Here is a 144,179-nt window from a genome sequence, read left to right on the forward strand (position 1 = left end):
GCAACTCTTCCTCAGCAACGTTGACCTCTTTGCCCCCACCCCCACCCCTCCAATTCATAAGTCCCGTAGTAGCACCTCAGCCAAAAAACTCCAGGACCTGTGGTGCGTGTTCAAGGTGTGTGGAGTGCACCGGCCACCAGGGCAGCCAGTGTGACATGGAGCCAAAGCACTGCCAGTCCACCCCCTGTAAAGCACCTCAAGTTGGAAAGTGGCCTACGGGACAGGGTGAAGACTCCTGGCGGCAAAACTGCTCACAAGGGTCCCAGGGGGATTGCAGAGTCAGCTGTGACTCCTCCAAAGGTGGTGAGGGACCAGAAGAAATCTGCACAGTCTGGTAAGAGCAGCACGGCGGAGAAGGGCGCCATCCTCCCCGGCGGCCGGGACGCCACCGCCAGCACTGTCGTCACTGGTCAGTAGACCACCGCCAGAGTCAGTGCCCAGGAGGGCAGCAGTATCGTCACTGGTCAGGAGACCACCGCCGGAGTCAGTGCCCAGGAGGGCAGCAGTATCGTCACTGGTCAGGAGACCACCGCCTGAGTCAGTGCCCAGGAGGGCAGCAGTATCGTCACTGGTCAGGAGACCACCGCCGGAGTCAGTGCCCAGGAGGGCAGCAGTATCGTCACTGGTCAGGAGACCACCGCCGGAGTCAGTGCCCAGGAGGGCAGCAGTATTGTCACTGGTCAGGAGACCACCGCCAGAGTCAGTTCCCAGGAGGGCCCTGGCAGCCACAGCCCCGCTGGGCAATGAGGGACCGTCATGCCACACACCAATGCACAGGTCAGAGACTACCATGGCAAAGCACCGCTGAACAGGGCAAAGCACCGCTGAACAGGTCAGAGACCGCCATGGCAAAGCACCGCTGAACAGGGCAAAGCACCGCTGAACAGGTCAGAGACCGCCATGGCAAAGCACCGCTGAACAAGGAAAACACCGCCACATCAAACATCGTTATCCCATGTGCAGATGGGACAGTGACGGAACAGGAACCGTCACAGGGAGCCTGAGGCAGTCTGGGCACCATTCCCCCTCCAGAACCAGTGGAGACATGCATCCATTCCGTCTGTCCTTAACAGGATGAAGCGCTCTGGGCACCAGTCCCCCTCCAGAACCAGTGGAGACATGCATCCACTCCGTCTGTCCTTAACAGGATGAAGCACTCTGGGCACCAGTCCCCCTCCAGAACCAGTGGAGACTGTTATCCACTTGTGATACTGTGGCTTTGCACTCCCCAGGATGGTACAGTGGGCAAACCACCCACTGTAGAGACTTGAGAGAGTGTGGCTTTGCACTCCCCAGGATGTAACAGTGGGCAAACCACCCACTGTAGAGACTTGAGAGACTGTGGCTTTGCACTCCCCAGGATGGTACAGTGGGCAAACCACCCACTGTAGAGACTTGAGAGACTGTGGCTTTAAACTCCCCAGGATACATCAATGGGCATGGAGCCCCGTCATGGATCTGGCGTGGTGCTGTAATCCGGCTGAGGTGCCCCCCCCCTTCACTTCCCCCTGAGGTGCCTGTTGTATTTCTATCTGATGCCCCTGCAGTGTTCTCTCCGTTTGTGGACAGGTATCTAGTGTGGGCCTCGCCCATGCATTTTTGGACCAGTGGTGCACGGACATTGATATGTGCATACCTGCACTACTTCTCGTAATGTATATCATTTTGAATGTGTATATATATCTGTATATATTTGGAACTGTATTTTGATACATTACAATGTTTGAACTGATTTCCTTTTGTCTTTGCATTCCTCCGGGGGGGTTGTGGGTTGTTACTGTGATGTCTGGAAATGCATTGGTGTGTATGTTGTAATGTGCGAGGGTGGGGGTGGGGGTGTTGCGTGTGTGTGTCCCTGACTTTTGCCTCCCCCCTCCCCCATGTCGTAGGTGCAGTACTCACCGTTGTCTTCGGCGCCGCCATTGCTGGTGTTCGTAGATGAGCAGGAAGACAAGGGCAGGGAGTATTTGTAATTCCGGCTCCATGGTGTTCTCCTTCCTCATGGAGTGTGTTGAGGTGAGCGTTTTCCCATTGCAAAAGCTGTTTCCGCCGTGTTTTTATCCACGGTGAATCCGCCCCGGAAAAGGTGGCGGATTGGCGGGTTGTGATACTGTGGGCGGTACATTGTCTTCCGCCTGTCTGTTGGTGGTGACCGCCGCGCTGCTTGTCTGTACCGCCGTGGCGGGCGGTGTGTTAAAGTGGCTGTCTATGTTGGCGGTTTCCGCCACGGTCATAATTCCATTTTTGTGTCCGCCGGCCTGTTTGCGGTATTACCGCACCTTTAACACCGTCCGCCAGGGTTGTAATGACCCCCTAAATTTGTAAGTAGCACTTAGAAGCAATAAGCGCCTATTGCGTATCTGGTCGCACTGGACCGGGACAAAGTCAAGAGTTCAGGCCACCCACAATGGAGTTCAGGCCGGCTACAAGAGCCTCAAGTGGCCTGCTGAGCAGCAGTAACTTAATCTTTGTCCCAGCATGACATGCGCTGATGATCCCCATGCAGTTGGGGTGTAGCGCTGCATTTCTCAATGCAACTGTGACAATGCGTCAGTTCCAAATGAAATGCGCTGATTCTGAGTGTGCAGTTCTGAATACGATGTGCGGGGTTAATCCATGCCTGAGGCACGATGCGTCGATTTTCTCTATGAAGTTGTGGTGATGGGTTGGTTTTGAAGCAGTGGTTCCAGAGGTGATTCAGCAGTTCCGAGTGCGATGCGCAGGTCTGGTCCCTGCAGCGGTGATGCATCGATCCCGATCTCCCAACAGGTGATGCATCAGTTCTGATCGGCACAATGGCATTGATGTGCAGGTTCTGGTAGATGCAGCACTTCATAGTCATGTCCAAGGGCCTTGGAATGGATTGGCACCACTTGGCAGAGCAAGACTTGCAGCAACCAAAGTCCAGGTGCTGTTTGTAGATAGAAGAGAAGCCTTTGATGTCCCTGAGATCAGAACAGGAGGCAAGCTAGAATGCCCTTGGAGTCACTTTGGTTCTGGGATGTAACAATACAGGTCCAGTCCTTCTCACTCCCAGGCACGAGGGCAGCAGTCAGCAGGTCAGCTCAGCAAAGCAAAGCAGGAGTCCAGAAAAGTAGCAGCTTAGCGGAGTAGCAGCACAGCAGTCCTTCTTCCTGGTAGAGTATCCACAGGTCCAGAAGTGTACTGAGTTGGTGGTGTCAGAGGTCCAGTATTTATGCCCAGTTGTGCCTTTGAAGTTTGGAGACTTCAAAAAAGGAGCTTTGATATGCACATAGGCCTTCCCTTCCTGCACTGGCTCCAGACTCACAACAGGAGGTATGCAAATCTTTGTATGTGGCAGGACACCTTCCTTTCTGGTGTCAGCCCATCACACCCATCCTGCACAGTCACACAAAAACTGCCTTTGGGTGTGGCTGTCTAGTGGGAATACACAAGCCCAGCTATCACCCCACCCCAGATGTGTATTAAAGGCATGCAGTAGACACCAAATGGCTAAAGAAAGAAAAGGCCAACTTTCTAAAAGTAGAATTTTCAAGACTTGAATTTAAAATCCGACTTCACCATAAATTGGGGTTATAAATTGTTAATCTAAAAACATCAAACTCGACATACTGAGCTCTTCCAGATTGTGAATTACACTTATAAAATGTAATAAAGTAATCCCAATGTTATCCTTTTATAGGGATAAGCCTGGCAGTAGTGAAAAGTGAATTTGTGCGTTTTCACTAGTAGGGCATGTAAAACTTAAAAGTACATGTGCTGCCTTTTAAATACATTGCACTCTGCCCTGCGGGTCACATATGTTACATACATGTATAAAAAGAGAAGGTTTAGGTCTGGCAAGAGGTTTATCTTGCCAGGTCAATATGGCAGTGTAAAACTGCACACACAGACTCAGCAATGGCAGGTCTTAGTCATGTGGCTACTTAAGTGGGTGGCACAATCGGTGCTGCAGGCCCACTGGTAGCAATTAATCTACAGGCACTGAACACATGAAGTGCAGTTTACTAAGGACTTATAAGTAAATTAAATATGCCAATTGAGTATGAGCCAATGTTATCATGTTTTAGGGGAGAGAGGACAAGCACTTTGTGCACAGAGTCCTAAAGCCAGCAAAAAGGAGGTCGGAAAATGGAAGAAGCCCAGCCTTGCTCCCCTTCTTAACAGTGGCCGCACGTGGCGGGTGCACCACCAGTGCAAGCCCGTCTGCACCCGTCCACGCCTGGACCTCGCCTAACTCCACGAACCCTGGTCCTGCAACCATCCATCGCTACAACACAGAGACCCTCCATGCGATGAACAAAGGATGCCCCACCGCTTGCCATCTCGCATCACCCAGAGACTCTCATGGACCTTTCTCCTGCTTCTACTGCACCCGCACCGTCACTCTATACCAAACGCCAGACCATCCCACCATTGGACCGTCAAACACCCACCCTGAGCGCTTCAACTGCATCTTTCTCAAGTCTTTCACAAAGATGCCGTAAAACTCTGGGACCTGCTAGACTCCACCCGGCCGGACATTGCCTTTCTCACTGAAACATGGATGAACCCAGCAGCAGCACCAGACATCGCCATGCCCATCTCCAGTGACTACAAACTGCTCCACAAAGACCAGCCCTCTTGGCCAGGTGGCGGCCTGTCCATCGTACTCAAATCCACCCTCCGCCTGACAACCAACGCAGAAGAACACTCCACCCTTATGGAGCACCTTCATTTCCAGATCCATTGTCGACATCATGTCTCACCATGTATCACCATGCACTTGCCTCTATGAACTACTTTCTCCTCGGCGACCTCAACAACCACAACACTGTTTCCCTGCTCGAGGTCCTCACCACAATAGACTTCAAGCAACTGGTCACCTCACCAAAACACATCGCTGGACACACACTCGACCCCAATTTCTCCAGCAGCAACAACATCACCGTCGACAATATCTACGTGCTACACTGGACGTACCACCACTGCATTCATTTTTCCATCACTACACCTACCGTCCACTTTTGCACCCTCCGCTTGCCACTGACGCAAATCATCTCCTCCCCTCGCCACTGATGCAAACATCTTAGCACGGAACCATGGATCTCCGAATGCGTCAACACCCTAGCACTGCTGCCAACGATCTCAACTAAAGACAACCTCAAGAAAGCCAGCTGGTTCTGTCCCACACTCCAGGACTCCAGGCACACCTGCAGACGGCTAGAAAAAAGATGGAGAAACAGCAAGTCCCCGGAAGACCTTGCGGCCTTCAAATCCATTATCAAATCCCACCACCACCTTATCAGTTCCACGAGGAAACCTGCCCTGCAGGACTGTATCAGTGCCACCGCACACAACACCAAAGAGCTTTTAGCCGTGGTTAAAGAGTTTGCCAAATCGAAAACGGCAAACATCCCTCCATCTTAGGACCTCTGTGACAGACTAGCCACCTTCTTCCATTGAAAAATCAAGGACATATTCAATAGCTTTGGACCCCTCGACCCTCGGAGCCCACCAACAACTCTCCAGTTTGGATCCTCCGAACCTTCACAGATCCTGCACTGCTGGACTACCCTCACCATGGACGAGACCTGCTCCATCATGGGCAGTATCCACTCCGGAGCCCCCACTGATCCCTGCCCTCAACACATTTTTAACAAAGCCAAAACCTCCATCACACCCGAGCGCCGCCACACTCTTAACTGTTCAATGGAGATGGCTACCTTCCCTGAAGACTGGGAGCACGCAGAGATCCGCCCACCCCTGAAGAAACCCACAGCCAACCCTCTGGAACTCAAGAACTATCTCCCCATCTCTCTGCTGCCTTTCCCAACCAAGGTCATCGAAAGGGCCATCAACACACAGCTCTGCAAACACATCAAGGATACCAACATCATGAACATCTCCCAATAATGTTTCAGGAGCAACCACAACGCAGAGACCGCCCTCCTCGCCGCTGCAGATGACAGTGCAGTGCAGGGGCCCCCTAACAGGGCCCCACAAAGATTTTGAAAATCGCGACGGGTGCCACTGCACCCGTCTCACCCCTGCAAATCCGCCGGCTCCATTCGGAGCTGGCTTCCTCTTTGCAGGGGCTTTCCCGCTGGGCCGGCGGGTGATCTTTTGGAGATCGCCCGCCGGCCCAGCGGGAAAGTTAGAATGACCGCCGTGGTCATTTGACCGCAGTGTAGTCTTTTGGCGGTTTCTGCCCGGCGGGCGGCGCCCGCCCCCCGCCGGGGTCGGAATGACCCCCTAAATGTTTTAGGAATGTTAATAAACACTGAACAGTATCACTAATCAAATACAGCCTTCACAACTTCCTTCATACTGAGCCCACCCATAAACCTCTTGCAGAACATAGAGAATACCGTTCTAATCCACATGGTTGGACAGCTGATTATAAACAGCATGCTCAAACAGCCTCCACAGGAATAGAGTTGTAATGTTGGCCGATAATTTTCCAGCTATTCATGGTCCGGAGATGGTTTATTCAAAAGTGGAATAATCTAAGTTAGTTTTCACTCACTCTCAATCATACCAATCTTCAGGGGTGCATTAACAATAGCTTGGGTATGACTGGTTCTCTAGCAAAAGATATCTGTGAGATTTAGTAGGGAAAATATCTGTCTGCGACCAAGTTGGGTTACTTTTCATCACTAGAGAAATAACATTTTCAGCATCCAGTAAAGGGAATTGAAAAAAATACTTGTATTCCCAGTACATATGTTGTCATCAAGAGAACGAACTTGAAAGATGTACAATTTTGAGTTAGATGGCAGACTATGGATTTTATGTACAGGTGCAGGTATTATTTCCTTGGCAAAAATCGATTTGATTAAACAAATTTTATTCTCAAGGGAGCCAGCACATTTATTACATCTACTAGTAGACAAAGGAACCTGCAAAGATGATGGATAGTTCGGTTTAGTGCAAAAGGTGGCTTTAGAAATGTTGTTAGTGATAACAAAGTAATAAGAAGCTTTGGTATTTTTAATTGCTGTTTTATAATTCTGAAAAAAAAAGAAATTGGTAGAAACACATTTACATGGTCACCTTATGAAATAATATTTGAGGTCTAATGTCATTCCAGTAGGGCTACAAGTAAGAAATGAGCCTGTTATGTTTGTAGAAGATCCAAAATACAGAAATAATTTCAGTTCTGTAGCTAATCAATGTCCAAGACACTGGATGGTCTTGGGCATTGATACGGCAATTGAACATATAAAAAAAACTGGAAAGAGAGATTGCTGAGTTGAATAAAGAGATATTGGATGATACTGCATTAACTAATGCGAAGGAGGCTTTAGAAGCACTGGAAAAAACAACTAATGAATTTACATTCATAACACAACAGAAAAAAATGAACAAATTAGCTAAAGATTTGACTAAATATAATAAAGATGTAACATATCCATATTTACATGAAGACTATTACAAACAAGATGAATCAGGAAAATATGTCAATAGAGGGAAAAGTGGTTATAGAAAATATACTACTTTTTCGGAAACATCGGCTTCAGACAGTTCAGACAGTGAACTACCAGGGACAAGTTCAACATCCAATACAGAAGGTTTCGAATCTTTTTTAGGGAGGGGTCAAGGGAAAGGAGACAGATTGAGGGGGAGGAGGGAAAGGGGCAGAGGAAGGAACAGGGGCAGAGTATACTTTCAGGAGGCCCATGGGGAGAGACAAACAAGACAACAGCAATACTCCTGGTGAGAGCGGGTATACCAGAGATTTCGGCGGAAATCCAGGTGATTGGTACTGAGATGAGTGTCCTTCCTATGAGTGATCCCTTACTTCCTTATAAATAACAGACTACAGGTGATCGCAATATCCCTACCCAAGAGGCCACGACAAATACTGCGCCTATTTTCAATCTCTCTGCATATAGACTGTCACCAGATGAACTGTTGGTGCTTAGTAAGGGCCTTTCCTTTGTGCCACCTACCCGTACAAACTTTTTTGAGATAAAGATAGAGTTACATAGATTTTTTAGAAGATTACGGCTTGATAATTTTTATAAGGGGGTACTGAATAGAAATCAATTGGATGTGACAGGTTTACAACCTCCCTCTTCTTTTACACCACCGTCTCACTCAATGCCTATTGGGATACTAATGTTTGAAAAAATGGTCCTAAAAGATATTGATGCCTTAAGTAAGGTGCGCAAATATGTCAAATATAATCTTACATACAATGAGAGTTTGGTACTGAAAGGGTTGAAAGAGAAACAGGATGTAATAATAAAAGCAGCTGTTAAGGGAGGTGGTATGGTTTTACAAGATGTAGCAGATTATCGGCGAGAAATTTCAAACCAAATTTAGTGATACTAACTGCTATCAGAAGATTAGGCGAGACCCTCCAGAGCAGCTGAAGTCCAGGATCTTACTGTTGACAAATGTAGGTTTAGAACAAGGATATCTAAGCAGAAATGAACATCAATTCCTGAACAAGAAACACCCAAGAGTACCAGTACTATATACTCTACCGAAGATACACAAAAGATTGGATAATCCCCAGGGAGGCCCATTTTATCTGGTTGTGGTTCTATCTCAGAACCCTTGTGCCAATACTTGGGTTTTTTTCTGAAACCTTTTGTCCCTCAGACTAGGTCTTATGTGAGAGACAGTATGCACCAAATTACTATTGTTGAAGATGAGGCATTTATAAAGGATATAGCTATTCTGGTCACAATGGACATAAAGTCCTTGCATACAAGTATCCCTCAGCAGGAAGCTCTTAGGGTTATAGCAGATATATGGAATTCCTGTCCCCAACCTGTTTTGGTGCCGACTGATTTTTTGGTTTCCCTAATGGAAATAACTATGGGAAGCAACTATTTTCAATTTGATGATGCCTTTTACTATCAAGTGAAGGGTGTAGCTATGGGGGCAAGCTTTGCACCAGATTTAGCAAATCTCTTTATGGCTGATTATGAGATACAAAATGTCTACAATTTGGTGAATCCATACCTAAACCACATAAGGAAATGGTGCAGGTATATTGATGATGTTTTCTTTATTTGGCGTGGTTCCAGTTTAGAACTACATGCCTTTTGGACTTGGCTTAACACAAGGTCAGTCAATATACAATTCACGTTGGAATACAATAGAGACAGTATCCCATTTTTGGATTTGTTGATACAGGTTGAAGATGATAAGTTAGTTGTTTCTCTGTATAGGAAGCCAACTGAAAGAAATACATTACTACATTACAATAGTAATCACCCAAGGAACTTGAGGGATAATCTTCCTTTTGGGCAGTTCCTTCGAAAACGGAGGAACTGCACGAGGAAGATGGATTACTTTAAAGAGTCAGATATTCTAATAGACAAACTAATAGAGAGAGGCTATCCCAAGAGAGTGGTAAATAGAGTGAGAAAGAGAGCATGGTACAATCACAGGGAAAGCTTAATGGACCCTAAACCAGCTAAGGAGGATAACAAAAGATTAGCCTGTGTTACCACTTTTAGCCCAGTCAGTACAGACATTAAGAAAATCATTAAACGCCATTGGGAGGTAGTAAAGGATCATCTTTCTCTACAAGACCCCCCTCTTTTCTCATTTAAAAGAGGAAGAAACTTAAAAGATACATTAGTGAGAGCTACCCTACCTCGAAAGTCTAAGGTGGTACTTAACACACTCTGGGGTCTCCCAATGTTACAGGCACATTATAAATGTGGATGTTGTACAGCATGCAAATACAGTCTTAATACAATGGAGTTTTCCTATGGTGACAATGTTTTCAAATTGACTTCTTTTTCGAATTGCAATACACAGGATGCAATTTATGCAATCTGATGTCCTTGTAATTTGATGTATGTGGGACAAATGACACAAAAAGTCAAATGTAGGATCTTACAGCATAAAAATAGAATCAAATGCAAAACGGCTGGAGCGCCGAAGGTTGAACGTTTTGTAAAATTTCAACACAGCGTTGAAGAAATCAGATGGCAAGTGATAGAACATGTATACTTGAGCCCTAGAGGAGGGGATAAGAGTAAACTTCTCTCACAACGTGAAATGTTCTGGATGGAGAAATGTAATAAACAATAAACAATGGACTGAATAACTTGGAAGATTGGAAAGAAGCTTTGTTGTTCTGAATGGATTAATAATGAACTCCATACATACCAAAGTTATATTTAATTATGGGAGTTAAGAAGTTGCTGTGCTCTATTCAATGTGGTTCGATAGCTGTTCATATATATGATTTTTTTAAATATATATGAGTAATTGGTAATGCGATCTGCCAAGCAGAGGGATTTTTAGCTGTAATGGTCAAATCATTTTCTCATGGCTTGTATGTAGTTTTGGTGTGGTATCAGTATCATTTTCGGGCTATGTTATTTTCCAAATATTTTTAACCCCTTCGCTGCCAGGCCTTTTCCCGTCCTGTGCCGAGCCTTTTTTTGGCTATTTGGGCAGTTCGCGTTTAGGCCCTCATAACTTTTTCTCCACATAAGCTGACCATGCTAAATTTGCGTCCTTTTTTCCCAACATCCTAGGGATTCTAGAGGTACCCAGACTTTGTAGGTTCCCCTGAAGGAGACCAAGAAATTAGCCAATATACAGCGAAAATTTCATTTTTTTAAAAAAAATGGGAAAAAAGGGCTGCAGAAGAAGGCTTGTGGTTATTTTCCCTGAAAATGGCATCAACAAAGGGTTTGCGGTGGTAAAATCACCATCTTCACAGCTTTCAGGAACAGGCAGACTTGAATTAGAAAACCCAATTTTTCAAGTCAATTTTGACATTTTTCTGGGACATACCTCATTTTCACTATTTTTTGTGCTTTCAGCCTCCTTCCAGTTAATCATAGAAACGGGTGAGAAACCAATCTCAGAAAGCTAAACATTTCTGAAAAGTAGACAAAATTCTGAATTCAGCAAGGGGTCATTTGTGTAGATCCTCCAAGTGTTTCCTACAGAAAATAACAGCTGAAATAAAAGAATGTGGAAATTGAGGTGAAAAAAACTGCATTTTGTCTCCACGTTTTACTCTGTAACTTTTTCCTGCATTATCAGATTTTTTAAAGCAATATACTGTTATGTCAGCTGGACACTTCTGGTTGCGGGGATATATAGGGCTTTTAGGTTCATGAAGAACCCTAAGTATGCAGGGCCAATAAATGAGCTGCACCTTGCAATGGGCTTCATTCTATACAGGGTATACAGCAATTTATTTGCTGAAATATAAAAAGTGAAAAATAGGTATCAAGAAAATCTTTGTATTTCCAAAATGGCCGCAAGATAAGGTGTTGAGAAGCAGTGGTTATTTGCACATCTCTGGATTCTGGGGTGCCCATACTAGCATGTGAATTACAGGGCATTTCTCAAATAGACATCTTTTTTACATACTGTCTAACATTTGGAAGGAAAAAATGTAGAGAAAGACAAGGGGAAATGACACTTGTTTTGCTATTCTGTGTTCCCCCAAGTCTCCCGATAAAAATGGTGCCCGCAGCAGGAAATGTCCCAAAACACAACGTGGACACATCACATTTTCACAAAGAAAACAGAGCTGTTTTTTGCAAAGTGCCTAGCTGTGGATTTTGGCCTCTAGTTCAGCTGGCACCTAGGGAAACCTAGCAAACCTACGCAGTTTTGAAAACTAGACACCTAGGAGAATCCAAGATGGGGTGACTTGTGGGGCTCTGACCAGATTCTGTTACCCAGAATCCTTTGCAAACCTCAAAATTTGGCCAAAAAAACACTTTTTCCTCTCATTTCGGTGACAGAAAGTTCTGGAATCAGAGAGGAGCCACAAATTTCCTTCCACCCAGCGTTCCCCAAAGTCTCCCGATAAAAATGGTACTTCACTTTTGTGGGTAGGCCTGCGAAAGGAAATGCCCGAAAACACTATCTGGACACATCAAAATTATCAAATACAAAACTACCTGTTTTTGGGGGGGACCTGCGTTTTTGGTCCTAGGCTCAGCAGCCAACTAGGGAAACCTACCAAACCCAGACATTTCTGAAATCTAGACACCAGAGGGAGTCCCGGGAGGTGTTATTTGCATGGATCCGCCAATGTTTTCTTACCCAGAATCCTCAGCAAACCTCAAATTTAGCTAAAAAAATCTCATTTTTCCCTTATTTCTGTGTAGGATCACCACACTGTGACAAATTTCATACCACCCAACGGTCCCCTCAGTCTCCCGGTAAAAATGATACCTCATTTGTGTAGGTGGGCCAAGTGCTTGTGACAGGGAAGAGCCAAAAACATGCCAAAATTGAGGGGGAACCAAAGCTGGTCCAAAATGGCAGTTTGAAAAAAAAATTTTTAGGCTGACAAGTGCAGCAGAATTTTTGTCAGTATAGATGAGACAATGCTGGGTGGTAGGAATTTTGTGGATTCCTGCAGATTCCGGAAGATTCCATCACAAAAATGTGGGAAAAATGTGTGATTGCTAGCAAAGTTGGAGGTTTGCAGGGCATTGTGGGTAAGAAAATGGTACGGGGTACATGTGAAACACACCACCCTGGAATCACCCAGATGTTTAGTTTTCAGATGTGTCTAGGTCTTGTGGATTTTTCCATATGGCAGCATCCCAAAGTCCATAAAGTGCAGCCCTCACCATTCCAAGTGGGACGATTTTGAGAGTTAGCCAAGCTCTCATGGCCCAAATGTAAAACCAAAACCCCAAATAATCAAATGTCTTCTTGCGTGCTGTGGGATAAGATGTTTTAGTGTGTGGGGGAGAGCTGAAAGACTGTTACCCCCTTCAGTTGGGGTGGGGACATAACCAGGCCCATACTGGTTGGGAGCCACCACCCCACAATTTTTTTTTTTGTTAATTCCCTGGCATCTAGTAGACTTTCTGCCCCCCTCCCCGGGGTGTAGATCAGGGGTAATTGCCCCATCTGCCCACTGGTGGACAGAACAACTTTGGCCCTATTTATTTGGGGTGGCGGTATGGCCATACCCCCACCCTATTATTTTGGAAAAAAAACTTCCCTGGTTTCTGGTGGGCTTTCTGCCCACCTTGGGGGCAGATGGGCCTTCCAAAATAAGGCCAACAGTAATGTGCCCCCATGGGGAGTGACCCTTCCCCAAGGGGCTGCCCCCTAAAGAAAACACACACAGACACACACACCAATCCCTGGTGCCTAAGTGGTTTCTGCCCCCAGGGGCAGATCAGCCTAATAGAAATACGCCCATCTGCCCCCAAGGGGAGCAAAAATGGCCAAAAATAAATTTGCCCCCCCCCCAGGGGAGAGATCCTTGCCTTAGGGGTCGCTCCCCTTGCGTGAAATTGGTGCAAAAAAAATAAATCCCCGGTGCCTAGTGGTTTCTGCCCCCTTTGGGGGCAGATCGGCCTAATAGAACTATGCTGATCTGCCCCCAAGGGGAGCAGAAATGGCCAAAAATAAATCCCCCCCAGGGGAGTGACCCTTCCCTAAGGGGTCGCTCCCATTGCTTGAAATTGGCACCAAAAAAAAAATCCCCGATGCCTAGTGGTTTTGCCCCCCATGGGGGCAGATTGGCTTAACAAAAATTGGCCGATCTGCCCCCAAAGGAAGCAGAAATGGTCTAAATACAATTTGCCCCCCCAGGGGAGCGACCCTTGCCTAAGGGGTCGCTCCCAACCTCTAAAAAAGAAAAAAAAGATCCCTGGCACCTAGAGGTTTCTGCCCCCCCTTGGGGCAGGTCGGCCTAATAGAAGAAGGCCGATCTGCCCCCGGGGGGGGGCGGAAATGGCCTAAAATAAATTTGCCACCTCCCCCTGGAGAGAGCACCTTGCCTAAGGGGTCACTCCCCTTGCACCAAATTGGCGCAAAAAACAAAAATCCCCAGTGCCTAGTGGTTTCTGACCCCTTGGGGGCAGATTGCCTAACAAAAATCGGCCGATCTGCCCCCAAGCAGGGCAGAAATGGTCTAAATACAATTTGCCCACTAGGGGAGTGACCCTTGCCTAAGGTGTTGCTGCCCACCTCTAAAAAACACACACAAAAAATGATCTGTGGCACCTACAGGTTTCTGCCCCCCCCCGGGGGCAGAAATGGCCTAAAATAAATTCTCCCCCCCGGGAAGCGACCCTTGCCTAATGGGTCGCTTCCCTTCCGTGAATTTGCCATAAAAAAAATCCCTGGTGTTTAGTGGTTTTTGCCCCCTTTGGGGGCAGACTGGCCTCGTAAAAATAGACTGATCTGCCCCTGAGGGGGGCAGAAATGTCCTAAATATAATTTGCCCCCTAGAGGAGCGACCCTTGCTTGAGGGGTGCTCCCCACTTCTGAAAAAACAACAACAAAAAAAGATCCCTGGCGTCTAGTAGTTTCTGCCCCCCCTGGGGGGTGGATTGGCCTAATAATAATAGGCCGATCTGCCCCAAGGGGGGGCAGAAAAGACCTTGAAAAAAATTGACCCCCTGGGGAGCGACTTTTATAATAAATCCCTGGTGTCTAGTGGGCATTTCAGAAGCCAGATCACTTCACGATCCAGCTTCTGAAATGATCTGAGAGACTTCAAAGGGAAGGAAACCCCTTTCCTTCCCTTTGAAACCTCTCAGGCCCCATCACATGAACGGAAGAGAAATGCAAAACATTTATCTTCCGAACGCGCTGGAAGCTGAGCTTCCAGCGCAATGGGTAAGTGGCCTCTGATGAGGTCAGTGCGCGAATGCACACTGACATCATCAGACATCACTGGGGGATCGGGGGTGGAAGGGGAAGGACTTCCCCTTCCATCCCTGCCTTATAAGCCCACGGAGGGAGTGCTAGCGCTCCCTATGAGCTCCATGCCGAGGACGTAATGGTTACCGGTGGACGTAACCGTTACGCCCCCGACACAGAAGGGGTTAAATATGTTTAGCGGTATCACGACATACTGTAAATGGTTCTTTCCTTTAATCCTCTTTTTATGTACTAATTCATCTCCTTTTGACCCTTTAAGCACTTTAGATAATTTCATTTAATTTATACCTCTGGGGCTTTTGGGCTATGTCCCTTTAAAAATAAATAAACATCAAGGCTTTGTCCCCTTTAAAAAAAGCGTGGGCAACAAGAGTTATGCGCGTCATGCGGATCAGTGTCTATTTAAGCCGAGTGCGTAGACACGCATGGCTGTAGAGTGTGAGCGTATAAGCGCGGACGATTTATACGAATTTAGCAAATATCAAACTAAATAATTCGACATATTATTTCAAATTATCCCACACAATGGAAAGTTGTCATATTATCATATAAGTATATCGATATATTCGGTACCCGTTCAATTTATTTTTAAGTGGTTCACAAAACTGTTGCCAAAAGTGCATTTCTTTTGCTAGAAAAACGAGGCATTGTGCTCTTATGTGCTTTGATAAATAGTTGACAAAGATGATTGATTTTTAGAAACAATAGAGGAAGTTCAGCGATCGAAGTACAGAGAATTATCCTGTTTTACAGAGCGTTCCTAAAGGAAACTAGGGCGCATGTGATTCTGTGCCATGACAGAGAAGGACTAAATGATTAGATTTCTTTGCTTAACACGGCGAAAGTCATGTGAGTAAAAGTTATTTACAGATAACTAAGTTCACGGGGTGCTTTAGAATATTTTAATATATAAAGTCACTAGATAAAAAGAGATATTAACAATAAATAAATAATTGAGACTATATAAAAAAGATAATTATTGACATTTATTAATGAAAATCAAAGTGAGGTATCAATTAATTGCCCTACTATATATTTGTATTTATTATTTTATTACATTTTTTTAAACAAATGTATTGACTTGAAGACACTAATGGAATTAAATAGAAAAGGAAAAAACCTTACAAATATAGGTGAGTGGTGTCTTTTGACTCCCAAATGGAAAAGAAGAAATCTCATTAAAGATGTAAACATTGAAGAAGATGATGATAAAAAAGAAAAATCCTCTATTTCTGTTTCTACACAGGTGCGACCGACACAAAAAACTCTTAGTCCTGAAGATGACCCTTTTATTAACTTTATATAGGGTCGAAACTTTGACTATCAAATGTGGTTTAAACATGTAAGGTGACTTCAAGACACCTGAAGTGAAGGGGTCTTTTTGAAGTTCACTGTTTATCTTCTTGATTGTTTTAAACCACATTTTAATTATTACTATAATCAATTCACTGCGCCATTATGTTTTAGGAGCACCTATGTTTTAAAATCTGAAATGTATAAGATTCCTAAAACTGAAGAATGATTTGGGCAGGTTAATAAACATAAAAAGTAATTTGTACTGACATAATGATGGTATGTTTGGTTATAAATAGCCTCTGAATAAAAAGTTTAAAGTGCCGTGGAAGTGTAGGCACACACCTCTCCCTGAGGACCAAATTTTGTTTGATATTTGCTTTATAATTGTGGGCAGAACTATGACGGTTTGCAAACAAGGAGGTCTGCAAACATTTCCATAATGATCATTTACAATAATTACATTGTACAGAAACCTCTTAAGTCTGCCTGTGAGTACCCCAAGCCCCGCTACATCTGGACTTTCAGCTGAATGACCTTACAGCCCTAGCACAGCTAAGACCACTTCTGTATTGGGTTTAGAATATGGAGTGTCCATTAATTAAAGTTCTACCAGGAAGCCCTGATTGATGTGCTACACTAGCAAGGTGGAAGACTTCTATGTTGATATAAACACATATGTGGTCTCCTAAGGGCTCTATGACTCACAAACCTGTGGGTGGCACTTGAAACAATTAAGCTAGATGCTCCCAAATTCTAAAGTCCATTTGTTCAATTTAATTTGTGGGAATATCCCAGGCATGGGCAGGATCATTGAATATTTCTTAATGTTTAGATGTGAACCCGAACATGAACATTATTTAAACAATTTAGAGCACAATTTAAAGAATTTATATTAAATACTCTTTGGACATACTCTCTATTTCATCATTCACCCAGTCGCATTGACAGTCCATATATAAAACTGCTAAATAGTTTAATCGTCTTGATTGTGTGGAATCAGAAATGTATTTTTGTTTTCTTGTCCTATTTTTGATATGCTGAGGAAAAATGGTATTGACCACTTTTACTGAAGTATGGTGAGGATAATCCTGAGAACATGCTGACAGTGTTTGGTAAATAGGACACTTCTACCTTGATTACCTTCGCCATCTCGCACTTTTTACTTACATCTAGAGCATTTGTTGCCTTTTACTTAAATGTGCATGTTAAAAAACAATGGAATTTCAGATATGTGTTAAGGAATTTCAATTTTGTATGTTTTTTACAACTATGCCGTTATTTATTACGCTATCATTTGTGTGTATTTATAGATATATTATGAGAAATAAAACTTTTTGGCTGACTTTCTTGAACATTTTTAGCGTCTGACCTTTCTCGGATTTAAGGTCTTGTGCATCTCCTCGGCAGCTGGCCAAAACAACTCATTGATTGTTTCCTTAATGAATGCACTGGTTAGAGCGTACAATGTGCAGGTAAAGTATAGTCTTGCCAAGTATGATGCATGACGGTGTGTTAAAGCTTTAGAATGAACTACTATGGAATCTTTATCCAGTCCTGCAACCTCTTTTGCAGTAGCAATACACTGATAGGTGGAACGAGCCTAAGCATTAGGAGTGACAGTCCCCGTAAGTAAATGTACCAGAATCGCTTAGAGGCCACTCATATAGACAGAACCTTATGCGGCAGAAAAAAACATCTGTTCTGTGTTGCTATATTTTTTATTTGCACTCTGATGGCTATTGAGGCGTTCGTGTTCTGGGATGTCGTTAATTAAATTAGTTTTCAACTAAAATATGTTTCTTTGCAGGACTAGCGCTTCACGAAAACTGATTTCCCCAGTCTTTAATATCATGAGTAGTTCGAGGGGTGTCTAAATGTTCCCCTTCATACTTTGTGATAGTTTTTGGAGTGCCAAGTATGTTGATATTATTTTAGCATACAGAGTTAGTTATCCTTTGAGTGCAACTCGATTGATTGAAACATACCTTATTTAGACAATCAAGTCAATTAAAGGGCCAACAACTTAATAAAAAAAAAAATACAAATACAAGATATTAAAATATGCTGAACAGATTCACAATGTCTCATAATACATTCCTAGTCATTTCATAGTACAAAAGAGCTAAAAAACAGATGAGGCTCAATAAACATACCAATTTAAAATTCAAGTGACTGGTAGCATGATCATAAATATTGTGATGCCAGTTTTTGGTTCAACCATTTGGGTTCTGGTTACTGGGGCTAACTAAAAGTATTTAGTTACCTTAACAGCATCTCCAGAATAGTAAGTGTTAGAAATGGGGTCTTTGGTTGGCAGTCAGGTTACCTCCTGTCCAAGCAAGGACCCTCACTCTAGTCAGGGTAAGTCACACACAATCCAAATTATCCCGTGCCCACCCTCTGGTAGCTTGGCACTGAGCAGTCAGGCTTAACTTAGAAGGCAATCTGTAAAGTATTTGTGCAATAAATCATACAATAACACCATATAGCACCACAAAAATACACCACACAGTGTTTAGAAAAATATATAATATTTATCTGGGTATTTGTAGGTCAAAACGATAAAAGATGCAATAAGAAATTTTTGAGATATCACGGAAAATCTCCGCAAAGGGCCACAGAGGAGGAGATGCGTGGCAAATTGGTGTGTGCGTCGGTTTCGCCCCTTCACACACGGACTTGCATCGTTATTTTTCACGCGGGTAAGACATGCCTCGTTTTCCGGCACGCGGACTGTCTCCTTCTGTGGTTCGCAGGATTACCAGATGTCCCGGGGTCTGTGCGTGGAATCCTGAGCTTGCTATACGGCTGCGCGTCGTTCCGGTGTGCTGTGCGTGGAATTTTCTCCCTCACGGCAGGCGTCGCATCGATTTTGTCTCTGGAAGTCGGGCGGCGTTGTCCAGGCGGGCAGTGCGTCGAAGTTCTGGTTGCACCGCAGGCGTCGTGTCGATCTTTTCCTTGCGGGGTCAAGCGGCGTCTTTCCGGATCGTCGTGCAGTGAATTTTTCACCACGGAGCAAGCTGTGCATCGAATTTTGCGACACACAAGGCGTCCAGTTGAAAGAAAGAAGTCTTTTTGATCCTGAGACTTCAGGAAACAGGAGGCAAGCTCTATCCAAGCCCTTGGAGAGCACTTTTGCAGCAAGACAAGAGTTCAGCAAGGCAGCAGGCCAACAGCAAGGCAGCAGTCCTTTGTAGAAAGCAGTCAGGTGAGTCCTTTGAGCAGCCAGGCAGTTTTTCTTGGCAGGATGCAGGTTATGGTTCAGGTTTCTTCTCCAGCAAGTGTCTGAGGTGGAAGGGCAGAGGCCCTGTTTTATACCCAAATGTGCCTTTGAAGTGAGGGAGACTTCAAAGAGTGGCTTAGAAGTGCACCAGGTCCCCTTTCAGTTCAATCCTGTCTGCCAGGGTCCCAGTAGGGGGTGTGACAGTCCTTTGTGTCAGAACAGGCCCTCCACCCTCCCAGCCCAGGAAGACACATTCAAAATGCAGATGTATGCAAGTGAGGCTGAGTACCCTGTGTTTGGGGTGTGTCTGAGTGAATGCACAAGGAGCTGTCAACTAAACCTAACCAGACGTGGATTGTAAGGCATAGAAATATTTGAGTGCAGAGAAATCCTCACTTTCTAAAAGTGGCATTTCTAAATAGTAATATTAAATCCAACTTCACCAGTCAGCAGGAGTTTGTATTACCATTCTGGCCATACTAAATATGACCTTCCTACTCCCTTCAGATCAGCAGCTACCACTTCATCAATGTATGAGGACAGCCCCAATGTTAGCCTAAGAAGGGAGTAGGTCTCACAGTGGTATAAAAACAAATTTAGGAGTTTTACACTACCAGGGCATGTAAACTACACAGGTACATGTCCTGCCTTTTACCCACACAGCACCCTGCTCTAGAGGTTACCTAGGGCACACATTAGAGGTGACTTATGTGTAGAAAAAGGGGTGTTTTAGGCTTGGCAAGTACTTTTAAATGCCAAATCGAATTGGCAGAGAAATTGCACACACAGCCCTTGCAATGGCAGGCCTGGGACAAGGTAAAGGGGCTACTTGAGTGGGTGGCACAACCAGTGCTGCAGGCCCACTAGTAGCATTTAATCAACAGGCCCTAGGCACATACAGAGCACGTTACTAGGGACTTATAAGTAGATTAAATAGTCCAATTGGGTATGATCCAAAGTTACCATGTTTAAAGGGAGAGAGCATATGCACTTTAGCACTGGTTAGCAGTGGTAAAGTGCGCAGAGTCTAAAAGCCAGCAAAAACAGAGTCCAAAACGTGGAGGGAGGCAGGCAAAAAGTTAGGGGTGACCACCCTAAGGCATGTCAGGTCTAACAGTAAGAAAAAAGGACTGGTGCATGGGGGTTTAATATTTTAAATAAGTGCTATAGTATACAAAGTGCTATGCTCCAAGAGAGTACAGTGTTGATTCTGATACAGAGCTGGTAATAAAAGATGTATGCCATGAAGAAGTGGAGCTGGTATTTGCCAGGCTGTGAGTTTGGACCAAAACAATTGGCAATTTACGTGATCAACAGCCTCTATGAAACAGCAATAAAGAAGCTTGCTTTTCCTTATTTGTTTTGTAACAATCAGTATGATGGCTACTAGATTATTGGAAGTGCCTGAAAGAGGTTTGAAGGTGGTTTGGTTGAAGGATATCAGGCTCCTGAAAGTTGCTCAAGTGTCAAAGTCTTCCTCCAGATGTCAGGCAAAGTATTTGGCCTCAACATTCAAAAGGGCAATAAGGCTGTAGGTGTCAGGGTGCGCTACTGGGACTTTATTATAAGTGAGATACAAAACCATGCCTTGCCAAGATGATGGAATTGATTCCTTGACCGGGTTTTTCCAGTGATGTGGACCAAAACTCAACATCTTGCTTGCAAACTAATGCAGGAATACCGTTGGGGTCTAGGCTCCATCAGGTCTACCCTTATGGAACAATTTGGTAATTCTTGTAGTAGTGAAGGTTAATGCATATTGCAAGATTTGGGCTTTTGCATCCTTGGGCTTCTGTGCTCAGAGTTTTGCCTGCTGTAACTCAGTTGTGGATTAAGCCATTTAGTAAAATCGATGTACAATAGGTTAATGAATGTGATGCAATCTGCAGGTGTAATATGGTTACCATATACATTAACAGTTCCAACCTACTGCATAAGCGGTTGATAATAATCCAGAACACTTTGGGATTTTTATATGAGGCTAGAAAAAGTTTCTTCTGAACCATTTCCTCATACTTTTGTTTTGCTTGCCAGATTTGTTTTTAATAAGATCTATATAGAACATGTAAGTCTGCCAGCAAGGATAGATTTGACGCCAATCTGATCCTAGGCCCATATTCATACTTTTTTAGCGCCGCGTTTGTGCCGTTTTTTAACGCAAAAGCGGCGCAAACTTACAAAATACAATTGTATTTTGTAAGTTTGCGCCGCTTTTGCGTCAAAAAGCGGCGCAAATGCGGCGCTAAAAAAGTATAAATATGGGCCTTATTTTCTTGTTGAGTGTTCTTTTCTGAGTCATGGGTTCGTTTGCGAACCAAGGATGCATAGGGATTGACTTGAGAGTTCTTATTGAAGAGGTTGAGCATGAAAAGCTGCCCAGGAAATACAATAACCTTTCGACAAGGAGCATTTCCAGAATAAAAAGTCAGGTCAAGCAGACCATAAATTGTAAGCTAATATAATGGAGTGCTATGCTCTAAAAAGTTAAAATGCTGGCTGTGATGTGAACCTGATATGGTGAAATATAAAACTATAAGGGCTAGTGATAGTAAATAGCAAACACAGGACCACAGAGCTCTGTCACACTGAGTAAGGCATACTCTGGGAACAAAAACTAGGGGTTATACAGTGGACGGCTACTGTTCATTGTGTTTCTGATGGGGGCAGTATAGGTAAGGTTGTCTCCTTTAAAATAATAATCCTCCAGTGATGATTTTGAAAGTCAAGATAAATAATGAGAGCCTTCCCGTAGCAACCTGGTCACTTTGTTCTCACATGGTCCTTGAGCAAGGTACCTGGGAGTGTGGATAATGTAACTGAGTTCCTTAATGCTCTGTCCACTCTGTTCAGATATTTTATCAGGCTAACTATTGCTTGCGGATGGGCCTCATTCAGAAGAAATTTGACGGCCGTCTGTATCGACACTAACCCTTGATTAATCAGGAATTGTCAAAGAAACCTTTTGCATCCATTGATAAAAGGAAGGGCAGATGTAAAGAAGATGTTACATTGTCTCCTGCATCAAGCCACATAAACTGCATTTACTGGTTGAAGCGCCCAGGGTAGCAAGAGATCTAAAGATGAAAAGCATCCCAGGCATAGGTGGCAAAACCTGATTTAATAATGGGGGAGAATGGTTCATTAATGTACTTTTGAATACCTCTTTTGGCATAGATGCTGATGACAGGGTCAGCATGCTTTCTTCTTATGAAGTTCAGATGACCAGTCATAAAAGAGGCCATCGAACTTCTTTATTTAGCACTGCCTTAAACTACTGTTCAGGCAGATGTTGATTCCACAAGGGGCAGCACCTATAAACTCCAAGGCATCAGTGAAGGCATTCGACCAAGGGTAATGGGCCAGTAAGCTGCTTGTGGACATTACTTCCACCCAGATTAAATCCTTTAGGGATCCTGCTCTAGTGGCTCATGTTGAAAGCATATACCTCAGGAGTCTAACTTTCTGTGTAAAGTGTTGTTCGTTTCGTTTGAATTCCATCCTGATCTGGGCTGGTGAGGTTCTATGTGGGAGCTTAAGCAAGGAACTAAAAATTGTGCTCTGTGCTTTGTTCAGAATGGCACCTAATTTCTTTAGAAATGCCTCTGTGCCATATGCCAGCGTAGGGGAAAGTTTGACATTAATTATCTTCAACATGGGTTCCAGTGTGGGCCCTTTTGTGATCTTAAAGTGCAACAAAACGGTTTTTGGCTGAGTTAAGATGTCTTAGGTGGCATCCTTTATCATCCAGCCAGCACCCAAGATATTTACATATATCTTTTCCTTAGTCAAACGGTAGTTATTCCGAAACCAGTCACCTGTTTTTATTCCCTTTTCTGCCAAATGTTATGATGATCTTTTTTTTTAGGTTTATTGTCATTCTGTTTGAACTGCTGTTTTCATGTATTGTGTTAATCAATCTTTGCAGCCCTATCACCAGTTGGCTTCAAAGGACCACATCGTCTGCACAGAGGAGTATAGTTTTGAGCTTATTCGCCACTTTCGGTGCATTACTAAGAACCGCGTCCAGTACAGGTACCAGGTCACACATGTACAAATTAAAGAGTGCCAGGGTTAATACGCACCCTTGTTTAATGCCATGTTCAATTATTATTTTGCTTGAAATTGATGTATTATTTCCCAATTTTACTCTGATCCTGAGTTAGAGTACAGTAATTGAATGCCACGCAGAAGTGGAGCTGGTATTTGCCAGGCTGTGAGTTTGGACCAAAGCAATCGGCAATTTACGTGATCAAAAGCCTTTATGAAACAACATTAAAGAAACTTGCTTTTCCTTATTTGTTTTGTAACAATCAGTATAATGACTTCTAGATCATTGGAAGTGCATGAAAGAGGTTTGAAGGTGGTTTGGTTGAAGGGTATCAGGCTCCTCAAAGTTGCTCAAGTGTCAAAATCTTCCTCCAGATGTCAGGCAAGGTATTTGGCCTCAACATTCAAAAGGGCAATAAGGCTGTAGGTGCCAGGGTGCGCTACTGGGACTTTATTATAAGTGAGATACAAAACCATTCCTTGCCAAGATGATGGAATGGATTCCTTGACCAGAGTTTTTCCAGTGATGTGGACCAAAACTGAACATCTTGTTTGTAAACTAATGCAGGAATACCGTTGGGGCCTGGGCTCCATCAAATCTACCCTTATGGAACAATTTGGTAATTCTTGTAGTAGTGAAGGTTAATGCATATTGCAAGATCTGGGCTTTTGCATCCTTGGATTTCTGTGCTCAGAGTTTAGCCTGCTGTAACTCAGTTGTTGATTAAGCCATTTAGTAAAATCGATGTACAGTAGGTTAATGTGTGTGATCTAATCTTCAGGTGTAATGTTGTTCCCATATCTTTTTAATAAGATCTACATAGAACATTTAAGTCTGCCAGCATGGATAGATTTGACGCCAATCTAAGTGATCTTATTTTCTTGTTGAGTGTTCTTTTCTGAGTCATGAGTTCGTTTGAGAACCAAGGAAGCATAGGGATGGACTTGAGAGTTCTTATCGAAGAGGTTGAGCATAAAAAGCTGCCCAGGAAATACAATAACCTTTGCACAAGGAGCTCCTACTCATTAATTCTTTGAAATGGGGACTACACTTATCGAGTAGCATTGCTTTCCAGAAGGTATATGTTGTGTCAACTTCTGAACTCCATTTGATTTGTTTCCAGTTGTTATGAGCTTCATTTAATCCAATGGATTTTAGGTTGGTATGAGGTCTGATAGGGTTTTTATGAGCAGTTCTGAGTCATATGATCACTTTCACGGCGTGGAATGATGGAGAATGAGATGATGGCACTAAAGGGCAAGTTTGAGCTAAATGTGTAGCCTTAAACAGTGAGTCTTTTCTGTGAAAAGTGTGTGGAAGCCAGCTGTTGAGCTTTCATAAAACAGTCATTTATGGCCCTCAAGGAGATACCCTCAAGGGCAGCTTAGTGAGACCAGCCCATGCAGTGGTTTACTGCCACAGTCTTTAATATCATAGGTTGTTCGAGGAGTGTCCATCAACCAGTGATAAATGTTCTCATCCAGGCCTTGCAATAGTTTTCGAGGTGCAAGGTTTTTGATGTCATTTCAGCATACAGAGTTAGTGATCGTTTGAGCCTTTGGGTGCTGTGCAAAGTTGGTTGACGTGGCAATCATTGCTGCTTGTGCTATAAAAACCGGTTTGAATTTCCGCATATTTGCGAACATATTTAGTTTGCATCTTTCAGCAGTCTTGTTTTATTTCATAAATTTATCCTTCCGCAAGGAGTCAAGTTGAACTACTTTTTTTTAGATTAATCTATAAGCTCTGGGATGAAATTTGTGTTTTTATTTCTGTCCACAGAAACAGTTTCAAATAGGGGTTTATCTATGCAGAGCAAATTGAATGAATTATTAATGGCAGGCTGCCTGAAAGATAGAAGAGTATCGGGGGATTTTCAGAATAATTAAGATTAGCTGTTTCTAATTCAACTATTTCTGGCACACCCAGCTCTTGACGTCATGCTGAATCCTTTGTATTAGTGGTTTTATATTTAAATGTGCCGACCGAGAAACTACTTTGCATTATTATTTCCAGATGTTTAATTGCAACTCTTTGTGGCTTCATATTCAGAGAACCTGTCTGCTCCTCTTGACAGCTTGGGGAAGTGGCCGTTACCCTGATTGATATAAAATTTTGAATAGTGGCATTAGCACACGTTTCTGTATATTTTTTCTCCATTTTAGAATGTGTGGATGAAGCCTTGGCAAGTGAGATTTTCTTGTATTCTCTGCCTCCCAGTCTGAATACCTGAATCTTGTTTTTTAGTTTGATAAGAATTGTTCGAGATTGTAGTGAGAGAGCTTAGTTTATATAATCTATATTAACATGAAATGTTTATGAATTAAGGTGTGATGCTGCCACATAGAAACTATAATAATAGCAATTATGCTTAGACGTGCGCTTGAATTGTAACCACGATGAGTGGCCACCAATGAATACATAGACTAACAATAATGACCAAAATGTATATATTATGTTTAAATAAGTTTATACTACTGTTTGCTTTATTAAATCTGTACTGAAAACTTCATAGGCCTTAAGTTAGCATGAGCCGAAGCTTAGCTGCCCTGGCTCTTATATTAAATGCATTTTTCTATTTTCCAGGGTGCTGACTCACAAGGGGCCATGACCCTGTTTTTTCTTTTTCTTCGACTTGGAAGATGAATGTCACCATGTTAACTCCATTCTCCCCATCTCCCCTCCTCCACAAAATAAATGTTAAAAGTGAATTGAAACAATGTAGATTAATGTAAATTACAAGGTCATTCAAACTGGTGAAGAGAATGGAACTGCTGACCAAAAGATGTGCAAAGAATTACAGAAGGATGAAATCACACCAGACGTACCACCTCTGAAGACGTCAATTACGAAGACCAATCAAAAACTTGTAAAATATTATGGGGTGAAGAGTTAGATTACCTAATGTGTTTTATGATAGTTTAAAGATAGTGGGGTATAGCAAATGTCTAATAGAATTATGGGGGAATGTACATCGAAAAGGGGATAAAAACCCATGTCACGGGGAGTCATTTAGGCGGGTTAGGGAATGCTATTGATTTTATCCAGAAACTCTGCCACTCAGTTTGGTGATTTGGTGGGTTACTTAAAACCATCCTCGCCCTTAGATTGTCCATTTTTACACTTTACCTCCTTATGAGGAAAGTGCCCTTTTGCCCTGGAGCTGAGTTTTGACTGATGGCGATTTGACTGAGGTCCTGAGGACGAAGACTGAACCTGTGCGCTGGCCTAAACTTTGGAGGGTAATTATGACAATGCAATTGTAATTTGTCTGTTTGCTTTTCCTTTCTAGGTACCAACTGCTTGCTTTTGACAGAGACCCTAGCTCTACGTTTTCCAAATTGGTGTTCTAAATTGTTTTGCATGAAACCCAACATGCGAATGCTAATCAGTGGTTAGGACAGGTGTTCATCAAACTGACACAAATAGACAAACGACCGAGATTATGCTTTGTTGAACTGACGCGCTATTGACTCTGCTAAATTGATCTATGTTCACTCCGTGTTATGTTCTGATGTTTGTAATTCTCGCTTTAATGAAAGCTTACCAAAGTTGTCATATCGTGACTATGCTATTATGTTTCTTGGTGTTGAGATTAACGCATTTGCTATTAGACTGTAATTAATAGGGAATAAAACTCATAAAATTCTACTAAACGAGGTGTGGTTATTCATGCCTGAAAGGTCATGGCAGTGTCTTTGAATTGATTAATGACTTTGACTAAAGTGAAATACACTGTCGTGATAAATATTGATGACATTATTGATGTATTGATTGATATATTGATTAGCTATCTCGTCCTAAGGTGTCTCTCAACTGGGTCAAAAGATTCATTGGCCTAAAACGAGTCCTGATGTGTAATAAAATATCATAAAGGGACGCGTTAACAGTAGTCTTAATTCTAAAAAAGGAGAAGGGAGTATGTCACTCCTATTTCTTTCCTCTTTCTAATTGAAACCCCGCTATCACCAATAGCATATGTATCACTCAGGAATTTGTGCAGCTCTAATGGACCCTGACGCTGCTGCGAAAAGACATGGATCCTCAAGCTTTGTAAAGATAGTCAAGTTAAAAGCACTTAACCGAGAGCTTTGTGTAACACTCCAGATATACCCCTGGACCGGCGAAGAGGTCTGAACAAAGACTGTATAAAATATGATGTCTCCTGTAGTGGGGTACTGAAAATAAGTGCAAATGGTTCCCCTTAAAGAGGGGAGAGGAAGGGATGGGGGATATCGGAATTGGAGTCAGGAGGTCCCGTGGGAGGAGTCATTTCCAATATGCTTAAGTGGCTAGAGTGGTCTACATAAAATGCACATCTATAACACAGTAGGGTAAAAGTTCTGGGAGGGGTTAACTCTTCTTGCAGACTCCGTTCAGAGGCCACTTGGCTGGCAGATCCTCTTGGTCCACTACTATGGGCTTGGGGTCGTTTGCCTCTGGAGTCTTGATATGGCTCTGCAAACTGGGCCAAGAGCACCCTTTCTTCCCTTGGCTCTCTGGGTAGGTGGGGCAAGTCGTCAAAAACTTCTCAGGGAGATAGTATGAGGGAGACACTCAGAACTGAACAGTCAAACAACCGTGAAGAAATAAGAGATGTATACAAATATGATAGCACTGGAAGTTGTCTGAAGTGGACCACCGGTCTTGAAAACTGTACTCAAAGGGGTTGTGCTACTCAGCTCAACCTCTCTACATGTTTCAGCAGTGGATGAGTTGTTTGCTCCCCTGCAGGTCCCTAGATTCCCCATGAATAAAACGTTTTCAAGCTTTGCAGAAAGAATTTTCGATTCTGTTAAGGATATGGGGGCGAGGATTATGCTTTTTCCTTTTTTACTACTCAAAAAAGCAGCCAATGAAAACGTTAGAAAAGCAAAAATAAATGCACTACATTTCCCATGAATCAAATCGCCACTCCCCCCAACCACAGTCCACCAATCATACACTTATATGTACCATAAAATAGTAGGGCACCCTCTTTACTGCATCTTTCTTTGTGAATCCAAAGTCCAAAAAATAACACACACTCAACTGAAACCATCATACTAGAGAATTAAACTTCTACAGGAAATATGAACACATCTATCCACAACAGAAGGAACTCCAAATTCTTCAGATAAACTGAAGCAGGCACAACTTACTCCAGTTTCCGATCTGATCCTGAAATCGAAAAACATTACTTTAAACAATTCTACCATACAAGGGTGGGTAAAACTTGCCATATGAAACATCAAATCATATTATGAAAGAAACATTCAATATTTGCCTATACAAAAACATACTTGCATTACCCAAACAGTGGGATAATCCTTGCTTCCGTGTCCTTAGTATAATCGAAAATTCTTTTTGCAATGCTAGAACTTTTTTATTGTGTGTCAGGACCAGATGTTCAGATTATGCTAGTTTAAAGTGGATAACAGAAGAAGCATGAAAAATAGGTTTATAATAAAACTTTTAAACATTGAATCAAATGACCAACTGGCCGCACAAAGAATATCTTCTAATCTGGAACCTAAAACAAAAGCCTTAGAAACCATGGCTCCCGTGGTGGAATGAGCACCATAAATTGAAATATCACTGCAGGCATCTACCATGACTCACCTAACCTATCAGGCCACAGTCACGGTTGACACAGGTTTAAAGGGTTTCTGACAAGACAACAACAACTGACCAAAAGAATCTTCACGATGACCCAAGATGTGATCTTTATATGTTTTTGAAACATTGACGCTAAGGTAGCACTAAGGTGGCCTTTTCCCCATGCCATATTTACAAAGTGGCTCAATGCACATATTTCGCCACTTTGCAATCCTCTGTGCTACATAATGCATGCACCATGCATAATGTATGCAATGGGGAATTCCCATTAAGGGGGGTGAAAAAAATGCCACTAAGAAATCTAAGAGACTTCTTTGCATCATTTATTTGGCACTTTTAAATCCTGCTGAGACCAGGCGTTAAAAGGGGGCACACCATTGTTTATGATGGGCCCCTATGAACTGTTCAGGGTTAGCACCAAAATGTTGAGTGCTTATACAAACTGAGAATCACTCCTGCCCTGATGGCAATGTTGTTAGTAAACTAAAAGAAATCCTAGGTTATATGGGCTAGACCTCACGGGTCTGGGGCTAGATTCTTGTGATGTATACAGGAAATTTTAGAGTACTTAATCAAATAAAATATTTTTTTGTACTGCCGAAATTCTGAGCTCACATACTTGAAGGTGCATTCATATGTGAGAATTAGGAACAAGGCGACTATGTAAACCTTTTGCCTAGGATCACACAATTTGAGACCAGTTTATGGGTCAAATACATTACAATTAGGACGTGTAGAATATTTAAGTTACTAGATCTACAGGGCTAGTAACATTTTTATGATTTTTCGAGCCCTGAATAACCTCCATAATTTGCCCCTCTCCACTGAATCAAAGGCAGCTTTCAAGTCTATAAAAACCAAATACTGTGAGGACCACTTGATTACTGTGAATTCATATGCAATCAGGTAAAGTCGGATGATCTGATCAATTGTTCCCACCTGAGACGGAAAGCCAGCTTGCACTTCTGTTAGCACACCCTGGGCGACGGCCCACCACTGGAGTTGATTGAGCAAAACCTTCCCTAGAACCTTCCCAGCTCCGTCAAGAAGGGAGATCGGGTGATTATTAGTGGGTCAGCCTCGATTGCCCTTCCTGTAGATCGGGAAAATAATGGCAGAGCGCCAGGACTGCGGTACTGCATTCCCCTAAAGGGCTGCATTAACACCTTAGTAAGGAGTCTAGCCTAGTAGTAAGGTGCCTCACAATAAAGTTCCACCAGCACCAAGTCAGGACCAGGTGCCTTGTGCCTCTTCATGGCTCTCAGCGCTCTTGTGCTAGGAGGGGTGGAAAGGGCATCTCGCGTCTCCTTGGAAACCAGGGAATCGGCCGCAGAAATACTATATAGGCCCTCATTCCGACCTTGGCGGGCGGCGGGCGCTGCCCGCCAACCGGAAACCGCCATTTGGCCGCTCCGCGGTCAAAAGACCGCGGAGGCCATTCTGGCTTTCCCGCTGGGCCGGCGGGTGCCCGCCAAAGGAGCGCCCGCCGGCCCAGCGGGAAAGGCCCTGCAACAATGAAGCCGACTCCGAATGGAGCCGGCGGAGTTGCAGGGGTGCGACGGGTGCAGTTGCACCCATCACGATTTTCACTGTCTGCAATGCAGACAGTGAAAATCTTTATGGGGCCCTGTTAGGGGGCCCCACGACACCCGTTCCCGCCATCCTGTTCCTGGCGGTAAAAACCGCCAGGAACAGGATGGCGGGAAGGGGGTCGGAATCTCCATGGCGGCGCTGCTTGCAGCGCCGCCATGGAGATTCAGCCCAAGCAGGGGAAATCCGGCGGGAAACCGCCGGATTCCCTTTTCTGACCGCGGCTTTAACGCCGCGGTCAGAATGGGCATTGAAGCACCGCCAGACTGTTGGCGGTGCTTCCGTGGGCCAAGACCGCCAGGGTCGGAATGACCCCCATAGTGTGCTAAAATGGTGGACCAAGACAATTGGGCCTATGCAGGTCTCCACAGCATTCGCTGTCCCCTTCCCTGCTCTAACTACCAATTCCCAGAATTTTTTAGAATATTGTCAGCTGCGGCTTCTCTGAGTTCAGCTCACAGTGTATTTTGGTACAGCCGTTTCTTAGCAGACTGTAGGCACTTATAATCGCTTCTGTACTGTCTAAATTTCTCTTCGCTCATGCAGCTATCATGGCACTGTATTAGAGCAGGCAAAACTTTTCTTTGCGCCCTTGCGCACTCCTCATCAGACCAGCCTTTAAACCCAGACTACCATCTTCTGCTATTACCAGCTAACTTAGATGCTACAGGTTTGGACCACAGGGCCCTCAACTCCCCTATCATTGTGTCATAGGCCGCTTATATCAAGGGGCTATCGTTGGTCAAAGCATCTATAATAAGTTGTTTGCACTTAGCTATTATAAATTCAAGTTGCGGGAGTCCCTGCCAGTACTTCTCACCATCCCACCTTATTCTCCTTCTACAATTGGACGGAACAATCTCCCTCTCATAGAACCCTGGGGCTCGCACTGTTGCGTTTCCTAGCCCGAAGCATTCGTCCTTATATTGAGGACATGTGGGTTGTGATCACTCTCCGCTCTACTGACCACAGCCATATCAATTATGGACTTTCATGCTTCCACATTGACAATAACATAATCAATGACTGAGGAGGATCTACCATTATTGAAGGTTGTCTTAGCAGCACCATCCGACTTGGAACACCCATTGATAAAGCGGAGACTGTTCAACAAATTATCAGTAAAGGCCTGAGCCTTTTTTGTGGACTTAAAGCGACTCATAGCTGTCTCAGCAATTCCCAGACTGATCTTCCATCAAGGTTTCGCTATTATTGATGGCGTAGCAGGCTAGTGTGTGAAAATCTCCACAAACCAGCATCACATTCCTGCCTCTTTCATTCTCCCTCATTGTTTTATCATCTGCCATGCCCCTTCTGATTCTTCCAGTATATGCGGAGCACTCTTTACAGAGTGCCTGGACCTCTGGGGACCATCCTGGCAGATATATACATTCAAAGCGTCAACCATCCCCTCTTTATCTTCCCCGACCTAAGTCTCACAAGCTGAATATTGGCAGAAGCCATTGAGTGTGGCACATCTATTTTGCAATTTAATCTACACGAGACCCATGTTGAAATACCACCTGATGGGCATCCCTTCCTAGACCACGTTGCCAGCGTATCAAACCACAAGAACCAATTAGTGTATATTCCTTCAACAGCCTGTTTCTTGGAAGCAGCAAATATCATGTAAGTAACAAATTGCAACCAATCATTGTCTTCCGTTTTGCTAGCCAAACCTGCTATATTCAATGGCAGAATTCGCAAGCAGCCCCCTTCGAAATATTACGAGGGGGAGGTTTGGGGGTGGGTGTATGTGGGGGAGTGGCAGAATAGAGGGGGAGTTTCTTCACTGTTCAGTCAATTCATACTCTAGAGGGGGTTCCTGAGTCTCCAGCCAACACAGCCACTACCCATGACCAGTCCTCACAATTGTTCCCTTCTTCCCTCTTGTCATGGCTGGGGATCCTAATTTGCCTACTGTTCTTGTGAGTGGTGATGGTCAGGGTTTCTCGCACTCTGCTATCATCGACTATAGTCCTCTTCTTTTTTCCCCATGATGCGGATTCATGCCTGTTTGGGCTACCAGCCCTTAACATATCTGAGCTACTCCCACACTGCTCATCCAAGACAATTTCCTCCTGGTTGATGTTAGGGCATGGCAGCGCATCGATCCCCATTATGTGGAAACAGTCAGTGTGTTTGAGGATAAGTCTGGCTACACGCAGTACAGCAAATTCAACCAAAGCTGAAGGACAGGAGCAGACAGGGTCACCTTGAGGGGTGGCAGGATGGATACACCTCCTGCCACGATCGAACCGCTGTTGATTACTTCCCAGATTTACTAGTTTAACGTCACCAGAAGTAAGAGCTCTCAACTCTGGTACTGCATAGAAGAGAGTTACTACCCGTGATCTATTTAAAGGCTGATTTAGACCAACATCAGGGAAGATATCAACAAACTCCAGACATTGCCCGCTGTATCTTCTCCCAGGCGCAACACCAGGGGGGGCCGCAGTGCTATCATAATGTGAATCACAATCATTGAGACTATCTCTAAGTCTAGATCCTGAAGGCACAGTAAATGGCAACGCATCCGGGTTCAAACCTGGGAGCACCCTCGGTTCTCTGGGAATGCATGAATCTTCCTGCTCAATTTGGCTGTATCCATCTCCTGGGTGCAAGACAGAGGGCTACCAATCTTAGCTGCTCTCCTTGTGCCCTTCTTCGCCGCCATTCTTTTTCTCTTAATGGGGCCTTTCTTCTTATCCCTGCGCATCCTTGCTCTCGATGGATATTCTTGGCAGACTGCTTCTTCAGCTGTGCCCCCCCACTTCTACTATCCTTGCAGAGTTGAAATTGAGTGGGTCAAGATGGCCCTGCTACACCACAGCGCCTATCAGGCTGCCGAAAGCCATTATCCATCAAGGAGGCAGTTGAGTTTCTGACGTCTGTGTCCTCCCTGCTTGGCACATCCTTAGAGCTGATGACTGAGGTTACCCCACTGTCTGCACGATTCTTAGGCTTAGAGAACAAACATTTAAGAGAGTAGACTGGAAATGGTATAGCCCGCTTCCCCTTTTTTTTTAGCATTTTCCTTCTTCTTAATACCCCTGCTCAAGTTTATACCTGTTTCACCTGAGGCTTCTCCCTGCAACCCCAGAGTTCTCACTTTAGACTCCACAGTACCAACTGATGGCTGCTTAGATTCACTAGCTGCAGCTTTATTTCTAAGTCTAACCTGATACTCGTCTGCAGGGAGGCTGCCCCTCCCTGCTGCAATAAGCCTGACACCCTCTCCACAGCCACAGATGCCATCGCCACAGGAGTTGGCCATAGTTACATCAGTTTGTAGTTGGCTCCCAGTTTGAACAGGGGTGAAATCTAAAGTTTGCATCTGTGCAGTACTCCTTTTGAGGTGTAAGGGATTCATCCGGCTGTGGCTAGCACACCAGGGAGACTAGAGGGTAAAACCTGATTCCTTCCATCTGTTCTTCCACCCGGAACTAGGGCCTGTAATATCATTGTTAGTAGTGACTCTGTGTGCTCAGTGCCCCTAAGGAATTTCTCCAGCAATGCAAGGATCGCTGCTAGATCATTGTTTAATGCAGTCATAGACTCAGAGATTACAAAGCCTTGCGAGGACTCTGCAGGTGCAGGATTAGCCCTTGGATACTGGCAAGCAGGGATGTGCTGGTATGTAGAATCAGTTGAGCAGAACCCCCCACTGGGGGAAGAGCTGTTGTTGGCAAATTTAAAGTCAAGCACAGCCTCCGCCGAGGCCGCAGAGCTATCCCCTGGTGTCAGAACAACCTCGGGTGGCTCGCAGGATCCAGCCTTATTCCTGATGGTTACTGAACTGCAAGGTACATCAGGGAGTGTGTAATTCAAAATCATCAGGGAATTTTCGTTGAGATAATCACTTTCCCCCCTTTGGATGCCATCACCCAGATCATTACTTGATGTCATTAGTTCACCGTTGAGGTAGTTATGGAACAGGGGCTTATGAGGACCTCATGCTCCTTTCTTCTCAGGGTCACCTTGGGTTCACTCTCCACCCTTGAATTCTCCGATGCACTTTGTTATCTCTTTAGTGTGGGACATGTCTTCCTCTGGGTTTTCTTGCACGCAGGCACTGGCGTTGAAGGTCCAGCCAGAGTAGTTTTATCACCATCATCAGCTCTTGTCTCGCTGATACTCTCAGAGGATCTGCCGCGGGGTTCACTACCATTGTCCTCCTCCAAGGCAGTCCCCTCCGTCCCTAATTGCTCCTCCAGTTCTATTTGTTCAGCATTCTTCTGTATGGGGGCACTTTATCCACCTTCTGATGGAAACTAGTTGTTCACCTCTTGGGGGGTCTGGGATCAGCCAAGCTGCAGGCGCTGTCCAATAGAGGTGTAGAAGGGGTGAAATCAGGCCCTGTGGACACAGGACCAAGGAGGGCAACAAAAATCCCTGCCGTGTTCTTAAACTCCTTGCACCCAAATCCTTTTGCCTTGAGTTGTGTCATAATCAATCTTCAAATACTCTCATTGAGTGTCTTGAGCTTAGATAGAAAACTAATAATGTTTTTTACAGACATTGCCATTTTAGGTCACAAGAAATGTCTTTTTAGGAGTGCTTTCTCCTTGGTGCCCAGACACTGCCAAATTTGTACACAATTTTATATAATTTTCAAATATTTTTATTGCCTTAATATAGCATCTAATAGTTTGTTTCAAACAGGAATGTGTCTCCTTTATTTTCTGAAGTTCTTTTTGCATCCATTGTTTCCCATTGTCTTGCTCTTGTCTAAGATGAACTTGGGCAAAAAACTTGTCAATTGTGTCTGATTCATTAAAGGTAACATACAAAAGTTTGGGAACCTGTAAGGGCGCCTTTAGTTCTTCTCCTGTTGTTGAAAATGCATTTTGTTTGCTATGGATGTTCCTAGGTGTGTAAGTTATTTCATAATTGAATCCTGAGTCGAAAAATGGCCAATGAGCATGGCCTGCGTTTAAACACATACATTTTATGGTTGGTGCTGACCGTTATCTCATGAAGACCTACTTTAAAATATTGTGTCCATTGAAAAAATGCCTCCTTTATTGGAGACGAGGCAAAGGCCATCTCGAGACATCTAAAAAGTTTCTCCTAATCTTCTCCCCAAATAATTTGTAGCCCTTTTGTGTCAAAAACTGGGTCCAACTATATTGGAGATGGTTTTAATAAAATGTCTATAAAAATTAACAAAACTAAGGAACCTTTGGACCTCCTTGAGAGTTGTGGGGTGGGCCCCTCCCCACAGCTTTGAATTTTTCCATATCCATGCTGATGGATCTGGAAATCAAAGAATGTGAATTGTGTGGCTTCAAGTAACGTTTCTCTGCTACTGCACATAAGGAATGCTTTCGTAGTTGGGTCAAAATCTCTCCTACATGCCTCTTTTTTTTCTAAGCTGTTGTAGTAAATCAGGACATCTTCAAGATACATAATTATGAAAGTATCCAGCAGATCCAGGAAAATGTTATTGGCAAAGTGTTGGAATGCTACAGCAAATCCTTACCATGAATGGTGCATAACTACACAAAGTGGTTTAATGGCATAATTAGAAGCATAATGCAAAATTCCTAAAATTACATGCCTTACACCAGCCTAACTTAATTTTTGACCTGGCCTACTTTAGTGCCTGATGAAACCCTTTTCCAGGTTCCCCTTTGGGTACCATTTTAATACTTCCTCCTCCTTGATGGTAATGGCTAAATCTTTCCATGTAGGATATTTGCTCCTGATAACAAATTAATGACAGTTATTTTCCAATGGGGCAGAAAACATCAGCCTTATTTCGACTAAACACATCCTGAAAAACTATGTAAGCTGCAGCAGTTGTTTGTTCTTCCAGATGTACCTCTTATTATAGTGTATGGAGTTCTTTCTTCACTGCACGGCAAGTTAGTGGTTAAGACTCTGCCATGCATTTATGGGGACAATGATTGGCTTGACAATACTCTGTACAAAAGTGACTGGAGGGAATTGAGGTATAATTTCTGTGCAGCCAAGAGGTTCTCAGCACAATAGAAAAAACAACAGAACTGATGATATTAAACTTCAAGCACATGCTCTTAATGAGTACAGATAATTAGGTTTTTTGACTACACTGCTCCACAGGTAACAGCTTCCCTATCAGCTCCCTCTATCAATTCAGGCCTTTCGTTTCCCTGTGTTGGAATGATGCCCTCTTGTCGAAACTAAGAGCCTGATTTCGATATTGGCGAGCGAGTTACTCCATAACAACGGTGATGGATATACCGGCTGCCGAAATCTAAGTCCCATAGGAAATAATGGGATTTCGGCAGATGGGATATCAAGCACCGTTGTGATGGAGTAACCCATCTGCCGATATCTAAATCAGGCACAGAGTGTCCATAAAACAGGCCATTGCTTTAGAATCAATTAAAGCGTGGATTTCTCTTGGACCATGAACAGTTGAAAGTCCTTTATTCAGATAATAGTGTGCTCTCATGCTGACAGACCAACTACAAATCCTTAAGCTGACCCTCCGTATGTTCTTCAGGGATGAGCTTTCTTATTTGCAAACAGAACTGGGCAGTCTCGGATAAAGGCCCTCATGACAACTTTGGCGGTAACTGCCGCCTACTCCCACGGCAATGGCTACCAACATACCGTCGCTGTGGCTACCAGCTGGCCACGTGTATTATGACCGTCAATGGAATTCCTCCAGAAGGCTGGTGGAATACCGCCGACTGTCATGGCAGCGGACGGCGGTAAGGTGGGGCTGCTGTCAGCAGCACCGGCACGCCAGCAAAACACCACCGACCGTATCATGAGCAATGATATGGCCTGGAGGTGTTTTGTTGGCGGATGCTGCTGCTGAGAGCAGCGCTGCGCCCTGTCTCCAGCCAGAGGACCCCCTGTAAACAGGTAAGTCGCGTTCTTCGACAGGAGAGGGGGTGGGGGGTGTTTTGTGTGTGTGTGTGTGTGGGTGTGTGTGTGTGTGTGTGTGTACGTATTGGTATGCGTGCATGCGGGTGTGAGTCACGCTGAATGAGTGCGTGAATGACTGAATGTAAGTGTATGCGTATGTTGTGTGTAGTGTATGCGTGTGTGCGCCAAAGTATGTTGGTGTGTGTTGGGGTGTGTGGGAATGTATGTGTGCATGCGTGGGTGGATGTGGGTATGTGTGCGTGTATATGTGTATATGTGTGCGGGTGTGTAAGTGTGCGGGGGTAGGAGAGGGAGGGGGAGGGCGGGGTAGGACTCTGGGGAGAGGGGCGGGGGAGACCCCTATCAGTGCCAGGGAAAAAATTCCCTGGCACTGATAGTGCCTGCTGCCATGGTTTTTGTGGCGGTACACTTGCCACAAAAACCGCGGCGGTAGGCGGGGTCATAATCCCGAAGGGGGGATTGTGACGGCCGCCTGAATGGAAACTGAATTCTCCAGCCCAGTGGCCATTACCACCCTGGCGGTCGGTGTGTTAAAGTGGCTGTCTGTGTGAGCGGTTTCCGCCATGGTCATAATTCCATTTTGTTTACCGCCGACCTGTTGGCGGTATTACCTCCGCTTTATCACTGACCACCAGGGTTGTAATGAGGGCCAAAGTGTCCTTACTTGCTGCAGTAAAGCACAGCCCTTCCTTCCCCCTTCATTCCCTTTCTTTAGAGTACCATTTTCTGTGTATCCCCTTTTTACATTGGTTCTTCTGGTGTTCTCACTTCAGTTTATCTCAGTTGAAAAGTCCACCCAACTCTCTGTTAATTTTGTCTTTTGTCTTTTTCAATTTTTTCAATTTGCCAGTTGGGCATCAATCTGTATGTGATCTTAGCTCAATGAGAGCTGCTGTGTTTACAGGATGATTGACAACCATGGACTTAGCATCTTTTAGTTCCTCCTTTAACCCCTCAGGTGCCGTGGATGAGCTAGTCTCGCCCTTGGCCACGGTCACAGTGTGCCGAGGACGAGACCAGCTCAACCTGCGCCCGGCTAGCACTCCCCCATGAGCCTATGGGCAGAGATGGAAGGGGAATTGCTTCCTCATCCACCCCCTATGCTCCCGCCCATCTAATGATCTCGCACTGACGTCATTAGGGGCCGCCAGATGCACTGGAAGCCATTTGCTTCCAGCGCGTCGAGGGAAGAGGAGGTAAGTTTCTCCTCTGGCCGGGGGGGATTCCTCTAAAAGAGGCATCGGGGAAAAGGATTTTCCTTTCCCTCGATGTCTGTTTCAGCATTCCTTCTGCCCGATCTCGATTGGGCAGCAGGAATGCCCACTAGACACAAGGGATTTTTGTTTATATTGTGTTTTGTTTGTTTTAAGTTGCGGGGAGCTGCCCCTTAGGCAAGGGCCGCTCCCCTTAGTGGGCCAATATGTTTCACGCCATTTCTGTCCTCCTTGGGGGCAGAACTGCCAATAATTTTTAGACCGACGGCACCAGGGATGTTTTACTCTTTGTTTTTTTTGTGTGGTGGCGGCCCCTTGGGCAAGGGTCACCCCCTCAAAGGGGGTAAAACACTGTTGGGCAGTTCTTCCCCTTGGAGGGCAGATCAGCCTATTTTTTTTTAGGCCCATCTGCCCCCAAAGGGGGCAGAACCCTCTTAGCACCAATTGGGGGCAGAACCCTCTTAGCACCAAGGACCTTGTGTGTGTGCGCTTTGTGTGAGGGGTTGGTCCCTTGGGCAAGGGTCGCTCCCCAAGGGTGCGGGGGGAATATTATTTACACCATTTCTTTCCCAATCGGCCCATCTGCCCCCAAGGGGGGCAGAAGCCATCAAGACGCCAGGGATTTTTTGTTTCCTTTGTTTTTTTTGTGTTGGGGAGCGTCCCCTTTGGCAAGGGTCAGCCCCCAAAGGGGGCACATTACTGATGGCCATTTCTGCCCCCCCCCCCTTTAGGGGCAGATCGGCCTATTTGTTTTAGGCCCACAGAAGCCACCAAGATACCAGGGATTTTTTTTCCCTTTTTTTTGTGTTGGGGGACACAGAACTGTTGGCCATTTCTGCCCCATTGGGGGCAGATCTGCCTACTTTTTTGGGCCCATCTGCTCCCAAGGGGGCAGAATCCACTTAGGCACCAGGAAAAATGTCTAAATGCATGGTGTCGGAATGTTTGCCAACTGACGAAGTATTTGCATTTGTGATTAAAACAGTTTATTTCTCCTTTTTGTTCTAGTTCAAAGCTTTTGCTTCCTTTGCTGTGGCTCCTTGCGGTTTTGGCAGTGGTTGACCTGTGATTTGCGTAGTTGTATATTTTAGGTAAGTAAAAACAATTTACTCCAAAGGAGTATTGTTGCCATGCATTAATAACATGTTTGCAGGTGGTGTACTAAATGCAGGATTGTGTGAAATTGTCCTTAGATTTGTGCACGATAATATTTGTGTTGTCTTATGTCTAATTTGCTGTGTCTGTGCAGAGTAGTTGCTGGTGAGTCTAGCTTTTTCAGGCAAGTGAGTGGTATAGTTTTTGAGTACATAACTCTTTGTGATAATTTTGTTTATTACTTATTTTAGTCAGTGCTGGTAGTTTTGGCAAATTTGTCAAGTTACATGTCTTGAAAGGATCTTGGCTAGCCTCATAGTGACCACTCAGCAGGTTGTTAGCATGCTTTTTGAGTTGTCGTCTGACCATGATTATGAGACTGACTCTGCTTCTGAGGCAGAGGAGGAATTGTGAGATTCTGGCAGTGAGTTTTCTGCCCAAGAGGAATCTTCTGATGAGGAAGCCACTCTCAGTGGAGATGAAGGGCCTGTTTTAGAGGAGTACACTGATGTGCCAGCCTGGGGCTGAGGTTTTCCATTGGAAGACCTGACACTGGGTTGCTACAAACATGGAGCAGCCGCAGTTGCCTGCCTTTACTGGTCTCCCAGGGTGTAGCATGAATACGGAAATCTCTTTGCCTGTCAATTGCTTTGATTTGTTTTTGGACAATTTATTTTTGGAAGGGATTGTTGAGCAGAGCAGTATTTGAGCGACAGCTGTGCCAGACATAGGCCTCAGTCCAGAACTGCCCAGTGTATTCTCACAAATCTGGAAGAGTTGGAAAGGTTTCTGGGTTTGACTTTTTGATGGGGTTGATCAGGAACCTGTCACTGTCTTCTTATTGGTCTACTAGTTCCTTAATACTTTAACCATTTATGTGATTAAAATATATTGCGATCTTTGAATCGCTTTACTTTCATATCGGTATTCAACCGTTTGTTGTGTTTTGTTAACGGTAATATTGATGGCCGTTTCCAGGATGGGTTTCTTTCTTTCGAAGCAGGATAGTTAAAATAAAAATAGGACAAGGACTGTCTTAATCTTATTTCCTTCTATGTGCCTAAAATGGCTGCCCCCAGTCTTCCCTTTGCATCTGGGTTAGTAGCAATAAACGAAGGAATAACCGCGTATTTGGCAATAAATATGGCGCTGGACTAGAACACCCGGTTTAGCTGGTTCTAATCTCAGGGATGTATCCCGCGACATTGCCCAGGTGAGTGACCTTTCGAAATTATATTGCATACATTTTGCAGGTTTCTTCTTTACTATGCCTAATAATCACGTTTAGTTGATCCGCACACTTAGTTTGGCGATCAAAACTTTTAGTGAAACGATCAAAAGATACAATGCGGCTTCCTATAAATTACTGGCCGCTTGAATTAGCCTGTCATTAACTTATATAATCGCCTATAAAATACGGATTAGTTATGGTAGTATTGGTAGAGTGAACTATGCTGCTCTTATTGTCTTCTTTAAAATGTAGTTTGACTTTTGGATGAATACCTATGACTGGACTACTTTACATAAATCACTCATAGATTGTGTCATATTAAGTCATGTTTTTGCACTTATATTTTTTTGTATGAGGGCTTCAGTGAATGATGGTTGGATTTCTTTTCATAAGTCATTTATAGACTGTATTATGTTCAGCTTTGTATTCATACCCTAACTTTTTGTACAGGTTCTCTAGAGAATGACTCTTATAGGGACTACAAAAGCCCTAATATGTGTTTTCATTATCTTTATTGGCACAGATGTGTTCCTTGATTAACTGTTATGTCAATATGGTCCTATTTGAATCTACTATAAGAACAGTTGCACAGGTACTATATTCGGCTAGATTAGTTGGACTTTTTGTGCATGAGTTATCTATTATTCAGTATAGGTTATTTTTTGTCATTTTTCTTGATTTTGGTGTAGCTACTCGTGAGCACAATACTTTTATCTCTCCTTTATCTCTTTTCTGCATGTCTTACTCGAGTTATATATTACCGTGCCAGTATTTTCTTTTGCTAGTCCATTCTGTTCACTTTATTTGTTAGCACCCTTACTTATCCTAGTCACTGATCTTAGACACACAGTGGGGTTTCACTTTCGTGGTTATTTTTTCATATGTAATTTTCTATGAGATGTTTTTTTCACAAGTTAGATCCTTGGTAATTGGTTCATTCTAGCCTGCTATTACTTGTCACTCTGATTTTTCAGTTTTTTTTTTCTTTCTTTTTTGTGATCTCCCCCAAACAGGTGGCTTGTTCTGAATTTGTCTCTTTGCATCCTTACAGCCTTGAGAAAGCCCCAGGTGTATAAACCATTATGGGGTGAAACACGGGTTGGCACCTGCTTATTATCTATGTACATCGAACTGGCTACCTTGTTATTCATGAACTTCAAAATAATCTTCTATTGGAATTTCTGACTGGAACAGTTGGATTGACCATAACTGAAATTGGAATATTTAAGATATGAACTATCTGATTGAACTATGGGTCTACCAATATTGTGCTACTAAACTATTTCTATAGCGGTCCATTTATTGGGTCCACACCTCCTTGGTAACCCATAACTGTTTAAGAATAGGGCATTTAGGAAGAGAGTTCTGGACCCGTTTCTGGAGTATATATAGTCCCTTAATGGCAATGGCTATATTTTCTGAAACCATGGCTCAAAATCGGTATTTGCTTCTTCTTCTGGTGCTGCATTTTGTTGACAATGCTTTAGCCTTGCCAAAAGATCACCCTGATTGTGACCGTCTTTTTAAGATTAAGCCTGTCCTTGATCATTTTGTAGATCGATTTTCAGAGGTGTATGTTCCAGGCAAAGAAATAAGTGTGGACGAGTCTTTGGTCCTGTTCAAGGGGCATTTGGTTTTTAAGCAGTACATTCCTAGCAAGAGGGCACGGTATGGAATTAAGATGTATATGCTGTCTGAAAGTAGTACAGGATATGTGTATAATTTCCAGGTCTACACTGGTAGGGATTACAGTATTGACCCTCCTGGTTGTCTCCCCACTTTTGGAGTTAGTGAGAAAATTGTGTGGGAACTTTGTAGACAACTGTTTAACAAAGGTCACCATTTGTACATAGATAAATTCTACACTGGTGTGCAGTTGTCCAAGAAATTGTTCAGAGTGGACACTGTTGCTTGTGGCACAATACTTTCTAACCGGAAAGGCTATCCAAGCTTGTTTGTAAAAAACTTGAGAGAGGACAGTGCAGTGCTTTGTGAAATAATGAGCTTCTAGCTCTGAAATTTGCAGAGAGGAAGGATGTGTACATGCTATCTATCATCCATGATAAGAATACTTCCCCTGTGACCGTTTGGGGTCAAGTTGCGAAAGTGCGCAAACCTGCGTGCATTTTGGACTACAGTAAGCACATTGGTGGTGTTGATAGAGTAGATCTGAGGTTGGAACCTTACACTGCTCTTCGTAAGTCTTACGTGTGGTATAAAAAGTTGGCCATCCATTTGTTTCATTTGGCAACTTTTAATGCTTTTATTGTGTTCAAGGATTGTTCCCCTGAGTCGAAGATGAAATTTGTTAAATTTCAGAAGTCAGTGATAGAGAGCCTTATTGTGGTGGAACAGGCAAGAGTTCCTAGAGTAGCAGCAGTGTAGGATATGGATAGATTGAAAGATCGACACTTTCCTGATGACATTTCTCCCACTCCCCAAAAAAACTTGCCCACTAAGAAATGGAGAGTCTGTGCACGAAGAGGCATCTGGAGGGAGGCATTACTGTCATGTATTCAGTTAGAGCTTTTGTGTTTGTAGTTTTGTACTTATTTCTAATTGGTTAGTGGTTTCTTTGTTGTGTCAAAAAAATAAATGATGGCGGTGTGCATGGAGTGGCGCTTGGCTGGCAGTGTGTGTGGAGTGATACTTGGCTGGCGGTGTGCATAGAGTGGCGCTTGGCTGGCGGTGTGCATGGAGTGGCGCTTGGCTGTCGGTGTGTGTGGAGTGGCGCTTGGATGGCATTGTGCTTGTAGTGGCGCTTGGCTGGCCTTGTGCGTGGAGTGGCGCTTGGCTGGTGGTGTAAATAGTGACTTGCTGTTGGCCACTGCAACACGCTGAAAGCCAAACGCCAGTTCACACACTCCCATCAGCTGGTGTGATTGCTGTATCAGGCATTTGGGTGTATGAAAGTGATGGGCTCTTCAATGGCACTGTCTGTTGATGCGAGTGTTGTAAAGTGGTGGGCCCGCGGCCGAAGGCATCAATGGGCTTGTGTATGTCATGTATGAAAGGCCTGTAAAGAGGTTGGTGCCTTGATGCGGCTTTACAGCTCACGAGCTGTGAGTCATTGGTTTAGTTTTTTGGCCTTTCAGGTATTTGCATTTCATTTTTGTGAAATCTCTTGTTAATAAAATTTGATCTACTGAACCATCACTCACCCTCATGCCAAATCCAACCAGTATGTGTGGTAAAAATGAAAAAACTTGCTCCGCTATAATCAGGTGTCACAGCACACCCGTGACATGCTAGGGGTCTCGGGTGGGACCCCAATAACGAAGCATGCCACCAACTTGGTTGGTGGGTTAGGGGTCTTTTTAACATAACCTACGTTCATTTCTTTTCACAATTTTAGTGTTTGGAACATCACAGAAGGATGTGGATACATCAAAATTATCCATTACAAACCTATCTCTTTTTCCGGGTGGCACCTGCGTTTTTGGTCCCAGGTGCGGCGGTCATCTAGGGAAACCTAGGGACACCCGGAGGAGTCCAGGGAGGTGTGGCTTGCGTGAATCCCCCAACATTCTCTTACCCGCACTATTCTGAAAACCTCTAAATTTGCTTAAAAAAGCATATTTTCCTCACTTTCCTTTGTAGGATCACCACACCGGCACACATTTCCCACCACCCAGCGTTCCCCTCAGTCTTCCAAGTAAAATGATACCTCACTTATGTGGGTCCCCAAAGCAGAGTCAACCTAAAAATGTATTAAAAAAATTGTGCTTATCAACTCGCTGTGCTATCCCCTCAACTTCCACATGTTTTTGGCATTCTCCTGTTGCAGGCACCTGGGTCACCCAAACAAGTGAGGTATCATTGTTATCGGCAGACTGAGGGGAATATTGGGTGATAGGAATTTTGTACTTGCACAGTGATCCTACAAAGAAAAGTGTGTAAAAAATAAGTCTATTTGAGAATTACCCTGCAATTCACATGCTAGTATGGAGACCCCGGAATTCAGAGATGTGCACATAACTATTGCTTCTCAACACCTTATCTTGTGCCCATTTTATAAATACAAAGGTTTCCTTGATACCTATTTTTCACTCTTTATATTTCACCAAAGGAATTGCTGTATACCCGGTATACATTGAAAGGTACTGCTCATTTATTGGCTATGGGTACCTAGGGTTCTTGATGAACCTACAAGCTCTTTATACCCCTGCAACCAGAAGAGTCCAGCAGATATAACGGTATACTACTGTCACTAAATGGAAGGAGGCTAAAAGCACAAAAAATAGTAAAAAGTGGGTATGTCCCAGTAAAGTGCCAAAATTGTGTTGAAAAATGTGGTTTTCTGATTCAATTCTGCCTGTTTCTGAAAGCTGGGAAGATGGTGAGTTTAGCACTGCAAACCCTTTGTTTATGTCATTTTCAGAGAAGAAACCACAAGCCTTCTTCTGCAGCTCTTTGTTCCCATTTGTTTAAAAAAAACAAAATGTTCGCTGTATTTCAGCTAATTTCTTGGTCTCCTCCAGGGGAACCCATAAAATCTGGGTACCTTTAGAATACCTAGGATGTTGGAAAAAAAGGAAGCAAATTTGGCATAGGTAACTTATGTGGACAAAAAGTTATGAGGGCCTAAGCGCGAACCGTCTCAAATAGCCAAAAAAAGGCCTGGCACCTAAGGGGGAAAAGGCCTGGCAGCGAAGAGGTTAAACCTTGATGAAACACAGCTACCACTGCTTTTTCGGTCTAGGATGCTGCCACCGAGAACTGCTAGGAGTGGCTGACGTAATTAGCTAAAAGACTGATGGGAGCAGTTTGCTTATTTTGTCAATGTCCAAAAACAGTTTGAAACTGCTCAATAAATTGTTCAGTTATGAAGTCAAGGATTTAGATTTAATGTGAATAGTGTGGCCCAGGCCATTGAGTCCTTAAGAGTCTTTAATCAACTATGATAATTTGAAGGCAAGTCTCAGAATATCTCTAGGGAAGTTCTGAGCCTTACCAAGAAAATGTAACTCACATTTAGTGATGGAGGTCTGAAACAGACATGATTTACCTGAAAACAAATCAGGTGAGGTCAAAACATTTGGAACTCCACTCGTAATGCCTGATTCAGTTTGAGTATATAGGGATATATGAATTCCACTGGTTATGACTTCCATGGACATGTTAGGTTCATTTCTACAAACTGAGGAGGCAGCCTCTGCAGGAATCAGTGCTTGCTCTTGTCTAGAAGACTCTAAAAGACTCTGCATCTTAGTAATGGTGTGCAACGTTACTTGTAAGGGAATGTGTTGGACCTTTTGCCTCCTTCTTCCTTCCTCCTATTCTTCCTGACCTGTTTTTGTTGGCTTTTGAACTCTGAGCACTTTACCACTGCTAACCAGTGCTAAATTGCATTTGCTCTCTGTGTAAATTGTACTGCTGATTGGTTTATCCAAGATTGGCATATATGATTTACTAGTAAGCCCCTAGGAAAGTGCACTAGAGATGCCCAGGGCCTGTAAATCAAATGCTACTAGTGGGCCTGCAACACTGGTTATGCCACCCACATAAGTAGCCCTGTAATCATGTCTCAGACCTGCCTCTGCAGTGTCTGTGTATGCAGTATTAAACTGTAAATTCGACTTGGCAAGTGTACACACTTGCCAGGCCTAACCCTTCCCTTTTCCTACATGTAAGACATCCCTAAGGTAGGCCCTAGGTCGCCCCATGGGCAGGGTGCAGTGTATGGTTAAGGTAGGACATATACTAATGAGTGTTATATATCCTGACAGTGAAATACTGCCAAATTCGGTTTTCACTGTTGCAAGGCCTATCTCTCTCATAGGTTTACCTGGGGGCTGCCTTTAAACATGATTAAAGCGTAGCTTCCCTTTGGGAGCAGATAGACATGTGGAGTTTGGGACCTCTGAACTCACAATTTGAAAATAAATCTTTTAGTAAGTTGATTTCGAGATTTTGTGTTTGAAAATGGCACTTTTAGAAAGTGGGCATTTTCTTGCTTGAACCATTTTTGTGACTCTGCCTGTTTGTGGATTCCCTGTCTGGGTTAGTTTGACAGTAAAGCTGGGGTGTAGGCTGCATATTCTACTTAGCCATCTGTGCAAGGAGGGAGGGGAGGAGTGGTCACTCGCACCTGAAAGGGCTGTGCCTGCCCTCACACAATGCAGACTCCAAACCCCTGGTGTGTGTCTGAGGCCTTGCCTGGGCAAGGCAGGATTTCACAAACAAGTGAGACTTTTCATTTGAAGTAAGCCTACTTTAAAGGCCAAAATGGGGATACAAAGAGCACCCAAAACCACAGACTTTAGACACTTCTTGGGGTAGACACTCTATCTCACAGACACTTCTATACAAGAAACCTGCTGGTGAAGAATCTCTGAACCAGACCTGTCAAGGGGAACTGCCTGGCTGCCCAAAGGACTCACTGAGACTTATTTTCTGACGAGGACTGCTGCCTTGCTGTTGCCCAGCTGCCTTGCTGCTCCATGGCTGTGCTGAGAAGTGCTCTCCAAGGGCTTGGATAGAGCTTGCCTCCTTTTCTATGAAGTCTCAGGACCAAAAAGACTTCACTCCTGCAACTGGACTCCTTGTGCGTCGAAAATTCAATGCATAGCCTGCTAAAAACGACGCACAGCTTGCCCCGCGGTGACAAATTCACTGCACGCTGAACTGGAACGACGCAGCGCGACTTCGCAAGGAGAAGATCGACGCAGTGCCTGCGTTGCAACCGGAACTTCGACGCACAGCCCACCGGATCGACGCACAGCCCGCCGGATCGACGCACAGCCGACCCGGGATGACGCAGACTGACTTCCAGAGAGGAATCAACGCAGCGCCTGCCGTGCAGGAGAAATTTCCACGCAACGCCCGCTGGATCGACGCAACACTTGTGACTTCGCTCCGCGAGCCCAGGATTCCACACACCATCCCTGGGGCACCAGAAAACCCGCAACCTGAAGAGGAACCAAGTCCGCATGCCGGAAATCGACGCAAAGTCTTTCCCTGCATGGAAAATAACAACGCAAGTCGGTGTGCGAAGGGGCGAAACCGTCACACACCTCCCCATTTTCCATGCACCGCCTCCTCTGCGGTCCCGTGCAGAGATTTTGAACTCGAACCAGGTACTTTGTGCTTGCAAGAGACCTTTATTGTTTTTAAGAGACATTTACTTGTTTTGCAAAGACGTAAGACACTTTATATCACTTTTACAGTGATATCTCAACATCTACTTATTGCATTTTAATCAGTTTGACCTGCATCTTATCAGATAAATACTATATATATTTTTCTAAGCACTGTGTGGTGTATTTTTGTGGTGCTATATGGTGGTATTGTATGATTTATTGCACAAATACTTTACACATTGCCTTCTAAGTTAAGCCTGACTGCTCAGTGCCAAGCTACCAGAGGGTGGGCAAAGGATAATTTGGATTGTGTGTGACTTACCCTGACTAGAGTGAGGGTCCTTGCTTGGACAGGGGGTAACCTGACTGTAAACCAAAGACCCCATTTCTAACAGAATATGTCCACAATCTAATGTGGGCTGGCTATGTGGCCTTGCAAACTGCCAGACTTTGATGAAAGAAGATCTGCAAGTGAAATACCCAACAGCCAACAGTCTTAATCATTTACACATTCCGATGAAGGTGCTTATAGCAATAGCCTATTAGGAACCAGGCGAACATGGATGGAAGGGTCAAACATCAGCGACACAGGTTCATAATGGTGCTAGCAGCAGCCTTGGGTTGTCAGAAAACCACTGCTTGATATTGGCAAAACAAAACAAAATAAAAAATATAGGACTACTTGGTTAAAAAACAAATTATGCAACACAATTATGTGTACCAGAGCAAGTCAGCAGCATGTCTCTTGCTTGGCAAGGGACGACTGTAACTAGCCCCAGTCCTGCCAGCATACTGGTCTGGAGCCAAAGCTGTCACGGAGAAGAGGAGGGCATTGCTGGTGAGATAAAGGAGTAGCAACACACTACCAGAGGAGCGATGGCTGAAGATCCAATGCACAGGTAGGGACAGGTAGAGGATAAGTGAGTCTGGATGAGAATAAGGAGTGAGATAGACATAAAAGGAAGTGGGAACTGTAAATGGAAAAAACACAAATGTTGCCAAGCATCTACTCAGCCTTATAGATGGTAGCAAGCAAGGGCTCTAAGATGTCTGCAACTGAGTCGACAAATTGCCCTGGCTTCCTTACTGCAAGTTGAGCCAGTTATTTATATCATTAATCCCAGAGCTTCCTGACACACACCTTGCACTACCCTTCCACCACCATTATAAGTCTCATTATCCATGCCCTGCTCCTTGGAGTGCTCATCAGTGCCTGAATCTCACTCAGTAGGAGGAGTTCCTCCCTCTTTGTTGGTCCACAAGCATCCGAATGTTGCCCTTGGCATCTGGGGCCTACTTTTAGGGAGCCTGTACCACTGGTAGAGAACTTTTTGTTTGAAATTGTGATTGCCCATTTCCATATTGGATTCTACTTAGGCAGGGCCACATACTGCAATTATCATTAAGCAATAAAGATTTAGGCCCTTATTATGAACACAGCGGTTTTCACTGCGGTGTTCAGGCCCGCGGTCATTTCAATGACCGCCAGCCCCCGGGGGATCCCGCCGGCCGCATAATAAACATTTTGCTCCGCCGGCAGGCAGAAACATTGTTTCCGCCAGCCGGCCCAGCAGAATGCCTGGCCGGGACATTGCCGGCGGCTCCACATGGAGCTGCCGTCAATGACTCTGTGCAGCGGGTGCAGCAGCACCCGTCACACAGATCACTGCCCGTAAATCGGGCAGTGACCTGCACGATGGGGCACTGTACAGGGGCCCCTGCACTGCCCATGCAAAGGTGCATGGGCAGTGCAGGGGCCCCAAGGGGGGCCCCAGAGCACCCCTTCCGCCAGCCTTTCCCTGGCGGGAGAACCCGACAGGTAAAGGCTAGAGGCAGTAGGGATCATTATCTGACAAGGCAGCAGCACTGCCCTGTCGGATAATGATTCCTTCCACCGTCAGGCTGCCTGTCGGAGGCAGCCTGGCGGCCCTCCATGGGTCCATGATATGGCGGTTCAGCCCGCCATGCAGGTGGTGGGCTTTTTACCCACTGCCAGCATGGCGGGCTGAACCGCCGGGGTTCATTAGGACCCCCTTAATGATGTGATGGTTTGGTAAGGATACAGACATTCGGCCTGCTTTGCCTTCTGTCCATGTCTTGCCTGGGTTTTGATGAGTTCGAAACATCTGCATGACCAAACCTTGAACTATGGCTTCATTAGACATCCAAAGCATATTGCATATCACTCTGACCACTACTAAAGGCAGACTGCTCATTGATATTTGTAATAGAAATTACTTTATCAACTTCCTGGGTGAGCGCAGTGTCACGAGGGAAGACCACTTTTCCCAAATCCTAGACACCCTGTTTATCTACATCAGATTTTAGCACCTGTTGTGCAGACTATGGCCCACACTATGAATCTGGCAGTAATCACCGTTGACCGCCGTGCTGACGGTGAACAAAAGACCAGCAATGGCGGTGGACTGCACACCGCCGAATAATGATGTCAAAAACACAGTCTGCCCAAAAATTTACAACCTCCACTCACCGCCGGGCCAACGATGCCGGAAAGGCAGAACACAGCGCCCCGCCACCATCATACCTACAAATCCCCCGCCCACCAAATAATGATGCACAAATCAGCACGGCGGACAGTGGATGTTGAACGGCCATTGGCGATAATGACCTCGCTCAGAAATGGGAACCGCCAACAACAGAAGCACACATTGGCAATTTTGAAAACCACACAGCTGACACACATCCACACCACTATAAAACACTCTCACACACAACCCACAATCCTTTGCAACACCAACAGCACCACAGAAAACCACACCACAACACACATACAAACAACCACCACACAAGTCACACACACAACACACACCCACAACACACACCATGGCACTCCCTAAGCACTCCCGTTTAACCAACAGGGAGCTGAGGACCAGGGTGGATGAGATACTCAGGGTCGAATCGCAGCTATTTGGGGCACAGGTGCAGCAGAGGCCCATGGTCAAGAAGATGGAGCTATGGCAGAGGATAGTCAACAAGGTCAATGCAGTAGGAATACATATACGCACAAGGGATGACATCAGGAAGAGATGGAACAACCTGTGGGGGAAGGTGCATTCCATGACATCATGACACAACACCACCGTATAGAAGACTGGCAGTGGTCCCCATCTCCCCCCGAATACACTGATTGGGAGGAGAGGGTCATGGCCATCCTGTCCCCGGACGGCCTCACTGGAGGCCTTGACTCGGGTAAGTCAACTACACCTGCAATGCATGTTTCACCCCATCCCTCTCACTACCACCATGCTCCCATCCCCTACCCAGCCCACAACACCTTTTTGGTGGCTGCTTACCCGTGATGTGTCTTGCAGTTGTCGCCTTGGCTATTGTCAATATGTGTGTCTCCATGGGCCATGTGAGGTAGAAATGTTATGGCATTTGTGTATGGGGCACCCACACTGACGTCTGATTCTTTACTCTGTGTGTCCCATGCAGGTCAGCGCCCATCAGAAGAAAGTAATGTGGCAAGCCATCGCCAAGGAAGTGCAGACCCTGGGGATCTACAACCAGTGGAGCCCCCACTGAAGGAATCAGTGCGAGGACCTGCGGGGCTGGGACAGAAAGACCAGAGAGGCCCAGCTGGGAACGGCCTCCCAACGAAGGAGAGGTGCCTTTCGGACCCTGACCCCCCCTAATGGCCCGCATACTGGTGGTGGCCTATACCGATTTGGATGGGCGCTTGAAGGCAGCACAGCAGCCACAAGGGGGTGAGTACCTACACTAATGTGGTGCTACTATGCTGATTGCCATGGGGTGCATGACGTGTGTAGTGGGAGGCCCATAGACAGGTGTGTCCCTGCAATCCTGCTTCCCTCTACGTCTGTAGGATAGTGTCCTTAGGTAGATATGGCTGGGAATGTAGGCCTATGAGTGGTCCCCTGTTTGGGCTTTTGGTTCAGATGTAGCCTCTTGGATTAGCAGATTTGTTGTCTTACCAATGTCTCTCATTGTGTCCCATTGCAAAGTGTTATGGAGTAGAAGGCCAGGATGGTCATGTAGTGTACTGTGGAATGTTGCTTAGCAGTCAGGGGCACATTCAGGTGAATAATTCTGTCTGCTGGGGGTTAGTGCATTAGATGGGTGGGGGTGTATGTCTGTGTAGAGGACGTGAGAGTCCAAATCAAGATGGAGACATTAATAGTCTGAACGGAGTCACTGTGTGATTCAACAAGTGTCTTTTATTCAAACTTTTTAACGTTCTCTGTCTTAGATTATTTCAAGTTTTTATGAAGTCTCTTCCGTCCTGTTTTCCTCTTTCCTTGTTCTCTCTTCTGATCTTTGTCCTCTTGTCTAATCTGCCTCTTTTCCTTTTGTCTCAATCAGAACGGGCTCTCCGGAGGATACATCCCCGTCGTGGGGTCAGGACGGAAAGGGAAAAGAAAGAAACCCAACGATACGGTAAGTACTCTTATTTTCCTCTTTTTATAATCGGGTTATGAGGGGAGTGCGAGGGGCGTGGAGGGGAAAACAGAAAATTCAGTGAGTGCATACGGTGTTGTGGTCTTCGTGAGAATGTGCTCTTAGGTTATAGAAAATAGAGAAAAATAAATGTTTTTATTTTCTATGTTTCCAGAGTCCTGTTGTTTTCACAGGACACGTTTCAGCCAGTACTAAAACTAGTGGTGGTTAGTAATGGAAAAAAACAATCGTCATAATATAGAGGAAATAAAAAAGCAGCTGATCTGAACTTTCCTATTTGTGCAGTCACCTGGTTTCTCTGCCACCGCCCACGCCCCCCCTTTTTTACTGCCAATAGTACCCCGCAGGGTTCATTAAGCAGGCACGTACCTGCGAAAGCCACATCCCTCCGGGGACGTGGCAGGAGTTGTAGCCAGGGGTTCTGTCCTTCGGCGGAGCGTCCATCCTTGGCCACGTCTCCAACTCTCCGTTTCCTTCGTTACGCGTCTCCGGCGTGTCGGCCTGCAGCTCGCCCGAGCGTCTTTGTTCGTTCCTTCTTCCTTGGTCCGTCGTCCTTCTCGGTCCTCTCCTCCTCTGGGAAACGGCTTCCTCCCTTGTTCATCGTCTCCTCCCCATTTAACCCGGCCGTCCAGGTCAGAGTTGATTGTTCTAGGGCTTTGGCTGTTGATGGTGCCCCGGGGTATCGGTTTGCTGGCCTTGGGGCACTGTCCCGGAACAGGGTCGCGCGGACTCTGTTACAGTGTGCCAACAGGTATTTTTGATCTAGATTTGACCTACTTCTTTCTTGTTTCCCCTCTCCCCGTGCTCTTGTGTCCTTGTGCGCATTAGCATCATCTGGCAAGGGAGCTGAAGCACCAGTGAGTGGGTATGCTGCAGCCCACAGTTCCCAGGAGGCAGAGTCCACCGCTGCCAAGGGTACCAGTGGGTTGGAGGGCGAGGGGAGTACCATGGGGGAGGCAACTACCACTGGAGGCAGTGACTCAGACACCTCCTCTGATGGCAGCTCCCTGGTGGTGACGGAGCCTACTGGGCCCAGCCATTCCCTAACATCTTCCACCACCCCCCATACCATCACTGCCCGGGCCCGCTCACCCACGAGGGTGGGCGTCTACTTCATCCCAGGCACCTCATCTCCTGCCCTTATTAGCCCTGCTGCCCTCACTGAGGAGGCTATTGACCTCCTGAGATGCTTCTCTGTTGGTCAAACAACCATTGTGAATGCCATCCAGGGGCTGGCATCCCAGATGCAGCAATGCAATGCGTTCCTGGAAGGCATTCACAGTGTCATGTCTGGCCTCCAGAGATCTTTTCAGGCTCTGGCCTCCTCTTTGACAGCAGCTAGTGTCCCTGGTCTTTCCGTCCCCCCTCCCACAACCTCTGCCCCTTCCAGTACCTCACTCCCTTCTCCCATCCCAAGGACACATCCAGACAGCCATGCACCCAAATCAATACCCAAGAAGCATGCAGACAAACACAAGCACCACACGTACCACCACATGCAGGCACGCACCCAACATTCAAAGGCAGACACAGCAACGCCCACCTCCCCCACTTTGTCTACCCCCTCCTCCCAGGACACAGAAATTCTCCCAGACATCCACTCCACACACATCCACCAAACATGGGCATACTGTACAGGCACCTGCATCCAAGCACAGCAGACCTACACCTCATACCTTCACTCCCTCATCCTCCACTCCCAAACCTGTCTCCAGCTGCACCTCATAAGTATTCCCTCTCCCATATTGACCTGTTCGAACCCACTGGCCCACCCAATCTTGTCCCTAAACGTTCCCTTGGCCTCCTGAACCCCACTCTTTCCTCATCCAAGTCCTCCGTAGTCTGTCCTACCCATTTCTGTGCCCCTTTCTCACAGAAGAAGAAGGCCCGTGTTTCCTGTGGTCCCTCTGCCACCCCCGAGACCAGGTCCACTCCTCCTCCTCCCAAGGGCAAGCCCAAACCCTCTCCACCTCCAGAACCTACGCCGAAGAACCCCCTTCCAAACCTGAGTCCCCACCCCCACCACTCCCTGCCCTTTGAACCCTGAGGTGCCTGGCTGCCTCATTGATGCCCCTTCTCAGTGGAGTGTTCCTTTACATCGTGGAAGTCAAGTGTGGGCTATCTTTGCCCTACTGGGACTTTGTACTGGCCACAGGCCTTTTGTAAATATTTTTTTTTTAGTTAAAATTTGCTGTCCAGTAGACATGCTAAATTGAGCCGTTGTGCAGCGTTTCACTGTGGGAGTGTGGTGTGCACAGGTGTGTGTATTGGTGCAGGTAATTGTTGTCCTGTGTCCGGTAAGTACACTTTGTTAGGGTGTGGATGGCTTGAAGTAGTGGGAGGGGTTGAGTGTGCGCTGCAGTGTGGGTGGGGTGGGTGAGTGTGTAACTGTGCCTTTTCCTACCTTGTGTGCTATGCTGGGGGACCTACTGTTGTTGTCTTTGTCGGCAGTCACGGTCCTGGAGGAATATGGCAAGGAGAAACACTGGCATTATTTCCAACTCTTGCGCCATGTCGGCATCAGCGTGTTCTGTGAGCCTCCGGTGAGTGTTTCCCTTTCATATTGGTCGTTTCGGCCAGGCTTTGAGTGGCAGTGGTTCCCTCCGCTGAACTGATGGTGGTGTGGTGTTCATAATATGCTGGTTGGGTTCAGCCCTTCAGCCGGCCTGGAGGTGGCCCCTGCCGTCGTCGGCAGTGCTTTCAAGATGGCGGTGGGTGGATGGCCCGCTGGCTGTTTCTCCTCTGCTTCATTATTTGGCATTCTGCACCACCGGCCTGTTGGCGGTAGTTACCACCACCACCGGTGGTGCGGTCATTACCGCCAGGTTCAAAATGGCAGCTAATATAAAGTATTTTGACTCCGCCGCTGGTACTAAAGTCACCTCAGCAGGTTTTGCAGGAGCAAGCTCGACATTACGTGAATGATTGACAAGCAAAGTATTATGCTGAGAGGCAACAATATTACCGTGGAGCGGGAGGGAGGCCAGCAGAGTTTCTCCACTTATTTCATTGAGGACTCAGTCCTCTTTTCATGGCCATTGACACGTGTGCGCGCCGAGCCAGATCGAAATACTTTCCCTTTACCGATCAGCTCGTCACGGTCGCAGCTCACCGGCAAGCGCTCTGGCCTTGGAGAACAACCGACGGGGCTCAACAATCATTTTAGGGACTGGCCAAGGGGAATCTGTTCTCTCATGTGAGAGCTGTGTATTTAGCAGGTGGCTCCATCCACAACTAAAAATCTCTGGCCAGCAGTTGTATTACTGACTTACTTCATTATCTACTTATATATTTCACATGCTACAGGGCCTTGCTCCCCTTCTTGGACCTCCTCCATATCTCCTAGCTGTGCAGCTATGGCATACTATGGCATACTATGCCAATGAGGAGGAAATATTTCAAGAAAACATTATTGATATGCATTTGAAGCTTCAAATTAGTGGTTAGTGGAAGCAATTGGCCACCATGTGCAAGATTCTGTGAACTGGGCCTGAGACAATCAGTCAGCGCATTATCAGCAACATGCTTCCAAAGGTCCTACTTCCCTTCAACTCTTGTGGGGGGGTCATCTTCAGCGGAGATTTTGGTGCAGATGACAACCTCTGTGCTTCGTGATCATGGATATGAGGGAGTTACATCTTGAGAAGCAGCAGATCCCTTCTCATTGCAATTGCATCCACAGGAGGATTCTAATGAGCGTTCTTCCTCTTCCTCTCATTATGACAATTCTCAAAAAGATTCCGCCCCCCCCGTCGAAAGAAAAAGTGTAAATCCCAACACTTGTCCTCTGATCTTTTTGCTCCTGGCAGACGAAACCTCCGGTTTACTCCAGAGGACATCATTCACCACCATGCCACTGAGTGGGTCTTGTCTGTTGAAGTGGCATACTAGGTGCAGGACAGATTACATAAGAGCTATAAAAAGGCGTCTGCAACATCCTTAGATAGGAATGCCCACATCCCTCCTTTTTAGACAAGGTGGCGGACACCCCTGATCTGGACCCGAGCATGGCAACTTTCTTGAAGAAGTTCATAAAGAACTCCAAAAAAGGTCTAGACTACACCTGGTGCAGCTGCAAAGATAAACTCTTGGATCTTTCAGGCTCATTAACAAACATTTTGGATTTGTCAGTCCAAGCTAAAGAATCAAATTCTCCCCTAGACTCTGGGGTCATTTTGGAGTGGGCACAGAGGCCTATATGCCTTTTAGGCAATGTGAACTGTGCCATGTCTACAGAGCGTAGACGTTCAATTCCTTATGTGTCTGGACCCGAAGCTAGCAGAATTGGCCTCTAACATAGCTGGACCCTGGCCAATGGCTTTCGGCGGCAAGTTCGTCAAAGACGTGAGCAAATACGTAGCCATGTTTGCAGCACTCGATAAGATGTAGACTTCTATAAAGAAGGTCTTTAACAGTGCTCTTTTTGCCAGGGCCAGGAGCTTCAGGTGCCAAGTGCCAGCCTGTGGTTACCAGGCTTTACAAGTCACCACTCAGAGAGGCAGAGGCCGTGCCTAGTTCATCAAGTTTCTACACCACCCGCTACAGAGGACGCCATGGTCACGCCTCCAGATGCTACCGCGTGGGTGGTTCCACTTCCGACCTCCATCTCACAGGTATAGATGATTCTTTCTCCGTAAGTTGTTTTGCGGGAAAGAATTCAATATTTTTTCAATACATGGCAGAGTATCATACAAGACCCGTGGGCGTTACAGACAGTTCAGGGGTTCCAACTTGAGTTTTATTCTTCACCCAGCGCAGACGACCCCTCAATATACTCTACATTTTCCCCTTGAAGATTGCTCCTTCATGGAGGAAGAAATTATATCATTAATGCAGAAAGGAGCTGCAGTGAAGCTCTACGCCATCCTCGAGGGTTTGCAATCATGATTTTCTTACTTCAAAATAAGGGCATATGTTCACGCCTCAATTTGAATCTCAAGCAGTTCAATTCCTGGATAGTGTATTGCCTTTTCAAAATGGAAGGCATTCACTTGCTCAGACATCTAGGAACAGCGACTGGTTGGTTCGACTAGACCTCAAAGACGCCTACCTTTTGGTTCCCATTATAACCCTCACAGGAAATTCTTGCAGTTTCAATGGGGCCCTCATTGGTTCGAGTTCACCACCTTTCCCTTCGGTCTGTCTTCAGCACCTTGGTGCTTCACCAAGCTTTTGCAATGGTTCAGCACCTCAGGGGTCGAGGTGTGAGACTGATCATTTACCTCGATGATATTCTAATCATGACACAAGAAAAGGAAACAGTCCTCTGTCACCTCAGTTGGATGGTTCTATTGCTACAGGATCTCAGCTTTATCATCAACTCCAAGAAATCTGATATGTCACCTTCCCACACTATTGAGTTCTTAGGTTTTCAGATAGACTTGATCAAGGCTCAGTTGTTACTCCTGCTGCCCAAGCGCGCTTTTATCAAGAAAGAGTTGAGGAGAGACCTTGCTTCTTTGGCTATATCATTGAGAACCCTAGGCAGGCTAGTGGGCCTGCTTGCATCATCGATACATGCCATATTTCACAGCCCTCTGCATTACAGAGCCCTTCAGCGATTGAGGATCTTTGATCTTCCGAAGGTCTCGCAGTAATTAGAACAAGTATTGCTGTCAGAGAAAGTCAGGACCTAGAGTTCCTGGTGGCTATCCTACATGGGTGCAGGGTGATTTTTCTCTCCGTTCAGGAAGTGATAATAGAGTCGGATGCCATCCGATGGGTCTGGGAGATCAGGAGATCAATGGTCACAGGGCGAACTGAGCTACCACATCAATTGACTGGCACTTCTAGCAGGACCATTTGCATGAGGTCTCTATCCCCATGCAAGGTTCAGTGTTGTATTGTTCTCCAAATGGACAATGTGCCCACAGTCAAGTATATAAATTATCTGGGGGGTAGCAAACCTCACCTGTTGGCAGAGATAGCAAAATACTTTTGGCACTATTTTCTTCAATATCAGATTTATGTGGTAGCAGAGTATATTCAGGGCTGATCCAATGAGACTACAGATTGGAATTCACATTTCTTTAGAGATTCCAGCGACTGGAAGCTCCTGCTGCAGGTCTTCCAAGCATTACAACAATGGTGGCATAGATGCTTAATTAATCGATTTGCTTGCCGTCAGAACATGCAGCTCAGTTGGAGACCAGACACTCATGCAATGGGTTTGGATGCGTCATGATTGCAGGGTCTCCTGTATGCTTTCACCGCATTTGCAATGATACTGACAGTTCTATGGCAGGTACTTCGGCAATTAGCGTAAGTAATCTTGGTGACACCGTGTTGGAAGGCGCAGCTTTGGTTTCCATCAGCAATGACTCTTGACTCTCCCCTGCAAGTCTCCAGTGCTGCTGCCAGCCTGTCTGGATCGTTTAGCAGATCCCCTGGGCCTTCCGCATCCTTTGATTCTGCGGTGTCAATTACTTCTCATGGCATGGAGCCTTTCAGGAGACATTGGCAAGTGCCAGGAGTTTCAGATTCGGATTTGCTTTTCCTGCCCACAATCCTGGGCTCCCTCAGCTGGAAAAAGTGGGTGTTTTGGTGCGGTGAATGAGGACTGGATCCCTTGGGGTTAGAAATTCCTATCATAGCAAATTTTCTTTCTGACATAGCCTCCCAAGGATTAGCCTACAAATTGATTCATAATTTCTGTTCGGCTATTTCTGCAGGAGATCCCCATATTCAGGGAAAACCAGTTGCTGAACATCCATTCATTTGGAAGCTTCTTTGGGGTATTCGTATGATTAAGCCCCATCAGTCTAAATATTCCACTTTATGGAATGTCAATGTGATCCTCAGATTCCTTAAAAGTTGGCCTTGTAATTAAGATCTTTTTTATGTAAACAACTATCAGCAAAGTTGACAATGCTGTTATGCTTACTCTCCTGTAGACGAGTACTGGATGTGCAAGCCTTGGATATTGCAGCTAGAGTATTTACTCCCTCTGGGGTGTCATTTTCTATATCACAACGCACTAAAACTGCTTCACGATGTATATCATATCCAGCTTTTCCTCATGATAAGAAGTTGTGCGTAATTCAATGTTTAAAAGTTTATGAAGACTGTATTCTGGAAATTAGGGAAGATACCTCTGGTCGATTTCTTATTTCTCTACAGAAACCTTTTAAGCCTGGTTAATTCAGCAACTCTTGCCTGGTGGGTCAAGTGGTTTTTTGGCTGAAGCAGGTATAGATGTGGCTGTCTTTGGAGGTCATCCTGTTCAAAGAGCTATGGCCTCCAAAGCGCTTTACTAGGTGCTAGATTGGAAGATATTATGGCAGCGTCAGATTGGCCTTCTGACTCTACTTTTAAAGTGTTTTAAAATTGTTGATGTGGTGTCGAGTCAACTTTAAACTAGCATAATCCGAAGCCTCCGATCCTGCCACAGAATAAAATGTTTTCTAGTTTCTCGTCAAGAATTTTTGTTTCTATTAAGGACACGGAGGCGAGGATTATCACACCCTAACAAACTTTTATGTCCTTTATGTAATTTCATATGAATACTGTTTATTACAAGCTGTGTAAATTGACTGTAAAATTACCTTTCCCTGTATAAGATTAGCTCTTGGTTTATTGTTTTCTTGTCTCCGTCAAGGGCGAATATTACCTCTACTTGAATTTCCGTGCGGCCTAAAAGTGAAGGATTGCTACAGTTCTGGAGCTGCATCCATAAGCGGACACTGTTGCTGGGGATTGGCTTCGTCAGTTGCTGACACCACTTCAAGGATTGGATGGCTGTCAGTGCAGTTAAATATATTTTGATATCTTCTTGTTTATATTTGCAAAAAAAGAGGAAGGACTTTAGTGTTCTGAACTTATATAGACTTGATGAATGATATGATTGGATGAGGCTATGTTGGGTCTCATGGGATTTGTAGTTTAAAGTGTTGTTAAATTTGATTGGCTGCTGTTTCAACAGTACAGAAAAGAGAAAGCATAATCCTCACTTCCATGTCCTAATAGAATTTAAAATTAATTGACGCAATAGCTAGACATTTTTTTATAAAGCCTCTCTGCTTCCCAGAGCCTCCAGCAGCACCTCGGCGACTGGTGAGAATAAATGTGGAAGAGAAGCAAAATCTGAACCAGCACCTGAACTTGCAAGGGCTTTCGACTCTGCTGCAATTATTTTCTGCATTGTGCTGCAGATTTAGGAGGTCGCACCCCCCCTTAGGGTGACCAGACATCCCAGATTTGCTGGGACAGACCCGGTTTTTCACCAGCTGTCCCTGCAGATTTCGGGAAATTTAGCTCATGTCCCGGTTTTTAAAGAAAGTCACCTGAAAATGGTGGGAAGTGATTTCTTTTTTGTTTTCCACCAGAGATACTCAGCAGGTGTTTTCAGAAAGCAATTTAATTAACGGCCATTGCACTGGCTTTAAAAATTGCATTTTATTTCTGTTCTTAAGGCCAGTTTTAAGAAAAGTGGTGCTGCACCCAGTGCAGCGCCACTTTTCTTGCACCCCTTAGTGCCCCCTAACACCACCATGTGTGCACTGTATCTAAGATACGGCACACCATGGTGGTGGTAAGGGAACTAGCATCAACATTTTTTATGCTAGTTCGGAGCTTTGCAGGATTAGCTAATCTTGCAAAGCTCAGCGAGGCCCATTGTAAACAAATGTGTGCTTCCTTTTAACGCCTGCTCTGAACAGGTGTTACAAGTGCTGAAATAAATCTCTTAGATTTATTTGCGTCATTTATTTGCCTACCCCTAAAGGGGGAAAGCCCCTTTTGCATACATTATGCCTGGGGCAGGGATAATGTAGTGCAAAGGGTTACAAAGTGGGGCAATGCATGCATTATGCCACTTTGTAAATTTGGTGCAGTGATTTTGGCCTCATTGGGCCACATTAGTGTAAAACAAAATATCGCTAATGTGGCACAAGGAAGTGGTAGGGGCTCTTAAATCTGCCCCTTAGTGCCTCTTTTGTCATTGTATGCTGATGATGGTGCACCCAGGGGAGTGGCACAAGCCGTTGGGATGGCCGGTGTTTGGCATCCCCTATGGCCACTTGTCTTTGTTGGAGCCATTCCAACAACCTGGGCCGAACAAACAAAATAGCACTGATTCCTTAGACAAGGGTGCCCAGAAGTTAACAGCCTCCTCTGTCCTTCCTTTGCCCATCAGCCAGGGTTATCAGAATGGGACAGGAGTAGAGGGACAGGTATGCACTGTTAGAGTGTGAAAAATACTAGTAAAATTGCATGATTAACTGAAAGAAAAATAAGCATTTAAAAGTACAAGGCTGAAATGAAAGTGAGGCCTACACTGATAACTGACACAGATATTTTGAAAATGAAAATAAATCACCATCTAATTAAATGTATTCTATGTTCTACTAATTGAGACTAATGAAAAAATAATAATTACATGTTCAGAAAATAAATAGTTTTGAGTTTTTATGAATGTTGTCCACTGCACATTTTACTGCATTTTTGAAAAGGCCTATGTTAAGCTAATTTAGATAATGTTCCACAGAAAACAATGGATTCAGTATTTTATGCAGTTTGAAACATTTTATCTCTGCAACGGAAACTGGTGATGACAGTGGAAGAAGCTGAACCAATGAGTGAGAAAAATGAAAACAAAAATTAAACAGAAAGAAACATGGATTAGTTTTATTGGTTCTGTCCTAACCACCTTATAGCATGACCAATGGTAGAGGCGCTAGTTATTCTCTGGGGCTTTAATATAGCAATGTTTACGTGATGTCAGTTCAGATTTATTCTCTCTTGCTCAAGAGCAGATTTATTTTCTTTCTTGCTGAAGTGAGAATTAATTTCTGCTGCAGTTACTGTTTGTGCTGTGTTCACATGTGCTATTATTTCTGCTAATGAAATAATGTGCTATGTGCCACTTACAGTTCAGATGCATTAAAGCCAAACTTTTCTGAACTGTTCCCTATATGTCACTGTCCACTGAAGATGACCAGAAGATGCTCAACTGAAGAAGATTTTGTTGACTGCTGAACCTAGTAAGTAGAGGTATAGGAAAAATTGTGTGCATTTGTTTTTCTTGCAGGTTTACATGTTTTTCTCTTCTAGAAACCCAACCACTTTTTTTACTAGCGCCACAGATAAATGTTTTCCAAATTATTTTCTGTCTTCTTTTTCTTTTTGCATTAAGTCCAACTTGCTAAATCTAATTAGAATCATAGTTAGAATGTCACATTCTGAGTTTGGCTGCGCAAAACAACTGATTGTGAATAGTACATCTGTGTTAACTCAATGTATTCAATCTCAACTGTGCATCTGATCTTGCTGCTATTCTGTATGGTGATCCTTGAGTGCCTAATAATTCATATTCTGTCAAAGATGAGATTCTTCAGAAGGTTTGGTCCACCTGTGTTATTCATGCATCTCTATAATTTGACTTTGCACTTGATTTACGTGCTCTTAGCATTGTTAATCTAAAGGGCAATAAATGTATGAACTTTACTAAACTGGTGTGGCAATTCATGACCAAATAGGTCATGGTGCGTATAAGTTACTGACTCTAATGTTGATTAATGATGGTATTGTTTGGTTTTGTTTATTGTTGACTTTGTTTTGTTCAGAGCCAAACACCACCTATCTGAGTCTAAAGGTTTATTCGACCTCATGAGGGTAGATGGTTGTTTACTCTTGCATGTCCCCTTATAAATTAAATTATCAAAACAAATATATGGTAGGCTGCGCCCACATAATTACGTAAGCCTCATCCTGCTGCTGTCTTTTGCCTCCTCCCCTGTGAAGTTATTCAGGACAAGTAGAGAAACAGGACCACCAACCATTTCCAGTTTCACTCTCCATCCAACCGTCTTTTGCAGAATGTAACCCATAGAACACTCTATATATCAGTCTCACATTCTACGATGACCTGATGTGTGTATAATGAACAGGATGATAAAGCTACTGCAATGTGTAGCCACAACATCCCCTCTCACTGAAAAAAAAAATATAAGGAAAGAAACAATGAATAGAAAATTGTACAACTCCCAAAAAAACAAAAATAACACAGAAATATACTTTTAAGGAGAACACATACACATTTAAGTAAACCACAAGTTAAACTCTTGTTAAATTTCCATCCAAATTAATTTTTTAATCTTTCTGCCTCCTTGGCTATCTTCGGATCTGCACGTTTCTTTTTGTTATAACATCCCATCATAAGCGTTTTAGTTTTTAGTGTTTTAGTTGCCACCAGGTGACAATGATTCGGGAAATCGTCCACCTTCACACTGAGATTCTTTATCCAGAACCACAACATTTCTCTTTACTTTTTTAATCTCAAAAGATCCCATTAAGCATTGGCCCATTTCTTATCATGCCAGGTTTATTCACCAGGGCAACATCACCACCCTTCTATTCCTCACTTCTAACACATTTTTTTCTCATTTGAAAGAGCCTTAAATTTGTTTTGATATTCCTTCCATCTGGATAATGTTCAACATCCATTCCTTAGATTTCTACTTAACACTTTGTAACACCCAACCATGCAGGGTTAAGCTGACTGTTAGCAAGTCTCCCCTTACTCCATAAAAAGGGAGATTTCGTCTGGGGTACTACTAAGGGGCCACCAAGTTTCCAAAAGCATAATCTCAAGGAAAATCCTCTTTTCTACTGCCCTCAGAACACATTACTTTACCACTCAGTTCATGTGTTATGCTAAATCGTTAGCTTGAGGTGAATTGAGGATTCCCTGGGAGATGCTAAGTCAAAAGGGCCCATTAGGACCAACCCGACTTTAATCGAAAATTCAGCTGAATTTTATAGGAAGTTAGTAGGAGGTACGATTTATTTAATAGTAATCAAAATAATATGTAACATTCAAAAATGTACACAAAAAGAGTCGATGTTGGGTTTTAACAAAGGTTATGTATTAATTCAACTTATTTGATAATTATTTCAATATGCGTTTACACATACAAAACCAAATTTACATACAAACACGAAATTAAATACATTTCATCTTTGAAGCAGGTTGTCTAATTATGATGACTTGTACATCTTATATGAAGACCCTCCATTATGCTTCTTGGTGGATTGATTAAAGGCTCAGCCAATACTTGTTTCACCTATTGACAGGTGGCAGGCCTGGGCTTTTTTTATTTAATACCTTTTATTGTAGTAACACAGGTACGCAACACAGGCCTTCCAGGCCCCCTCAGCCCCTCAGGGGCCCCCATGCAACCACATGTCACAGAATATCTCTGAGATATGGGAGACTAGGGGCCCCACCACACATTCTGCAAAAGCCGCCCCCCCCATCTTTTTGTGCTACACCACTGTGTTGTTCTTTATTACAAAAAGTATTTGTGCGAGTGGTCACTCTAGTGACACAGCAATTGTGATACATGCAATGTAAAACCTTGTCAAGTAGATCATAAGTGGCACATGTGGCAAAGTGATCTAGATTTCATATTCATCACTAACATCGGCTATCTGTGAAAAAACAGAAGAAGATGGAAGAAAAAACAGGACTTTTGGAAACAAAGAAAAATAAAAGAAACTATGAAGGATGAATATTCCATAAGTGACAAATATCATTATTATAGGTGAAAAAGTGAGTCTGTGGGAGAGTTAAAAGGAGGCAGGCAGCAGTGGGGGGAATGAGCAGAGTATTAGCAGTTCCATGCGATTCTAGTTGGATAGACCATTATTCGAACTTCTACCATAGTATTCAGTGGTAAAAATCATGCTTCAGGTGATAACCTTGTAAAGATGAATCATTATAATAATCTCAGAGTAGTAAATATGTCACTATTCTGGAAGAGAAGGCACACATTTCAAAAGTAACTGCAAGTAGTGGGTTACAGGCTGGAAAATGTCTTTAGGGTTACCTTCAACTATGATGATCCCATAGACACAGCTATGCAATTTGAAATGGTCTTGGAGTTGGATATAAGCCACGAGGTTACCAGGTTATATCTATTACGAAGAAAAGATTATCAGTGAGTCTAGGATACTTGAGTACTTTTTGTGGTGAAAATTGTGACAGATTAAGTATCATGCCATCTGTACCTGTTATTATCCGGGGTAATGTTAGAAAGTCTGTAACGAAGAATTCCAGAAGATCACAGTTACGGCTCCATTGCCTCCATAAGCAAATTATAGACAGGGTTAACCATGCTGGTATAGTTGGTGCAGGAACCGTCAGGGTGTCTGCATGTCTTGAGAGATATAAGTGAGACGGCTTTTTACCTTGCATCAGTGTTGATTGAGACTCTAGGACGATAGTTGTAAGTTGCGGTCTGGATGCTGAGGCATGTAGCATAAAGCTGATATCCAGACCCATCCTAATAAAGTGAGGAGAAAGACTATGGGAAATGGTGAAATGGAAGTGGAAGTCCTGGTGTTCTGAGTGTAACTCAACAGCTCCAGCACTGTCGGCCATCTTGTAATGGGTATTGGGGGCGACGTAATAAGGTTCAATAATAACAAGCCACGCTGGTTAACATTAGTGAATGAAAAAAAAGTACGGCTATTCTACACAGTGGTCTGATGTTTGTTGAGTTGCTTATATTGATTTATGTTAACCTGTCTAGTGTAATATCAAGGGACCTGTTTGTAGACTGATGAGCCCGAGGTAGAGGTGCCGGAAATAAAGATCCATTTGTGTATCTGTATGAGTGTTGGCCATATTGTAGAGAGCAAGGGACATTCATTTTAGTCAGAATTGTTAATGAGGTGCATCTGGGTAAAAGTGATGAAATTTCTAGTCGTCTAATTGTCCAGCGGGTAAAGTGAAACAGAAGTCTGGATTTCTGCTGTAGACTGTAGTCTTGTGCCAATGATGTAACTGGTTGCTGGGCACTACTACGTATGAGAAGACTGGAGAGGTGGTGATACACTCCCGCAATGGGTTTCCCCCTCCTCGTTTTGTAAAGTTGATCGTTACCATGGTCATGTGACCTACATGATAAATAAAGGTGTGGTCGGGGTGTGGCGATTAGAACGGCAGACGGACGCACGCGATAGCCTCGCTGCATGGTGCAGCAAATTGTTGCACGCAACCACGATTATAACCAGCCGAGTGTGTCAAGTATTATTTTGAGATAGTACTGACCACCGCCGACACTGCAATTTTAGTGACGAGGGGTGCCCCTCTTACCGTGCCCCGCACCCTGTGGCGGCTGCTTTGACCGCAGTGCTACTGCCACGAGGGCTGCGACGCACAGCCAACACCCAGGCCGCCCGCCCTGTTGCACTGACGCCGCAGGCAACGCCCCCTCACACCCCATTGAGTGCTTCTATGTAGCCTGGAGGCTTGCGTTGGACTGCTGCGAGGAGCCTCGACAGCGTGCCCCCCGGCCCACATTCTGGCTCCACCCACAGGGCCCATCCACGCCTCCAGGTTTGCAGGTACGGCGCTGCAGCGGTGTTCCATGTCACGATTCTGGCTGCCTACTTCCATCAGTGAAAGGCCTGCTGCTTAACAGAAACAAAAAAACAAAAAGAGTCAGTCTCCCGTTTGTTTTTGCCTCCCTAGTGGCCAGGGCCTGAACTGCTGCTCTACACATTCTTCTCTGAAAGTATGGTTCCACTGTTATAAGTGAAGCTCTTCAGCACCACCTCAAGCCCTCCACTCAGCAGCCACGCCCACCCGCATACATCATGTCTGTCATTCTGCCTGTAGAACCCTTTGTAGTGGAAGGAGCGTTTGGGTGGAGAGGGTCCTACTGTTTTTTGAGGCAACAAAAGTAGAGGATGCCCAAAAGTGAGCCCTGCTTATTCATTTGGGGGGAAAAGACATTTATAAAATTTCAAAGAACCTCCTTGAAGACGCCCCCAAGAAACACGCCACCATAATAGCGGCCCTAAACAGACATTTCGAGCCCATGGCCAATACTGACTACGAGCGTTTTATTTTCAGACAAGCCCGACAGCACACGGAAGAGTCTATCGACTCATTCCACATGAGGCTGCGTGACCTGGTCAGCACCTGCCGATTCACAGTAGAAGCAGAAGAGATACGGTGCAGATAATACAAGGGTGTGCATCCACAAAGCTAAGGGAACGGATCCTCGAAGAGTCTGGAAGGTCCCTGGCCAACATCCTCATGATGGGACGCACAAAGGAACTGTCAAAAGCCCCAGTGTCTCATATGGAGGCCGCCCTACAAAGGCCTATCAAAGAGGAGGCTGTCAATGCAGTAGTCACACCCATAAACAGAGGAAAACAACACACTTATAAACCACCGACAAGACCGTGTGGCTACTGTGGTGGTCCACCACACAAGCCAAAGGAATGCCTGGCAAGGGGAAAGAATTGTGCTGGCTGTGGGAAACTAAACCATTTCATCAAAGTGTGCAGGTCAAGTAAAACCCGAACTGGAAATGCGTCCATTAACGTGACAACAAGCAAGTCAGAACACAGCAGCGACATGGACGATGATGAGGCCGAAGAGCATGTCATTCACTCCCTGTTCACATTAGGAAACACGGCCCAGTCGTCAAAGAACCTACCCAGGTGTCAAATCAAAGTGGACACCCATAACATTCTAGCAGTTATCGACACAGGAGCGTCCATAAATATTCTTGCTGCCAGTGAGTACTGTAAAATGAACCCAGTCCCAATTTTAACCAAAGCCAGAGTCAGAGTGTACGCATATGGACAAAACACACTGCTTGCCCTAAAAGGGTTTTTCCAGACTGCCATCACTTATGAGTCTAAAGCCGTTCGTACAAAAGTGTATGTAGCTAAAGAAGGTTCAGGATGCTATTGGGTTGCAAGACAGCAGAAGTGCAGTGATGTAACTGGTCGCTGATCACTACTACGTATGAGAAGACTGGAGGGGTGTTGATACGCTCCCGCAATGGGCTTCCCCCTCCTCGTTTTGTACTGTTGATCGATTCCATGGTCATGTGACCTACATGATAAATAAAGGTGTGGTCCGGGTGTGACGATTAGAACGGCAGACGGACGCACGTGATAGCCTCACTGCATGGTGTCACACAATCATCGCACACAACCAGGATTATAACCAGCCGAGTGTGTGGAGTATTATTTTGAGATAATGCCAGCCACCGCCGACACTACATAGACAAAGGGCCCCAGTGTACTATTTTGTTCTTGTCATTACTCTCATAAAGTATACAGTCCTTATTTACTTGCTCCGTTTGGCAGTCCCTCCATGCTCACCAATAAAAATCTCTTATTCTGGCTGCTTAGGTTACATTTCTTTCTAGAAGACCTTCATGTGTTATACTTATCACTTTGTCTCTCAATCGTTCAAGAGGCACCAATTTAAAACTTGTGTAAATTCTCCTTCTGACAAATGCAATTCTGCTCATTCATTCCAAAAACGATTACAACTCTTGGAGAGCTCCTTAAAATCTGGACAGATGTTTTCTACAAATTCTTTAGACTTAAGCAAAGGCAAGCCTCCTTGGTAGCACATTTTCATCCTGCTTCACTGCTTGCACATTTTGTTACCCAATTACTTGTTTTAGTTTCTCAAGATTCATCAGTTGTCTCAATTTGAGGATATGAGAAACAATCAACTACTAGTAAACGCTGGCAAATATTCAACATGGAAGTTGTAGTCACCCAGAGATTCCAACCACCTTTTAATCCTGGAAAAAAACATTTTCTGTGCACTTGAGAAACAATTCAAATAAGGACCAATGTTCGGAGTGAACAGTAAAAGAAAGCCTCCACAAAACAAACTTGACATGCTATATCACCCAGGTAAAAACAAATGCCTCCCCCTCAGTCACTGAGTAATTCTGTTTGACATCTTTGAGGAATTCACAAAGCAAAAGCTAAAACTCTTTCTTCTTCATCACTCGGTTGGGATAGGACACTACCAAATGGATGCTCAGTAGTCAAAATGCACAAGAATAGGCATTTGACTGGTACAGTTTTTCACACAGTTAAATGACTCCATACATTCTGGAGACCAACCAAAAGTTATATATCTATCTTAAGCAAGTTCCTTATGGGTTGAAGAACACTCCCAAATATTTCTAATATTTTGGAGTAATATTCAGCAAGAACTAAGAAAGATCTAACTTGGTCAGGTTCTTTGGGAAAAGGAACTTTAAGGATACTTGACTTCAACTCAAGTTTGTGACTGAATCCCTCCTTGGAGTTTGTATGGCCCAAATACATCACTGCACTCATCCTGTATTTAAATTTTCCCTTTTTACAATACACCCTGATCCAGCTAATCTTCCCAACACCTTCCAAAAAATATTGTCATGACCTGTCCTATCATTTCAAAATACAAGACAATTGCGAACGCTGAATTTACTACTAATGAATGTTATGTATTTTGGATTATGAACATGCATAAAATTTGACTAACTTAGAAAATAATGTGCGATTTGAAAAATGTGCCCACTTGAGTAGCCGCCTTTAAAGTATGAAGTGTCATTATTAAATGCTTATTAAAGTGGCCACCATTAAAGTACGAAGTGGCATTAATAATAATTGAAGTACCCGCATTTAGGTTATTGTGGTAGTGTGTTATATTAATGATTTTGCATTATGTGTTGTTTTGATTAATTGTAGGCCTTAAGTTAGCGAGGTGTAGGCCTGGTTTTGCCCAGCCTCATGTTAAGCGGCACTGTTTAGTAAAATTGTGGGAATGTATGTCTAGAGTAATCAATTCATGTATTGTTTTTACTGTGTTGACCAAACAATACCAAATGTCTTTAACTTACTTATGAGAACTGCCTGCTTGAATAACTCGTATTAGTAATTGTTACACTGTGTAGTTTGGTGTGTTAGACGGCGATGTTCCCAGGAGCTAACAATGGATGCACTGACTGGAGTACGAATGGATACAAAACTTTTACCGGACGAGCCTGGCGATGGGAACAGAAGAAGAGCCAATCATCGACATGTGAAAGACATTTTAGTTATATCTTAGATTTTAGGTTTTATCGTTATTGGACTGATGCTAAACGTACGATTCTTTGACCAATGACAACGTGGGAAGTTCTTTAGGTGATTCTAACTTAGTCCAACTGAACAATGAGAAGTGTGCCTATTCCTACTTTGATTTCCCCCGTAGAGGTTAATTCTATTCTGTAAGGGGAGCTGAACAGTTCCTGATTATTTATTTCCATCTTTAAGTTTATTGCCAAACTTTAAATGCTGAATGCTGATCCCTCAGATATCGCTTCTTAAAATGGTTTAGATAGTTTAGAGTTCCCATTTTTCTGAACCAGCCCTTTCATGGCCTGTGGCTTATGCTGACCGGACAGATGTCCAATTGAGGAAGATAATCACAGCTTGCTAATCCATACTGAGGAGGGATCTAAGAAAATGCTGTTGTTCTTGTTGTAGAATATGTTCTTTGTTTCTAGGTACCAACTGCTATTTTTATAGAGCCGTAGCTAGATGTTTTCCCAAATTAACTCCTTTGCTGCCAGGCCTTTTCCTTCTCAGGTGAGAAGTGTTGTTTTAGCTATTTGGGGCAGTTCACGCTTTGGCCCTCATAACGTTTTGGCCACATAAGCTACCAACACCAAATTTGCATGTTTTGTTCCCAATATCCTAGGGATTTCAGAGGTACCCAAAGTTTGTGAGTTCCCCTTGAGGAGACCAAAACAGTAGCCAAAATACAGCTAAAATTTCATTTAAAAAAAAAAGAAAATGGGAAAAAGGGCTGTTCCTGACAATGGAACCAACAAAGGGTTTGTAATGCTAAGATCTCCATCTTCCCAACTTTTAGGAACAGGCAGACTTGTATCAGAAAACCACAGTTTTCAACACAATTTTGGCATTTTACTGGGACGTACCCCATTTTTACTATTTCTTGTGCTTTTAGCCTCCTTCCAGTTAGTGACGGAAATGGGTGTGAAACCAATGCTGGATCCCGAACAGCTAAACATTTCTGAAAAGTAGACAAAATTCTAAATTCAGCAAGGGGTCATTTGTGTAGATCCCTCAAAGTTTTCCTACAGAAACAACAGCTAAAATGAAAAAAAATGAAATTGTGGTGACAAAAGAGCCATTTCTGTCCTTGTTTTCTTCTATAACTTTTTCCATCTATGGCAGATTTTTTAAAGCAATATACTGTTACATCTGCTAACCTCTTTTGTTTGTGGGGATATATAGGGCTTGTAGGTTCATCAAGAACCCTAGGTATCCAGCGCCAATAAAGGAGCTGTACCTTGCAATGGGTTTTCATTGTATATCAGGTATACAGCAATCCATTTGGTGAAATATAAATAGTGAAATATAGCTATCAAGGAAACCTTTGCATATCCAAAATGGGCACAAGATAAGGTGTTGAGAAGTAGCGGTTATTTGCACATCTCTCAATTCCGGGGTCCCCATACTAGCATGTGAATTACAGGGCATTTCTCAAATATACGTCTTTTTTACATACTGTCTTACATTTGGAAGGAAAAAATGTAGAGAAAGACAAGGGGCAATAAAACTTGTTCTTCTATTTTGTATTCCCCCAAGTCTCCCAATAAAAATGATACCTCAGTTGTGTGGGTAGGCCTAATGCCCACAACAGGAAATGCAACATGAACACATCACATTTTTACACTGAAATCTGACGTGTTTTTTTGAAAAGTGCCTAGTTATGGATTTTGGTCTCTAGCTCCACCGACACCTAGGAAAACCTACCATATCTGTGCATTTTTTAAAACTAGACACCTAGGGCAATCCAGGTTGGGGTGACTTGTGGGGCTCTCACCAGGTTCTGTTACTCAGAATCCTTTGCAAACCTCAAAATGTGGCAAATGTGTCCTGTAGATTTTTTTACATGGCAGCGTCCCAAAGTCCAAAAGAGCAGCCCTCACCATTCCAAGTGGGACGATTTTAAGAGTTAGATAAGGTCTCATGGCCAAAATGTAAAACCAAAACTCAAAATAATCAAATGTCCTCGTACTTGCCATTGGGATAAGATCTTTTAGTGTGTGGGGGAGAGCTGAAAGACTGTTACCCCCTTCAGTTGGGGTGGGGGTATAACCATGCCCATACTGGTTGGTAGCCACCATCCTATTATTTTTTTTTTTTTATTCCCTAGCATCTAGTAGGCTTTCTAACCCCTCGGGGAGTAGCTCGGGGTACTTGCCCCAACACTTTTTCCTCACATTTCGGTGATAGAAAGTTCTGAAATCTGAGAGGAGCCACAAATGTCCTTCCACTCAGCATTTCCCCAAGTCTCCTGATAAAAATGGTACCTCACTTGTGTTGGTAGGCCTACTGCCTGCGACAGGAAACGCCCCAAAACGCAACATGGACACATCAAATTTTAACATTGACAGCTGATATGTTTTTGGGAAAGTGCCTGGCTGTGGATTTTGGTCTCTAGCTCCAACCACACCTAGGAAAACTTACCAAACCTGTGCATTTTTTTTAAACTAGACACCTAGGGGAACCCAGAATGGGATAACTTGTGGTGCTCTCACCGGGGTTCTGTTACCCAGAATCCTTTGCAAAACTCACAATTTAGCAACAAAAAAAACTTTTCCCCTACATTTCGGTGATAGAAAGTTCTGGACTATGAGAGGAGCCACAAATTTCCTTCTACCCGGCATTCCCCCAATTCTCCTGATACAAATGGTACCTCACTTGGGTGGGTAGGCCTAGTGCCCGTGACAGGAAATGCCCCAAAAAACAACATGGACACATCACATTTTCCCAAAGAAAACTGACCTGTTTTTTGCAAAGTGCCTAGCCGTGGATTTTGGCCTCTAGCTCATCCGGCACCTAGAATAACCTAGCTAAAATGGAGCTTTCTGAAAACTAAATGGTACCTCATTGGTGTTGGTAGACCTAGTGCCAGCGACAGGAAATGCCCCAAAACAATACGTGGACATATCAAAATTACCAAATACAAAACTTTCAGTTTTTGCAGGGGCAACTGTGTTTTTGGTCCTGAGCTCAGCAGCCATTTAGGGAAACCTACCAAACCCAGACATTTCTGAAAACTAGACACCCGAGGAAGTCCAGGGAGGTGCGACTTGCATGGATCCCCCACTGTTTTCTTACCCAGGATCCTCAGCAAACCTCAAATTTAGCTAAAAAATCAAATTTTCCTCACATTTCTGTGTGGGATCACCGCACTGGCACAAATTTCCTAACACACAACATTCCACTCTGTCTGCCGATAAAAATGGTACCTCACTTGTGTAGGTGGGCCAACTGGCTCTGACTGGGAAGTGCCAAAAACATGTCAAAATTGAGGGGGAACCAAAGCATGTCCAAAAGGACAGTTTGAAAAAGAACGTTTTTAGGCTGACAAGTGGGGCGTGATTTTTATTGGTATAGATGCAAAAATGCTGCATAGTATGAATTTTGTGGATTCCTGCAGATTCCAGAAGGCTCCATCACAAAAATGTGTGATTTCAAGCAAAGTTGGAGGTTTGCAGGGCATAGTGGGTAAGAAAATGGTGTGGGGTGCATGTGAAGCCCAGATGTTTAGTTTTCAGATGTGTCTAGGTCCCGTAGATTTTTTTACATGGCAGCATCCCAAAGTCCAAAAGTGCAGCCCTCACCATTCCAAGTGGGACAATTTTAAGAGTTAGATAAGGTCTCATGGCCCAAATGTAAAACCAAAACTCAAAATAATCAAATGTCCTCTTACTTGCCATTGGGATAAGATCTTTTAGTGTGTGGGGGAGAGCTGAAAGACTGTTACCCCCTTCAGTTGGGGTGGGGGTATAACCATGCCCATACTGGTTGGTAGCCACCACCCTATTAGTATTATTTTTTTTTTTATTCCCTAGCATCTAGTAGGCTTTCTACCCCCGGGGAGTAGATCGGGGGTAATTGCCCCAACTGCCCACCAGTGGGCAGAACAACTTTGTCCCCATTTATTTGAGCATGGGGGTATTACCATACCTAACCCTCTTTTAAAAAAAAAAAAATCTTCCCTAGTGTCTGGTGGGCTTTCTGTCCCACTTGGGGGGCAGATGGGCCTTACAAAATTATGGAGATCTGCCCCCAATGGGGCAGAAGTGGGCAACAGTAATGTGCCCCCATGGGGAGTGACCCTTGCTCAAGGGGCTGCCCCCCAAAACAAAACACACACACACACCAACCAATCCCTGGTGCCTTAGTGGTTTCTGCCCCCCTTTGGGGGCAGTCGGCCTATTTAAAAAAGGCCAACTTGCCCTGAGGAGGGCAGAAATGGCCTAAAATAAATTTGCCCCTGAGGGGAGCGACCCTTACCTAAAGGATCGCTCCCCTTGCGTGAAATTCGCACACAAACAAAAATCCTTGGTGTCTAGTCGTTTCTGCCTGGGGCAGATTGGCCTAAGAAAAATAGGCTGATCTGCCACCCAAGGTGGGCAGATATGGCCTAAAATAAAATTGCCCCACAGGGAAGTGACCATGCCTAAGGGATCGCTCCCCATCTGTAAACAAAAAAAAGAAAGTCCCTGGTGCCTAGTGGTTTTTGCCCCCTTGTGGGCAGATTGGCCTAATTAAAATAGGATGATCTGCCCCCAAGAGTTGCAGAAATGGCCTAAAATAAATTTGCCTCCCAGGGGAGCAACCCTTGCCTCGGGGTCGCTCCCCACCTGTAAAAAATAAAAAAGTAAACAATCCCTGTCACCTAGGGGTTTCCACCCGTGCCCAGGCACCCAGCAGGTTAACATGAAGCCCAAACATGCTATTCTAATCAGAAGGTTAGTTAGGTAGACCCAGATATGATAACCAATTGCTATTAACAAAGAACTGAAGTTGTTCACTTACTTGCTCAACCTAGATGTATGCTATTTCTATTACGCAATTCTTGTTGCTTTTAATTTGTACTGTGACTCTTAGTAATAAATGCCCTAGTTAAATTTAGATTCTTTAAGAGATTTGGTCAACCATTGTTGTTCTTGTATGTTTACCAGTTGGTTTTGAGACTAATTGACGTGATATTAGCATTTTTAATATAGGGAAATAAACTTTCTAACTTTTACCTAAGGGTGTGGTTATTCATGGACAAATAGGTCATGGTGTGTGAAGATTCCTGACTCCAAAGGTATTTGATGTTGTTTACAGATGTTGTTGATGTCGCATTCAAAACGCATCGGCACGCCTCATCCTCGACGTACCCCGCAACAGCCACATCTCCGCACACCTGAGACACCTGCATTGGCTCCCAGTCAGCAAAAGGATCACCTTTCGACTTCTCACCCACGCACACCACAAAGCCCTCCACAACAAGGGACCGGAATACCTCAACCGACGCCTCAGCTTCTACGTCCCCACCCGCCTCCTCCGTTCCTCTGGTCTCGCACTCGCTGCCGTCCCTCGCATCCGCCGCTCCACGGCGGGTGGGAGATCTTTCTCCTTCCTGGCGGCCAAGACCTGGAACTCCCTCCCCACCAGCCTCAGGACCACCCAGGACCACTCTGCTTTCCGGAGACTCCTAAAAACCTGGCTATTCGAGCAGCAGTAACCCCCCCTTTCCCCTAGCGCCTTGAGACCCGCACGGGTGAGTAGCGCGCTTTATAAATGTTAATGATTTGATTTGATTTGATTTGATGAAATTGCGTTGTATTTGGGATTTATGGTGGGAATCACTCTAAACGCAGACAAAAAGTCTATCAAACCTCTTACACGTCCCCTTATAAATTAATGATATAAGACCAAATAAGAACAGACGCGCTAACAGAAATGGTAGCAGAGGCGATGGTTTTGTATCCTTAAGAGACCACCATAAAGCTCCCCTTTTCAAATAAGTAGAACAGCAGCATGACTAGTCTCCTTAAGAGGACACTATAAAGCTGTTTTCTCAGAAATGGTAGCAGACTAGGATGGTTAGTCTCCTTAAGAGCCCGTCAAAAGGTCCTTTTTTGCTTTTAGAAATGGTAAGAGAGTAGGATGGTTAACCCCCTTAAGAGGCAATCATAAGGATCGTCCTCAGAAGTGGTAAAGAGTTGGACGGGTAGTCCCCTTAAGAGTTCAAAATAATTCGCAGATTTGGTAAGAGAAATTGGTAAAGGTTAAGATTTTCTGATTCGATGATATAGAGCAAAGAGAAAATGTCACACTAAGAACCTACCAATGTTTTTCCCAGAATCTTGGAGCTTGCCAATGCTTGTTTGAGGATGTTTTCAGCGTTCTAGTGACAGTGTAAATGAAATAGGGTTTGTGCTTGCACAGCTTAAGCAAATTACAGGTGAATCGTTGTTTGTGAGCGTTTAGGGAGGTTGTGTACTCTAAATGAAGATGTTGAAGGAGTTTGCGTACTTCGAAGTCCAACAGTAGGGAAGTCGTCAAACTTCATATGTGCGTGGCGCTTTGTGCTAAAAACATGTCCACGTGGTTGTTGCTATATGGACCCTGCGTGGAGTATTGAATGAGTGTATGAGACACTTGGATTATTTTGTAATTTGTCTGTTTAATAGGTCAAATTGGGCATGGTTGACAAACTCAAGAGTGAGTGTGTAGTACTTTAATTACGTGGAGCGGGTGGAATGCTTGATCATGGGGTTGCTAAGCATCGAGCAGGAGAATGTAAGCATGAGGGAGAAATGGACGTTTTGGGTGCCGGGCGTTTCCTGGCCGTGTCGGAGCGCTCGAAGGATGATTACCGATAACTTGTGATATTGAATAAAAACATCTAAGCGAAGAACTGTTTCTCTTTACTTCATATTGGCGACAAGCGAGCTTTTCCTCTGAGCGGTGCGAGCCCACGTGCATGCTGATTTCCGTTGTCCAGGTTGGCGGCTTCATGGTGTCTTCATCGTGAGATACGGCGGTCTGGGCGAGTAACAGGCGAGCTTCGCTCCGACACTGGCAGAGCAGTCAAATATTGCCCAAAGCCGGGAGCATCACGTCCTGCAGTGTCGACAGCAGGTATTACACATCGAAGCAAGACGCCTTACGCTCTATGCTCTACTCACTCTAAAAACAATAAATAAAATGGAGCCATTTTGGAGGAGTTGTTTCCTACACACGATGATGCCCCCATCGGCCGTGAAAAGAACCTAAGGGTTCAAGCTCTTTTCAATTGGGGCACGAGGACACAGTCACAAGGAACTGAGTTTTATGTGCAAGGAAAGTCTGCATTACTTGACATAAATGAACGTATTAATATCTTTTAAAAAATAAGCAAAAAAAAAGAAGAATAATAAGTTAAACGTGTTGCAGTTTGGAAGGAGCAGATTTTATTGAGAATTAACATACCATATTGGAGTGAGCCATGCAATCGGTAATGCCCACCTCCACCATTTTTAGAAAGCCCAGGTGAACAACTTATAGGCCCTCATTATGAATATGGCTGTCCGTTTCGCACTGCTGGCGGCAGAAACCGCCAACAGAGGAGCGGTCCGGACCGCCAAATAATGAACCAAATTAAACTCAGGCATCCCGCGCACCACCCACCGCCAGGAAAGGAGTCCCGCAGACGATGGCAGAGGCCACCCACAGGCCGTCGGAAAGGCCCAACCTGCCCATCAATTTATGAACCACCATTTCGCTGCCAGTTCCGGGGCAGGAACCACCGCCACACACAGCCAGGCGGAAATGAAACAAATATAAGGAACCACGCACTGGAGTAACACAGAACGCGCTGCAGCAGCCATGGACAGAGAGCTGCAGATCATGCCAGCCTTGCTCCTTGCCATATATATATACAAGACCGAGAATGCCGACGAAGACGACAACGGTAAGTACCGCAACCTACAAAACAAGGGAGAAAAGGGCAAAGTTACATAGCCACCCACTCCACCCACCCGCAAAGCCCCCAACCCTACCCAGCAGCAATAGTCAGACACCCCACACCAAGAGGGACGTACCCGACCGAAGGCCACTGCAACTTGGCCATAGTACATACAATAGCACCACAGCCATAAATTATTTAAACAAACACCAGGGTGGAACTTCGTGCAGCCCAAACACAGGCCACACAGAAACTTTATTATGAAGCTCACTGAGCGAAATGATGAAAACAGGGCCAATGGCCATTCCATAAAAAGTCAATTTTCCTTGGCCACAACTGGCCACACCTGACTCCCACTAGTGCTGGGTACTCCACTCAACAGGGCACCATAGGGGGATCCAGGCACCTCACTGAATGGGGGCAGAGGGCGTGGGGGTGGGGATTTACGACGGGGGTGGGACTTTGACTTGTGTGAGGAGGTTGGAAGGGGGGTGGGCTTCTCCATAGAAGGGAGTGGGGGCTGTTTGGCACGGGCGGAGCTGGATGCCTTAGGCTTAGAGCAGGCCTTCTTCTTAAGTGGAGAAGGGGCAAGGGAATCGGAAGGCTGGACCGGAGTGGGCTGCGATGTGGAAGGAGCGGAAAGGGCAAGGAGGTGGGCACGTTTCGGGACAAAAGGGGGTGGGCCAGTGGGTTCGAACAGGTCTACACGGGAGAGGAAAAGTTTCTTGGGAGCAATTGGGGTGGGCGTGGATGAGGGCGTGGGAGTGGAGGTAGAGGGAGTTGATGTATGGGGTGTAGGTGTGTGTGTAGTGGGTGCCAGTCATTGCTCAGTATGCTGTGGGGTGGTGGATGTCTGATGGGTGGGTGTCTTGCTGCATTTGAGTGTTTTGGGAGGTGGGGGTGGACACGGTGGGAAAAGACAGACAGCTAGTGTGGATGTATGTTGGGTGGGTGCCTGCAAGTCGGGTGAGTGTGCTGCATGTGTCAACTACAGTGAAGGTGGTGAGTGCAGGTGTGGTGTATGGGGTGCATGTATGGCTGTCTGCTATTGTGGTGAGAGCAGGAAGAGGAGCAGTAACAGTGAGTGACGGTGCAGTGCATGAGGATGTGCATGTAGTGGGGACAGACAGGGAGGCGGAAGATGCGGGCACACTGGGGTAAGTGGACGTTGTGTGCAGGTGTATGTTGGCTGTGTGAATGCTTGTGGTGGGAGGTGTGGTGCTTGTGTTTGGAAGTGTGTTTTTTGTGTGTTGAAGTGCTTGACTGCATGTCTGAATGTGTGCATTAGACGGGTGAAGGGAGTGGGGTGCTGGAAGGGGTAGTGGAGGTTGGAGGGGGGAAGGAATGGCCAGGGAAACTGGCTGCCGTCCAAGAGGAGGCCAGAGCCTGATAAGATCTCTGTAGAGCATAAAAAGCACTGTGAATGCCATCCAGATAGGCATCAGTATACTGCACCTCGGGTGCGAGCCCCTGGATGGCCTTGACAATGGTTGTCTGCCCTACAGAGGTGGTTCTCAGGAGGTCAATAGCCTCCTCTGTGAGGGCAGCAGGGCTCACTGGGGCGGGGGAGGAGGTGCCTGGGGCGAAGGACTTTCTGGGTGGGCGGGCACGGCCAACTCGGTGGGGAGCAGAAGGGAGGGCACTGATGGTATGGGTGGTGGCGGAAGATGTCACAGTCGTGATTTGTCCACTAGTGTCGCCACCGACGGAAGACCCCCATCGGAGGAGGTATCAGAGTCACTACCACCGGTGGTAGTAGCCTTCCCAGTGGAAGCCCCCTCACCCTCCCACCCACTGGTCCCCTGGGTGTCCGTTGTCTCTGCCTCCAAGGATCCATGGGCCGCTGTCTCCCCCCTAGCCGGTGCCTCAGCTACCTCGCCTAATGGTGATGCTGTACCAGACACACAAAAGAGAACAGGATTGGGGAGACAAAACAGGAGAGACACTTGTAAGTAGCTGAAAGCTGATACACAATGCCCAGACATACACCTACCCAGGAGACAAACCCCACAGGCAGCACCGTACACTAGGCCCATGACCATGGTCCTGACTACTGAGCAGTATACTGACCTACACCCATATCCTGTCATTGCATTGAAGCTGAGCTAGGTGAAACCTGACAGGGACACCACTACACCCCTTGGGGAGCAGACAGTAGCTGGACACCAGTCAAAACCCTGCTTTAAGCACCATGAGCCCTATCACACACACACTCATCCTTCCAGGCTGAAGTATGGGCTGTGAGTACTCACTCCCTTGTGACTGCTGTGCAGCCTTCAAGCGCCCACCTAGGTCTGGGTACGCCACCGCCAGGATCCTTCGCATTAAGGGGGTCAGTGCCCGACGGGCACCCCTACCATGTTGGGAGTACTTCCCCAGCTGGGCCTCACTGATCTTCCGCACCCAGCGCTGCAGGTCCTCCCACCTCTTCCGACAGTGGGTGCTCCGCCGGTTGTAGACCCCCAGGGACCGTACCTCCTTGGCGATGGCATGCCATTGTTCCCTCTTCTGCTGGGCGCTGACCTAGTAGGGAGACACAGAGAAGAAACACAGAGGTCAGGCACCTGCATGGCAATAGCTGATTGTTAGACATAGGACAGACAGTACTCCTAGACATGCAGGACAGTGGCACGCAGCATTCCATGCACCAAGCCCCATCCTGGCTCACAGGAACACACATCAGAGCAATCCACTCCATCCATTACACTCACAGTGCCCCCCAAACCTGGACTCACCTGTACCTCTGGCCAGCTGTAGAGTCTGCCGTACAGGGGCAGGCCCCCTTCCACCAGTTTCTCCAGTTCTTCCTGGGTGAAGGCCGGGGCCCTTTCCCCTGCACCACGTGGAACATCCATAGCCAGAGGCAGGCCACAGCAGTACATGGAGTGGAGTACTTGTCTGCACAAGATCAGGGAGTCAAGTGAGCACACGATGACGAACGTGCGTACATTCCGTGGCGAAATGCACCGTCACCGCCGGCAGCAATCATGATACGCCAAGATTCCCCATTGGCATCCATGTTATCCAATGAGGGTGCGAACAGCGGTAAACACCGCTGAACGCTGTGACGTCAACCGCTAGCGGTCTTAGGTCACTTCCACAACGAAGGGGCAGAACTACAGTGGGCAGACATTTTGCCATCACCTACGCATCTTGAAATTCAATTTAGTCACAATGCTGGGCCTACTAGCCATATGAATGGCATATATCTCTATCCAAAGAGTATATTATCACACATGATTTACTCCGTTCCCTCTTAGTGATGACAATGTACATCTGTCAGGTTGCAGTTATTGTACAGACACTACTATGAAGAATGCAGTTAATGTGTTTAGCAAATATGCCTGTGTATGTTTGCACATGACTCCTTGTTCTTACCCCTCACAGGTACAGACCCTTGTGGTGAGGCAGGGCACCTTCTGTGTACAGACCACTTGTGGATATGGGGACCATGGTTGAGCGTCAGATCATTATCACTTACAGACTCACACGTGCAACTATTCAGGACCTATGTGCATTACTGGATCCTGCACTGACTCCCGGAAATCGTAATCAGCATGCCATTCCAACTGAGGTGCAGGAGCTCTTCGCACTCCATTTCCTGCCCACAGGCTCATTTCAAGTGACAGTGGGCATGGGTGCTGGTTTCTCACAGCCAATGTTCAGCCAGGTACTTACAAGATTTCTAAATGCATTTGTACAACATCTGCAATCTTATGTGCGATTCCCCCAAAGTGCTGAGCTCCCTGCCATCAAGTCAAACTTCTATGCCTTTGCAAACATTCCCCATGTTATTGGTGCCATTGATGGAACCCACATACCCATCATCCCCCCAAGAGTGAGTGAACAGGTGTACAGAAACAGGAATAACTTTCACTCCATGAACATCCAATTGGTATGTACAGCAGACCAGTACATATCCCATGTGAATGCCATGTTTCCTGGTTCAGTCCATGATTCATTTATTTTGAGGAACAGTAGTGTGCCACAAAAGATTGAACAATTCCAAGAGGACAGAGGGCGGATCTTAGGTAAGTGTGCCTAAATCAAATCAAATCAAATCATTAACATTTATAAAGCGCGCTACTCACCCGTGCGGGTCTCAAGGCGCTAGGGGGGAAAGGGGGGGTTATCGCTGCTCGAACAGCCAAGTCTTTAGGAGTCTCCGGAAAGCGGAGTGGTCCTGGGTGGTCCTGAGGCTGGTGGGGAGGGAGTTCCAGGTCTTGGCCGCCAGGAAGGAGAAAGATCTCCCACCCGCCGTGGAGCGGCGGGTGCGAGGGACGGCAGCAAGTGCGAGGCCAGCGGAGCGGAGGGGGCGGGTGGGGACGTAGAAGCTGAGGCGTCTGTTGAGGTATTCCGGTCCCTTGTTGTGGAGGGCTTTGTGTGCGTGGGTGAGAAGACGGAAGGTGATCCTTTTGCTGACTGGGAGCCAATGCAGGTGTCTCAGGTGTGCGGAGATGTGGCTGTTGCGGGGTACGTCGAGGATGAGGCGGGCCGAGGCGTTTTGGATGCGTTGCAGGCGGTTTTGGAGTTTGGCGGTGGTCCCGGCATAGAGGGTATTGTCGTAGTCCAGGCGACTCGTGACAAGGGCGTGGGTCACGGTTTTTCTGGTGTCGGCGGGGATCCAGCGGAAGATCTTGCGGAGCATGCGGAGAGTGAGGAAGCAGGCGGAGGACACGGCGTTGACTTGCTTGGTCATGGTGAGAAGAGGGTCCAAGATGAAGCCGAGGTTGCGGGCGTGGTCTGCGGGGGTCGGTGCGGTGCCGAGGGCCGTGGGCCACCAGGAGTCGTCCCAGGCGGACGGGGTGTTGCCGAGGATGAGGACTTCCGTTTTTTCAGAGTTCAGCTTTAGGCGGCTGAGCCTCATCCAATCTGCGACGTCCTTCATACCCTCTTGTAGGTTGGTCTTGGCGCTGGCGGGGTCCTTGGTGAGGGAGAGTACAAGTTGGGTGTCGTCGGCGTAGGAGGTGATGATGATGTCGTGCTTGCGTACGATGTCGCCGAGGGGGCTCATGTAGACATTGAAGAGTGTCGGGCTGAGCGATGAGCCTTGAGGTACGCCGCAGATGATCTTGGTGGGTTCTGAGCGAAACGGAGGGAGGTAAACTCTTTGGGAGCGGTTAGCGAGGAAGGAGGCGATCCAGTCCAGGACCTGGCCTTGGATCCCGGTGGAGCGTAGGCGGGTGATTAGGGTGCGGTGACAGACGGTGTCAAAGGCAGCCGAGAGGTCGAGGAGAATGAGGGCGACTGTTTCACCGTTGTCCATCAGGGTTCTGATGTCGTCTGTGACTGAGATGAGGGCGGTTTCCGTGCTGTGGTTGGTTCGGAATCCGGTTTGTGAAGGGTCGAGCAGGTTGTTGTCTTCCAGGAAGGTGGTCAGCTGTTTGTTGACGGTCTTTTCTATTACCTTGGCTGGGAAAGGTAGAAGAGAGATGGGGCGGAAGTTTTTCAGGTCGCTTGGGTCAGCCGTAGGTTTCTTTAGTAGGGCGTTGACTTCAGCGTGCTTCCAGCATTCGGGGAAGGTAGCAGAAGAAAAAGAAGAGTTGATGACGGTCTGGAGGTGCGGGGCGATGATGTCGTCGGCTTTGTTAAAGATGAAGTGCGGGCAGGGGTCCGAAGGGGCGCCGGAGTGGATAGAGTTCATGATGGATTTGGTTTCTTCCGTGTTGATGTGGGTCCAGTTGTTGAGGGTGATGTCCGGGGAAGCGGGTTCAGTGGTGTATGGTTGGGTCTGGTGTCCGAAGCTGTCGTGGAGGTCGCTGATCTTGCGATGGAAGAAAGTGGCGAGGGATTCGCACAAATCCTGTGAGGGCGTGACGGCGTTGGCGCTGGCGCTGGGGTTGGAGAACTCTTTGACGATGCTGAAGAGTTCTCTGCTGTTGTGGCTGTTTTTGTCTAGTCTGTCGGTGAAAAAGTTCCTTTTGGCAGTGCGGATCAGGTGGTGGTGTTCGCGTGTAGCGTTCTTGAGGGCAGTCATGTTGTCAGCGGTGTGGTCCTTGCGCCAGGCCTTCTCAAGGGCACGACAAGTTTTCTTTGATTCTTTGAGGGTGTCAGAGAACCAGAGAGGTTTTTTGGTGAAGACGTGTTTGCTGGCGGAGAAGATAGGGTCGAGCGTGTGTCCGGCGATGTGGGTGGCGGTGTTCACCAGTTGTTTGAGGCCGAGGTTGGCGAGGTTGTCGAGCAGGGTGGTGGTGTTGGGGTCGTTGTTTTGTTCCAGATGGAAGTTGAGGTCGCCTAGGAGGATGTAGTCCGGTGAGGCGAGGGCGTGCGGGGAGATGAAGTCGGCGATGGCGTCGCTGAAAGAGGCGCGAGGTCCGGGAGGACGGTAGACGAGGGATCCTCTGAGGGTGGTCCTTGGGTCGGTGCGAATCTGAAAATGCAGGTGTTCAGCGGCGAGGGGGGGGTCTTCGGTGGAGGTGGTGACGCTGATGGAGTCTTTGAAGATGATGGCGACACCTCCTCCTACTTGGTTGGTGCGGTCTTTTCTGGAGATCTTGTAGCCTTCGGGGATGGCGGGTAGCGATGTCTGGAGCAGAGGAGGCGTTCATCCATGTCTCCGTGATGAAGGCGACGTCCGGGGCTGTGGAGTCCAGGAGGTCCCAAAGTTCAACGGCGTGCTTGTGGACGGAACGAGCGTTGACCAGGATGCACTTGAGGTGGTTGATGGCGCGTGGGCTTGTGGTCGTGGTAGTTGCGTGGTGGAAGATGCGTTTGCAGGAGTTGCAGGCGAAGGGTCCATGGGTGCGTTTGGGGTGAGCTAGGAAGCAGGTTTTGGAGCGCCCTGGGTTGAGGGCGTGGAGGGTGGTGGGGTCGTAGCGGATCAGCGGGGCTTGGGGGAGCTGGGGACCAGGGGTCGTGGCGCTGGGCGCGGGCCAGGCGCGGACGGGCGCAGACGGGCTTGCCTCTGGTGTGCCTCCGGCGCGCCAGCGGCGTGCCCGCTGCGCGCGCCCGCTGCGCAGTCGCGCAGCGGCCGCCATAAGAGGTGGGAGGGGGGGGGGAGGGGTCAGCTGGGGGCGAATGGGAGCTGGGGGGCGGGGGCGTGCAGGAGGTCGCGGCGGGAAAGCGCGAGGGAGGGGGGGGGACAGGTAGAGTGAGAGGAGCTGGGGGAGGGGGTTTAGGGTGGAGGAGGGTGAGTGTTAGGAGGTTTGGAGATTAGGGAGAGAGATAGGAGTAGGGTTGTGAAGATAGGGGAGGGGGGGTTGTAGAGGTGGGTGAGGGAGAGAGGTAGAGTGAGAGGATAGGGAGATAGGTAGTAGAGGGGGTGGCGGGAGGGGGGGAGAGATAGAGAAATAGATAGAGAAAATAGATAGAGAAGTCGATAGATAGGGAAATAGATAGACAGATAGGTAGGTAGGAGGAGGTGGAGAGTGGGGGAGTTAGATAGTGAGATAGGGGGCTAGAGAGATAGGAAGATAGGAGGAGTGAGGGAGGTAGATAGCGAACGGGTTAGCTAGGGGTGAGAGAGGGGGAGGCGAGTGAGGGAGGGGGATGAGGAAGGAGCAGGAGGGCAGGCTCGGGGGAAGAAGACGGAGGAGGTAGAAGAGCCGAAGACAGGAGAACAGAAGACAGAAGAACAGAAGACAGAAGAACAGAAGACAGAAGAACAGAAGACCGGAAGAGCAGAAGACAGAAGAACAGAAGATCGGAAGAGCAGAAGAACAGAGAAGAACAGAGAAGAACACAGAAGAACACAGAAGAACACAGAAGAAGAACACAGAAGACCGGAAGAACACAGAAGAACAGAAGGGAAGAACAGAAGAACAGAAGGGAAGAACAGAAGAACACAGAAGAAGATTGCAGAGGGGGAGCGAGGAGGAAGAGACAGAGAGGAGGAAAAGAAGCAGGAGCAGGAGAGAAGGTGAGTGGCGCGGGGCAGGGCGAGGGGCTGGGAGGAGGGGGGTACTTACAGTTAGGTGGGTCTCAGGAACACAGGAACTCGGGAACTTGGAGGAGCTGCAGCGGCAGGGGGAGCGACCTACCCTTGGGTCAAGGGTCGCTACCACTGTCGCGCAGCGGCCGCCATAAGAGGTGGGAGGGGGGGGGAGGGGTCAGCTGGGGGCGAATGGGAGCTGGGGGGCGGGGGCGTGCAGGAGGTCGCGGCGGGAAAGCGCGAGGGAGGGGGGGGGACAGGTAGAGTGAGAGGAGCTGGGGGAGGGGGTTTAGGGTGGAGGAGGGTGAGTGTTAGGAGGTTTGGAGATTAGGGAGAGAGATAGGAGTAGGGTTGTGAAGATAGGGGAGGGGGGGTTGTAGAGGTGGGTGAGGGAGAGAGGTAGAGTGAGAGGATAGGGAGATAGGTAGTAGAGGGGGTGGCGGGAGGGGGGGAGAGATAGAGAAATAGATAGAGAAAATAGATAGAGAAGTCGATAGATAGGGAAATAGATAGACAGATAGGTAGGTAGGAGGAGGTGGAGAGTGGGGGAGTTAGATAGTGAGATAGGGAGCTAGAGAGATAGGAAGATAGGAGGAGTGAGGGAGGTAGATAGCGAACGGGTTAGCTAGGGGTGAGAGAGGGGGAGGCGAGTGAGGGAGGGGGATGAGGAAGGAGCAGGAGGGCAGGCTCGGGGGAAGAAGGCGGAGGAGGTAGAAGAGCCGAAGACAGGAGAACAGAAGACAGAAGAACAGAAGACAGAAGAACAGAAGACAGAAGAACAGAAGACCGGAAGAGCAGAAGACAGAAGAACAGAAGATCGGAAGAGCAGAAGAACAGAGAAGAACAGAGAAGAACACAGAAGAACACAGAAGAACACAGAAGAAGAACACAGAAGACCGGAAGAACACAGAAGAACAGAAGGGAAGAACAGAAGAACAGAAGGGAAGAACAGAAGAACACAGAAGAAGATTGCAGAGGGGGAGCGAGGAGGAAGAGACAGAGAGGAGGAAAAGAAGCAGGAGCAGGAGAGAAGGTGAGTGGCGCGGGGCAGGGCGAGGGGCTGGGAGGAGGGGGGTACTTACAGTTAGGTGGGTCTCAGGAACACAGGAACTCGGGAACTTGGAGGAGCTGCAGCGGCAGGGGGAGCGACCTACCCTTGGGTCAAGGGTCGCTACCACTGTCGCGCAGCGGCCGCCATAAGAGGTGGGAGGGGGGGGGAGGGGTCAGCTGGGGGCGAATGGGAGCTGGGGGGCGGGGCGTGCAGGAGGTCGCGGCGGGAAAGCGCGAGGGAGGGGGGGGACAGGAAGAGTGAGAGGAGCTGGGGGAGGGGGTTTAGGGTGGAGGAGGGTGAGTGTTAGGAGGTTTGGAGATTAGGGAGAGAGATAGGAGTAGGGTTGTGAAGATAGGGGAGGGGGGGTTGTAGAGGTGGGGGAGGGAGAGAGGTAGAGTGAGAGGATAGGGAGATAGGTAGTAGAGGGGGTGGCGGGAGGGGGGGAGAGATAGAGAAATAGATAGAGAAAATAGATAGAGAAGTCGATAGATAGGGAAATAGATAGATAGACAGATAGGTAGGTAGGAGGAGGTGGAGAGTGGGGGAGTTAGATAGTGAGATAGGGAGCTAGAGAGATAGGAAGATAGGAGGAGTGAGGGAGGTAGATAGCGAACGGGTTAGCTAGGGGTGAGAGAGGGGGAGGCGAGTGAGGGAGGGGGATGAGGAAGGAGCAGGAGGGCAGGCTCGGGGGAAGAAGACGGAGGAGGTAGAAGAGCCGAAGACAGGAGAACAGAAGACAGGAGAACAGAAGACAGAAGAACAGAAGACAGAAGAACAGAAGACAGAAGAACAGAAGACAGAAGAGCAGAAGACTAGAAGAACAGAAGATCGGAAGAGCAGAAGAACAGAGAAGAACACAGAAGAACACAGAAGAACAGAGAAGAACAGAGAAGAAGAACACAGAAGCACAGAGAAGAACAGAGAAGAAGAACACAGAAGACCGGAAGAACACAGAAGAACAGAAGAACAGAAGGGAAGAACAGAAGAACACAGAAGAAGATTGCAGAGGGGGAGCGAGGAGGAAGAGACAGAGAGGAGGAAAAGAAGCAGGAGCAGGAGAGAAGGTGAGTGGCGCGGGGCAGGGCGAGGGGCTGGGAGGAGGGGGGTACTTACAGTTAGGTGGGTCTCAGGAACACAGGAACTCGGGAACTTGGAGGAGCTGCAGCGGCAGGGGGAGCGACCTACCCTTGGGTCAAGGGTCGCTACCACTGTCGCGCAGCGGCCGCCATAAGAGGTGGGAGGGGGGGGAGGGGTCAGCTGGGGGCGAATGGGAGCTGGGGGGCGGGGGCGTGCAGGAGGTCGCGGCGGGAAAGCGCGAGGGAGGGGGGGGGACAGGTAGAGTGAGAGGAGCTGGGGGAGGGGGTTTAGGGTGGAGGAGGGTGAGTGTTAGGAGGTTTGGAGATTAGGGAGAGAGATAGGAGTAGGGTTGTGAAGATAGGGGAGGGGGGGTTGTAGAGGTGGGTGAGGGAGAGAGGTAGAGTGAGAGGATAGGGAGATAGGTAGTAGAGGGGGTGGCGGGAGGGGGGGAGAGATAGAGAAATAGATAGAGAAAATAGATAGAGAAGTCGATAGATAGGGAAATAGATAGACAGATAGGTAGGTAGGAGGAGGTGGAGAGTGGGGGAGTTAGATAGTGAGATAGGGAGCTAGAGAGATAGGAAGATAGGAGGAGTGAGGGAGGTAGATAGCGAACGGGTTAGCTAGGGGTGAGAGAGGGGGAGGCGAGTGAGGGAGGGGGATGAGGAAGGAGCAGGAGGGCAGGCTCGGGGGAAGAAGACGGAGGAGGTAGAAGAGCCGAAGACAGGAGAACAGAAGACAGAAGAACAGAAGACAGAAGAACAGAAGACCGGAAGAGCAGAAGACAGAAGAACAGAAGATCGGAAGAGCAGAAGAACAGAGAAGAACAGAGAAGAACAGAGAAGAACACAGAAGAACACAGAAGAACACAGAAGAAGAACACAGAAGACCGGAAGAACACAGAAGAACAGAAGGGAAGAACAGAAGAACAGAAGGGAAGAACAGAAGAACACAGAAGAAGATTGCAGAGGGGGAGCGAGGAGGAAGAGACAGAGAGGAGGAAAAGAAGCAGGAGCAGGAGAGAAGGTGAGTGGCGCGGGGCAGGGCGAGGGGCTGGGAGGAGGGGGGTACTTACAGTTAGGTGGGTCTCAGGAACACAGGAACTCGGGAACTTGGAGGAGCTGCAGCGGCAGGGGGAGCGACCTACCCTTGGGTCAAGGGTCGCTACCACTGTCGCGCAGCGGCCGCCATAAGAGGTGGGAGGGGGGGGGAGGGGTCAGCTGGGGGCGAATGGGAGCTGGGGGGCGGGGGCGTGCAGGAGGTCGCGGCGGGAAAGCGCGAGGGAGGGGGGGGGACAGGTAGAGTGAGAGGAGCTGGGGGAGGGGGTTTAGGGTGGAGGAGGGTGAGTGTTAGGAGGTTTGGAGATTAGGGAGAGAGATAGGAGTAGGGTTGTGAAGATAGGGGAGGGGGGGTTGTAGAGGTGGGTGAGGGAGAGAGGTAGAGTGAGAGGATAGGGAGATAGGTAGTAGAGGGGGTGGCGGGAGGGGGGGAGAGATAGAGAAATAGATAGAGAAAATAGATAGAGAAGTCGATAGATAGGGAAATAGATAGACAGATAGGTAGGTAGGAGGAGGTGGAGAGTGGGGGAGTTAGATAGTGAGATAGGGAGCTAGAGAGATAGGAAGATAGGAGGAGTGAGGGAGGTAGATAGCGAACGGGTTAGCTAGGGGTGAGAGAGGGGGAGGCGAGTGAGGGAGGGGGATGAGGAAGGAGCAGGAGGGCAGGCTCGGGGGAAGAAGACGGAGGAGGTAGAAGAGCCGAAGACAGGAGAACAGAAGACAGAAGAACAGAAGACAGAAGAACAGAAGACCGGAAGAGCAGAAGACAGAAGAACAGAAGATCGGAAGAGCAGAAGAACAGAGAAGAACAGAGAAGAACACAGAAGAACACAGAAGAACACAGAAGAAGAACACAGAAGACCGGAAGAACACAGAAGAACAGAAGGGAAGAACAGAAGAACAGAAGGGAAGAACAGAAGAACACAGAAGAAGATTGCAGAGGGGGAGCGAGGAGGAAGAGACAGAGAGGAGGAAAAGAAGCAGGAGCAGGAGAGAAGGTGAGTGGCGCGGGGCAGGGCGAGGGGCTGGGAGGAGGGGGGTACTTACAGTTAGGTGGGTCTCAGGAACACAGGAACTCGGGAACTTGGAGGAGCTGCAGCGGCAGGGGGAGCGACCTACCCTTGGGTCAAGGGTCGCTACCACTGTCGCGCAGCGGCCGCCATAAGAGGTGGGAGGGGGGGGGAGGGGTCAGCTGGGGGCGAATGGGAGCTGGGGGGCGGGGGCGTGCAGGAGGTCGCGGCGGGAAAGCGCGAGGGAGGGGGGGGGGACAGGTAGAGTGAGAGGAGCTGGGGGAGGGGGTTTAGGGTGGAGGAGGGTGAGTGTTAGGAGGTTTGGAGATTAGGGAGAGAGATAGGAGTAGGGTTGTGAAGATAGGGGAGGGGGGGTTGTAGAGGTGGGGGAGGGAGAGAGGTAGAGTGAGAGGATAGGGAGATAGGTAGTAGAGGGGGTGGCGGGAGGGGGGGAGAGATAGAGAAATAGATAGAGAAAATAGATAGAGAAGTCGATAGATAGGGAAATAGATAGATAGACAGATAGGTAGGTAGGAGGAGGTGGAGAGTGGGGGAGTTAGATAGTGAGATAGGGAGCTAGAGAGATAGGAAGATAGGAGGAGTGAGGGAGGTAGATAGCGAACGGGTTAGCTAGGGGTGAGAGAGGGGGAGGCGAGTGAGGGAGGGGGATGAGGAAGGAGCAGGAGGGCAGGCTCGGGGGAAGAAGACGGAGGAGGTAGAAGAGCCGAAGACAGGAGAACAGAAGACAGGAGAACAGAAGACAGAAGAACAGAAGACAGAAGAACAGAAGACAGAAGAACAGAAGACAGAAGAGCAGAAGAACAGAAGAACAGAAGATCGGAAGAGCAGAAGAACAGAGAAGAACACAGAAGAACACAGAAGAACAGAGAAGAACAGAGAAGAAGAACACAGAAGCACAGAGAAGAACAGAGAAGAAGAACACAGAAGACCGGAAGAACACAGAAGAACAGAAGAACAGAAGGGAAGAACAGAAGAACACAGAAGAAGATTGCAGAGGGGGAGCGAGGAGGAAGAGACAGAGAGGAGGAAAAGAAGCAGGAGCAGGAGAGAAGGTGAGTGGCGCGGGGCAGGGCGAGGGGCTGGGAGGAGGGGGGTACTTACAGTTAGGTGGGTCTCAGGAACACAGGAACTCGGGAACTTGGAGGAGCTGCAGCGGCAGGGGGAGCGACCTACCCTTGGGTCAAGGGTCGCTACCACTGTCGCGCAGCGGCCGCCATAAGAGGTGGGAGGGGGGGGAGGGGTCAGCTGGGGGCGAATGGGAGCTGGGGGGCGGGGGCGTGCAGGAGGTCGCGGCGGGAAAGCGCGAGGGAGGGGGGGGGACAGGTAGAGTGAGAGGAGCTGGGGGAGGGGGTTTAGGGTGGAGGAGGGTGAGTGTTAGGAGGTTTGGAGATTAGGGAGAGAGATAGGAGTAGGGTTGTGAAGATAGGGGAGGGGGGGTTGTAGAGGTGGGTGAGGGAGAGAGGTAGAGTGAGAGGATAGGGAGATAGGTAGTAGAGGGGGTGGCGGGAGGGGGGGAGAGATAGAGAAATAGATAGAGAAAATAGATAGAGAAGTCGATAGATAGGGAAATAGATAGATAGACAGATAGGTAGGAGGAGGTGGAGAGTGGGGGAGTTAGATAGTGAGATAGGGAGCTAGAGAGATAGGAAGATAGGAGGAGTGAGGGAGGTAGATAGCGAACGGGTTAGCTAGGGGTGAGAGAGGGGGAGGCGAGTGAGGGAGGGGGATGAGGAAGAAGCAGGAGGGCAGGCTCGGGGGAAGAAGACGGAGGAGGTAGAAGAGCCGAAGACAGGAGAACAGAAGACAGAAGAACAGAAGACAGAAGAACAGAAGACAGAAGAACAGAAGACCGGAAGAGCAGAAGACAGAAGAACAGAAGATCGGAAGAGCAGAAGAACAGAGAAGAACAGAGAAGAACAGAGAAGAACACAGAAGAACAGAGAAGAACACAGAAGAACACAGAAGAAGAACACAGAAGCACAGAGAAGAACAGAGAAGAAGAACACAGAAGACCGGAAGAACACAGAAGAACAGAAGGGAAGAACAGAAGAACAGAAGGGAAGAACAGAAGAACACAGAAGAAGATTGCAGAGGGGGAGCGAGGAGGAAGAGACAGAGAGGAGGAAAAGAAGCAGGAGCAGGAGAGAAGGTGAGTGGCGCGGGGCAGGGCGAGGGGCTGGGAGGAGGGGGGTACTTACAGTTAGGTGGGTCTCAGGAACACAGGAACTCGGGAACTTGGAGGAGCTGCAGCGGCAGGGGGAGCGACCTACCCTTGGGTCAAGGGTCGCTACCACTGTCGCGCAGCGGCCGCCATAAGAGGTGGGAGGGGGGGGGAGGGGTCAGCTGGGGGCGAATGGGAGCTGGGGGGCGGGGGCGTGCAGGAGGTCGCGGCGGGAAAGCGCGAGGGGGGGGGGACAGGTAGAGTGAGAGGAGCTGGGGGAGGGGGTTTAGGGTGGAGGAGGGTGAGTGTTAGGAGGTTTGGAGATTAGGGAGAGAGATAGGAGTAGGGTTGTGAAGATAGGGGAGGGGGGGTTGTAGAGGTGGGTGAGGGAGAGAGGTAGAGTGAGAGGATAGGGAGATAGGTAGTAGAGGGGGTGGCGGGAGGGGGGGGAGAGATAGAGAAATAGATAGAGAAAATAAATAGAGAAGTCGATAGATAGGGAAATAGATAGATAGACAGATAGGTAGGTAGGAGGAGGTGGAGAGTGGGGGAGTTAGATAGTGAGATAGGGAGCTAGAGAGATAGGAAGATAGGAGGAGTGAGGGAGGTAGATAGCGAACGGGTTAGCTAGGGGTGAGAGAGGGGGAGGCGAGTGAGGGAGGGGGATGAGGAAGGAGCAGGAGGGCAGGCTCGGGGGAAGAAGACGGAGGAGGTAGAAGAGCCGAAGACAGGAGAACAGAAGACAGAAGAACAGAAGACCGGAAGAGCAGAAGACAGAAGAACAGAAGATCGGAAGAGCAGAAGAACAGAGAAGAACAGAGAAGAACAGAGAAGAACACAGAAGAACACAGAAGAACAGAGAAGAAGAACACAGAAGCACAGAGAAGAACAGAGAAGAAGAACACAGAAGACTGGAAGAACACAGAAGAACAGAAGGGAAGAACAGAAGAACAGAAGGGAAGAACAGAAGAACACAGAAGAAGATTGCAGAGGGGGAGCGAGGAGGAAGAGACAGAGAGGAGGAAAAGAAGCAGGAGCAGGAGAGAAGGTGAGTGGCGCGGGGCAGGGCGAGGGGCTGGGAGGAGGGGGGTACTTACAGTTAGGTGGGTCTCAGGAACACAGGAACTCGGGAACTTGGAGGAGCTGCAGCGGCAGGGGGAGCGACCTACCCTTGGGTCAAGGGTCGCTACCACTGTCGCGCAGCGGCCGCCATAAGAGGTGGGAGGGGGGGGGAGGGGTCAGCTGGGGGCGAATGGGAGCTGGGGGGCGGGGGCGTGCAGGAGGTCGCGGCGGGAAAGCGCGAGGGAGGGGGGGGACAGGTAGAGTGAGAGGAGCTGGGGGAGGGGGTTTAGGGTGGAGGAGGGTGAGTGTTAGGAGGTTTGGAGATTAGGGAGAGAGATAGGAGTAGGGTTGTGAAGATAGGGGAGGGGGGGTTGTAGAGGTGGGTGAGGGAGAGAGGTAGAGTGAGAGGATAGGGAGATAGGTAGTAGAGGGGGTGGCGGGAGGGGGGGAGAGATAGAGAAATAGATAGAGAAAATAGATAGAGAAGTCGATAGATAGGGAAATAGATAGATAGACAGATAGGTAGGTAGGAGGAGGTGGAGAGTGGGGGAGTTAGATAGTGAGATAGGGAGCTAGAGAGATAGGAAGATAGGAGGAGTGAGGGAGGTAGATAGCGAACGGGTTAGCTAGGGGTGAGAGAGGGGGAGGCGAGTGAGGGAGGGGGATGAGGAAGGAGCAGGAGGGCAGGCTCGGGGGAAGAAGACGGAGGAGGTAGAAGAGCCGAAGACAGGAGAACAGAAGACAGAAGAACAGAAGACAGAAGAACAGAAGACCGGAAGAGCAGAAGACCGGAAGAGCAGAAGATCGGAAGAGCAGAAGAACAGAGAAGAACACAGAAGAACACAGAAGAACACAGAAGAACACAGAAGAACAGAGAAGAAGAACACAGAAGCACAGAGAAGAACAGAGAAGAAGAACACAGAAGACCGGAAGAACACAGAAGAACAGAAGGGAAGAACAGAAGAACAGAAGGGAAGAACAGAAGAACACAGAAGAAGATTGCAGAGGGGGAGCGAGGAGGAAGAGACAGAGAGGAGGAAAAGAAGCAGGAGCAGGAGAGAAGGTGAGTGGCGCGGGGCAGGGCGAGGGGCTGGGAGGAGGGGGGTACTTACAGTTAGGTGGGTCTCAGGAACACAGGAACTCGGGAACTTGGAGGAGCTGCAGCGGCAGGGGGAGCGACCTACCCTTGGGTCAAGGGTCGCTACCACTGTCGCGCAGCGGCCGCCATAAGAGGTGGGAGGGGGGGGGAGGGGTCAGCTGGGGGCGAATGGGAGCTGGGGGGCGGGGGCGTGCAGGAGGTCGCGGCGGGAAAGCGCGAGGGAGGGGGGGGGGACAGGTAGAGTGAGAGGAGCTGGGGGAGGGGGTTTAGGGTGGAGGAGGGTGAGTGTTAGGAGGTTTGGAGATTAGGGAGAGAGATAGGAGTAGGGTTGTGAAGATAGGGGAGGGGGGGTTGTAGAGGTGGGTGAGGGAGAGAGGTAGAGTGAGAGGATAGGGAGATAGGTAGTAGAGGGGGTGGCGGGAGGGGGGGAGAGATAGAGAAATAGATAGAGAAAATAGATAGAGAAGTCGATAGATAGGGAAATAGATAGATAGACAGATAGGTAGGTAGGAGGAGGTGGAGAGTGGGGGAGTTAGATAGTGAGATAGGGAGCTAGAGAGATAGGAAGATAGGAGGAGTGAGGGAGGTAGATAGCGAACGGGTTAGCTAGGGGTGAGAGAGGGGGAGGCGAGTGAGGGAGGGGGATGAGGAAGGAGCAGGAGGGCAGGCTCGGGGGAAGAAGACGGAGGAGGTAGAAGAGCCGAAGACAGGAGAACAGAAGACAGAAGACAGAAGAACAGAAGACCGGAAGAGCAGAAGAGCAGAAGAACAGAGAAGAACAGAGAAGAACACAGAAGAAGAACACAGAAGCACAGAGAAGAACAGAGAAGAAGAACACAGAAGACCGGAAGAACACAGAAGAACAGAAGGGAAGAACAGAAGAACAGAAGGGAAGAACAGAAGAACACAGAAGAAGATTGCAGAGGGGGAGCGAGGAGGAAGAGACAGAGAGGAGGAAAAGAAGCAGGAGCAGGAGAGAAGGTGAGTGGCGCGGGGCAGGGCGAGGGGCTGGGAGGAGGGGGGTACTTACAGTTAGGTGGGTCTCAGGAACACAGGAACTCGGGAACTTGGAGGAGCTGCAGCGGCAGGGGGAGCGACCTACCCTTGGGTCAAGGGTCGCTACCACTGTCGCGCAGCGGCCGCCATAAGAGGTGGGAGGGGGGGGAGGGGTCAGCTGGGGGCGAATGGGAGCTGGGGGCGGGGGCGTGCAGGAGGTCGCGGCGGGAAAGCGCGAGGGAGGGGGGGGGACAGGTAGAGTGAGAGGAGCTGGGGGAGGGGGTTTAGGGTGGAGGAGGGTGAGTGTTAGGAGGTTTGGAGATTAGGGAGAGAGATAGGAGTAGGGTTGTGAAGATAGGGGAGGGGGGGTTGTAGAGGTGGGTGAGGGAGAGAGGTAGAGTGAGAGGATAGGGAGATAGGTAGTAGAGGGGGTGGCGGGAGGGGGGGAGAGATAGAGAAATAGATAGAGAAAATAGATAGAGAAGTCGATAGATAGGGAAATAGATAGATAGACAGATAGGTAGGTAGGAGGAGGTGGAGAGTGGGGGAGTTAGATAGTGAGATAGGGAGCTAGAGAGATAGGAAGATAGGAGGAGTGAGGGAGGTAGATAGCGAACGGGTTAGCTAGGGGTGAGAGAGGGGGAGGCGAGTGAGGGAGGGGGATGAGGAAGGAGCAGGAGGGCAGGCTCGGGGGAAGAAGACGGAGGAGGTAGAAGAGCCGAAGACAGGAGAACAGAAGACAGAAGAACAGAAGACAGAAGAACAGAAGACAGAAGAACAGAAGACAGAAGAACAGAAGACCGGAAGAGCAGAAGACAGAAGAACAGAAGATCGGAAGAGCAGAAGAACAGAGAAGAACAGAGAAGAACAGAGAAGAACACAGAAGAACACAGAAGAACACAGAAGAACCGAGAAGAAGAACACAGAAGCACAGAGAAGAACAGAGAAGAAGAACACAGAAGACCGGAAGAACACAGAAGAACAGAAGGGAAGAACAGAAGAACAGAAGGGAAGAACAGAAGAACACAGAAGAAGATTGCAGAGGGGGAGCGAGGAGGAAGAGACAGAGAGGAGGAAAAGAAGCAGGAGCAGGAGAGAAGGTGAGTGGCGCGGGGCAGGGCGAGGGGCTGGGAGGAGGGGGGTACTTACAGTTAGGTGGGTCTCAGGAACACAGGAACTCGGGAACTTGGAGGAGCTGCAGCGGCAGGGGGAGCGACCTACCCTTGGGTCAAGGGTCGCTACCACTGTCGCGCAGCGGCCGCCATAAGAGGTAGGAGGGGGAGGGGTCAGCTGGGGGCGAATGGGAGCTGGGGGGCGGGGGCGTGCAGGAGGTCGCGGTGGGAAAGCGCGAGGGAGGGGGGGGGACAGGTAGAGTGAGAGGAGCTGGGGGAGGGGGTTTAGGGTGGAGGAGGGTGAGTGTTAGGAGGTTTGGAGATTAGGGAGAGAGATAGGAGTAGGGTTGTGAAGATAGGGGAGGGGGGGTTGTAGAGGTGGGTGAGGGAGAGAGGTAGAGTGAGAGGATAGGGAGATAGGTAGTAGAGGGGGTGGCGGGAGGGGGGGAGAGATAGAGAAATAGATAGAGAAAATAGATAGAGAAGTCGATAGATAGGGAAATAGATAGATAGACAGATAGGTAGGTAGGAGGAGGTGGAGAGTGGGGGAGTTAGATAGTGAGATAGGGAGCTAGAGAGATAGGAAGATAGGAGGAGTGAGGGAGGTAGATAGCGAACGGGTTAGCTAGGGGTGAGAGAGGGGGAGGCGAGTGAGGGAGGGGATGAGGAAGGAGCAGGAGGGCAGGCTCGGGGGAAGAAGACGGAGGAGGTAGAAGAGCCGAAGACAGGAGAACAGAAGACAGAAGAACAGAAGACAGAAGAACAGAAGACAGAAGAACAGAAGACCGGAAGAGCAGAAGACAGAAGAACAGAAGATCGGAAGAGCAGAAGAACAGAGAAGAACAGAGAAGAACAGAGAAGAATACAGAAGAACACAGAAAAACACAGAAGAACCGAGAAGAAGAACACAGAAGCACAGAGAAGAACAGAGAAGAAGAACACAGAAGACCAGAAGAACACAGAAGAACAGAAGGGAAGAACAGAAGAACAGAAGGGAAGAACAGAAGAACACAGAAGAAGATTGCAGAGGGGGAGCGAGGAGGAAGAGACAGAGAGGAGGAAAAGAAGCAGGAGCAGGAGAGAAGGTGAGTGGCGCGGGGCAGGGCGAGGGGCTGGGAGGAGGGGGGTACTTACAGTTAGGTGGGTCTCAGGAACACAGGAACTCGGGAACTTGGAGGAGCTGCAGCGGCAGGGGGAGCGACCTACCCTTGCCTGTCACTAACTGACACATTGATGAAAAACAGCCTGTCAGACTAAGGACATTCCAATGACGACTCTGTATTGACCATTTCTCTAGGTGATTCTGGCTATCCAAACTTGCGTTGGCTCCTGACACCAGTGAGGAATCCCAGGACAGATGCAGAGAGGAAATACAATGAGGCCCATGGACGTACTAGGAGGGTGATAGAGCGTACTATAGGTCTCCGAAAGGCTAGATTTAGGTGCCTACATATCTTTGGGGGTTCCCTGGCCCATGGGCCTCATAAGGTGTGTAGGATAGTGGTGGCCTGCTGCATGCTGCACAACGTGGCAGTGAGACATTCTGGCCCATGTTTATACTTTTTTAGCACCGCATTTGCGTCGTTTTTTGATGCAAAAACGGCGCAAACTTGCAAAATACCATTGTATTTTGTATGTTTGCGCCATTTTGCGTCAAAAAGCGGCGCAAATGCGGTGCTAAAAAAAGTATAAATACGGGCCTCTATCCCCCTTTTGGAGGCGGAGGGTGCTATAGGTCCTGATCTGTTACCTCAGAGAGGTGAGGAGAGTGATGGTGAGGATGAGGAAGGGGAAGATGTAAATTCCAGAAACCAACTGATACAACCCTACTTCCAATAACTGTCTGGGACTTCAGCCTGTATATGTGGTTAGTGACCGATACTGTAAGTGTGCCATGTCAACTAGGGGGAATTGGTCATGATATGCGAGTCATGGACCTCTTCAGCATGGTACAAACAGACAACATAAGCATTCCCTTCTTGACTTTTTAGAAACACAGTGTACCAGCAGCATGCACAATTTGACAATAAAGTTTATCCCTGCCTGTTGCATCATTACTCCACTTTGTTCAACATTGAAGACAGGGGACAGTGTTACAGGTGAGATATGTTGTTTATTGGTGGAATACAGTGAAATGTGCTATGTACAGTGATGGAAGTCGGTATGGTTGGTTGTCCTCAAAACCGACATGGTGGCAGGCCCCTTTGATTTCATAGGTGGGTCCTATTTGTAGTTCTGTACATCATTTAGCCCTCAGCTAAGTGCAGTTTGTGAATGGGTGGGTTGGTTGCTTTGCAGTAGCAGCAGTGTCAATTGTTGGTAGGGGGCTTGTTCTTTGCTGGGTTTCCAGTGCCGTATCTTGGCCTGAGACTACGTTTGGGTGCCTGCTGTGAAGCTACTTGGGGTGACAAGGTCGGCCCTTGTGATTCCTGGGAGGGTTTTTCCTGTGCTGTTTCAGCTGCTTGGGACAACTGTTGCTGCTTGTCCAGGGCTGTTGTGGGGGCCTATTGTCCGGTGAGGGTGTCTGAGGGTTTGTTGACCAACTGCAGCAGTGCTCCAGCAATGGTGGCCATTGTGGCATTGTGTTCTTTCCACTGCTCCATGGCCTGTTGGTGGTGTTCCAGCTGCATCCTCTGACTTTGCTCCAGGGTGGTTACAATCTGTGCCAACCTGTCTTGGGTATGTTGGTATGCCCCCAATAACTCTGCAATGACGTCCTGGGCTGCTGTATCTATCCGGTGCCCTACCCCCTGTCCCAATGGGGCACTTGACCTTGCCCTGGCCCCCTGTGCCTGTGTCCCCTGTGCAGGTCTGGACGTGCCACTAGTACTGGGGCCATCGTCTTCCTGCATGTTGGGGGTGGGAGACTGTGGCCTCTGTTGCTGTGGTCCACCTGTTTGTGCCCTGGTTCCACTGGTGTGGGCATGCCTCCCCTGGCCTGCTGGTCTTGACTGGGTGTTAGAGGTGACAGTGTTTTCCTGGGTGGGGCTGCTGCATGGTGAACATCCAGGGCTGTGTGAGGGGCCTGCCAGCTCATCGGTGTCCAGGGATCCTTCACCAGTGTCCTGTGATGTGCCTCTGTCTCTCTGGAATGCTGTGGCACTCCATGTCCCCTCCATTAGGGTTGCATGGGTGGTGGTGCCTGTTGGGGGACAGAGAAGTGTTTGTTACATATGCAGGAGGGTCTGAGGTGGGCAGTACTGTACAATTTAGTGCTGGTGTGCCTTTCAGTGGCCTTCAGGGGTGCCTTTGTGAGGTGGACATAGCATATAGTGGCAGTGGTGGCATTACATTGTGGTGGGGGTTATTATTCCATTTGTGGGAATGTACAGGTGTGGGTGGCTGTGCAGAACGGGAGTGATGTGGGCCTGGTAGTGAGTTGTGGGTGATGCAGGGTGGTGGATGTGGTGGGTAATGGCTGGGAGGGGTGTGGGTCTAGGTGGGTGTGGGTGCGGTGGGGTGGTGCATGAATTACAGGTATGGTGTATATGGGGTAAATGTAGATGACTTACCCGAGTCCATTCCTCTAGTGAGTCCAGTGAGTCCCTCTGGGTGCAGGATGGCGAGTACCTTCTCCTCCCAGTCGATGTAGTCGGGTGGTGTTGGTGGCGGCCCTCCCCCAGTCTTCTGCACTGCGATGTGGTGCCTGGATGCCATGGCCCAGACCTTCCCCCGCAGGTCATTCCATCTCTTGCGGATGTCGTCCCTGGTGCGTGGATGGTGTCCCACTGCATTAACCCTGTTGACGATGGTCTGCCACAGCTCCATTTTCCGGGCGATGGATGTGTGCTGCACCTCGGAGCCGAATATTTGTGGCTCCACTTTTAGGATCTCATCCACCATGGTCCTTAGCTCCCTTTCGGTGAAGCGTGGATTTTTTGGGGGGGACATGGTGAGGGTGTTGGATGGCGTCGGGACTGGGGAGTTTGGGTGCTCCTGTGTGGGTCGCTATGCGTTTCCTGTCTGCTGGCGTTCTCTGTCTGGCTCTGGTGCTCTCCGTCTTCTGGTCCTGGTTTCCTTGCAAGAGATTGTAGGGTGTGTCTGGGGGTGTTTTATGGTGTTCTGGATGTGTGTCAGGTGTGTGAGTGCTAAGTCTAGCCAATGTGTGCAGTGGTTGCTGTTGGGCCCACTTGCCGCCCGTGGCGGTCGCAGCCACCAATGGTCGTCCGGCCTCCACTGTCTGCCGAGGTGATTTGCGCATCTTTATTTGGAGGGCGGGATGTGGGTGTGCTTGGCGGTGGCGGGGTGGGGTTAGCCGTGATTCCCACCGACAGGGTCCTGGCTGCGAGTGGTGGTGTGGGAATGTTTGGCGGAGTTGGGTTTTTTGTTCATTATATGGCGGGTTTCCATTCGCCGCCGCCGGCGAGATTCTGTTCCGCCATGTTCATAATGACCGCCATAGTTTGGAGGCAGTGGTATGATGCCTTTGAGACCTATTTAGGAGCAATTGGAGCAGCACGGTTTAGACCAGAACGCAAGAAATGTCTTCTTCTTCATTCGATTGGATTTGAAGGAAGGGCAATTTTCAAGCATTTACCGGATTTACAAATGGATGAAGGTGAAATAGATGCGTACGAAATAGCAGTGAAGAAAATGAGTAATAGGTTTGATGCACTTCCCAGTTTGGTGGTGGCCAGACACAAGTTTTTTAAAAGAGAACAGAGCACTGGTGAAGATGTGGACACTTATATTTCTGCTTTGCGTTTTTTGGCTGCGGAATGTCAATTTGGAGATTTGGGCGATCAACTGATCAGGGACCAATTTATCTGTCAAGGAACGGATAGGTCTATCAGACAGAAGCTGCTTTCTTTAGACAATCCTACTTTGGTTGAAATGATAAAAATTGCAAAGAGTATTGAATCTTCTATTAAATCTACAAGAGAAATAGAAAAGTCAACAGTAAGCAGAATTGGTGTTGTCAGAAACAAAGATGACAAAAGTGGAATGGACAAGTCGAGTGGACCAAAGAACAATAAGTTCACTAATTCGAACTTTTTTTTCAAACAAAGAAATGTTTGTTTCAGATGTGGAAATGCGCTACATCAAAAAGGGATTAAGAGTTGCCCTGCTTTGAATATTCAATGTAGGGGCTGTGGCAAAGTTGGTCATTTTGCTAAAGTGTGTCAAGGTGGGAAACGTGAGTCAGTAATGACCGTGATGAAAGAGAATGACGAAGTACTTGAACACCTCATGGGAGAGGTTCAGGATATGGTATTGGTAGTTGATGGTGGTGTGGTTGAGTCTGGTGATCCTGAAAATTGTATGGACCCTTATGTGTGTATAAAAGTGGGAGATAAACAATTACGCCTCTTGGTCGACTAGGGGGCTAGGATCACCATGATAACCCAAGAATTGTTTGGGCAAAATTGGAAGAACAGTACACTTGAGCCACCTGACAGAGCTCCTGTATCTTATGAAGGAAGGAAGATTGAGCTTCAAGGTTTCTTTAGTTACCTTAGAGTTCAGGGTGAGACGCATACATGGGAAGATTTATGTGGCAGTAAGAGGCCTGAACATTTTAGGGTGGTTCCATCAGGGCCTTTTTGGAATGATTTTATGACCTGGTATATCCGATCAGGTAGCAGTGATTAGAGATTCAGAAGAAATTGAAGATCTTCTAAATGACTTCCCTAATGTGTTTTCTGGAGAATTAGGGACGTTAAAGGGCTTTAAGCATAAAATTAAAGTGAAAATAAATGCCACACCAGTTAAACATAAGGTTAAGAGTGTAGCATTTAGTGTTAGAGAAGACTTGGAAAGGGAATTGGAAAGTTTACAGAACAAAGGGATCATAGAGCCCATTAAGTCTTCTCTATGGCTTTCTCCATTGGTGGTGGCAAAGAAAAAGAATGGCGAATTGAGAATATGTGTGGACCTGAGAGCACTCAACAAAGAGATATGGGTGGACTTACATCCTCTACCTAACATTAGTGAAATGTTGTCTACCATTAAAGATGCAAAGATGTTTACTAAGTTAGACTTGTCTAGTGCATACCATCAGGTGGAATTGGATCAGGACTCTAGGTACTTGACAGCATTTGTATTGCCTTTAGGAGTTTTCCAATTTTGCCGTATGCCGTTTGGGTTGGCATCTGCAGCTTCGGTTTTTCAAAGGATTATGAGTGCTCTTCTAAAGGATATTTCCAATGTAGTGGTCTTTCAGGACAATGTACTGATTTATGCACCCGATCAGCAGGTTCACAACAAATTTCTAAGCAAGTGTTACAGAAGTTCAGGGATCATGGCATTGTTCTTAGAAGGAAAAAGTACCAATTTATGAGGTCGTCTGTTGAGTATTTGGGTTATGTGATTTGTGCTGAGGGTGTTTGCCCAAAACCTGGTTTGATCAATGCCATTTAGGCAGCACCTCCACCCAATGACAAAGCTGAGGTGAAAATGTTTTAGGCATGTGTGAGTTTTCTTCTTGATTTATACCAGAATATGCAAGTCGTGTCATAGCCATATCTAATTTGTTAAAGGATAAGACAAGTTTTGAATGGGGCTCTGAGTGTGCAAAAGTGTTTGAGGATATCAAAATGCAGTTAACTCAAGCAAAAGTATTAAAACCTTATGATCAGCATTTTCAATGCTGTCTCACAGTGGATGCGAGCAATGTAGGATTGGGTGCTGTTTTGACTCAAACAATAGATGGTGCAGAAAACACAATTTGTTTTGCATCGAGAGTGTTAAGAGAACCAGAAACGTATTACTCTGTTATTGAAAAAGAGTTACTGGCTTGTGTTTGGGCAATTGAAAAGTTCAGAAGCTATATATGGGGCAGACATTTTGTACTAAAAACAGATCATAAACCTTTCGTTTCAATTCTAAATGGAACCAACAACAAAACAAGTACACCTAGGATTGCTAGATTGATGGCAAAATTGATGCAATATGATTTTGAAGTCATGCATATTCCTGGAGGGGCAAATGTCAGAGCAAACTATCTGTCAAGATTTCCAAGTCAGATTAGTAATTCTTGTGATGAAATTGTGGATGATACAAGTTGCTTGATTGCATCCGTTGAGGTCGAACATGTTTGTGTTTGCTCAGAGAAAAAGTGGAAGGAGAAGTTGGTGGGTGACAAGGATTTGTGTGAAGTTATGAAGTTTGTCAAAGATGGCTGGCCTTATGAGACAGACATGACTGTGGGTGTTCAACCTTTCTGGAAAATATCAGATGAGTTAACGATTGAAGATTACATACTCATGAGGAATGATAAACTTATTCCACCAGAGGAGTTGAAGTGTTCTGTTATGGAGAAGGCTCATGAAGGCCATTTGGGTGCCAATTAACCAAAAGAAGAATACGTGACTGTTTCTGGTGGCCACGTATGGACAGTGAAATTGAACAATTAGTAAGAAACTGTATCATTTGTTCTAATTCTGGCAAAATTCTGAAAACCATGACACCAACTCTCATGCCTATTGAGTGCCCCGTAGGTCAGTGGAGAAAACTGGGGGCCAATCTGGTGGGACCATTTAGTTCTCTGAATTACAGTCTACGTATGCATATGTAGTTGTTGATTACTTTTCAAAGTGGCCATATGTCAAATTTATACAGGAACCCAATGCTAAATCACTGGTAACATTTTTAAGAGAATTATTTATGAATGAGGGATTCCCAGAAAAAGTCATTTCTGACAATGGTGTACAGTTTGTGTCTGAGGAGTTCAAAGCGTTTCTGAAGGAAGGTGCTGTTAAACATTTGAAGTGCTCACTTTATCAACCTCAAACGAATGGTTTAGTGGAGAGATTCAATCGTGTGTTGGGAGACTGTATTAGGTGGGCATTGAAGAGTAGGTGTGAGGTTCAGGCGTCAGTTCAGGCAATGTTGTGGTTTTACAGAACGAGTTCGCAATCCACTACAGGTGTATCTCCTTTTGAAGCTTTGAAAGGGAGGAAACCAATTACTCAAGTTAAACCTGGGTGGATGTCTAAATTCTTCAAACAAATGCAAGTGATGGATTGTTCTGACCTTATCAAAGTTAATGTTGAAAGTAAACAAAAAACACAAAAGACGTATTTGGACAACAAGAAAGGGGCTAAAGAGTCCTTCATATCAGAAGGTGATTAGGTGGTTATAAAATTGCCAAAGTTTGTTAAGAAAGGAAGCTCCAAATTTTCAGAACCAGTTAAGGTGGAATTGGTTTCTGGCAATGCAGTTAGGGTTGAGGGCAATAAGTGGTGGAATAAGTCCAAAGTGGTTAATAAAAACATCAAAGCAAAGAACTGTTTCTCCTTACTTCAGAGTGTTAAAGTGAGTGAAAGGTTTTTCGACTGAGATTTGACGAGTCCTATGTGCACCAGGACAGACTCAATGATCAGTGGAGAGTGAAATTTGTTGGTTCAATTTTGCTTGCGAGTCAGGGAAACTGAGATAGAAGGAATATCTGTTAGAGCGAAATGCCTCAGTGAAAAATCAGTATGGTTTCTGATTCAACTGTGTTACCCTATCTGTAGTGAACAGACAAATTAGGTTTTAAGTTTGTTTTGTGCTCGCAATATTCGCATTTAGTTGCATGAATTTGAGCTGAGGAGGGCAAGCCGAAAGACTTGGTCATCCGCTGTACTTGTGATTTTGACGTCATTGGAGCCGCACTGGGATAGGTTGGTTAGTGAGAAGGGTCGCAAACGGATTGGTAGACAGCCATGAAGCGTAATTGGCTGAGAAGGTCGGCGAAAAGGATTTTGGGATTGAAAGTTACTTCCTGATTGATTGAAAGTAGCGTAAATTACCAAAGATGAAAATTCTCAAAGCTTTTAAGAGTACCCTAAGGGGAGATACGTTCATTCCAACTAGATTAGGGGAAATTACACTGCCATAAGGTACACCCGCCTGTATTGTATTCAAAGAACGAGGTGCTGTGCCATGTCTTTGGCTGAAACAATGCTGCAAAGAGACAGAAAATGATGGGAGCTTAGCATTTCCTACCCATGGAACTTTAATATGAGGATTTTAGAGAATTTGAGGAGAGTACTGTATGATTTGAAACCTCCTCTGAGACTTGCCCAATTTAAAGCATTAGCGATTTGGGAACTAGTAGCTAGACAGCAACAATATCGAAATTTTAGAGAAGAATGAGGAAACTGAGGACACTAACAGAGGCTAGATGGCATAATGAGCAGAAATTTTGGAGAACTGAGACTTTACAGGGAATTAAGGTCTTTCCTGCAATCACACAGGAAAACAGGAATGAGGCTAAGAAGAGTACTAAGAAGAGGAATTCTTACCCTTCAGACGAGAGGGAGCAGAAATCCACAGAGTCTAGGAAGTCTTTGACACACAATGAAAAGTCAGAGGATGATGAGTTTATTTTAGAGCTATTGTGAAATCGTGCCCCACCATATGCAGCCCATGAGAGAAGCTCATGCACCAGTGTAGATGCTACAGCCCCGATACCAGTTGAATTGACCCAGATCCAGATACAGGTTAGCCATAGTGTTCCCAATACGTCTGATATTCAATATACCTAGATGTACCTATTGTAGATACCGCAAGAAAGCTAGTAGTGCCGGCAGGACAAGTTTACCAGAAGCCGACATTGATTCAGATACAGTCAACCCCAAATTTGATGTCCCCGATACAGACTCAGACGATCCAGAGATACACCCCATGACAGGATCACAGACAGAAATGTCTGCATTGATAAGTCGGCATACAGGAGCAATGCACCCGAGAGACCCGAATGCCTGATTAAGTCCAGATGCAGTGTCATTACCAGTTACCATCAGGTTATACCGTGGTTCACCCAGGGAAACAATAAGAACAATGATTAAAAAATCCCGAACCCAAACATAGCGAGGGAAGGACTTGAAGAGGGAGTAAGAATGGTAACTCCAATGAGACCAACATTTGATGGAACAGGTCCGTTAATTGATTCAAGTCCTTTCAGGACTCCTCCAAAATAATGAGGTGAGTTCATACATAGGTCCTAATCCAAGCTTGGTGATGCCAGAGACCCAGAGCCTAACGTTACAGCAACTGCAAGGTGTAAGCAATAACAATGTTTCATTACAGGGTTTGACAGCTCAGCAGTTAATTGAATGGTTGGAGAAGTTAAGTAGTACCCAAGGAGATTCTAGCGGGGGAAGTGCCCTAAACTTCAGCAGGCTTAGACTGGAAGCAGAAGACCTGATTGAAGGAACGATGAGCTTAGACAGAACTGACTCATACAGACAAGATGAGCTACATTACTTGTGCAAACTGATTACCAACAAAGCAGGAATAGTACATCAGAAATTAGCAGACTTGGCAGGAAAATGTGATGTAGAAATTGAGAAAACATAGCACTTAAAGAGGAGGTACAGGTTAGAGTTTGACTCAAAGGACTTTGAGAACATGAGGATACTGGGAATGAAAATTCACATTACAGAACTGGTTCAGAGCATCCAAACATGGGGACCATTAGACAAGTGGGAAGTCAGATGGGTGAAGCAAAGAGATAAGAGAAAAAGGGATTCTGGGAACCGCACTGTAAGTGTTCAGCAGAGGGAGGTCCCAGTTAAAATATTGCCTATGAGAGAAATTCCATGAGGAAATTTCGTCCATGTCCGGTGGAGTAGAAGTGATATTCTGTCATTCACAAATGATTACTCCAGGTTGAGAGAGAAGCCAGTAGAGTGGTAACAGCAAACAGATAGGTTTGTGAAGCTCACAAAATGCCTGTGGGAAGATTTGAATAAGCTGTTCAAAATAGTGGTTCCGGCAGACTTATGGGTCGAGTGAAAGAGGAGCGTAGATTGGCCGACAGAGGAACCTCAGAAAGATCCGGCTACAGGTGCTCCATCTCCTGACGTAATGAAATATTACTATAAGGTGATTGAATTTTTTAAAACAAGAATTTTGCCTGAGAACATCGATTGGCAGAAAATAGACAGGACAGACTAGGAAGCGAAGGAGTCAATACATGCATACTATGAGAGATTGTTACAGGCATTCACACATTACAATGGTACAGAAACAATTAAGATGAAAGACATGATTCAGTTTGTGTTCTCATTTACTGAAGGACTGAGACCTGAAATTAGCCAGATGATTAGGAGTCATTTGATTTGTTGGCAAGTGAAGCCGATTGATGAAGTATTGCAGTATGCAAAGTACTGTAGCGATGAGATTAAAGAAGAGGAAGTTGAAGGAGAAGGCAATGGTGATGCAGAATAAAGTGGCACAAACAGGAATGCAGGGAGGTTTCCTCCAGCAACAGCAGCAGCAGCAAGGAAACGTGTTGTTTCAGAATCAAGCAAGAGGTAGAGGTCATGGTGGAATTGTAAATGTGAATCATAGTGTTGTTCAGAAAACAAGCAAAATCAATTATTTTCCAAATATGAGAGGACCGAGAATGAGAGGTCACAATCCAAATTTTCAAAGCAATGTGAATCAGGTGCAAGGTTTCAAGCCCATGCAACAGATGCAAATACCACATTTGCCAATGCCCCAGTCGCAGAAAAGACAATCGCAAGTTCAAATGGTACCTAGACAGCAAATTCAAATACCTCAAGCCCCATTGGATCAGCAGCAGATGATGCTTCCTCAGCAGGTCATCGGTTAAAGGTTTAATCAGAATAATAACACTGTACACCAATTCCCCTTATACAGTGAGGATGGAATAAACAATGATTGGGTGAGTGAGAGTTAGGATGAAGAAGAATGCATGTTAGCAGCTTCATAAGAAGGAGATCACAAAGGCCATTACGTGAAGGGAAAAGTAATGGGTCACAAAGTCTCATTTTTAGTTGACACAGGAGCTACATGCTCAACAGTGAGAACTGCAGACATTCAAAACCTGCCCTTTTCAGGGAAAACAGTGCAGATTGTAGGAGTTGCAGACCAGTATATGACAAACTCAATTACAGAACCAGTTCAGGTTAAAATTGGCAACTTTAAAGGATTACACAAATTTGTAGTTTGTGACTCGAGTCCGGTATCCTTACTAGAAAGGGACTTGTTGTGCAAAATGAGATGTTTAATTACTTGCTCTAATGATGGAATTGCCATTCAGACAAACAGTGATGATGAAGATGACTTGTCCACAGAAACAGCTGTGATACAGTGAATGACGAGTACCCTTTGATTAGTTTCTTTCCAGTTTTCAAAGTGAGAGATCTTCCTTCTGATTTACAGGGAACAGTTAAAATGAAAGTATGGGATTTTACAGGAAAATACATTGGTTTAATCAAAAGAGTTGATCCAGTTATGGTCTAAGTCAAGACAAATGTGATTTTTCCCCAGATTCTCAGTACCACATGACACAAGCGACGAACAAAAGTATTGCACCCATAATTGCAGAATTTGTAAACCAAGGTGTTTTAAAAGAAGTGCTGAGCAGCCCATGAGATTCACTGATAATGGGTTTGCGGAAGCCATGTGGGAAATTTCGGATTGTTCAAGATTTGCGAAAAGTAAATTATATTGTGATTAAATTATGTCCTGTGGTGCCAAATCCAGCAGTGATTTTGTTACAAATCCTATGTGATGCTGAATGGTATACCATAGTAGACCTGTCACAAGCATTCTTTTTGGTACAGCTTCTTGATGATAGTCAATTTCTTTTCTATTTCAAATTTTTAGACTGAGTTTACTGTTGGTGCAGAATTCCTCAATGGTTTTCAGAGTCACCGTCCATTTTCAATCAGATCCTGAAAGTAATTGGAAATTCCTTTCCAGTCAACTTTAGTTCAGTACATTGATGATTTGTTAATTGCATCAAAGAGAAGTGAGGCATGCAAGTATGATACTATTGCCTTACTGAATCACTTAGGGAAGAATGGGCATAATGTGTCCCCAGCGAAATTACAGTACTGTTAGAAAGAAGTGAAATATTTGGGTCACCTGATTGAGAAAGGAACTAGGAAAGTCTCCAGATAAAGGGTCACAGCCATATTGCAGATGAATCCCGATGTAACCCGGAGAGATGTCAGGATGTTTTTGGGAATGGTAAGCTATTGTCGCCAGTGGATTCCCAACTTTTCAGTCATTTCAAAGCTGTTGCAGAAACTGACTCACAAAGAAATTATTGATCCCCTAGTGTTAGATCAGGGCTGTATGAAAGCCTTTCTTGAGTTGAGAGAAAGCCTGTGCAAAGTCCGGACTTTGAGAATGCCTGATTACACTAAACCCTTCATGTTGTTTTGTCATGAGCGTGATGCAGGTTCTTTGTCTGTCTTTACTCAAGTCCATGGTGGTGTAAACCGCCCAGTAGCATAATTTCCAGCTACTTTGGACCTAGTTGCAGCATCTTTACCAGGCTGTCTGCAAATTTTTGCCACGGTTGGACTGAGCCGCACTCAGAGTGTGGAAGCATTGTGATGGGACATCCTTTAACTGTCATGGTACCTCACTCCATTGAAGTTTTACTCACCAGAACCAAGACTCAGCATTTAACTAATGCCCGTCTGACACGTTATGAAACTGTCATCCTGGGTTCCCCAAATGTGTCGTTAAAAAGGTGTACAGTGCTTAACTCAGCAACCTTGCTTCCAGAAGAAAACATTGGAATTGACAAATTGAAAGACGTTGAACGTGACTGTCTGGAAGTTACTGATTTGTGAACAAAACCGAAACCTGATATTCAAGATACTCAATAGGAAGAAATGGACCAAATTATTTTTATTGATGGTTCCTGTTTAAGAGATAACATGGGAACATTGAGAACAGGATATGCTGTGTGCACAATTTCTGGTATACCTGAAGTGTCCTGGCTTCGAGGAGTGTATTCTGCACAAGTGGCGGAATTGGTACCCCCTACTCGAGCATGCCATGTTTCTGCACAGCTCAAAGTTACCATTTATACAGATAGCTAGTATGGATTTGGAATAGTCCATGACTTTGGCCAGCTGTGGTCACAGAGAGATTTCCTGACCTCTTCTGGTTCACCAGTTAGAAATGGTGAAAGAATCCATGAATTGTTGCAAGCCATTCCAACACCTGAAAAGATAGCTGTGGTAAAATGCAGTGCCACCTGAAGTCACAAGATTTTGTGTCAATGGGAAATGGATAAGCAGATCAAGTCGTAAGGTTTTGCGCATTGAACTGTATATCATTCTAAGATAAGTGGGAATTGTTACCTGAAGAAGAAATGAGCCCAAGTTATTGAACATTATAGATACCCTGGAAAAAGTGAAAGTGCTACAGGATAATGTTGACAAAGATGAGAAAAAGAATTGGATAAAGTTAAAATGTGTTCAACGTGAGGATGATGTCTGGGTGTCCGAGGAGGGACAAGTGGTTCTGCTTAATAGTTTATTGACTCAAATGGCTAGATATTATCATGGACAAGCACATTTTGGGGAGGATGCCAAGGTCTGTACCTTTAAACAGTGTTGGTTCAGTCCAAAGTTTAGACCGGTAGCCGAAGCAGTTTGCCATTGATGCATCATCTGTCAGCAAATGAATGTAGGTAAAGGGAATGCAGTCAATTTGAGTCACATTGGAAGAGCAGGAGGTCCATTTAGCAGAATGCAGATGGATTTCATTGAAATGCCTGTATGTGGAGGATTGAGATATGTGTTGGTGATTGTATCTTTAGCCACTGGATTGAAGCTTACCCTACACAAAGAAATGACAGCCTTACAGTAGCAAAGTTGCTGCTTAGGGAACTGATACCTCGTTTTGGTTTGCCGATCTCTTTAGAATCAGATAGAGGAAGTCACTTCAACAATGAACTCATTAAGTTACTATGCTCAGCTTCAAACATTGAGCAGAAGTAGCATTGTTGTTACTGCCCTAAAGTCTCAGTACTTGTGGAATAGATGATTTGGTACCTTAAAATCAAGAATGGCGAAAACGTGTGCACCCACGAATCTGAAATGGCCCAACACACTGCCATTAGTTCGAATGACTATGAGAAACGCACCCAACAGGAAAACAGGACTGTCGCCGCATGAAATCCTCATGGGCAGAGCAATGAGGTTGCCAGCAGTTCCTGCCAAAGCTCTTGTGAACATGACAGATGATATGGTGTTGGACTACTACAAAGGTCTGGCTGATGTGGTTTGCTCTTTCTCTCATCAGGTGGAAGCCACCAAACTGCAACTGTCTCAAGATCAAAGCCACAACCTGAGAGCGGGTGACTGGGTTGTGATCAGAAAGCACATGAGGAAGACTTCTTTGGAGCCTCTGTGGAAAGGCCCTTACCAAGTAGTACTGATTACTACTACAGCTGTGCAGTGCACTGGAGTTCTGAACTGGATCCATGCCAGCCATATTTGGAAAGTATAGTCTCCTTTGGATGATGAAGAGAGGTTGTTGGGAATACTAACAATGTTCTATCCAACTCCAGAGAAGGAGAATCAGAGACTAAATCTGAACAGACTGAAACTAGTGCAACCACTCCTGTGAGAGACGAAGTGGAAGACCTATAGGAGAGTGACAGTGAACCAACCTCAACTGAGGTAGCAGGAGAGTCTAGTCAGAGGAGGGCTCTCTCAGAAGCAGATGTTCTTGAAAGACAAATAGAGCCAACGACAGACCCAGAGGGGGAAGGAGTTGAGACGGATCAAAGCCAAAGCGATCTGACTCCTCCTGAACCAGTTGCAGGTACGTCAAGTGAAAATCCTGCAGAACAAAGAGAAGTTACAAATCCAGCACTAAAAAGAGCATTGACAAAAGGTCCACTGAAAGGAGATAAGTGGCTGAAATCACAAGCCAAGAGGAAGGAAGCAATTACAGTGACAACAATCAAAGAAGAAGTAGACACACCAAGAAAAGAAGATTTGAGTGATGGAGAGTTAAATGGAGATTGAAGAATGAAAAGAAAGAGAATTGCAAATCGAAGGTACACAGGTCCTGAATGGGCGTATGCAACGACAAGTGAATGGCAAAGTGAATTTTTATCTTTTTGTTTTGATCAGGACATTCCAGGTCAATATTTTGGCATGTGAAAAAGATCAATGAACTGAACTTTACAAAACTGTAAACCTAAGAAAAGTGCAAAGAGATACTATTGAAACCAACCAGAAAAGACTTTTGAAATAACCTGATTTGATATGCTGCTAAACCTATCTTGACAAGCTACCTATTTTTGACAAAAGGCCTTGAAAGAAAGACTGAAAGCTGTAAATAACTGCTAAAGAAGACTGGAGATTTGTTTTTGATTTTGCTGCATAGTTATAATTTTCTCTTCTACTTTATATTTCTTTACAGATCATAAGTAACCTTAGGCAACAGGGTAGGAAGAATAGCTGCTGTAAATACCTAGGTATTGGTTTGGCGATTGTATGCATGATATTGTGTCTGATGTTGATTGTGAGTTTGACTCTTCTTGACAAGATTGTGGCCAACCATACCTCTGCTCTAGAGATGACTACTGGCCTCACAGAAGTAGATAGGTTTAAGATATATGAGAAATATTTGCACATAGGCAGCACTCAAGAAGAACTTTCTTCTAATGTTTCTACTGCTTATTGCATGAGTACGTTGAGACGATGGATGCGAGAGAGTGTTAAGTCTGCACACAGATTCCTTCATCTGTGGAGGAAGGAGCTACTTATCTTAGTTTTCCCCTTAATTATGGAATAAGTTGTAGCTTTTTACTAACTAGAGTGTATAACTAGGAGTACATTTAATATTTCTACACAAGTCATGATGTAGTATTTTCGTTTGTCCCTATAATCAAGTACCTATGTAGAGTAGCTAAGGATAACACCGTAGAGTTAGTAAGAGGATTCTTTGAACCTACATTGACTTTTGGCACAGTTTATACGCACAGGAACAATTTAACATGCTTGCTCACACCTAAAGAAAAGAGTTTCCTAAATCAAACAGATGACAGAAGAAAAGCACTAAAGGAGAAATTAGAAAAGGGCTCAGAGAAAAGGACATTTAGAAATGAGCATGCATTTAGTAACATAAAAACACAAGGGATATTAGCTTTAGATGCACAACATGTAGGAAAGCTTTGTGTATAGAGGCCTAAATCTAGAACTGATACGTTGTTTGTGGGAATGAGTGAATGTAGGCATGTGTTTTTGTTTCAGAGTAAATGGACATTCATGTTAAATGGACAAGACCCAGCAATTCCAGGAGTTTATTTCATCTGCGGACCAAATGCGTAATACCGTCTTCCTAGAGGATGGTATGGCACATATTACTTGAAGATAGCTTTCCCTAAGATTTATCAACTTGAGAACCTGAGTAAGATATCTAAAATGACTGAATTATATCATGTTAGACAAAGATGAGAATCATATTCTGTTTTAGTCCAAAAAATTCAAAAGTTGTCTACTATTGTGGATAACATGCTAAAAAAAAATCAGGAGCCATTATCATAATGGATACAGAAATGGCTGCAGTAAGATCTATGACTCTTCAGAACCGGCTTGCGTTAGACATCGTTTTAGCAAAGGAGGGCAGAGTTTGTAAAATGCTGAATCTGTAACATTGTTTCTCATACATGCCTACCAATATTAAAGACATTAGGAGCCTTATTAACAATTTGACTAATGATAGAGTTGATTTGAAAGAGCTGAAATAACCAGGAGTTTGGGAAATATTGACAAAGATTTTGCTTCTGTGGGAAATTGGCTTGGCAACCTAAGGAAAGTAATAATATTGAAGATAATGCAACTGATATTGGTTATTGTGATTTGTATGATTGGAGCATGGGGAATTTGTAAATTGTATCATGTAATTAAGATGAAGAAATTTAAAAATGATCAGAAGAGGGAAGAAATGAGAATGGAAAGATTATTCAGGGAAAATTCGAAAAGGGAAAGAAGAAATAGAAGTTATAGGGAGGACAAATTTTAAGTGAACAAAAATGTGAGTCGGAAGACGTGTGATGACATATTCAGTCATCATAGGAGGGATTGTGAACGCTGAATTTACTACTAATGAATTTTATGTACTTTGGATTACGAACATGCATAGAATTTGACTAACAGAAATAATGTGCTATTTGGAAAATGTGCCTACTTGAGCGGCCACTATTAGAGTATGCAGTGACATTACATTATTAAAGGCTTATTAATAATAACTGAAGTGCCTACGTTTAGGTTATTGTGGTAGTGTGTTATATTAATGATTTTGCTGTATGTATTTGCTTAATTAATGATATGCCTTAAGTTAGCGAAGTTTGGGCCTAGTTTTGCCCAGCCTCATGTTAAGCTGCACTTTTTAATAAAATCATGGGAATCTGTATGTCTAGAGAAATCAATTCATATATTGTTTTCACTGCGTTGACCAAAAGTTAGCAAATGTCTTTAATTTTCTCATGACAACTGCCTGCTTGAATATCTTGTGTTAGTAATTGTTACACTGTATAGTTTGATGCGTGAGACGGGATGTTCTCAGGAGCTAACAATGGATGCATTGACTGGAGTATGGATGGATACAAAAATGTTACTGTTTGAGCCTGATGATGGGAACAGGAGAAGAGGAGCCAATCATCGACATGTGAAGACAGTTAAGTTATATCTTAGATTTGAGGTTCTATCCTTATTGGACTGATGCTAAACGTATGATTCTTTGACCATTGACAACGTGGGAAGTTCTTTAGTTGATTCTAACTTAGCCCGACTACACAGAGAGAAGTGTGGCGATTACTACTTTGATTTACCCCATAGAGGTTCATTATATTCTGTATGGGGAGCTGAACAGTTCCTGATGATTTATTTCTATCTCTAACTTTATTGCCAAACTTTAAATGCTGAACGCTGATCCCTTAGATATCACTTCTAAAAATGGTTCGGATAGTTTAGAGTCCCCATTTTTCTGAACCATTCTCTTTCATGGCCCATGGCTGATGCTGAACGAACAGATGTCCAACTGACGAAGATAATCATAGATTGCTGATCCATCCTGAGGAGAGCTAAAACAAAATGCTGTTGTTCTTGTAGGATATTTTCTTTGTTTCTAGATACCAAATGCTATTTTGATAGATCCGTAGCTATATGTTTTCCCAAATTAACTTTGACTAAAATTTGTTTTGCATGAAGCCCAAACATGCTATTCTAATTGGAAGGTTAGTTAGGGAGACCGAGAGATAATAACCAATTTCTATTAACAAAAAAATTAAGTTGTTCACTTGCTGAACCTAGATGCATGCTATTTCTATTACACAATTGCTTTTAATTTGTACTCTGACTCTTGAATGTTTAGTAATCAATGCTTCAGTTAAATTGAGATTCTTTATGAGATTTGGTCAACCAGTGTTGTTCTTACATGTTTACCAGATGATTCTGAGACTAATTTACGTGATATTAACATTGTTAATATAGAGAAATAAACGTTCTAACTTTTACCTAAAGGTGTGGTTATTCATGGTCAAAAGGGTCATGGTATGTGGAGATTCCTGACTCCAAAGGTATTTCATGTTATTTACTGATGTTGTTGATGAAAATGCATTGTATTTGGGATTTATGGTGGGAATCACTCTAAGCACAGTCAAAAATTCCATCGAACCTCTAATACTTCCCCTTATAATTAATGATAAAAGACCAAGGCCCTCGTTACAACATTGGCGGTAACTCCCACTTCATGCCGTGCAGAAGAGCGCCAATACACCGCTGCGGCAGCGGAAATCCGCTTCAGCTATTACGACCCACAGGCCGGAATCCGCCAAAATCCAGACACCCACACAAGTCCGCCACACCAAAGGTCAGTGATAAACTGGCGATAACAAAACCTCCACCGTCACGCCAACAGGAATATGCCCACACTATCAGGACCTACGAATCCACGCAGCGGTCTTTCAACCGCGGTATTCCATTGGCGGTACACACCGCTGCGCTCAAAATACACACACATTTACAAAACACAACCAAATTGGACAATTCGAAATACACACACCTGATACACATACACACACCACTCCCACACACCCAATACAATATAAAACACACACCCACATCACCCACAAACCCCTACGACACAAATTGAGAACGAAGCACAGAGAGAGACACCACCATCAACAAACTAGCATCCACAGGCACACAACACCATCACTCACACAACATCCACGCACCTCACACAACACACACAAACACATCCCCTCACACATCACAACACACACCACCTCACACATCACCCACACCACACCATGGCACCGCAAAGACACCCCAGGTTCTCTGAGGAGGAGCTCAGGATCATGGTGGAGGAAATCGTCCGGGTAGAGCCACAGCTATTCGGATCACAGGTGCAGCACACCTCCATAGATAGGAAGATGGAGCTATGGTGCAGAATCATAGACAGGGTCAACGCAGTGGGACAGCACCCAAGAACACGGGATGACATCAGGAAGAGGTGGGATGACCTACGGGGGAAGGTGCGTTCCGTGGTCTCAAGACACCAGATTGCAGTTCAGAGGACTGGCGGCAGACCCCCATCTCCTCCCCCACAACTAACAACATGGGAGGAGCAGGTCTTGGCTATAATGCATCCCGAGGGCCTCGCAGGAGTAGCAGGAGGAATGGACTCTGGTAAGTCAAATCTTAACTATTACATCCCCCACCCTACCTGCATGCTATCACATACCTCACCCTCACCCTCACCCCCATCACTCCAACACCTCACATATGTCCCACTATCACAACCCACACATCCCAATACCAAGCCCTGCATGCAGCACCAAAGCATGGACACCCATCACCAAAGCATGTCCACCACAGATGCCCACACAGATCCCCAAACCAGATATCACACAAGGTCCTAGACAAGAATGTAAGCACTGGGGTACAGGGTCACCCACCCATTACACACAATGGCACACACAGATGCAATAATCATGCCTTTACACCCCTGCAGGAACCCTACCAAATGTCACCGGATGTTCCAGACATGTCCACACCCCCCACAGAAGAGGCCCACAGTTATGACAGCAGCTTTGTCCAACTGGATCTAGATGACCAGCCCGGCCCATCTGGGACCTTGGGACAGTCGGTTCCCCACACACTGGCACATGCCACCACAGAGCCTCCCCCCTCAGGAAACACCAGCAAAGCACCCACCCAGCGGGCCCATACCTCTGTCCCCAGGACACGTCAAGCAGCAGTGTGTCCACCACTACAGGGCACCCAGGCAAACCCACCACCTCAAGAACATCAGGGACCTGGGGGCAGTGGCAGTGGGACAAGGTTCAGGGGACAGATGAACAGGAAAACTGGGGAACTGGGAGGACTGCTGTGCGACAGGGGGAGGACAGGCCCAGGGAACCCACTCTCCACGAGGCCCTCTCCAACATCATGGGAGCGTACCATCATTCCCAGGAGACGATGGCAACGGTACTGGCCAAGTTTCAGGAGACCCAGCGGCTGCAGGAGGAACAGTATTTGGGGATCAGGGAGGAACTCAAGTCCATCAACAACACCCTGGTCACCATTGTAGGGGTGCTGAAGGACCTTGTGAACACCAGGAGGGACACTGTGGCACAACAAGGGGCCCCTGACACTAGCCTAGATGAAGAACAGCCCACCACCTCCGCCGGTGCTAGTGGACAGGAGGCAACGCCACAGGACCATGACACCAGCACCCCACCCCCTGCAGATGGAGAACCACCCCGCAAACGGTCCCTGAGATCCAGGACAAAGACAGAGAACAATGCCAAGACCCCCACCAAGAAATGAGACCACCCTGAATGTCATTCTTCTGTCCCACTTCGTCACCCTGTCCATCCTTAAACTGCCCTAGCTCCAATTCCTATGCCCTTTTGGACAATGCACCTGTGAGACTAATAACTGGACTCTGCCATGGACATTCCTCCACCATCATCCCTGACCATTTTACAACCCCCTCCACTATTTTGCACTTAAATAAACACCCTTGAATCACAAAACAATCTGGAGTCAGTCTGTGCTTTCACAAATGTGTATTTGCTATAACTAAGGAAAATAGCAATGTCCATTGTATTGTCAACATTCCTATGTCACACAGCTCTAGTCCATGAGGTAATATAGCAGAGGTCACACAGTGGGACCTACATCTGTGAAATGGAAATGCAAAGTGACAAGTCAGGGTCCATACACTGGGTGAAAGTGACAGACATATGATAGGTCTAACAACTATATGAGATGTAGGAGGCAATGATGTCTTCTTACCTGTGTCTCACTGGAAGTATTGCTGGATAACGTTGTTTCTGTTGTCGATATCCTCTTCTTCTGCCTCCTCTTCTTCACTGTCCAAAGGCTCCACAGCTGCCACAAGACCTCCTTCTGGACCATCCTCCTGCAGAAAAGGCACCTGCCGTCACAAAGCCAGGTTGTGCAGCATAAAGCAGGCCACGATGATCTGGCACACCTTCTTTGGTGAGTAGTACAGAGAACCACCTGTCATATGGAGGCACTGGAATCTGGCCTTCAGGTGGCCGAAGTTCCTTTCGATCACTCTCCTAGTTCACCCATGTGCCTTATTGTAGCATTCCTCTGCCTTTGTCCTGGGATTTCTCAATGGGGCCAGTAGCCATGAGAGGTTGGGTAACCAGAGTCACCTGCAAATGTCGAGGGACAACTGTTAGACACACACTAACCCTTAGGGCCAACCCCAGACAATTATTCACACGGTATAGGGTCCTTGTCCTCACCTATTAGCCACACGCGGTGCCTCTGGAGTTGCCCCATCACATAAGGGATGCTGCTATTCCTCAAAATGTAAGCGTCATGCACTGAGCCTGGAAACTTGGCATTCACATGGGAGATGTACTGGTCGGCCAAACACACCATCTGCACATTTATCTTATGGTAGCTCTTCCTGTTTCTGTACACCTGTTCACTCCTGCGGGGGGGGTACCAATGCCACATGTGTCCCATCAATGGCACCAACGATGTTGGGGATATGTCCCAGGGCATAGAAGTCACCTTTCACTGTGGGCAAATCCTCCACCTGAGGGAAAACGATGTAGCTGTGCATGTGTTTCAGCAGGGCAGACAACATTCTGGACAACATGTTTGAGAACATAGGCTGGGACACCCCTGATGCAATGGCCACGGTTGTTTGAAAAGACCCACTTGCCAGGAAATGTTGTACTGACAGGACCTGCACTAGAGGGGGGATTCCTGTGGGATGGCGCATAGCTGAAATAAGGTCTGGCTCCAACTGGGCACACAGTTCCTGGATTGTGGCACGATCAAGTCTGTAAGTGATAATGATGTGTCTGTCTTCCATTGTTGACAGGTCCACTAGCGGTCTGTACCCCGGAGGATGCCGCCAGCTCCTCACCTGCCGCCGGCGGACGTGCCCTATGGACGAGAACAGCGAGCACAGAGTCAGCCAACACTGAGGTATTAAAAAAAGAATTTATTGCACACATTTGTCTATCCGCAATGTGCCTGTCACTGTGTGTATGCAAGGCCTAGGTAGGTGTGACGCATTTAAAATTAATGCCATGTGGCACCCTGAAATGGCGGCTGCCTGACCTGTAATGTGGGACAAGGGGATATGAGGTAACTGCACTGGCGTTGTACACCGTCGCAGTAGGCGGTCGAAGACCGTGACGCAATCCTGCATTGGTTATTATTGGACCCTATAGGTCCCAGGAGCCAATGACGATGTACGCCGGCGGTGAAGGTACGCACTGCAGCGGATGTGACCGCCATTTTCTGTCTGTTCACTCACTTGATACTTGACCTTTCACAGGAGAGGACCTACACTGCAAGTGCTGCTGTGACCTCAGTCTGGAAGCGACAATGGCTCATGTGTCTGGGGAAAGGGCCTCTGCCTTCACTTCGGAGGAGTTGGAGAAGTTAGTGGATGGGGTCCTCCCCCAGTACACGCTACTCTACGGTCCTCCAGACAAACAGGTGAGTACACTGAGAGCATGCTGTACGGGCAATGCATGTTTGGAGTGGTCTGGATGGAAAATACAGAGGGGGGGGACTGAGGCCTGCATGAGCGGACGGTGAGTGTATGTGCGTCAGGGCAAGGGTGGGAACATGGGTCAATGACTGTGACGGTCCGGACGGTTAAAGATTATCCTTTTCCCCTGTACTATTCCTCTAGGTCAGCGCCCACCAGAAGAAGGATATTTGGCATGCCATCGCCAAGGATGTCCAGACCCTGGGGGTCCACCACAGACGGAGCACCCAATGCCAGAAAAGATGGGAGGACATTCGCTGCTGGAGCAAGAAGACGGCGGAGGCCCAGCTGGGGTTGGCCTCCCAATGTAGGAGGGGTGCCCGTCACACCATGACCCCCCTGATGTTCCGGATCCTGGCAGTGGCGTATCCGGAGTTGGATGGGCGCTTGAGGGCATCACAGCAGCCACAAGGGGGTGAGTACATTCACATCCATCTGACTCTGCGCGCATTACGAGGTGTCTGGGTGGGGAAGGTGGGCTGTGGGTTCCCCTAGGCCAGGGCGAGTTTTGTAGGCAAGGTTCCTTCGTGAGGCAGGCTATGTGGCACCCCAACCCCACCAGTGGTAAGAACCATCTACACCTAGTCAGGCTCCTGTGACTTCCATGTGTGCAGCAATCGAGCATAGGCCTTGTACCCCATGTCCCTGTGATTAATTAGGGAACTCTAAGTGCATGGCATAGTGCAGAGGCCTGCTGTGTCTGTAGTGTCCGCCAACAGTATTGCATGCACTGAACATGTCTTTCTTCTTCTTTCCCCTCTCCACTTTTTGTGCTCTACCTGTTCTTGTGTGCATTAGCATCATCAGGCGGAGGAACAGTGCCACCGGAGCAGGAGGGAGCTGCATCCCACATGGCCCTGGAGGGTGAGACAACGGAGTCTGAAGCCACCAGTGGGACGGTGGGCGAGGGGAGCTCCACGGCCGGGACAGGAGGTGACATCAGCGACAGCGACTCCTCCTCTGATGGGAGCTCTCTTGTGGTGGCGGGCCCCTCTGTGGCCCCCGCATCAATAGGTACAGCCGCCACCCCACTAACAGCACCGCCCTCCCAGCAGCCCCTCAGCGTGTGTCCTGAGGCCGCTCACCCAGGAGGGTGGGCATCTCCTTCGCCCCAGGCACCTCAGGCCCTGCCTCAGTCAGCCCTGCTGCCCTCAGTGAGGAGGCTATTGACCTCCTGAGATCCCTCAATGTTCGGCAGTCTACCATTCTGAATGCCATCCAGGGTGTAGAGAGGCAGTTGCAACAAACAAATGCATACCTGGCGGGCATTCATTCTGGCCAGGCAGCCCAACAGCGAGCATTTCAGGCTCTGGCCTCTGCACTGATGGCAGCCATTGTCCCTGTGTCCAGCGTCCCCCCTCAAACTTCCTCCACCCAGACCCAATCCCCTGTACTTCAGCCTATCCCAAGCACACCATCAGACCAGCATGCACACACATCAACACACAAGGGTGGCTCAGGCAAACATAAGCACCACACATCCCACAGGCACTCACACAAGCATCATACCCATGCACACATACCAACATCCACTGCCTCCACTGTGTCCCCCTCCTCCACGTCTCCCTCCTCCCTCTCTGTCTCGTCTCCACTCACACCTGCATGCACTACATCTTCAGCCACTACCTCCATCACCAGCACGCCCATCACCACACACTGCTCACGTGCACTCACCACCCCCACTACCATTCACACATCCCCAGTGTCCTCTCCTAGTGTGTCTGTGAGCCCTCCTCCCAAAGTACACAAATGCAGCCACACACCCACCCAACAGCCATCCACCTCACAACATCCTCCAGCACATGCACCTTCACCCAAAGTCAGCAAACGTACACCTCCTACATCCACTACCTCTTCATCCACTCCCAAACCCCCTCCATCTACCCATCCCAGTGTGTCTAAAAAGCTTTTCCTATCAAATGTTGACCTCTTCCCTACACGTCCCCCCCGTCCGTCCCCTAAGGCCCGCCTTTCCAGGTCCCAACCCAGCACCTCAGCCACCACATCACCGGGCACAGTGGTGCCAGCAATAGCGGGATTTTGGAGTGCGCCAAGCAACAGGGCTGCCAGTGTCCCACAGAGCGAGGGCAAGGACATTCCGCCACCTCCAAAAGTAAAAAAGTTGCCAACATCCCAGAGGGAGAAGGCAAAAACACCTGCCACCAAGGGCTCAGGCAAAACAAAAGTGGAAAGTGGCAAGACAGCTGCGCCACCATCCAAGGTGGGGAAGGGCCAGAAAATCAAGGGCAGGTCCACGTCGACGCCAACCTGCACGGCGGACAAGCCCGCCACCAGCACCACCACCTGCACCGCCGCCACAGAGACCGCCACCAGCACCGCCGCCACAAAGACCACCACCAGCACCGCCACCACAAAGACTGCCACCAGCACGCCGCCACAAAGACCGCCACCAGCACCGATTCCACAGAGGCCGCCGCCAGCACAGATTCCACAGAGGCCGCCGCCAGCACCGATGCCACAGAGCCCGCCGCCAGCCCCGATGCCACAGAGTCCGCCGCAAGCACTGCCGCTACTGACACCGCTGCCAGCACCAATGCCACTGAGGCAGCCGCAAGCACCGCCGGGACTGACACCGCCACCAGCACCGCCAGCTGCCCCGTGACATCCTGAGCCAGTGGCACCACCGCAGACATGGCTGCCATCCCCAGTGGTCAGTCGGCCGAGGCTGGTGGTCAGTTCCAGGAGCCTGGGCAGCTTGCATGTCGCACCATGGTCAGTGGAGTGTCACATCCACTACCTCAGTCCTTGGCAGGAAGAAGCACTCTGGGCACAAAGCCCCCTCCAGAACCAGTGGAGTATCACATCCACTACCTCAGTCCTTGTCAGGATGAAGCACTCTGGGCACAAATCCCCCTCCAGAACCAGTGGAGAAAGGCATCCACTACCTCAGTCCTTGTCAGGATGAAGCACTCTGGGCACAAAGCCCCCTCCAGAACCAGTGGAGAAAGGCATCCACTACCTCAGTCCTTGGCAGGATGAAGCACTCTGGGCACAAAGACCCCTCCAGAACCAGTGGAGACTGTTATCCACTTGAGAGACTGTGGCTTTGCACTCCCCAGGATAAAGCAGTGGGCAAACCACCCACTGGAGAGACTTGAGAGACTGTGGGGGTCATTCCGACCCTGGCGGTCCAAGACCGCCAGGGCCGGGGCCCACGGAAGCACTGCCAACAGGCTGGCGGTGCTTCAATGCCCATTCTGACCACTGCTTGAGCTGAATCTCCATGGCAGCGCTGCAAGCAGCGCCGCCATGGAGATTCCGACCCCCTTCCCGCCATCCTGTTCCTGGCGGTTTTTACCGCCAGGAACAGGATGGCGGGAACGAGTGTCGTGGGGTCCCTGGGGGCCCCTGCACTGCCCATGCCACTGGCATGGGCAGTGCAAGGGCCCCCTAACAGGGAAATCGCGACGGGTGCAACTGCACCCGTCGCACCCCTGCAACTCCGCCGGCTCCATTCGGAGCCGGCTTCATTGTTGCAGGGCCTTTCCCGCTGGGCCGGCGGGCGCTCCTTTGGCGGGCGCCCGCCGGCCCAGCGGGAAAGCCACAATGGCCTCGGCCAAATGGCGGTTTCCGCTTGGCGGGCGGCAATGTCGGAATGAGGGCCTGTGTCTTTGCACTCCCCAGGATACATCAATGGGCATGGAGCCCCCTCGTGGAGCTGACGTCGTGCACTCATCCGGCTGAGGTGCCCCCCTTTCCCTTCCCCCTGAGGTGCCTGTTTCATTTCGATCTGATGCCCAAGCAGTGCTCTCTCCGTTTGGATTCTGGTATTAAGTGTGGGCCTCGCCCATGCATTTTGGGCCCAGTGGTCCACTGACTATGAATGGTGCACTATCCAGGCTTGTATAGTTGGTGTACATAATTGTTTATACTGTATTTCAAGTTTTGACTAATGGATTTTTATTGATTACAATCGTTCAACTCATTTCCTTTTGTCATTGCGTTCTTCCAGGGAGGGTTGGGGGGGCGTAAATGTAATGTTGCAGCATGTATTAGTGTGTATGTTGATGGGGGTGGGGGTGTTGTGTGGGGGTGTCACTCTCTTTTCCCTCCCCCTTCCCCTGTGTTGTAGGTGCAGTACTCACCGTGGTCGTCGCCGCCGTTCGTGCTCCGGGTAGAGGAGCAGGAATACTATCGCAGGGAGGATTTGGAGTTCTGGCTCCATGGCGTCCTGGTTCCTCGTGGGTTGTGTAGAGGTGAGTGTTTTCCCTTCCAAGTCCTGTTTCCGCCATGTTTTTGTTCGCGTTGGTTCTGCCCGGGAAAAGGTGGCGGATTGGCCTCTCATAATAGTGTGGGCGGTACATTGTCTTCCGCCTGTCTGTTGGCGGTGACTGCAATGCTGTTTGTTTGTACCGCCGTGGCGGTCGGAGTGTTAAAGTGGCTGTCTATGTTGGTGGTTTCTGCCATGGTCATGATTCCATTTTTTTTACCGCCGGCTCGCCGCTTTAACACCATCCGCCAGGGTTGTAATGAGGGCCCAAATAAGGACAGATGCACTAACACAATCATCCTAGAAAAACAATACCTCCAACAGTAATCATCAGTCATTGGAATCATACAGCTGCTGAAGGCAGTCCAAAAGCCATCAAAGACCACAACGGGGAGGGAGGCCAATAATGTAAGATACAGTGACCCATATTTATACTTTTTGACGCAAAACTGCGCCGGCGCAGTTTTGCGTCAAATATTTTACCGCCGGCTAACGCCATTTTGGTGGGAGTCATTATTTTTGATGCACACCGCAGCGTCAAGTCGTAAAGTAAAACAACGTTAACTCGGCGGAAATGACTGTGGGTCGATTTACGACCCCGCAAACTGGTTATGCGCCTTTTTTGACGCAATAGCGGCAAAAAAAAACGCGAACACCGCCATTACACCAGAGGAGAGCCAAAATGGATCCCAGATGCCACTACAGACCCCAGGAAGATGACAGCAGACCAGGAACCAGCCAGGAGGACCCACACAAGAACCAGGACACTTTTAAGAAGAAAAGAAAGTGTTGCTTTAGTGCAGAGGAGCAGGACATTCTGGTTAAAGAGGTGACGGAACACCAGCACCAACTGTTTGTCACATCAAAGTTGCCAATCAGTAGGAGAGAGGCAATATGGCAACAAATTGTCGACAAGATTAACAGTGTGGCTGAAGTATGCAGAACTGTCATCGAGTGCATGAAACGCTGGCATGACTGCAAGCGCAGGACCAAGGAAAAGATGGCCAGGAACAGGAAGGCAGCACTGCAGACTGGAGGGGGGAGTCCAGCACACCAGGAGGCCCTGGACCACATGGAGGAGATGGTCGCAGCCGTCATCCCTGAGGAGATCATCACAGGGATTCAAGGACAGGACAGCGCAGACTACCTGGAGACAACGCACATGCAGGGTAAATCGCATGGGGAATTGTAATGCAATAATGTTAACTGTGAGCGGGGGGATACCGACCACTAAATGCATGGAAGTCATCTAATACATGGAATGGCATGGGTAAAGGGGCACGCATGGGGGCATGGCCCGTTCTGAGAAGACCTGGGGCACACCATTACACAACACCAACAACAGTCCCATGGGGGCATGCTCTCATGCCAACAATGGAGCAAAGAGAAAGCCACACCAGGAGGGAAGGCCACAACGTCAAACTGACATCCCGGCACACGTCAGCCACCATACCCCCTATATTAACTAGGGCCCTCTTAACAACCTCTAGCCATACCGACAGCTGGAATGTAACTGTGACAACAGTTACCACTACCACCTCTGCTCTGTGTGCAGCTCAAGTAGCCAATGGCAGTAACCTCCCCATGGATCATACACACCTAAATTAGGGGGTGAGGATGACAACTTCAACAATCCCCAGAAACAAGACAAAGGCCCCAGTACTCTCAAATGTCAATGCCCATAGTTGTCGCAAACATCAGCCAATGTAAACAACAATAGGAGCTACACAGCACTAAGGACACACCCATGCTGCATATGTCTGGGTCCATCCTGTGCCTGGGTAACAATGCAACATCCCAAATGTCATACTGCTCAGATAACAGCATTGAGGGGGGCACACATGTAACTGGTCACTGAAATACACCTGCACAGTCAGAGGAGGAAATAGGACACTGATACGATTATCAGGGCAATCCAATGTAACACACATTCCCCAACATCAGCAGGACACATTACCAATGTCAACATCCATATCAGATCATAACATTGCCATGCATAGGATATGCCACATGTCAATTACATTTAAGTGGATGTGAAAGATCAGAGATTGGGGCAGGTCCAGATTGTTAAGTGTGTTGCCAGGGCCATCAGTACACCCACAGCCAGTGAAAGGTCTCACCATGAGAATGGATGTAGACGGAGGCTTGAGTAGGAAAAGAAGTTGGCAAATCTCTATTTTGCATAAACCAACACCTAGAGGCGATGAGGCTGACAAGTCTGATAACTCAATAACATACATGTGACATACAGGTGGGCCATAGGCCTGGAAGAATGCCCATCTGAAGGACTGGAGAAATTAACACAAAACAAGATCACAAAGTGAATTCATCAAAAGGCAGGCACGTCACATCAAAGTTGCCACAACACAGACACACAATAATTGTACCCTGTTTAATTGCAGAGGAAGATGGATCTCCTGTGGATATGCCTGTCCCAGATTTCCCTGATGACATGTATGACGAGCCGATAAACATTCCCCAGGAGACTATCCAAAAGGTCCTTGACACCCTCCAGACCCCACCTTCAGTCACAAGGAGGAGCACAGAACAAGCAGCCATCGAAGAGGATCCACCCACCACCCCAATTGTAAGGCCTGCCAGCTCCAATACAGCTGAGGACTCAGACAACACTGGCACCAGCTTTGGGAGAACTGTAGTTGGAGTACAGTGGGAGCTGGCCAAGGAGGTGCTGGTGGGGATGCAAAATATGGCAGCCAGCCTTGAGGGGATGCGTTCGTGTATGATGTCATTTGCAGATCAGGCAGCAGCTATGCAAGCCCTAACATCCATACTGCAAGAACTACAAGAAACTGTCAAGGAATTCATCTCTGCAGTAAGGGAGTTGCCACAACACCTCGCACCCCAAACCTTCCACTGCATGCACAAATGCAATCATGACCCCCTCAGGGCCGACCTGGCTGCCTACCATCGTGATGTGGCTGCTATTCTCAAGAACCAGCAGACCCTCCTTGCTGCAGTACTGCCCTTAACACCTTCACAGGGAGCAGCGACCGGGATGTCTGACTCCACGTCTTCTAACACTGAGGTGTGTGTTGCCCCTTCACAACCAACAACAACAAGGACAGAGGAGGCAACACACACATCAGAAGAAGAAGACATGGAACAGATCACATTCAAAAGGAAAATGACCTGGAAGCACTAGTCCCTGCCACATGGCCCACATTTACCAAGGTCTGGCGCTTTGTAACTTGCCAGTCTTGCAACAACTTTACTCAAGCACTGTTCTGCAAACCACTGTATATCTTGTCACCCAGCCCAATGGTTGTCTCTCGCCTACTCATTGGCAAATCCTGTCCCTCTGCACTGTCTGAAACATCAACCCCAGCATGTCAAAAGCATTTCCGTAACCCCTTGTGTAGGATCACAATGTAAGATGTCACTATAATGGACTCACAATCATGGACAATGTAGAGATAGCACTACAGCACTTTTCAATAAATAGCACTTACACAACAAATCTGTCTCTGGGTAATGTGACATATCAACTGTGCAGTAGATAACTGAAATGTGCCTACTGTCAAATTACGTAGCTTGTCAATACAACCGTCCTGATAATATGTAGTCAGAGAATTCTGCACAGCGCCCATGATTGCATCATACTCTGCCCATCCTGAGGGACAAATCTGATGAAGTGAGAAACCATACACCATCATGCTGTGTTGGACAGAAGAATGCTTCCTCAGGGAATAACTAAGTCATCAAATAGTGGCCGGAAAATGTTGTCAACATGCAAAAATAACACAAATAACATGCCACACTAATCTAAGTAAACACTACAAAAACTGCATAAATGAAGGTGTCTGAGTTAACATACAAATAGGTAATCATGCCGAACTGTGTCACAAATGATGTATGAGGGTCACGAAGACAAGAATACAAGATTGCCAATGAGAACTCATCTTATAAGGGTGTGCATGATCATCACACTGTAGTCAGACCTAAAACTGTTTCCCCAATACCAAGTCTGGAAGCACTGTTTGTGACTTTGAAAACACACTTATCAAGAGAAACACATTGTCATCCATATTAACTGTGATTGGTGGTTGCAACGAAGGGTTGACACTTTGCAAGGTAGCTCTTGGCTAGCTGCCAATCGTACAGCTCAGTTGGGATTTGTTTGTAGCATAGGACACAGATGTTATAGTACAAAATTGATGTACACTGAATCCAAACCCACGATCAAGTACCTTTCAACACATACTATTAAGGGTTAACCAAATATATATTAAATGCTAATCACAGATGAGGAAACTGAGGGAAAATTCTTACCTACCCTAATCTACCCTGACAACTCATTACCCACAACTGTCCCTAACTAATAAGCTACACTTACTTATCACATGTAACAAAATGTTCTAAACATCTACTCCCCACCCCCCTTATGAGACGGGACACATAAAGGACAACACATACTAACCTAAACTATACTATCCTATACAAATATATATAGATATATTTTTTGTAATTTTTTTAGTTTTTTTGGATTTTCTTTTTCTTTTAAATACACAAGAACCCCAACATAGCCCCCCACTCACACATGTAATAAGTAAAAATAGAAACAATCAGGACCCCCCCACCAACTAACACTAACTAAACTAACAGCCTATACTAACCTAACACTAAGCCCCCTAAGCCCACTAACTATAAGAACAAGGAAAGAGGAGGGAGGGGAGGGAATCATGTCCATATCAAAAAGTCTAGAGGTTGGCCCTCCGGAGGGTCCTCCTAATGGACTTAACACGCCGGTTAATGTGGTGCACATCCCGGCTCAGGTGGCTCAAATTGCGCAGCACTTTGTCCATCTTACGGTCCATTTGGTTGAAAGCTGCAGGGTCAACAGATGGAGCTGTGGCAGTCTGGGTACCGGTGGAGGAGGTCTGTGTGGGTGTGGTGCCAGGCCTAGTGGGCTGTCTCGTACCAGTGGCAATGCTGGGGCCTGGAAGTCCAGCAGATGTCGGACCAACAGTGGCAGCTGTGGGTGGGGCCACCTGGCTCGGATTGGTGGTTGTGCTGGTGGTGGCTGTGGTGGGCAAAGTAGGCCCACCCTGTGGGAAGGCTCTCCATGCCCGGAGGCCCGTTCATGGCGATATCGCCGGGCCATCCTCCGGAACCCCGACTCCACCAGCAGGATGTGCTGGTATTGCATGGCCCGGCACTGAAATTCATGGACCTGGTCTGGAGTCATGTTAGCAGCTGTGAAGACAAATGCAGATATTCTACATTAGTAACTGCATTGTGTGAAATGGCACAGGAAGTTAATCAGACAATACATCTACTGTACTTGTAACAGCTCATATCACAATACAGATCATTGAATGTCCCTGAGGAAGTACATTGTAGGCCAGACTACAAAGGTCACATCACACATAGCACATCCATAACCTACAAGATGGGTAACAACTGGCTTTGACTTGCAATCTGAGTTCTGGCAGTTATCAGCTAAGAATCATGCTGCATATCCTCCGCCAAGAGTTGGGCTACAAATGTCAGTGTACGGAAAGCAAAACTAAAGCCACATGGTCTGCAAGTTGTAACTGGACTTGCCAGTATAGCACCAAGTGCCAAACCTGAGTGTGTATACTAGTTTGCAACCAAACCGTCACTTATTCACATGTATGTGTAACATACTGGTAGCATCAGTACTAGGTACCCCATTCACAAACCCATGCCCGTGTTTGAGGGGGGGGGGTGGATAAACAACTATAATTTGCCAACAACATGTACACCGAGGAGTGTATAGAAAACTCCACACATGTTTGTCTCTACAGACACACCACAGGTAAGGTCTTTCAACAATTAGGAGTCAGCAAACCCTAGAGCACTCATAGGGCCACACATGCCAGGAAGTGCAGAACTTGGTACACAACATCTACTTCCAGTGAGGCCTGACTTACATCAGACACAGAGTTGCTAGAACACCCATGATCATGAATTGCATGCACACCTAGGCCATTGCACTCAAGTTCCACATACTTGTAGCACTACATATGGAAGTACATGCTGCTAGGAGGTTCTACCTACTGTTTCATAATTACGTAGGTAAATAGGGAAGCAGATGTCTATTGGAAAGCAATTTGCTGTACCAATCTTAGAGAATGTGGGTCTGACAGGCTGACTAAATCGGAGCTGACTTCCAGTGCGACTCTTGGTGATACAAGTGTCATCCACATGACTAACCCCTGTACTCACAGTGAGGCCTACAGGAATGGCCTACAATCCCTACATGATACCATTGGATACGCATTGACCAACTAAAAATATGTGAGAAACTGAATTCCCACTCATGGAACAAGAGAAAATCTTGCCCAACGCATCACACCTTGCTATGCGTCCAACTCACACGAGTCCATAACCAGCAAACACAACACATAACAGACATATCAACACTTACTGGAGTGGTCGGGGTCCTCAAATGTCGCCACCTCTCCCACAGTGTAGGGTGCCGGTCCACCTGTAAGGTATGGAAGGAAGAAATGTGCTCAAAATCTGTGCACAGCGCAACAATTTCATAAACATATACAATGTGTAGGCTGAATAAGGAACTGGCAGCCATTCAGACATGATGGTACTGCATCTGATATATCACGGTCAACTTGTACATAGCATGGGTCTCCTGTGACAGTTACACACATATCTGCACACATATATTGGCCCTAACTATCATGTGGTTGCAAACATGCCTCGTAATTGGTGAGCAGAAAAAAATATGGAGTGTAATCGTCTCATCATGTGCATCCAAGAGAGACATCCAAAGCCTGGTTACTTGAGGACTGCATTACCAGTCAAACATGCCTTGTGGCCATGACACATTAATGACACATAGGTCCAATGTACAGAGGGAGGGGCAGGGACTTTTGCAAGCCATCCTGTTGATACAGTTTATTCAATTGATGTGGCCCAGTTATGGTGATTTGCACCAACCATGGAGATGTGAAGCCATGTGCATACACTTGGACTGCCATCCATATTTGGGATGTGGCACAACTAACTCCAACAAACATTCAAAGATGTTAGCTGAGGGAACCTTACACCTTTTCACAATGTTTTCAAATCCAGATCTGACATGTATTCAAAAAGATCAAGGAACACAATAATCCCACGCATTCATAGTACTTCCGTGAACGCTTTCCTTCCACACTCACCAGACTCACATTAGACATATGTCTGGGCCACTTTGCTATTATCAATTGACGCGAAGGCAGCACTCATTTTCTGCATCATGTAGTGATTCTAAAGTCAGTGTAGCAATTGCGTCAACAAAGTTGGCCTAAATGTTGGTACATCTGTACTTCTCTGTCAATAGTACCCTATACAGACATGATTGGCTCCTATTTTGTTTGCTTTTCTGACAAAAAGGCCACACCAATTTCCTTCATGGAAAAGTAACCTGTAGGTTTGCTGAGCACGTGCTACCTGACAGCTAGCAATTGTGATCCTTGCATAGTGCATCAATTTTCCCTTTATATTTCCCCAGCATTACACACAGTCAGCAAGTTAGCTGGCAGACATTGTACTAATCCCCTTATGTCACTACAGAGCATTTAATCGTGCACATTAACATGATTCGTACTCACCAACAGTGCCACCAATCATGATTCCCAGGTGGTCCAAGAGATCCTGCTCCCTGGTGATGAGGTCAGCCCACCGGTGCTTCAGCTGGTGGTCACTCCTCTAGCTGGCATACACACACTGCAGGTGATGCAGCACCTTTCCCCACCGGATTCTGCGTGCCTCTGTTGGATACCCATGTATCACCCTGCCCCCTGCCTGGATCATGAGTGGCAAGAAATGGCACACAAGCCAGATGAACCCCCCAACTCCTCTTCCCCCATCCTGCCAATACGTGGCCTACCAGACATACTTGAGAAGTGAAAGGGAATAGGGGTAAAAGAAATACAAAGGGGAAAAGGGGGAAAGTAGGGGTACAAAGACAGATGAAAAGTAAACTTAACCACTAGAAGAGCCCAACTATCCCCAAACTAACACTACCCACAACAGACTCCCACAAACAACACAAACACAAGATAAATGGACAAATGTAGACAAAACACAGTAGTACAGTATACAGCAACAATAGTTATTTCACAAATTGACAATACAGATAGCACACAGGACAAAAAAGCACAAAATTTCAGGATAACACTCTCTACACAGCCACACAGTCTAGAAGGATCATAGACTGCAAAGTGAAAGTGAAAGTACACCAACTGTTCATGATCTGTAAACAGGATATCCTATTACATCACTTCCTGTATGAAAAGTCCTGCCTTTTTCGCGTTATGTGTCATTTTTTGTTTACCAAAACTGTATTTGCATCATTTTTTTTTAAGCACAGAAGTGAAAATTAGCCCGCATCCACATAATAGTACATGGCCTGTACAAATATCTGGATGCGGGCTAAATTTCACTCCTGTGCGTCAATTTTTTTTCTCGCAAATACAGTTTTGGTAGACAAAAAAATTACGCATAACGCTAGGAACGTCAAAATTACAGTGCATTAACTGGTTTTGGGCAATTTTCTTGTTTTTTTGGTTATGTTACATTTGGGACACATCAGAGATAGGCTGATTGAAGATAGTATGGTGTTGATGGTGTATGTTCACATGTGTGACATCATACTGCAGCGGACCATGATCCGCTACTCCCTTCACAGTATTTTTACAGTTAGCTGACGCAATAGTTGGTCATAAGTGTGGCCTACATATATGTGTTACAGAAATTGTGCATGTTTGGCATAAGGAGAGGATAGCAATGTGACACACATATGTACAATACCTAAATGCCTTTGGCTCAAAGTGTGTGCTTTGGCAACTAATGTATTTGTTGATCAAGTGTGTGTGTATCACATGAAGCATATTTGTACATATGCTTGTATGATTGTGACGTCCATGTGTCCAATCCTTAGATGCAAGTCATTGTGGAAATGAGAGAGGGCATGTGTTAGTCATACATGTAACAACACCCGTAAAGTGGACTTCCAAGATTTAGGGTCACGTAGACACCACATGTGACATAGCATGCACCAGATGGATGGCAGACGCTTGTTCATGTTAATGGTCCACATTTTCTACATCCTATGCACAGACAGACAAGGGTGAATCTCAAATGTATGATGACACCACAGTTGAGGCCATAGAAGTGAGCCCCAACTATCAAGTGGCTGTGGTGGACCAGCATACAAGACAGCACGTGTCCACATATTTCCAGTGATCAATTGCACATAGGTGTCTTGTTCATGTGTGTGGTCCAATGATGATCCTGTAGATTGTTTGGGGTGTAATTTGTCACAGTTCGGTCTAGGACTCAATGAGTCAGTGGCAGCTATTCCTTTATCTACTGAGTATCCTTGGTTGATCAATGTGAGTAAAGTGGATGTGGACATGTGAACCAACATTTGGATGGTCCCACCCTGTCACTAAAGACGTGTAATGAGACAGTCAACAGGGCAACCCTGGTGTGCTGAGTGAGATAATGTCTCAGGTGTCATGTTCCGGCAGGTGCCATTACAACATTTGTACACAGGTTGGCCTCTGCACTTCCCACTGCATCTGGGAACATCATAGCCTCTGTGCTGATTATTCTCGCAGCTATTCACCACACACGGCCCATCACTATGTTGAGAGCACTGTGATTCTGTGTGTGAACTGTCATGGTCCTGACATTTGTGTATTTTTCATGGACATTATCAGAGGTTGCTGGTTGTGCTGAAAGCCCTGTACCTAATCCCTGCCTACGGCCCTGGGACACTGTCACACTTTGTCATTCATGCATAAATGCAACCCAGACAAGGGATGGGCCATGAATTTTGCTTTTCCAAGAGGATGTAACTCAAATGGTACAGTTAAAAGGCAGATGATGCTATACAATGTATTTGTGTATGCATTGAAGAAGCCCATGCCCAATACTCCCTAATGAATGAGAGGTTTGCTAACGCAAGTGTGGTACATATGTAGACACAGGGATACTTTAGTGTGACGCACAGACAGTTGCCAGTCAGGTTGACAGAATGCAAGGTGATTCAGGATCCAGCTACTTGACAAGTTACATAATCAGTGGTCTGACTAAGACTGTTTGGAGGACAAACTAGAGAGCTGACATGTCAAACTGTGTATGTCCTGTGTTTTTGAAGGTGACAAATGAACCCAGTGGTTGTGTTACACGGCTTAATTAGTATCAATGCTTAACGGTGTATTTGACATAATGGCAACTCCTATGCTTTTCCAGGCATCAGCAGGGGCAGTGCTTTTTGAAATGGGTGGTGTGCATGGAGGTGATCACAGGTGTGGGCTGCATCTGTTTCTCACCAGTCCTGTAGGTGAAACTTGCATTCTAAGGGCCAACAGACATTTTCACATGGGAACCAATCTACATGTGCTAACAGGGCTTTGAAACTAGAAGACAGTGTATAAATTAACCTGACGTCCATGCAGTCAGATGTTCTATGACAATGGCATACCATAGGAAAGGGTGTAGCACACTGGTTTGCTAATGTTGGTCTGTGTGTGTAGAGGAGGGAATATCAGGGTACACATCTTAGTATTCCAGGGACCTCTTCCGACAGGTAGGTTGTGACCAGGTGCATGGGTGTGTCAGGAGTTAGGAAATGGGCTGACATGTACATGGAATGTCATGTGTGCAATGCTGCTCATATGTGTGGCACTTGTGCTGTTTATGTTCTGCTTCTATGGGACTCTGGTCACAGGTAGTCCTTGCAAATATTGGATGCAGTTGGACTTACTGCTGTCAAGGGTCTGTTCAGGCATTCCTGTTCCTGATGCCAAAGCACATTGACTGCCTCATGCATGAGGCTTGTTTTCCCCTTATTGAGTGATGGTGTCTTAGTTGTGTGCCATATGCTGCGTTGGACCTTGATTTCAACATGTATGTGTGAAATAGTTGTGGTCCTCTGCTACTGGCCTTCAAAGGAGAAATGTACATGATATATGTCATTAAGAGTGTGTATGTATGTGACCATTGTATGTTAGGCATCACATTAGCTCTGGGATGTTCTGTGTCCTACTCAGTATATCAGCAATGCTCCATGAGGCAACACTCTTATTCTGATAAGTAGAGATGAAAGTGTGCAAAAAGGAATAGCCAGACCATTATATGGTGATTAGAATAGGTGTTTATTTAAATTCGTTAACTAAAGTGGTGAAGGTGATCATATTCAAAAGAAATTGTTGACGATCTGTTGCCGCCTGCGTATACCAGCGGCCGTGTTCTGTAGTTCCCCCTCATGTTGCAGGCCAGCATCCTCCTCTTCCTCCTCTTCAGGCATGTGTGGCTCTGGTTCCAGGAGGGGAATGTTCCTTTTGATGCAAATGTTGTGCAATATTGCACATGTTAGGATGATCCTACAGACCATCTCTGGGGAATATAGGAGGCTACCACCAGTGATGTCGAGGCACCAGAACCTTTACTTGAGTATGCCAAAGGTCCTCTCGACAATGCTGCGTGTCCTCCTATGTGCGTCGTTGTAGGCACGCTCTGCAGCAGTACTGGGTTGCCAAATGGTGTCATAATCCATGGCTGGATGCCATACCCCTGATCAGCTGCAAGAGAAAATGATTGGGATCATGTTGATGTAGCTGGCACTATTGAAATGATCTTTCATGACAGTAGTTGTCTTGTGTTGTCTGCGACTCTTTTGTGTAATAATGTAGCATCCTATGCTTGTAGGATGTACCATCTGCATTGTGTTGTTTCCTTGGCTGAACAAGTGTTTGTCTGCTAACCATTTGTCAGCAGTATGTTTTGGGATTTGCAGTACAGTGTGCCCTCCCTAGCATTGTGACTTGTGATACAGGTGGCCGTGTGTCTTTACTGGGGGTGAGATGATAGTTCCATACACAGTTAAAATTGACAGTGTTGTTAACACTTTCATATCAATGTACCCTGGACATCCCATACCTTTAGACTTAGGCAATGGATTAATGTAAAGGTCATTGGGACACTTACATTTTGCAAGATGACATTTGGGCAACCCACTCCACACGTTGTGATCTTTGACGTCTTAACATTAGGCTCTACAGTAATTTCCGATGTGTGACAGGTTCAATGGTGACCTAAGAAACATGGCTAGCGATGTCACGACCTCAGTATGTTCCTGTTCACATGTTGCTGTTGTGGTGTATGTGTTGTGTGTCCTAGAGGGTTGCTGTGCAGTGTGTATATAAGTAGGTTTTTGTACTTACCAACAAGTAGTCCATTGCCATACCGTCCATCCTGGAAGTGATCATTGATGGTGCAGTGACGGAAGATGAATGAGTCATGGACACTCCCAGAATATTTAGCCACGATGCTGGTGATCAATCCCTGGTGATCGACTATGGCCTGCACGTTGATGGAATGTGCGTGCTTCCTGTTGCGGTAGAGGTGTTCAGTTGCAGCAGGTGGCACAAGGCGTACATGTGTGCAGTCGATTGCACCAAGGACGTGTGGGAAGCCACTGATGAGGTAGAACGCCTGTTTTGTTTCCTGCTGCTTCTGCAGTGTGTTAGGGAAGCAGATGTGGCGGGGTGTCAGTCCAATGATGGCATCCAGTACTTTGGGCAAAAAGGCGGAGAATGATGGTTGTGATATTCCGCCAACCAGGGCACAGTTCTTTGGAAAGAGCCACTTGCCAGCATATGAAGTACGGCAAGCAGCTTGGTTTCTGTTGGGATGGTGCGGGGTGTCACCAAAGTGGGGGCCAACTGCGGTTCAATGTTGCCCAGCAGCTGCTGAATGGCCTGCCAGTTCAACTGGTACCTCTGGATGATGTTGTGTTCACTGATGCCCTGATGGGTGGTTCTGGGGCGGAATATCCTCTCCTGCATTCTGCGCTGCCTTTGGGGTCCCTGCTGGTGTTGTTGTAGCTGCTGTTGTTGCTGCTGGGCTCTGCGTCTGTGTGCACGCTGGATTAGAATCACCTCCATGGCTCCCTGTTGCTGCTCGGCTGCTCTGCTGTTTGTTCTGTGTGTTCCGATTAAATGCAGGTGTGTTTGCCCCATTTTAACGCCTGCCCTGACACAGGTGTTAACTTTTGACGCAAATCGGGCTGTGCGTCATTTTCTGGCTCCACCTCCCGGCCGTGCGTCATTTTTGCCCGAAAGCATAAATACGACGCACGGCCGTTTAAGCCATTTTTGGGACGGGAACGCCTACCTTGCATATAATTAATGCAAGGCGGGTTACCGCATCCCAAAAATTACGCACACAGCGGAATTTTGTCGTCAGCGGGCGTCAAAGTTTAAATACGGGGCAACGTTTGCGCTGATTGTGCACCAAACTTTTTGACGCACAATCGGCGCAGACAGAGTATAAATATGCCCCAGTGAGTCTTGATGTAACATAAATTGGTGGCATGCAGATGACAAATCCATAAAACTAAACAACTTTGTTCCACCTAAAATAGCCAAGCTCTCTAAAATATTAGAACTAGGTTAACAATCCACACAGATGTGTCTATTTAGGTCTCTAAGGTCAAAGCACACCCTCATACTTTTGTTCCCTTCCTAGGGTACCAAAACAACTTATGCTAATCATTTTGAAGACTCACTTTGCTGAATTACTCCCAGTCCAGGTTACCTATAAAGTTTCTGCTCCAATAGACCAAGCACTCTCCTAACCTTTGATACTGATGGCTTGGCATTGTGTTTGAGTATAATTACATGTTTAAAAATGTTCAACAATCCTAACTTGTTATTAAAAATCTTAGGGAGCTATTCACACATATCCAGACCATCACCCAGCTTGTTACTAATTAAAACCTTTTGCAAAGAACCGGCATTCAAAGTAATTCCCATGTCACCTTTGTGATGCCAACTTAACAGGTTGTTGCTTGTTTTAGCTACGTGGACGTTAGTCACTGTTTCTCTATCACAAAATAGAATTTCATTATAGTATATCCCAGCACATCAATTTGAGTTCTACCATAACTTACAGCATTGTTGTCTGATAGAATAAGCTCAATATTGTATTGTCAAAATTGTTTTTCCCAGTTTTTGTTTCCCAACTTTGTACATGGTGATTCAGAATCAGCCACTACAGCCGCCTTCTTACCATCCAACATTATTTCAAATACCAGCATGGTCAGAGCATTCGGACCTACACCACCTCCTTTCCTAAAACTGAGGACCATTTTTTATCCATGTATTTACACTCTCTAAAAGTTGAACTCTATCGCCTTTGCACACATTTTCATAATGACCTATCTTTCCACAGTTCTTGCACACCACCCTCCTACCAAAACATCCAGGACTGTTAGAGAAATGTCCATAATTACCACATTTACTGCGTTAGTCCCTGGAATGGTTGACAATAGTAGAGCATTTAGACTTTAATCCAACTTTCTGTGCAATACCATCATCATGCAATGCTTTCTCCACCTCTGCTACCACATGCACTTCATCACCATGTTTGTCTTGCATTTCCATAATTAAAGTGGACACATTTCCAAAACCTTCTTCAATTGCAATCTAGTTAATGGAGAGTTGTTTTTGCCAAAAGTTACTCTTGTACCCTGTTACTGTTGGTACATTGTACAAATTGATCTCTCACCAATGAATCAGTGAAATCCTCAAAAACACCCGTTATAGCGAATGTTTTCAAACATATGATATAATTTCCTGCTTTACCTTTTTTCCCATGACATGTGGCAAAAAAGGTGTGGTGTTGCAAAACAATGTATATAATGGTACCAAAGTGGTTTTACAACATCATGACTTACATTTCAAATACATCATATGGTTCTCCTTCCGCATTGCCTACCAGAATTTCATCTAAACAATTATAAATGTTTCTACCTTCCACACTTGAATTATGTAGAAGGTTGCCCTGTTTCCTCGCAGAAGAAAATATTTCCACCACAGTTACTATATAGTATGAATCAAATCTTTTTTCCATTGTCTCCTTGGCAACATAGGATCTCCCCTTTCAGATAAAATGGTCTGGGCTGTGACATATTAACGATTGTCATGATCCATTTGAATTGTTATTAATTTTGGTGTACACATTCAAAAGAAATTAAGAAAAGCCGTTTATTTTATAGAGTTAGAAATTGGGTCTTTGGTTGACAGTCAGGTTACCCCTTGATCAAGCAAGGACCCTCACTCTAGTCAGGGTAAAAGAGAATCACCCTCAGCTAACCCCTGCTTACCGATTTGGAAGCTTGGCAGAGCAGTAGGCTTAACTTCAGAGTGCTAGGTGTAAAGTATTTGTACCAACAAACACAGTAACTTAATGAAATCACTACAAAATGACACAATACAGGTTCAGAAAGATAGGGAATATTTATCTAAAAAAACAAGACCAAAATGACAAAAATCCACAATACACAAGTCAAGTTATCAATAAAAATGTAAAAAGAGTCTTAAAGTAGTTTTAAACACACAGTAACAGTGTTAGCGTGAAAATGTACCTTGGGTGCGTCAAAAATAACCCCTCACGGGTGAGTGTGCATCAAAAAGGGCTTGCGATGTGTAGCTTCCACTCACGAGCGGAACCTTGCGTTGTTTCTCCTTGGGGCTACCTAGGGCCTACCTTAGGGGTGTCTGACATGTAAGAAAAGGGAAGGTTTAGGCCTGGCAAGTGGGTACACTTGCGAAGTCGAATTTACAGTTAAAACTGCACACACAGACACTGCAGTGGCAGGTCTGAGGCATGATTACAGAGCTACTTATGTGGGTGGTACAAGCAGTGCTGCAGGCAGGCCCACAAGTAGCATTTGATTTACAGGCCCTGGCACCTCTAGTGCACTTTACTAGGGACTTACTAGTACATCAAATATGCCAATCATGGATAAACCAATTACATACAATTTACACAGAGAGCATATGCACTTTAGCACTGGTTAGCAGTGGTAAAGTGCTCAGAGTTCAAAAGCCAACAGCAACAGGTCAGAAAAAATAGGAGGCAGGAGGCAAAAAGATTGGGGTTGACCCTGCATAAGCAAAAAAGTCCAACACGACCCCCTACCAGCCTAAATCCAGGGGAGAACAATAAATACCTTGATGTACTTCCCTGATTGGGACGATAGAACAGGGACCCAGGCCAACAACAGCAGGGGCATGTTCCAGTTCTACGCCTTCCTGACTCCAGTTGGATCCCTCTGTCCATACTCTCAGGGCCCACCATGGGGAACCCTTCTCCACATCTGCAGATACCATCTGTGCAGCACCTAACTTTACTTTACTCACAGATGTATCCCAATGGGCAGATAGTACCACCAGGGCCAACACAGTGGTGTTGCCCACTCCACCCCAGGGGTGTGACTCTCGTACTCCCCCAAGGGGCAACTCTGTCCACCAGGACAGCACGCCACAGTGACCCCTGACAACTGTCAGGGATGAGAGCCCGACCTCAGGCCTCTCCAAACACTGTGACTGTACAGAGTGGGGTGCGGTAGCCCCAGGTGCCTGGCACCCTTTGACCACTCTCTCTTCCACCAGGTCAGGGATGACAACCTGACCCTGGTCCTCCCCTCTGGGGATCTGTACTCTCCCTCCAGGAGCGGCACCCCCAGAGTCAAAAATTGTCAGGGTGCTTGTAGAAGCAGTCCTGTACAATTCTTCTACCAGTGCAGGGATGTTAACCTGCAACTGGTCCTCCCCTCTAGGGCTCTGTACCCTCCCTCCAGGAGGGGCACCCCCAGAGTCAAAATTGTCAGGGTGTTTGTAGAAGCAGTCCTGTACAATTCTACCACCAGTGCAGGAATGTTACCCTGCAACTGGTCCTCCAACCTGGGGTCTGTACCTTCAGGTTGGACTAGGGCCAGGGGTGAGGCTTCCCTCCCCCTGCCCTCCCTTCTGGGGTCCTGTATCCCACGACTAGGAGTGCTCCCCCCCCCAGAAGACAACATGGGAGGGGCACTGTTAGCAGTAGCCCCTTCCTCCAGGTCAGGGGGAACACCCTGAACCTGGCCTTCCAATCCGGGGTCTGTACCCTTAGATTGCACTGGGGTCAGGGGTGAGTCTCTCTCTCTCCCCTGCCCCTACTCTCAGGGTTCTGCACCCCTCCCCTCAGGGAGAGTACCGCTTGAAATCACACCGGGGGGGGGGGGTGATTGGGCAAACCGCCCCCCTTTCAGGTCAGGGTTTACCCCCTGCACCTGATCTTCCAGTCCAGGGTCTGTACCCACAGACTGGACCACCGCCTGGCAACCCAGGACTTTTTGCGGGGGCATACCTACCCCCCACCAGGTCAGGGTTAACCCTCTGAACCTGGTCATCCAACCCAGAGTCACCACCCTGCAGTTGAATCACTGCCAGGCGCACCAGGACTTCCTTGGGAACATCCCTACCCCCCATCAGGTCAGAGTTTACCCCTGAACCTGATCATTCAACCCTGAGTCACCACCCTGCGGTTGAACCATTGCCTGGCACACCAGGGTTTCCAGGGGGGCACACTTACCCCTCTCAAGGGACACACCGTCCCCAAGGGCCACACAAGAATCTGGCTGGCACAGGTCTCTTGACCTCTGCCCATCTGACAGAGTCTGGATTCCCCCAACCCAGAAATGGTCTCACCAAGGTCATTTCTGGGGGACTCTGCTCTCAGAGCTGGCCCATGACCCTCCATGTTCTCCACTGGGGTCGGCAACCCACTCTCAACCCTCTGTCTGGACTTCTGCATCCCCTCACCAGGAGTGGTACTGCCAGACACCAGAACTGGTGGGAAGCTGGCTACAGCCGCTCCCCCCAAGTTCTCCTGACACTGTGGGGTCTCCCTCAACAGATGGCCCTACGGTACAGGCTAGGCTCCCCTCCTGGTGTTCTCTTATGGAACCCTCCAGGACCTTGGACCGGATCTTGGGCACATTGGGCCTCAGCCCATCCCCATCCCCTCTCCTCTGAGACTGGACATGGGGTCCCTCACCCATCCCACTACGCTGGGACCTACCTGGGACATTGCAATCCTTCCCTACCTTACCTGGTTCGGAAATACATAGACCACTCCCCTCAGGAGCACCCCCAAATGGCTCTTCAGACTTTCTGGTACTCACCCAGAGGTCTGCCTCCAGTGTAAGTTTCCTGGGGTCAGAGACCTCACACTCCACCTGGTGTTGGCGTAGCTCTGGAAAATAAGGACTAGACATATGCTCTCCAGCAATTACATCACACAGCCCCTCACATGAATTAACCAAATCACCCTTCACCAACCACCCAGTGACTCAGCCTTGAAAAAGCACCCCACATCACCCTCCTGAGACTGGTGAGACACTACCTGACTGTCCCTGACACTCAACCCACACTCTTCTGGGATGTCTTCACACTCCATAACCAGGACGTCTACCTGGGGGGAACCCCTCTCCCTTTCACTCTCAACTAGAGACAGTAGAGTGTCCCTCCCATCATTAGGAATATGACTCCCTATGCCAGTTCCCCAATCCACCTCAGGGACCCTGTGCATTACTGGAGCTACCTCATATCCCTGAGCCTCCTGGTGTGTGTTAAATCCCTCCTTCAAGTAGGGCACCACATCTCTGGGCCTGTGCACTTCTTCAGCAGTACTGGATACAAGATTTGTGCTGCCACCATCTGAACTGTTCTCAGCCCTCATGCCTTCCAGCTTCAGCTCTTCACAGCTCAACTCTTGAGCTGCCAGCCTTTCTTTTTCCAGGGCTAAGGCTCTCTTCTACTCAGCCCTCTCAAGCTCTGCATCTAGCTCTTCCAGACTCCAGATTCGAGCTAGGAGCCATTCATCTCTTTCTGTCTCCTCCTCCTCAGAGTAGTCCTCCTCCTCAGACTCATCTGGTGGTGTTGCCTGACGTTTCATCTCATACTGAAACAGGGCTGACTCAAGATCCTCCCTTCTGGGTTTCTTATTAACAACCAGTCCCCTTTCCATGCAGAATAATTTAAGCTGCCACTTTTTATAGATAAATAGGTGCCAGAAGTTGACTTACATTCTGCAAAGGCTTCACAACCAAAAACCAGAGTCCCAAGATATCAACAATATATCCAGGAGGACATCAAAGAACAAAAAGCAGAATCACAAGACAAGTAGTATGTGGTCACGTAGTGGTCTGAGCTCAAAACAGTAGTGTACACTTAATTACTGTATGTCAAGTACAAATACAAGTCCAATCCCATCCGCTGATCACCAATGTTGGAAATGGGGTCTTTGTTTGACAGTCAGGTTACCCGCTGTTCAAGCAAGGACCCTCACTCTAGTCAGGGTAAAAGAGAATCACCCTCAGCTAACCCCTGCTTACCCCCTAGGTAGCTTGGCTGAGCAGAAGGCTTAACTTCAGAGTGCTAGGTGTAAAGTATTTGTACCAACACACACAGTAACTTAATGAAATCACTACAAAATGACACAATACAGGTTTAGAAAAGTAGGGAATATTTATCTAAACAAAACAAGACCAAAACAACAAAAATCCACAATACACAAGTCAAGTTATCAACTAAAATGTAAAAAGAGGCTTCAAGTAGTTTTAAACACACACTAACACTGTTAGCGTGAAAATGTACCTTGGGTGCGTCACAAATAACCCTGCACAGGTGAGTGTGCGTCAAAAAGGGCTTGTGATGCATCGATTCCACTCACGAGTGGGACCTTGCGTTGTTTCTCCTTTCGTCGGGTTGGGCGCGTTGTTCCTTCTCTCCGCAGGAGAGCGATGTGTTGATCCGGTCAGTACTCTTGGGTCCGGGCAGGCCTGGCGTTGTTTTTACACGCTCAGTGGTACTTGCGTCAGAAATCCAGCCGCACGATGATTAAAAAACCACGCAGCATGGGTTTTGATCTCCGAGTCTCCGTCAGCGATGCTGTGCGTCGT

Source organism: Pleurodeles waltl, chromosome 7, assembly GCF_031143425.1.
Source record: "Pleurodeles waltl isolate 20211129_DDA chromosome 7, aPleWal1.hap1.20221129, whole genome shotgun sequence".
In the NCBI taxonomy this organism is placed as follows: domain Eukaryota; kingdom Metazoa; phylum Chordata; class Amphibia; order Caudata; family Salamandridae; genus Pleurodeles; species Pleurodeles waltl.